This window comes from Anomalospiza imberbis, chromosome 11 (genome assembly GCF_031753505.1).
Source record: "Anomalospiza imberbis isolate Cuckoo-Finch-1a 21T00152 chromosome 11, ASM3175350v1, whole genome shotgun sequence".
NCBI lineage: Eukaryota > Metazoa > Chordata > Aves > Passeriformes > Viduidae > Anomalospiza > Anomalospiza imberbis.
Window position 1 is genome coordinate 4,309,599 of NC_089691.1, and position 121,728 is coordinate 4,431,326.

Sequence of the window (121,728 nt, forward strand, 5' to 3'; positions counted from 1 at the left end):
TCAGAGAAGCATGAAGGGACCGTGGGGGGACAGTGAGGGGACACTGGGGGTACCCTGTGGGGAGCACTGAGGGGACCATGAGGGAAGCCTGAAGTGACACTGAGGGGACAGTGAGGGGACAATGAGGGGACCCTGGGGGTACCCCAGGGGGGGACTGAAGGGGCCATGAGGGGACAGTGAGGGGACCCTGAGTGGAGCACTGAGGGGACCCTGAGAGGAGCACTGAGGAGACCCTGAGTGGAGCACTGAGGGGACCATGAGTGAAGCACAGAGTGGAGCTCCACTGAGAGGAGCACCGAGGGGACGCGGAGGGGAGCACTGAGGGGACACTGAGCACCGAGGGGACGCGGAGGGGAGCACTGAGGGGACACTGAGCACCGAGGGGACGCGGAGCAGGTCCCTGTCAGGGCCGCCCGGCAAGGCCAGCCCCGGCGGCGCGGCAGGCCCGCCCTGCCCACGCCGGGCTGCAGGGGGCGCAGCGCGGCACGGCCTCGCCTCCCGCCGCCGGTGGGCGGGAGCGCCGGGCGGGCCCGCGGCCGGGGCCATGGCGCTGCCCGTGCTGTCCAGCTCGGCCGTGAAGTTCCGCCGGGTCCTGGCGCACTTCCCGCAGGAGCTCAGCCTGGCCTTCGCCTACGGCTCCGGGGTGTTCCGGCAGGCGGGGGCCTCGGCCGAGCACGGCGAGGTGAGCGCTCGGGCCCCGCGGCGTTCCGCGTACCAGATCCGCCTCCGGCCCTGCGGCGTGTGAACGGCGAGGGGCAGAGATCCCCAATCCCCGAGGGACAGAGATCCCCAGTCCCCGAGGGGCAGAGATCCCCAGTCCCCGAGGGGCAGAGGTCCCCAATCCCCGAGGGGCAGAGATCCCCAATCCCCGAGGGGCAGAGATCCCCAATCCCCGAGGGACAGAGATCCCCAATCCCCGAGGGGCAGAGGTCCCCAGTCCCCGAGGGGCAGAGATCCCCAGTCCCCGAGGGGCAGAGGTCCCCAATCCCCGAGGGACAGAGATCCCCAATCCCCGAGGGACAGAGATCCCCAGTTCCCGAGGGGCAGAGGTCCCCAATCCCCGAGGGACAGATGTCCCCAGTCCCCGAGGGAATAGCGGGGCGCGGTGTCCGGGCCGTGCCCAGGGGCTGCCCGCGGCGGTCCCGGCTCTGGGGCTGTCAGTGTGGGGGCTCGGGGTCCCTCTCTGCACAGTGTGTATCGACTGTGTGTCAGGTTGTTTACCACCGCTTTTGGAGTGTTACTGCAGCTTGTCCAAATGCTGTGCGCTGTATGAGGGGAATTTCAAACCTGTTGCCGCAGTGGAATGGCAGTCTGGAGGGCTTCCTCATCTTCTGAGGGCCAACAGCTTGGAAATAGTGTTTATTTTTATTTTTTGGGTTTTGTTGACAAAAGCAAAGGAATACACTACAAAGGAATTCTAGAAATGCAGTTCCTTGCTGCCAGCTCTCGAGTGGTGCTTTTGTCTGCCCACATGCCCCCATTCGTGGCCAAAAAGTGCTGTTCATTAGTGCTATAAGCTGTTCCACTGAGCTGTGAATTAGGGTGGTGAAGATCTCACACCTGCTCCCCTGTTTTGGAGGGTTGAAGATTGGTCTTGACCAGGACAGGAAAATTTTGGACTGTCTGATATACTTGACAATAAACGTACTTCACTGGAACCTTTGAACTGTATCTGACATTAATACGTGTGGTTTGGGTTTTATTTTTATTTTTTTACTCATGAAAAATATTTAGTTGAATGTTTGATAGTGTGTATATCTTAAATTATTATTATAACATTGGTTCTTCTTGACATTTAAACCCCACCACTTCTCTTGTTATCCTCAGACAAATATGCTGGACTTCGTGTTTGCTGTTGATGATGTTGTGACCTGGCATATGATGAACTTGTTAAAGAACAGGAGTCATTATTCCTTCCTTAAATTTTTTGGGCCCAAAAAGATAAGTACCATACAGAGATATGGAGCAGGAATTTACTACAACACCTTAGTGCCATGCAATGGCAGGGTAAGTACAAGTAGGCTGAGTGAATTGAGTCAGATATTTATGTCTGTGAAGTATTAAAATGATTAGCTTAAAGCAGATTTCAGGAAGCAAATATTGCAGATTGTAATTGTAGATTAACTCGTGGTATCTTCAATATTTATGTCTCAAACTGCTTCACTAACAGCATTTTAATTAAAAAGCAAACAGAGCAGCCTGTCTTGCCCCTTAGAAATGTGAACAGTGTTTGGAACTTATAACTAAAGCATTTCAGGAACTGGGTTTATATTCATTATTGCTTTCTGTCTGCCAGTTTTGGTGGTGGTGAAGTTTTGGTGGTGCTTCATTTCAGCAGTTGACAATGTAATAGCAGCAAAGTGGGCTGTTTGATATAAAATGCAAGTTACAGCAGCAAGTTGGAATTGACATTTGTGTTGTTTACTGTCTCATATCCTGACCTGTGAGGCTTGGGTGTAATCAATAATTCTGGTGAGTGGTTCTTGTCCAGCAAGTCCTGTTCCTGCACCTCTGTGTTTGGTAGGGAGGAGTGAGGGAAACACTGTCAGTCTTGCTGTTCTTGTCCCCGTACGAGATTTTGGGGTTTGAGCCTTATTTGTGTGATGTAAAAAGGGATTTGGGATTTCATTTGGAGGACCAGTGGTGTTTGCCATGACACTGTTCTTGCCTCTTTATGCCCTGGTCTTATGTTCTATTGACTCAGTCATATCACAGGCTGTGGTCCTTTGGTATCCAGAAATTCTAGAGCTGCCTGCCTTGCTGTGGTGATAATCTTTGGAAATTCAGGTACTGCAGATTGGTAACAAACTGTGGAAAGTCCCATGTTGTTTCCAGTTACGTAAAAGAAGCTGCAAAATCACAATTTTTTTTCGTAACGTCAAAGAGCAAAAGAAAAAAACTCCCTGATATACACCCCACCTCCCAATAGCATAAATGTCTGGAGGTTGTAATTTAAGTCTCTGACAAACTAGTGCTTGAGTTTTTTTAATATCATAAAGGATAATGTGGATTATTCCAGCTATTGTAATATTTGGCTGCTGACTTTATTGCAGCTTTGATTCTAGAAAAGTCTTAGTTTCATGCATTCCATTTTCTTCCTGCAGAAGTTGGAATGTAAATAGGAGATTTTTCTTTTACCTCATGTTAATTAAAACATAAAAATGTTTTCCAGTTTTTATTGGAGGTATGTGTGCCTTAGGATTAAGAAGTTATAGCAGGTAGTAAGTTCCATATAGGGAAGACAGTGCAGGTATAGATTTTTTCAAAAGCCTCTATTTTGCTTTGTTTTTTTCCAGATGATAAAATATGGAGTAATTAGCACTGATGCCCTGATTGAGGATTTGTTGCACTGGAAAACTCTCTATGTGGCTGGGCGCCTACAAAAGCCGGTAACTGCTCAGTTTTCTCTGGAAATTACAGGGCTGGAAAAGAATCAGTTAGAGTTTGAACTTTATCTGTTAGGGATCTGTGCAGCAGTGCTGCTCAAATAATCTGCCCTGATTTAGGGGTGTAACCCCAGAGGGATAATCTCTCAGAGGGGAGGTGAAATGTAGTTCCTAATGATGTTCCATGGAAAAAGAACCCTGAAGGTGAGTATATGAATAAGAGTTTTCTGCCTGGAGTAAATCTTGAATAACTATTAATGCTAAGTCCCTTTAATGTTAAATGTATTATTTGCCTTTTATAACAGATTATAGGGGCGCCCAAAATTTAACACAGCTAAAGAATGGAAATCTTTAAAGATGAAAGAAGTTCTGCTGTGCAGTTACTGGCTGGCTCATAACTGAATGAAACATGGGTTCTGCATGTTGGTTTTTCTCCTCCTTATTTGGACCATAAAAATAATCTCTGCTTTCCCCCTTGTGCCTGCCGCAATGTGCTTTCAGCAGATGGCAGCAGTGCTAAGGGAAAAATTGTTATGAGGGGAGGGGGAGAATTAGGGAAGAAATTTCTCCAGGTCTTGGAAGAGAAGTTAATTATGCTTTTAGCTAAAAAACTTGGAGTGAAAATTTGAATGGATTGTCTCAGACTGCTGGCTTTATCTCCAGAGATGTATTACAGCATGATCCAGGTTAGAGCAGCAGTTATCTTTGTAAAGGATGAAACTTAATCCATGGAGAAAGATAACTGAAGGGAGAGTTCTGGATGTCACATCAACAGTGAATAGCTGTTTTCAGTGGAACTGCATTTGCTGCTGCTTTGATTTGTGACCTGGTACAGTGAATGTAAATTCTCTGTACTGTGAAAAAGCCTTCCTTAACTGTGGTGCTCTGTCAGATTTAGCCCAGAGATCAACGTTCATGTTTTACAGGGCGATAACCATTGCACTCGCACTTCCTGGGAGATTTGCAGCTCTCTAAACCATTGAAAATTTGATCATAAATGCTATCAGTGTTTCAGGCATTCAGATTTTGAAGCCTGCTGTATTATTTTCTTTCCAAAAAATCCTGCTTTGTATTAGGAGGGGGTTTTAGAAAAGGAGGAGGTTATTCCTATTGCTTCTCTAAGGCAAGGCTGGTATCTTCCATGAGGAGGAATAGCATCTCTGCTGAGTTTCATGTGTTAAAAGGCTCTGTGGTGTCCTTAACATGTCCATAACTTGCTGATGTTTCCATGGCAATCCTAAGGTATTGCAGTCACCTGTGTGACTGCTTGGGGTGCCACAGATTTCTCTGTTCTCACTTCCCTTAGATTTCCCTGTAGCATCAAGTTAGGAATGTACATCTAAGTGAATTGCTTGATGAGATTTGAGAAAAATCAAGGGGGGTACCTTTGTTCAAAAAGGTGTTGTAGAGCAGACAAATATTAAAAAGCTGCCTTTTATAAGCAAGACAGGATTGCTTAACCAGAACACTTGAAAAAGACAAACTCACACCAAGCAGGGATTCCTAGGGGAATTGTTTCTGGAAGTGCACAGTTATCCATCTCCTAAACCAGCTTCCCTTCATCTGCCCGTGTGTTTCTATCTTGGTAAGCAGATCTTACCAAAGATCTGCTTTTTATTCCAGTATATTTCCATATCCTAGGTGATTGGATTCTCTAGTCGGTCTTGAACATTTTCAATGTTTCCTAAAAATAAACACTTCTTGTGGCAGGTAGAGGCATTCAAGCGATCTGTTCTTCATGGGTAAGTGAAGAGCCCCTCGAGATCACATTCTGCTCATGCAAAGTGCAAAAGTAAAGCCCTGCTTCTTCTAGGACAACCCCTGTCTGAGAAACTACTTGAAGCATTTGATAGGGGAGTCCTCAGTTTTAAAAAATAAAAGGAATGAAGATAAATAAGAAAATTTAACTCTGTCTGGTGTTCTGTTCTCTTTTAGTCTAGTCTTTTTTCTTATTGCACAATCACATGTGAAGTATTTCTGTTGATGCATTCATATTTCCTGTTCTGATTAGTCTTAAATTTACAAGTATGAAAAGGTGGCTAGCTCTTCAGAGGTTAGCTCATGTCTGGTGCATATAGCACTTCCAAACCTGTGTGTGAAAACAGCTTTTTCTAGCAGAGTGTTAATTCTTAAAAACGTGTTCCTTTCTCTCACATGGTGGGGATACTCTAGTACTTGTTGTACCACGCTAGTGAGATCTACTCTTAAATTAATTTCTTACTCAATCTGGCATGAAAAATAAATAACATTTCTAACTCCAGCTTCAGTAGCACTTTGCTGAAGTCTTGCTTCCAATTGGCTCTGCTTTTCCAGGTGAAAATCCTGGCCCAGAATGAGAACAGCAGGCTGCAAGCTGCTCTTGTCAGCAACCTGAAGAGTGCAGTGACAGCAGCCTTCCTCATGTTGCCAGAGAGCTTCTCTGAAGAGGACCTTTACCTGCAGATTGCTGGACTCTCCTACTCTGGTGAGTGTGGGGGGTCTGAAGTGGCTGAGAAGAGCTGTGGTTGGAGCACAGTTGGAGTCTCATGTGGGATTAATCATCTCCCTTCTTGCTTTGGGCCTGCGCTGCTGCATGCATCAAGAATTCTCTCTGAATGGTGGTTACGTAACAGCTCCAGTAATTGGGTTTATTCACAGGAAATAGGTGCAGCTACATCAGCAACACTGCCTGTACCTGCTTGGTTTATGAGCAGCTAAGTGTGAGTGATTGGATATGATAAAATAGTGGAGGTTCTCTCCTGTTTGAATGGATTGTATTTTGGTGGAATGTTTCAAAACCTTGGGGAAAAAAAATGTTTCTTTCCACTCAGTGCAATGTTGAGTCATCTGATAGTCTGACTCATACCTTGTCATCTCTTTTTGAGTGTGCTGTGTTTAAGGTTCCTATATAGTTAACTTAAAGATCCTGATTATGATTCTTTGATTTACATTTAACACTTTTGGTTGGTATTTGTTGAGTTTGGTTTTTTTTTTAAAGAAATTGATAAGGAAAATTTGAAGAAACTACTGCAAATAGTTTTCAATATAAGATGTAATTGTTACAATTTAACTCAGCACTGCTTTTTAAATGTTGACATCCTTACTGGAATTACTGTGATGGAGTTTGGTTGGAGTTGTACTTTACCCAGCACTTCCTTGGCTTATACAGAAATGCAGTTTTGGCTTTTAAAGGAAGCACAGGGGGGTCTAAACTGCAGCTTGACTGTACTGAGGAGTGTCACTGTTTTATGTAACCCTTCTCAGGGCAGTTCAGATTGCAGCTCACGTTTCCAGAGCAGTTCTCTCCTGAAGTGTTGCCTGTTTGAAAGCATCAGGAAGAGGGTACTGACAGTGGGACTGCCAGCCAGAAATGTTCACTGCTTATCTGCCCACCTGAAACCTGCCCAGCACTGGCACTGGATTCTTGTTGGCCACTAGTGACCAAGATACTTTTTTTATACTCTTTGAAACAGTACAATTAAACAAAAGTCAGTAAAATGCTGAGACTGGCTGTGTTGTGTGAGCAAAGCTGAAGCAACACAGCTCCCAGCTGGGAATGTACAAGAAAAAGGCTGCTTGTGGATATTTATTTTGCTGCCATTTTGTTAAGTCTTTCAGAAGCTGTACTAGTAGACAAAATTGATTTTATGTGTTACTCTAATCAGTCTCCTTGGAGACTGCTGAAAAGAGTTGTTAATGCTTTAATTTAGAAAATGTTTATCTTTTATTTTTTCCTGCATTTTTTGAGAGCACTGAGTCAGTACCATTTATATGCGAAGTGTTTGTTTTGTGGCTTGGCATAAACTGAAATAAACTAAGGAAGGCTAGCAAGTTGGCACCTTTCAACAGCATTTATCTCCTGAATGTGGGAAGTGGGAAAAGGAGTTGATTCAGAATTTTGGTTGTTGATACAAGCTACACTGAGCATCCAACTCCTGGCTGGAAACCCAGCAGCCAGGCCTGGTACCTAACAGAGGAGTAGAATGCTTTCATATAGACTGACTGGCTTTACAGTTATTCTCTTTGAAACTTCTCAGTCATGTATCTGAAAAGAAAGTGTGAAGGCCAGTAATGTAACAGTGGTGTTAAAAGGAATTGCTTTTTGAAACTACTGACACAATACATGGCTAAGAGGAAAAGTGATCCAGTGATCTTACCATGACTACTGTTAGCTGAACTCCAGGTACTGCACTTGGAGTGTGGAAACAATGCAAATCATTACCTCTCAAATGGGAAAATTTAAGCTCATTTGCTTCTGGATACAAAGTATGAGGACTGGGCAATTTGTTTAGTAATTGTTGAGATTGAGGTATGGTGCAAAGACTGTAAGTGTTACTGTTACATGACAGCTGGAATTATTTTGTTTCCAAATAAAGATATGGACACAGGCTGATGACATTTTATCAGAGGCCACATAACATATGCCTTCAAGGACATTTTTTCTGTGCTTGAAGGTGTTTGAATAGTTTTTTTGACTTTTAAAAGATTATTATTGTGGATTATATTGGCATACACAGTATTGGAGAATAGAGTTTTAGATGGCAGCTCTGTACTATGTTGATTTCTATTACGTTCTCTTTTGTGTTTTGAGGGTTTTCCTAATGGCTTAACTCTCTCTTTTCCTGCCTAGGTGATTTCAGAATGATAATAGGAGAAGACAAGTCCAAAGTGCAGAACATAGTGAAACCCAACATTGCCCATTTCCAGAAGCTGTACAGTACCATACTCCAGGACTGCCCTCAAGTGGTGTACAAGCACCATCTGGGAAGGCTTGAGGCAAGTGTTCTCCTTCTAAACAGCTTTAAAACAAGCAAGTGCTTCATCACTGACAGAAGGCAGGAATTATGCCATGCACCAGGAGAGCAGTTGTAGTCTCTGTGCTTGCTGTTTGTTATGTTTCTGTTGTTTAGTTAATTCTGCAACCAGCAGACTCGCCTTAGATGCCAGGTTTTTCATATGGAGGAACTACTGCTCATTTTCTCTGAGCACAGAATAGACCCCAGCAAGGGAACCAGAGCAGATCATTGTAAAACGTGTGTTCTAATGGCTTCCACATGGAAATAACAGGCTAGGAAGTGAGGAATAAACAGATGGTTTATGTTAGAGAGATGAGGCTGTAACTCAGAGGTGCAACTTTCTGCAATCAAAAACTGCATCTCACAAAAAAAACCTCCTCAGGTTCTAGCTATGAAATTACCTGACTAAACCCAAGTGAAATTCTGGCATTAATAGCCATACAAAACCTTTTTCCCTTAGCTTTTTGGGAAATCCAGAGTGACCAGTATCTTGAATTCCATCTTCCTGGTGTAACATTGCAGTCAGGGGAGAGATGCCACAGTCAGTAGCAATTTTTCCTTTTGTAATCTGCATGTCCCTGTATGAATATTCAAGTGTGATGTAAACTTCATGGTGAAGTCACAGATAGCACCACTTGTCTCATGGATGTGGGCATCTCTTTATCCTCAAGCCTTGGTAATTCTCTCCCAAGTGCCACCTTTTAGGATGTCTCTTGTTAGAAATTCATTTAACTGCAGGCTGGAGTACTGTAAACAGTTTCACTGCAATGTTTTGGGGTAAAACACAGACAAATCTGTATTATCCTGCAGCTGTCTCCATGTTTTCTTACTGCTTGTGAACAGTTTGGTGGAAGCAATATTTAAATGAATTTTGGAAAGAATTACTAACACTTCCTTCAAGAAAAAAATCCTTTAAACAAATCCTGGTAGCATACTGCAAATTTATTGCTGGATAATAAATCTCTCCACAATCCCATAACAGTCATCAAGACTGCTTCAAATCAACAGCAAAATGAGGGCATTTAATCAACAAAGTGTTTAATACTTTATTGCTCACACCTTCCTGTGCCTATTGGCAGTTATTCCCCAGCCTGAGGTGGCTGAGTGTCGTTGGGGATGCAGTTAAGAGAATGGAACCCCCTTCTCCAGGAGATGCAGAGCTCCAGAGAAAATTCCTTCTTCAGAGGTCCCTCAGAAGCAAGGGAGGCAGAGCCCAGCTCTGAGCTCTGCTTGAGGCACGGATTCCTCCCACACAGTGCTCAGAGCTGCTCGCTGACGATGCCTCTGGAGCTGTGGCTGACTCATCTGGAGATCATTTTCTCCACACTGACAAAAGGGAGTGGAGAGGGCACCCAGACTCCAGTCTCGTGTCTCCATGAAGTGGCTAAAACCTTGTGTGGGAGGAATGGAGCTCTTCAGTTTTTCCTTCTCTTTTGGAGAGCTCTGCCCCATCGTGCATTGCATTTTGGAGAAATCTGTCCAGGCCTGCATGTTGGTAACATTGTATTCAAAAAAGGCTCGTTGGATTTCTGATTTAGATTGCAAAATGTGGGACGAATGTTTTCTTCAAATTATACAAACCAGATGTGGTTTGGAGTTTAAAGCAGAGAAAATGGTTTTCAAGCTAAACTTGAAGTGTGTGTGTGTGTGTCTGCAGTTTGATTACATTCAGGCAGAAGAAGCTCAGCTGAGGGGTCTTCAGGGAGCTTTTTTTATTGTCCTGTACTTATGTTTCCAAAGGAAATTGGATACAAGAGAAACGATACAGTTTCAATGAAAATTTACTTGCAGACACAGCAAGATCATGTGTGTCTTCCTTTGAATAAAAACCCTTGCACTGAGTCATTCTTCAAGTTGAAAACTGAGATGCTGCATTTCCCTGTGCTTGGGAAGTTTTTATTACCATTGTCAAGGACCTTTTCTAGTGAAATGGATCAGGTTCTGTGAGATATTTATCAGAGGTCAATTTTCTGACTTCTTATGAAAAAAAGAGAGAACTGAACGTTTTTAATGTCTTACTTTTATAACATTCAGATTGATAAGAGTCCAGAAGGTCAATTTACACAACTTATGGCTTTGCCAAAGACTCTGCAACAAAAGATAACTGCTATAGTAAACCCTCCTGGAAAGAACAGAGATGTGGAAGAAATTTTACTACAAGTTGCCCATGACCCTGAGTGTGGATTTCTGGTGCATCAAGGTAGGTCTGGACCAATGTCTGTAATCTCCTTTAAGACATGATAGATACACAAATCTATTGTATATGTTCTCCTATTTCAGGCGGGTTAAAGAGAAGAATGGGTTAAAGAGAAGGGTGAAAAATCCAGGAAATTAATCATGAAATACATTCCTCAAAGCCTGGGTTTGGATTTGCCTGCAGACAGGTTATCTGAAATATTATCAATAGCATTCCTAGTGATACAGAAAGATGTGTTTTGGGAAAAGAGGCATAATTTAAGGGATAATAGTGCAGCCTGCTTAGATCACCTGACTCTGGTGCTTCCATCTTCAGGCAAAACTTCATCAAAATACTGAGCTTTATATCCTCCCAGTCATAGATTGCAAGGTTGAGGTAATCTTCTGACTTGCTGACATTTCCCTTGGCAGTCATCATGGTTAGCCCAGACATGTGAGCGCTGGCAGAGAGCTCCAGCTTAGAGGGAAAAGGCTGAGGTGCTTCTCATCAGCACAACTGCTCTGAGGCAACATTATGTCATATGAGCAAGTTAAAGCTGATGCTGCAGACACCAATGTTCTGCTATGCTGCAGAAAAATGAAAAAGTTTCGTACTGGGGGTCCTTTATGCATTTGAAGAACCTGGCACATTTTCTGTTCCAGGCAGTAAATTTTGCAAGCTCCCTGAGCACAGCAAAAATTCCCAAGAAACCTGGGAGCCACTAGACACAAACCAGGGAGCTGAGGGAGCTCTCAGCCTGATTTCTGTGGGGGAAACAAAGCTCCAGGGTGCTGCAGTTCTCCATGGACAGCATGGGATGAGCTGCACCTGGACATGGAGGTGTTCAGCTTCTTTCTTGGGCTGGGCTCAGCCAGTAAAGGGCTAAAAGCTGGGTCTGGGAGCAGGGAGCAGTGTTTGAGCTGCACACAGCTCTGCTGCTGCTGAGGTTGTATTGCTGTAGCTGCACAGGGAGCAGCAAACTGGACACATCTTGCCAGGCCCTGCACTTTAAACTCTTAGGAGAACACATCAAGATATTCTTCCACTTTTGTGGCCAAAGCATTTTCCTAATTCATCAATCTGGGTAAAGGCCAGGCCAAGCCATTTGGGAATCCTACAAGACACAGCTGATTACTCAAGCTGAATTGCATTGTCCCAAGATATTTTTGCTACATCAACACAATTTGTTCCTTTCCCTTCCCTTTTCCTACCCCTCAAATGATTGTCCAGTGGAATATTGTATCCTTACTTATACATGGATTATGCTAAGCTTTGTTCTTCAATATGGAAGCAGGATTTTAAAATACTTGAAATTATATTCTTTGGGTCTGAGACTGCTGCAGTTCTGCATTTCTTTCAAGTATTTAGTGAAGTGAGTGGTTTTGTACATATCAGTATGTTTTTATATGTGTTAGAACAAATATAACTTCATAGTTCCAAAGAAATTTAAGATTTTTCAAGCTGTTCTATTAAGAACCCCTGGACAATGTCAACTGAATGTGCCACAGTGCAAAGTGGTAATCAAGCCTTATCTCCAAAAGCTGTAATTTAGAAAAGCCAGGGAAGAGCTGCACAATAGAGGTATCTCTGCTTGATCAGAGAAGTGCCAAATCCCAATTTCATGTTGAAGTAAACAGGGAGTGTCATTTGTTCTGCTCTAGAATGTTAATTTACCAGCACTTAGATGAAACTACTCTGAATCCTCTGTGATTAATCATCTCAGTAGAGAGCTAATGGGAGCACCAAATAAATGGATTTGATCAATTCCTACTGCTTGTTTTCTGTTGTAATATTGATATGGGTTTTTTTCTGTATGTTACATATAAAAGAAATTTAAATAGTTTAGAGAATACTTTTAATCAGTATGAAAAAGCAGAGGAAACCCAAATTTCCTCAGTGTATGTTTTACTTACAGGCTAGCTTGATTGTATAACTGGAACAATATTTAACTTGTGCATCGTGGAGGGGAAAATAGTCCCCACACAAGTGCTGAGATGGGTAACATCTGTGTGCTTTTCCCTCTGCAGGCATTTCAGGAATTGTGAGATCCTCCAGTATAGTGCAGAGTGCTAAAACCATCCTGACAGCTGGTAAGAACGTGTGGGATTTCTATCCACATGGGCCTTCTGATTTCACACAGAAAAAACGACTGTCTTGTTACAGGAGTTTAAAGAATAAATTTTTGTGTGTTTCACTAAAAGTCCCCGGAAAATAAAAGCAACATTTAAAGCAGAGGCTTTCTTGCAGAATTAAGAAATGCTGAAAGGGACTGGAGTCTGTGTGACTCTTAAATAAACAAACCAAACAACAACATCAGCTTTCATTGTCTCTGCTTCTGGATCTGTGCAGAGATTTTGTGGAGCAAAATAACTGGAAGGGAGGGGTTAAAACCAGTGGTATTCCTGTTGAATTCAAGTTAATGCCTCTACTCGTGGGGCAGAGCTGGGTAAGTGCAGGAGTAGAACAGAAATGGTTAAGCTGTGGGGATTATTTGTGCTCTGTTCCTCCTGTTCTGATGGGCAGCAGATGGCCTCTGGGGCTCCTTAGCTCCCCTTGTGTGTCACTGCCAGCCTCTCCTGGCACTGCCACTTTGGGGGTCCTCATGGAGTAACCCTCTGAGTAACCCTTGGCATTTTTATCATGGCTTCTGCTTCATGCACCTGAAATCACTTATTTGGGAAATGTCTCTACTTCCCTTGGTCTTAACTGCTTTTTGCTTTATATATAGTGGCTTTTTTCTCTTTCAAACAAACTGTAGTTTCCTTCTAATCAGTTAGGTACAGTTGTATTTAAAAACTATTTTCTACTAGTGGTTTTTGTGGTGGAAACATATTTTTGTGATTTGATTTAGGTAGAGCAAAGCAGTTTTGGGCCTTTGCCTCCAGCACAAGTCAAATTTGAGCAAGGAGGCTTGGGGGAGTAGGGGGAGTGGATTTTTCTTACTTTTTGCATGATTTAGGGTTTTTTTGGTGGGGGGGAGTTTGGTTTTTTTTTTTTTTTTTTTTTTTTTTTTTTTTTTATGTATTTACACTTGTCTGCCAGAATCTGGTCAAAACCATTAGTGACAGAATTCAGAAGTGAAATTTTACTGCTCAGGGATGTCACCTCAGTATTTTTGAAGTGTGATGTTTGTGTGATCTGCCCTGGAATTGAGGAGGGATGGGTGTCCATAGCTTTAGAGTTAATTAGCAAAAACCTTTTGCCTTTTTTTTTTCTTTAATATTTGTCTCCAAACAGTTATGACTGAGTTTACATTAAATCTGTCAGTACCTTCTAATGAAGATTTTCTCCCAGTCATGATTTCTTAATCTAAACTGCATCACTGGGGCAGCATTCCTGGCTGTGCCAGCTCTGGGGGCTCTCCATGTTCATAGGATACAGGATTTACCAGAGAAAACAGGAATGTGGCAAATGGAAATATTTGCTTGACTCAGGCAAGGAATGTGTTTTCCAGGAAAGTGTGGAGCTTTGCATTCAGTCCCTAAGGATGCTGCATTTCTTTCTGTATTCTTTTTCCAAATCTTGTCTAATATTCTGTTCCCCTAAGACCTATTTTCACACTTTCTAGTAGAGACTTTAGGAAAAATATAAGGCTCTGACTTTCTGCAGTGCTTATGTCAGGAATAGTAGCTTAAAATAATTATGAAAGACAATCATGAAATATGTGGCTCCATTAGGCTTTGACTTTTTATTGCTGTTCCTAATATACAAATACTTTGCTTGCAAAAGAATATTTTCATAAGCTGGCCATCACTCTTTTTGAAGTGTTCTAGGGGACACATCTGTTTTCTTTAGCTGATTATTTTACCTTAAGAACACCAGCAAAGTTGAGATGCCTGCTCTGGTCCACAGCATGGCAGTGCAATGTCCAGCATTTCTAAATTCAGTGGTAAATCAGCAATAGCTGTGCTGAGATGCCATGCTGGGTATGAGCATTACTGGCAAGGAGCACAAGAAGGAATTTCAACCCATTTAAGAGAACTTTTCTCATCTTTCTCTGCCAATGTGGTTTTCAAGTGGAGCCCCAGCTCTGTGTTTTTGTTTGTTGTTAAATGCCTTATTTAGTTTTTGAAAATGTGCCTGTGTATTTCTTTGAGGCTGTGGTGAGGTTGCCTCTCTGTTTCCCATTAGAGATGGCACCAGGGTTTGATTTGTTTTCCCACATAGCCAGAGCCTGCCTGGGCTTTGGGAAATCACTCTGCAACTCTTATATTTAGCTCCTCTGAAGGAGATGTTGATACTTCTTTAGCTTCTTTCCTCTTTATATTTTACTCAAGGAATGCTGCAAGCTTTGAAAATTTTTCTATAAATACAGTCTTACAGATTAAATCATCAATTTCTCCAAGATACTTTAAAGTTAGCACAAATGTTCTAAATATAATTTGTTTTCAATGATTCAATGATTTTTTTAAGTAGCAAGTTTCATTTGTTCAAGATACTTTTAAGTTAGCACAAATGTTCTGAATAGCATTTGTTTTCAAGGATTTTTTTTAAGGAGCAGGTTTGCATATCAAATATTCTGGTGTTGTGATAACTACTCTCTTCAGCTGCCTGACCAGATAACTGCTGGCTTCACTGTAAATATCTGTAAACATGCATATATCTGTGCATGCCACACTACAAATATATAATTATTTGCTCCACATGACAGCTGTCCATCCATCCAAAGGAAATCCAGGCAAACCTAGCAGGACACTTTGGGGGACTCCCAGCCAAACCTGTCTTAGAGCACCAACACTTGCAAAAAGCTCAGCGCGGATCGTTAAGTGAAACCAGACACGGGTTGTGTTTGCACAAACGCTGTGGGCTCGGTCCCATGTGCATCAGGGCTTTGTTCTGGGTCCTAGAGTGGAAAAATCTAAAGGGGAGGTGGAACCACCGAGTCACAGATTCAGAGCTGCAGTAAAAGACATTTTCATGTGGTCCAAGTACTTCAGATTCTGAGAGGGAGCCGTAATTACAGCGATTAACTTTTCCTGCAGCTGTGATTCATCAGCCCGAGGCTACTCTGGGGAGCAGCTGAGCTGGATGGACAAACCTGTGCTGGGGCAGCGGGGCCAGCAGCTCCTTCCGTGCCCTGGGTGGAGCTCAGAGGGTCGGGAAGGGTCTGCTGCTGAGCAGGTGGGCAGGCTGGGAGCAGCAGTGTCCCCGTGAGAGCAGCAGTGTCCCTGTGAGAGCAGCAGTGTCTCTGTAGGAGCAGCAGTGTCCCTGTGAGAGCAGCAGTGTCCCTGTGAGAGCAGCAGTGTCCCTGTGCAGGCTGGGAGCAGCAGTGTCCCTGTGAGAGCAGCAGTGTCCCTGTGAGAGCAGCAGTGTCTCCCTGCAGGCTGGGAGCAGCAGTGTCCTGTGAGAGCAGCAGTGTCCCTGTGAGAGCAGCAGTGTCCCTGTGCAGGCTGGGAGCAGCAATCTCTGCAGGCTGCAGTGCCTGCACCGTTCTCTGCAGTCCTGCAGCAGCTGTGCTGCAGTGGATCTGCCACACGCTGCACTGCACTGCACACCTGGAATTCACTGGAATGGCAGAGCAGCAGTTCCTCTCTCAGAGGGGCTGCCTCCTGCAGCTTGGGCATTTCCAGAGCCACACTTACACAATTTTAACTTTTTTTCATTAGTGCTGTGCCAGAGCTCAGCCTGGCTTTGAGCTGCTGCAGGAATTGTTGCTCTGTGTGCAATCTCCATGCAGATTTGTCAGGCACTATAGGATTTAGGTGGTTATTTACTTGTTATTTGAGATGCTGCAAAGAAAAGCCTGTCATGACTTCATTAGTGTGCTTGCTTTTGCAAAAACCTAGTGAATATGGAAAAGTTGGAGCCTGCATATGGGATGCACATGGGTTTGTCAGTTCAAAATACATGTACGGATGTTTTCCTACCAAAGGGGAAGTTGAGTTTATTTAAATTGCAGTTGGAGACATGAGAAGTGCAGAACTGATTCTCTGCAGTCTATTTGTTATCAGAGGTTTCTTACTCTGCTACATTCCTTCAGAAATGAGTGTGCACTTTTCCTTCTTGCTGCCAACTAATTTGTCTTCTTGCAACGTGAAATGTGAATGCATCTATCACTAAAATATTGTATCTTTAACAGATTTCTTTCTTTCACTTTCCTTTTTTTTTTTTTTTGAGGTCTTTCCAAATCAGATATTGTGATGTCCCTCCCACTCACCCCCCAAAAATTAAAGAAACCCAGTGCAGCACATGGCTAAACTTGGGTTGTGGTTCCTTGTTTGTTGCAAATCTTTCCTTGTGTTCTGAGCTGTGACATTGTGTGACTTTTGGCTAAATTCCTTGTGTATTTTCAGTCAGTCTTGTCAGGTGTTCAGTTCAATAAACATAGGAAAAATTGTAGTAAATGTAATCTAGTACACCTTTAATCTTTGCTTGTGTCAGAATTAGAGCTTTTTGTGCAGCACTAAAAGGTTACCTTTTCTGTTCTGAATTTCTTATGGTGTGATTGAACTGTGCTGTAAGCTGAGCAGTCACTCTGTGTGTTTTGGGTTTGTTTGGTTGGTTTGGGGTGATTTTTTTTAAACAAAAAAGGAAAAGCAAGTAGCTGCACTGGCTGGGATCTCAGAGCCCCCCTGAAATGCCAAGATGAACAGTGTTTTGTTTTTAAATTTACAAATACTCCGTGACAAAAACCAGCAAAAGGCTGTGGGTTTTTTACTCTAGGTCTGTAGGAAAAGGCTCATCTCTGCTAGAACTTCAGAAATTGTTTAACTCCAAGGATCAATTTTACAAATGTTGTGGGAGTCATCCTCAGTCCATCACATCTAAAACTCATAAATGCTTGGAGGCAACAACTGCTGCTGGACCTCTGAAAATTGAGATGTCTGCCTTTAATGTATGCCATGGCATGGTATTTACCAGAATTCTGCTCTATATGCTCTGCTTTGATAGCATTAAAAGTATTTTTGGTGGCATTATTTACTGTGTTCTGACTGTGACAGGAAGGTTATTTGCATGTCTGCCTGCTGGATTAGGCTGTCGTTCCCCCAGGGAAAGCCTTCATTTGATGCACTAAGCACCTTCTGGCTGAGTCAGCCTTGCTAAATGTTGATGGTTTTTCTCTTTTTTCTTCTTTTTTAGGGGCAAAGAAATCTGTGACGTACAGTTTGAAGAAATTATATAAGATGACAAAGGGAGGGTTAAAGAAGACATCTTGAGTCTTTACATACTGCGTATGGGTAAATAAATAGTACTTTTTTTCTAAATGTTTTGCAGATGTGACTTTGCATACTTGAGAAGATTACAGTGTATTTAAGAAGTCTGTTCTGATGATTTGCATGCCCAATTTTCTTAATGAAATAGGAACTTTTTTACTGGGAGGTTTGTTGGCAATAGGGCAAAGGAATTATACTCTAAATACTGAAATGAATTTTCCTGTGCATTTTGAAGAACCCCAAGTAAAAAAGATGGATTGTACAGATGGATTAAAACCCAAAGTGACTCATTTTCTATGTGTTGGTAGCTTTACTTCCCAAAGTACCCTCAGAGTCTCAAAATTATCAATATCCCAAATTTAGTTCTTTCAGGGATTTACAGAACTGAAGAATCCATTGAGTTTTCAGTAGATATGAAACTGCCCTCTGACAGGTTCATCCTTGGAATTCCTCTGAGGATGCTCCCTGTGGCATCTTGAATCCCAAAAACTGCCACAGTGACTTTCACGGGGGAGAGGGAAAAGAGCAGCTTGGCAGCTGTCACATCCTTTAATAAGGATATTTAATAATATTAATAAATAAGGATATTTAATAATAATAAAATGGTGTGTTCCTCTTGTGAGGCTAAGATGAAAAGTGCCCAATTCATGGGCATTGTCACAAGGGCCAGAGTTGGAAGGAAAATCAGAATTCCATGGCTCTCTTTAGGCAGACTTATGCAATATTTGTTGTTTGGCAGAAGATTCCATCAAAACACTTGAAAATTTGGAATATTATGAATAAAAGCACAGGTTGGTTAATTCTTTGATTATCTTTTTTTTCCCTTAAAATACTGCCCACAAAGATGAAACTTGAACTCTCTTTAAATTAGCTAAACTAAAGAGAATTGGAGTTTTACTTGACTTGTTACATTAATCATGCCATGAAAAAATGGGCATTGCTGGCAGTATCCATGTCTGGTGCAATAAATTGGGAGGATCTTTTGTAAATAGAATATTTTTCACACTGACTCGGGTGGGTTTGCTAATTTGGGAAATTTTCCTTAATAAAAATAAACTCAGCTAAGATTTCATTTTCCTTGTGAAAATGTCAATGATAAAAATAATTTAATGGTAAAAAAAGGAAATAAAATGTATCTTTCCTGATCAGCATGTTTGGTTTTTTCCTTATGTATTATATGATCATCAGGGCCATCTCTCAAGCTACATTTGATTTAGAGATCTCACTTTAAAAAAGAAATTATTGCAGTGAAGTTGTCTGCTAATTGTTTCCAGGGAGAAATTCAAAGGATAAATTTAAGAAAGACAATAGAAAATACATTGTTGTATGTAATAGGACTCGTACAGACTTGCTTTAATCACAGGGAAACTTTTAAATACTGATTATTTTTAGGTATTTGAATTTGAAATCTTAATCCAGACTCAGGAAAAAAATTACTGTGAAATAGGAAATAAATAATTGGGAAACTTTCTAAGGTCAGAGGCAGGTTCCTCATACTTTGCATTATCCATTGGTGATAGAATGTGTAAAACAAATCCCCTCAAATGTCCCTTTGCTGATGGCACAACCTTTTTATGGGGGCAAAGAATGTTTGTGTGGCCCTGGCGTTCTCTGGCCCTATTAGTAAGAGGCCAAAGTCCCCAGTTTGAAAAGTTTATATTATAAAAAGTGGAACTAGGGGATTTAAGCCAATTCCAGGTAAATCTGGAATTTTTTAATGATGAAATAGAGTTGCTAGCATTTCACAGCAGCTTTCTTGTAAAAGCCCTTTGCAATAACGTTAAAGAGAATATTCTGAATGTTAAAGACACACTTAAATTGGGGTTTGGTGTTTCTGAAAGTGCTGGCTACTGAAGTGGTAGCTCAGAACATTAGAGGGCAGTGACCAATCAGTCTGGTGTGGGATGAGCTGGCCTCACTGCCACAGTGAAACCCCAGGCTCCATCCTGCACCTTGCTGCCTGCGCATTTATCCCAGAAATAATGTTCTTGTGGGGAGAAAGGAAAAAGTGAGGTACTGCTGGCTGTTCAGCAGCTAATTAACTCTTTTTATGTGCAGCAGATGCCGTGTGGGTCAGGCCCTGCCCAGCTCTGAGCTGTTTGTCACTGTCACTCTGCCAGAGGATCCCTGTGTCCTGCACAGGTGGGACTTTACTGCACTTCCTGGAACCTGAGCTGGCTGTGTTTGGCTGGATACCCAGCCAGTTTGTGTTGCTGGATGCCCACTGCAAGGCTTGGTTTGGCTTTATGAACTCTGTGTACAGCAATATAAGAAGTCATTTCTTGCTCTTTGGAGTGAGTTCTGCAAATCCCAGCTCGATAGTTCCCGGTTCCCTCCATCTGTTGATGCACTGCCAGTGTCCAAGTCTGTGCACTAAATCTTTGGGAGATGTAAAAAAGTCCTTCCTCCTTATCCATATGGGCTGAGAACTGGATTCTGCTCTGTAAATCATTCATCTTGTGCTTTTTAAGAGTGGCCTACCTCTCCCCTTGGGGCCACTGGTCTTGAATGTATTTATTTTTCTGGCAGAGAGCCACGAATGAATCATAGCCCTGAGCAGCTCGTTGTGAACTCCTCACCATTGTTAAGAGAGTACTTGGGGCAGTTGTTACAGAGTTTTGCTATGTAAAACTTTTAAGAGAAGAGAGATTGATTTCAGCCTTGTTAGCTGCTTTTGAAGTCCCCACCAGTTGTGTGGAAATGATTTCTTCTGCTCTTACAGCTGTAATCCACTAAAATAACCGGGGATTGTTGCACGGGAAGTTGGGACATGGGAATATGTTACTGCCTCTTTGTCCTAATGAGGTGTGGTTGTTCTTTCACCAAAAAAAGTCACTTCAGCCTTTCATTCCATTTGTAACTTTCCTGTTTATACCTTCCTGCTCCATTTCCATACTTTATTGTTTCTCTTCTTGACTTAATTCTCAAGTCTTTCATTCTGTTCTTCAGACATCCCTCTTTTCTGGCTTGGTTGTTCCACCATGGATATTGTTTCATGTTCCCTCCCCCTTTTTCCTGTGTAGCAGAGCTTTCATTAAAGGCAACCAGGCAGATGATTTATTTCTGATGTCTGAAGAGGCTTCTTTGTAATGAAGAGCCTGGACCCAATCAAGCTGCTGAGGGTTTGTGTAGGTGAGTCAGCAGCATGGGCCTCGCTGCCTCTGAGATCCACAGTGCCAGGGAGTGTGGAACAGCCTCCTGCTCCAGAGGGAATGAACTGGATGACACAGGAGGAAGGGGAAATCAAAAATGTGACTGCATACATAATCATTTGGCTGCTCCTAAACTCGGTTTGGGGAGGGCACAAAGCTGAACCACACAGGCTGCTGACCTCCATCAGCACATGTATGACGTGTTCCTCCTTGCTTGCACATTTCCCCTTTTCCAAGTGCTGGAACAGGGAGTTTCTCCAGGTGCCTGACTGTGGGACCCTCCAAATTCCAGCTGTATCTGTAGGTGCAGAGCCTGTGTTTCTCACCTGTGCTTCCCTGAGGCTTCTCTTCAGGTTTTGTTGACCTTCACTGTCAGCAGATGGGAGTCACTGCTGCAGCCTGAGCACAAGGAAGGTGCCCATGGGCAGCTGAGCTGGGATCCCTTCCTGGCTGAAACACTTTGCAGCATCCCTGAGCTTCCTGATGTTTGCAACAAACATCTGTGCCAGAATTGGGAAGATCAAGATGCACACAGAGGCCAGGATTCCTGGGTGGCTGAGGGAGCTGAACCTTGTTCTTCACTCTGAGGTGCTAAAGCAGGAGCCTGCTCTGGCTTGGGAAAGCTCAGAAAGCTGTGAATGAACACAGCCCTTGGTGAGTGTCCAGTGCAGGGGATCCAAGCAGGGTTGTGACTCATGCCTTTTCCCAGCAATTAATTTAAAAATAGAATTGAAGTTGAAATATGCTCTGAAGGTCGGACTATCAGGGCAGTGTGTGTCTGATGGTTTTTCCTGGGTAAGGTGTTGAGAGAGAACAAAGTATTCTTCATTTTCAAAGTGACTCTGCTGGCCATATAGTCTGTGTAGAAAATGAATTTTCTTTGTATTCCCTACTGCAGTAAAAAGAGACATTACCTCCATAGAGCTATTTTCTGCTCTGCTTTTTGTTTGACTCAACAGTTGCTCTGTCACGTTTGATACTGTGGTTTCACAAAGTTTTGCAGTGACCTTATTTACCTGTTTTTCTAGATAAAAATCTCCACCACAGTTGCTAACTGATCCTGAACTTAATGACTGCCTTAGGGAGAGGCAGTAATCACTTCACTCCTGCATGTTTTAACCTCTTACTCTGCCTGCTTCAGTCAGAAGTGTTTAGAAATGGATTAAGTTTTACTACACGAACAGGAAGCTCCAGACTATACATTCTGAAATTATTCATGCAAATTCCAAATGTTTTATTTACATCTTTAGTCTGAGAACTTCCATGCAATTTTTGCCTTCAAAATCCAGCATTCTGCCAAGTCCTTTCCAGTAGTGGTGGGGACTGTTTGGATGGTTATACACTTTTTTTTCTGAGAAATGAAAGGTCTTGCAGCTGCAAAGACAGATTGAAAATCTCTGCAAGTGTAGTGGGTATAGAGGGTTCTTCCCCATTTTAATTTTGACTGAATTTGATCTTGAGGAGTTTCCAGCCACAAGGAGCTGTCTTTTAAAGCAAAACAAAGCAAAAACTGACCAAGAGCAAACAGTCTGTGTTTTGGTTCCTTCACTTCCCTCTGTTGTACTGATACCTTCTTTAAAAGCCTTGAACCTGATATTTAAGATACCTCCCCTAGTGAATTAAATAAGCCAAGTAAATAGTAAAGCATCTCATTATTGAATTAATTTGCATTACTTCTCTACATGGGATCTCTTTAGCTCCACAGTGCACTTGGTAGATTTGAAAGCTTGTGTTCCCACACAGTGATTATTTGCTTAATCTCTGCCTCCTGCCAAAGCTTCTCCAAACCTCCTATTTTAAAATTCATAGTGAAGCATGGGAGGGGAGCATTCCCTGGGCTTTTTTGGTTTGGTTTGTGGTTTTGGTTTTTTCTTTTCATATTGCCATCCTCAAGTTGTCTTGCTCTCAGCAGTGGTGAAGGGTCTGGCTCACTCTCTGTACAGCAGTGAGAGCCAAGAAGTTTTTACTTCCTGGGATGCTTGAAGAAGGGCTGACACAGAGCAGCTCCCGATGTCTGCCTCATGATGTTGTCACAGTTTTACAGCTTTTTGGCTTTACAGCCTGGGGCAAAGCTTTTTAAAACCAAATTATTTGCACAAGAAATTCTAGACAATTTTATTTTCTCTTTTTCTTTCCCCTCGTTGCCTCCCAAGTCTGGGGTTGGGTGAGCTTGTGCTCATCCTGCACACCCCTGTTAACTCTGTCCCTGCAGCCCTGCCTTAGCTTCTTGCCAAGGAGGAGACTGAGTCAGCAGCACTTTGGCAGTTTGAAGGTGAGTTCCCTGCAGACAGCAGTAGATGATGAAATCCAGCACCGCACTTGTAGTTCTTACAGCATTTTTAAGTGGATTATATTTAAGGGTTGTATTCGCACAGCTGCTTTTAAAGCAAGGATTGGTTTATTTTGCTTTATGTTTTTGTTGTTTACAGAATGTCTCCTCTGTTGTTTGTCTAGTTTATCTATGACTAATTTAGCAGGATTTCCTTTCCAGTATAGAATTGAAAACTGGTGTGTTACTTTTATTAGACAATCAGAGGATAACTCAGGTTGGAAAAGCTCTCCCAAACCACTGAGTCCAGGCTGTGCCCAATCCCCACTTTGTCCCTAGCGCAGGAGTGCCACATTCAGGAATTCCTTGGACACCTCCAGGATGGGCACTCCAAACCCCTCTGGGCAGTTCCAATTCCTGAGCACCCTTTCCATGGGGAAATTCCTGCTGGTGTCCACCCTGAGCCTGCCCTGGCCCAGCCTGAGGCCTTTTCCTCTTGTCCTGTCCCTGTTCCCTGGGAGCAGAGCCTGACCCCCCTGTGAGCCATTTGAGGAAAAAACCCTGGAAAGGGCACACCTGGAAAGCTGAGGAGAGAGTCCACTTGTCCTGAGGAGACGACTGACCTTAGTCCAGAAAGCCCAGTCAGGAAGAGTCGCAGGTCCTCAGTAATTAGCCAGATCAGGCTGTAAGAGCTGCAAAGCTGGCCCCCAGGAACAGTGTGAAAGTCAGGGTGGGTGTTTGCATCCAGCTGATGTAACTGAGCTTGGTTCTTCCAGAGTGATTCCATGTGCATCCTCAGCTGATAGATGGATATTCCAAAGGGCTTTGGACACCATTTGGTGCCCAGTTCCTTCTGTCCAGTGACCTGCTGCTGGTGGCTTTGGTTTAGAAGAAATCCTGGTGACTGAAGAGCTTTTCTTACAGCCTGCAAATGTATGGAAATTGTGTAGCTTACCATGAATTGATGTGGAAACTCTGAAAATGATTCTGCATCTCATCTGGAGCTGCAACCTGTTTGTGATTTTAATGATCCCACTTGGACTGAAGTTCATCTGGTCCTGTGTGAGAGACAGGATGCAAATCAAATAGGGAGTGAAATCTGTTACGTGGATGTTTTCTGCATAAGGAAAAAGTGCATAATGAAGAGGTTTCTCTGCATATTTACCTTCAGCTGTGGATCACTGACTGTACTGACCTTTCCTTTACACTAAATTTGCCATTTGGAGTTCTGCTGTGAACCATCTGTGGTCTTTTTATCAGTGTTTAACAAAACTTGAACAAATTAAAACCAGTGGGTTGTGGCCAGGGGTTGCTTTTAATTTGTTAATCTGACACTCCTTTTGTATTTAATTTTTTTCAGCTATCTTGTCTGTCTTCATCTTATGGGAACCTCCATGGGGTGAAATCTTTTCTAGAACAAAGCAAGCAAAAAGTACCTGTGGTTAAATGTTCTGGAAGAGCAGAGTTAGTGGTGTTCATGTTCTGTGTGAGTCTGAAAATATCTCATTGTTTGCTTGAAGATGATGGTGCTGTTCTGACCCTGCTCCAACTGAAATTATTCTGTCTCTTTTCATCTTCCCTTGGATGATGGGGCAGACAATTATGAAGAGGGCAAGCTTTGTCTTGAAGCAGGTAATAAATAACCATCTCCATCAACTTACAGTTTGGATCAACTTGTCTGGCTGGAATTACTGCAATTTAACACATTGTGGTGTAATGAATAATAAACTATCTTCAAAAAAAATTAAATCTTATGTATTTTGAATTTTGGGTGTGTTTTTATATAAGGCAACTTTGAGCTGCAGTGCAGCTGAATGTGGATTTTAGCAGGGAAGAGTTTCAGATTCAGAGTTTGGGAGTTTTTCATTGCTGAAAAGATGTTTGCTTCTGAGGCCATGTAATTTGTGTGTACTAAAAAGTGCTTTGAGATTGATTTTAAAAGCTGCTGTCACTTGGTGTAAAATTAACCTGTTTTATGAAAGAAGGTGTGGATAGATGGAAGCATGCACTGTAATTGGACTGACAGAGATGGCAAAGCACTGCCATGCCTCATTAAACCTGTGACAAATAATGGAGAAAATGTTTGCTTTTGGCACCAACTGCATCATCTTTGTGCAGTTTGGTCCACACTGAGCTTCCCTGCAGACACCACAGAACCTCAGGCATTCCTGGCTGATGGAAAAGAAGTATCTGTATTGTTGCTGTTTGAAAACCAAAATGGGATGGCAGTAAGAAACTGGAAGAACTTCCATAAATTCCTTTTTCTTTACATGCGGTGATGCCAGCTGGCAAATTCCTTCCTTAGATGGGCACCTAATGAGAGCAGAGCTTTTTGCAGCTCTACACTTGCACTGTTGATTGAAGCCACAGCCTTTGCCCCCTACTGCTGCTCTTAGAAATCACTGAAATCACTCAGAAATAGTTCAGCAGGTCAGGTTTGGGTCCCTTTGGCTCCCATGGTGGGGAGCGCTGCAGTCTGTCCCAAAAGTGAGGGATGCCACTGCTGGGGCCATGTGGAGGGAGAACTTGCCCAGGGCATTTTTAACCAACTCCTCTTAGAGTGGCAATGCTTGATTTCCTTGGTTGCTCATGGAACAGATGTCAGGCAATTCCAATAATTACAGGATTCATGCTTGAGATGGGGCTGTAGAATCACAGAATTCACAGAATCACGAGGTTGGAAGAGACCTTCAAGATCATCGAGTCCAACCCAGCCCCAACACCTCACCTAAACCCTGGCACCCAGTGCCACATCCAGGCTTTGTTAAACACATCCAGGGATGGTGACTCCACCACCTCCCCGGGCAGCCATTCCAGAACTTTATCACCCTTTCTGTAAAAAACCTTTTCCTAACGTCCAACCTACATTTCCCTTGGTGCAGCTTGAGGCCGTGTCCTCTGGTTCTGTCAGTTCCTGGAGAAAGAGCCCAACCCCACCTGAGCACAGCCACCTTTCAGGGAGGTGTAGAGTGATAAGACCACCTCTGAATATCCTTCTAGAGAGATTAGGCCTGGGATCTCACTGCAGACTGCAATTTGCTAGAATATGGGGTTTTGCCCTCTGGTTTCAGGACCTTTCCTACCTCTATACTGAAAAAAAACCCAAAAAAAGTCTTAAAATGTGGTCCTGAGGCAGCTGAGATCTGCAGCCAACCACAATTCCAGCTCCCTCACCAGGGGTTAAACCTTCTGTTGCATTGGCCATACTTTGTGAAGAATGTGATTAATTTTTGGTGATTAATGTACATTTGGAACAGGAGTGGTATCCCAGGATTTGCATCCTACCTTGGGAGCCTTACCTGGCAGCTGAAGCATGACTTTTTTACTTCAGCTGTCTCGGTGAGTTTTTGGGTTTCAGCAAAGTAAATTTTTGCTGGTATCTGAGTCAGCAAAGAGCCTTTGATACCATTGGGTTAGAAAGTGTTCCTGCTCAATGGAAACCAAATTTTAACACCCGAGCAAAAGAAAATACAGCTTATCACCCAAGACTGGGTTTGCTTTCCTAATGTGTGAATTTGCCTGGTGAGCAGCATGTGTTGAGTTCAGCAGTCCCAGCAAGGTTTTTTGTGCTGTGTTAAGATCTGTTTTCCAAGATTCCCGATGTTTGACAACTTGCACGTCATTTTTTTTGTTTTTTACAGATGTTGTCACCTCACTGCGGTGGAAGTGTGTCCGTAGGGAATGCTCGGGGTCACTGTTCCCAGCCAGCTGATGCTCCTCAGGCTCCTGAGATGTTTAATGAATATCCTGTTCTAAAACTTCTGCTGGGAGCTGCAACAGCAGCTCCAAAGGATCAAAAGCTGCTTTGACCTCTCTTTTCTCAAGCTCCTCCTCATCCCAGGAGCTCTGTCTGGTTAAACAAAGAAACCCTTCCCACCTCTTCCCTCCAGCAGTTAGAAACAGGAGTGGCAGACTTTTTTCTCAGAGATACATATTGAAAAGTCTTGTAATTAGTCTGCAGCAATTAATTCTTGTGATATGTACCAATATCTAGTTCAGATCTTTTCTCGGTGCCTGTGGTTTTGTTTTCCATATTTCATGGTGTTTTTCTTGTCCAGTGTCTTGTTTTCTCAAACAAGTTTTACATTATTGTTTTGACTACTTTTTTCCCAAATATTAGATCATCGAACTCCTCTTCTTGCTTGCTGGTAATGAAAATAATCTCCAGTAGTCTATTAATGCAATATCAATTTTTAAATTCTATTGTTATAGAAATCACAGAGGAAGGGTTTGCAACATGTATAAAACTATGTTCATGGTTGTTCTGGCACTACATGCATTTAATTTGTTTTATCAACTGAAGTGTTCCTATTAGATATCCTGAGTGTGTGGAGTCTAAATCTGGATTTAATTTAGGTTTGGAATGTGCTTTTGGCTAGCTTTTGGTGGCCCGGAGATCTCATGACCTGTCCTTGCAGGGATATGAAACTACTTCTGTGTCAGCATGATTTTGATGGACTTTAAAATGGGAGCTGGACAGCACGGAGCCTTCACGGGCTCTGGCCCTCCCAGGAATCCGGGAGCGGGGCGTGCGGGGTCACCCCCGGCCGCTCCCCGCCCCGCGCCTCCCACGGGGCTGCTGCGGCGGGGAGCCGAGCTCCCTGCACCATTGCCTGCAGAAATGCCACCTTCAGCATCTCAGATAAAGCCTGCTGTGCCCTGCTGCTGCTTTTCCTGGAGCAAACACCGCTGGGGTGCCTCTTCTGTTCTCTTCTGTCCCAGCGAGGGAGGGAGGAGGAGCTGGACGGGAGAAATGCCCTGAGCAGCATTCCGCAGAAACACTCTCTGTCTCTGCTGCCCTGTGCTCTTCTTGGGTTCCACCACAAAGCTGCAACCCTAAGGCTCTTCAAGGGGCTCAGGTTGATTTGTTGTCCTTTTCTTTCCCTTTGCAATGCACTCCAAGAGGCGCCTGAGGCCACCTCAGATCCTTGTGAGGATAAAATGCACCATTCTGGGACCCGTTTGGTGACTGGTGTTGTGTGGCCACCAGGAGATCACTGCAGCACTTTCCCACACCGTCTCCTGCTCTGGAACTCATTTCTGCGAGCCTGGGAGCAGCATTCCCAGGTTCTTCAGAGCGCCTTGGACAAACCTTGGCTGGGCTTTGGGGAAGTGGCTCCTCCGGGTGCACAAGCTGCCCGACCGCTTGTATTGCTAACACGGCTAGAAAACAGGCAGAGTTTTAGCAAGGCTTGCTCCTGCATTGCTGGAAATGGCAGCCTCGGCACGAACGCTGCCGCGGAATGCCCGGGGCTGTGCTGGCATGGTGGGAACCGGCGCGATCCGTTTCCAGCAGCGCGGTGTCCACCCCAGGGACGGGGTGGGCACCGGAGCGTTCCGGTTCCGTGCAGCGGTGCCGAGCAGCTCCTGCCCTGCCGGCGGAGGGGAGAGGAGCAGTTTGGTGACCAGCAGGGCTCAGCTTTGCTCTCGCTCGAACTCGGCAGCTCCTCCCAGGCTGAGTGAGTCACATCGGGAGAGGGGGTTCGGTGAAACCCCGCTGCACAGCCAGCAGTAAACAGGAAAGCGCCGGCGCTGCTCCCAGCAATTCCCGTCAGATCGTGCGGAGGACGGGGATGGGACCCCCATCCATTGACAGCAGCTCTGAAACTCGTCACTCGGGCGTGTGCCGGTGTGCCCGGGGACACCGAGCCGCTGCCCGCTGCCGTGACAGCGTGCTTTAATTCGAAACGCGCGTTTGTGCTGGTAAAAAGCGCTTTGTTCTTCAGAGAGGCGTTTTTGTCGTTTTCCCGGAGGTTTCGTTTAGTGCTGTTTCCTTTAGTTTTCCCTGCGGGGGGAGGAAAAGGTTTAGGGTTAGAGCAGGGCGGCAGAGTAGCGGCTGTCCTGTCCCCGGTGTCGCTCCCGCCCGTCCCGGGGCTCGAACCCGCCACCCTGCGTGCCCGTGCCCCTCCTCCGCGGGGGCGGGGCCGGGCCGCGCGCGCCCTACCTGCGAGGATGTGACGTCACGCCTCATTACCCTAATGGCGCTGACGTCACGGCCGGCCGGCCAATGGGGGCGGGCGGCGCTCCCACCTGCTCGCCGCAGAATTCCCTCATTCCTGGGATTCCTCGGCGGGCCCGCGCAGCCAGCGGGGCCAGCGGCGCCGGCCGAGCCGCGCCTGCTCCGGGCCCGCACCGCCGCTGCCTCCGCCCGGCCCGGCCCGGCCCGGCCCGGCCCGGCCCGCGGGGCGCCGCGGCCGCGCTGCCGGCACCGCCCGGAGCGCCGGTGAGTGCGCGGGGACAGCGCGGCGACAGCGCGCACAGGTGGCCGCGGGGGCGGAGGGAGCGGCGCTGGGACGGGACTGGGACGGGACTGGGACTGGGATGGGGCTGGGACAGGACTGGCACGGGGCTGGGACGGCGCTGGGACGGCGCTGGGACGGGACTGGGACGGCGCTGGGACGGGACTGGGACGGCGCTGGGACGGGACTGCCCCGGCCCGTCCTCTCCGCGTTGCCGGGCTTTCCCCGCGGGAACCGCGCCGGGCCGGGCGCTGCCGGCGGCCGGGAACCTCCGGCGGTGTCGGGATCCAGGCGGGGAGGGAGCCGCTGCCCATGTCCGGGGAGGGAGCCGCTGCCCCCGGGCCGGGGAAGGTTCCGCTCCGGCGGCCGCGGGCAGCAGCAGCCGGAGGAGGTGCCCCGGCAGGAGCGAGCCCGGGGGTGGCCACAGCACCGGGACGCTGCCGCTGTCTGGAGCTCGCAGCTTGGCTCCCGCCCACCGTGTTCTTCCTGCAGGGAAAATCCCCGGCGCCGCATCGGTAGCAGAGGTGAAACCTTCTAGAACGCGTCCCAAGGGCGCTGTGAAGGCTTTTGGCGCTGCATCTTTTATATTCCCGTGGCAGAGGTTTTTTATGTAGCCCGTAGCAGCGTGGTGTCACGCTGGCCGCGTGTTCCCCAGATGGGATCAGCAGTAATTAATTCCCTGAGTTAAGCTGTCCATGCTGATGCCAGTGCCTCCCTTTTCTGAGAGTGGATGAATGGGAATTTTAACACCCGTTTCCACTGGCAGTGGAGAATCCCTAAAGCCAGCTCAATGCATTTCTGCTGTGTTGGTGCTTCAGGGCTGTCAGGAACAAGAAATAATGGCCATTTTCTTAATTACACCAAACGGGACTTGGCTGATCAAGAGTTCCAGGACTTCTCCTGCAGGGTGATTTGTTTAAAGAGCATTCCTCCCAGAGAAACAAACTGCAGTTTGGGAAACCTCAGTGAAGCTCTTTGCAAGCATTGCTACTGAGAGCCCTTAGAACTCTATAAAATTGGGCAGCAGTATTCCTCTCCTGCCTTAATAATAAACTTTTTTAAGGCTCTTCTCCAGACTTGAAGGCCCTTTATTGGTATTCTCCTATCTGTGAACTTGTGAGTCTTCTAATGTGGAATGTGTTTTGCTTAAATTCTCTACATCTCTTCTTATTGATACAGTTATAATCTGGCTATTGGGGATCGGGCTATGAGGCTTTTGGGGCTCAGTTACAAGAACTGCTTAGATTCACAAGTGAGATACAGACCTGACCCGTTAACTCTTGGTAGATTTTGGGCCTGCCTGTTGTACATTTGCATTTTCCCGATGAACTGCCCGGGCTGGAGCAGGTGCTGCTGAGCCCCCGGCTGTGGGGAGCAGGGGTGGATGTTTTGGTGCAGGGTGCTCTTCCCTCCCTGCTCAGGAACCCCGCTGTGGGATGGGGTCAGATTTTACTTCCACCCTAGAGCAGGAACTGGGCCAGAGCTGAACACCCAGGAGTGCTGCTGAGATCTGACAGTCTGCTGTAAAATTGGCCTGCTAACTAAAATAGGATAGAAAATATCTGTACAGCCCCTTGGGGCAGGTTAATTACGAGCATCCACTTACAAACCATCAGTTTCTTATTTACATATGAGCAGCTTTGATAACCTTCTGAGCATCTCCATATTGCAGGGGTTAATTGGTTTGCTTCCAGACACACCTGGGAATTTTCTGTTAGAAAAGGGAGCTTTGGATCCGTTCTCTTTACTGTGGTTAAATGTTTCATAATGTGTTTGCAGCAGGTTGTGTAACATGTAGGATGCTCTGAGTGATCTTGTAGGTACAAGACAAGGTCAGCTTGGACTTTCCCACCTTAAATTTCTTAGCTTTCAAAAATTATGAATAGCTTGCTTTTTAAAATGTTGCCTTGTTAAGGGGGATTTATGTCACAAGACAACAAAAAGCATGAGGTAAAATACCAAAGCTCTGCTTTAAGCTTATAATTTTGTGTGATGAGTTAAATCGTTGTTTCTGGTTGAAGATTTGCCTGTTCAAACACGTTTTCCACATGCATAACAAACATGGTTTTAAAAACCCCCAAAGTAGGGGATAAATACTTTTTTAAAAAGTGGTATTTAGCCAAATAGGCTGAAGTTACTCTCACGATGCTGAGTTGTAAAAAGGGAATGATCAGTGCTGCTTGGTAATCATGCTCTAAAGTGAGCATTTTAACATTTCGCATTTTAACAATTCACATTTTAACATTTCACATGGGTATCTCAACACAGGGCTTTTCTGTCCACAAGCAGAAGCTCTGGTCCAAGCGTAGCTGAGGAAGTTTGAATGTATTGTGCCTATTTGAGAAAATTATTGATTACAACGTGCCTATCATTGTTCTCATTCATGGGGCAAGTATGCTTTACTCTCTCCTGTCATAAAAAATCAACTGTGTTTACCTATTTTGCATCAAACTTCTGCTTTATCCTCCTTCCCTGTGTGGATTTCCTGATTGTGCTGATCAGTTGTGTTTGGATTTCCTCTTCAGTTTCACTCTCTTCCATTGGAATCAGCCGAGTCTGTTTCCTCTTGGCATTTCTGGGTATGAATTTGGGCAGTTTTGGGGCTCTCTCTCCCCAGGTGGGAGCTGCTTTTGACCACTCTTTTCAATTAATCTTGTTTTCCCTGTCCTTGTGTTTATCTACACTTTGGCCTTGATGGTTTCTCAAGTGTCTCCTTACTCACGAATTGCTTTTTCATTGTTGTAATTGGTGGGCTTTGTTTATTAATCCTGCTCTTCTCCCTCCAGCCTTATCTGTGTGATTTCTGCAGATGGGAATTCAAGTACCAGCCTTTTCTTTCTGTCCATCGGGGAAGGCTGAGCCTTTCTCTCCTGGCCGGCTGTAGCTGTGTCCCAGCAGGTTTGGGGCTGGTTTTGCTGTTCCTCAGGTGTGCTGCTGTTCTGGCAGTCCCACTGCACTCCAGGCATTGACTTCTCTTTGGGATTCCGTATGCAAATTGTATCCAAATTCTTCTCCTCTGTCGTGCCTGCACTCCTGTCTGTTCTCATCACCCGGTTTTGGCCTTGGTTTTGGCACCTGACTGGAGCTCAGGTGTGTTAGACCCATCCTAACTCTGTACGAGATCACTGCCCAAACATCGTCTGTGCTTCTCTTTCCTTCCTCTCCCTTTGCCACGTCCCCTTTTTAAAATCAAATGCAGAGTTCTTCTCTTCATCTCACCTCTTTCCTGACGTCCCCCACTGTGAGCATGAGCTTTGGTGGGATTCAATAATTGTCTGGGTTTGGGCTGAGTGAGTGGAGCTCTGCTGCCTGTGAACTGAATTTCAAACAAGCAGCCTCAGGGTTTGTCCCTTCCTGATGCTTGGAAGGTGCTGCATAAATCCCTGAAAACACCGAACTGTTCATTTTCTAAAAAAAAAAAAAAAAAAAAACCAGACAAAACCAACATTAGCAGGCATTTGTAAAGCTGGGAGTACTCTGTGGGTTTCTGGGTCTTGCAAAAATGTCAGGGGAGGGGAAATAAAGTGTTGTTTCTTTACATTAATGGGTATTGCATGCTTCGGGTGCTGCATAAAAAAATTACAGGTGGGTCAGTGTTTGGATCAGTCTTGCAGACATCTCAGATTTCCCATTTTATGTCTTCACGGTTTTCCAGAATGTTTCTTTGCTGCTATGCAGGGGAGAGGACAGAACAGGACAGCGCTGAGTGGGAGCACTAACTGATAAATAAGAGCACTTTGGAAGATATTAAACTAATGTTTGAAATAAAACCAGATAAAAATATCTTGAATGCTTGTGCGAGTGCCTTTGGCTCACGTCTCCTGAATCCAACATTTAAGACTTTGTAACCAGTGAGATTGGTTACAAAGAGATTTGTGAGATTTACTTGGGAAACTGTTTCCAGGGTGTTTAAATCAGCTGAGCCAGGGGAAATCCAGTTTTATCTGTTTCACTCCTCGCTTGCTTTCCCACACCAAGCGCTTGCAGAGAGCTGTGGTTTGGAGGGGACACGTCCAAATTCAAGGTTGGGTTCTGCTGCACAGACAGGTTTGTGTCACACTGAGAAATAGCTGGATTTTTTTTGGGTTTTGCGTTTGTCTTTTGGTTGGTTTTTTTGGGGGGTGGTTTTCTGTGTTTGCAGTTTTAAATTATCTGATTAATTTATTTAAAATAATTGTTTTCTTTCTCAGAAGCCTGGGAATTGTTTCTGGTCTTTCCTTTCTGAAACGTGGCTCCCCCAGGGTGGCTGGGCTCTGACCTTGCCCTGACCAAATCAGGCTTTTAAATTTGGAGCTGAGAGAAGACCCCTCCTCTCTCTCTCTCTCCTGGCCAACCTGCATTTCTTTCCTGAACTGTAATCACTGATTTGTTAGTCTAATTTAGTGATAAAGAGATATTTAACACTATTTGAAAAATAATCTGCCAGTGTGCAGCTCCTTGCAGGTCATTTTTGTTCTCTGTTTCAAAACGCCAGAATATCTGGGATTTGACCCTGGGAATTGCAGTTTTTGAATGAGCACAAGGCCCTGATGCCACCTCAGCAGCTCTCTCATGACATGAACTTTAATAATGCACAAAGCTGCAAAGCTCTACTGAGGCCACTTTTAGTTAAGTTGTTTTTAAAGTGTCTAATTTCCTGAACTGGATGAAGACTTGGTTCCTGTTTCCTTCTCCCAGTGTGGGTTTCTGTCACCAGTTAATTCTCTTACTGGGAACATGGTCCAGGAAGGGATTGGGCATCTGCTACTCCCATTATTTAAATTTACTGGAAAGCTGAAAGAAAAAAAAATTGAAACTACATTTAAAAATTAAAATTAAAATTAAATTTAAAAATGTACCAAAAAAATTCTTGACTACATTAAGAAAATTAATGCAGTTAATTTGTTTTTAATAGACCTTTTACTATCCTATATCATGTTGTTTATCAAGAGTTGTTTTTTTTTCCTAAAGGCTTGGCCAAAAATATCTGTATTACTGTCTTTGAAGTGTAGGATGAGTTTAGCTCTGAATCCTGAGTTATCTCAGTCTGGTGTAGCTGCATCCCCTGATCAGACTAAGCTAAATCAATTTTCCAACTGCATTTTTACTCTGTTGGAGGAGTTTGTGTCAGTAAAGTCCAAGAAAACAAAAATACGATAGAAATGAAGCACCAGGGTCTGAGGGATGCAAGGGAACGGTGCTGAAGGGTTTCAGGGAATGCCCTCTTCCAAATCTTTGCTTTGGTTTGGAGGAGGATGTGGCCAGGTGGGAAAGGAATAAATGTTTCATGAAGACAGAACAGTAAGATAAGCTAAGATCCTGTTTTCTAACACCTCTTGCCCACAGGTATTGTCTTGAAATTAAAGAGTTAATTGACTTTATAAGGTCAGTTAAAATATTCTTGAGCAAAAGCTGATTCTGGCAGGGAGGGAGAAACATGTTTTAATCCTCAGTACACTTGGTTATTCAAATTCTTACTTTGCTCTATGGAAATCCTACTGGATTTCATTATTTAAACTTAAAAATATAAGGTTTAAGCTTAAAAATACATTTTTTTCAGCCTACAAATGCTTTAAAATCCTTTCTCTTAGGCTTTAAAGTCTTTGATTAAAGCCTGACTTACTTAGGAGGAGGGAGTGAGGATGGTGAGGTTTATTGTTATAGTGCAAAGTCAAGGAAATTGCTTCCCAAGCATGTGCTTGTTGTTAAGTCAATGTACATGCTGGACATGTGTTTGAGATTTCTGCAGTTGCCACTACCTTTTTTTTTTTTTTTAAAGATCATACTCTAAAGTAAGTTACAGTAAACAGTTCTTATGAGAGAAGTTTTTGCTCAGTTTTTTGTGGGAAAACCTCAACAAAACTTGGTTGTCCTGGGTTTTCTCTCGTTCTCCATTTTTTAACAGTTCTGCCTGTGCTGTTGCCTTTTTATTTGAAACACATATAAGTTGTTGGCCTTGTAGTAAAAAACATCTTGACAACATGTTATTCTCTTATTGTCTTCCTTCCTTTCCTTTCCATATTTTTGGAATTTCATACTGAAACATCTTTTTTTTTGGTTTTGAAGCCATTCATGTGAAACTTAGAGAAGCTGCAATGCAGTTCTTGGTTTTATGGGAGTCTGTTGCTTGGTGGAGTGCTGAAGTAGGCATTTTTAGTGTGGTGGGGAATTAATTTTTTAAATTAAAATTTTGTGCTGTTAGGGGCAAAATCCAGGGAAAAGCAACTACTGAGGTGAGATTATGACTGGAAAAAATACAGTTCTGTGTGTGGTTGTACACACACATACCCAGAGTTCAACTGTGTGTTTATTAGTAAAAAAAACCTTAATAAAATGATAAAATTTGGATGATTCCCCTCTGGGCATGGGAGAGGGTGTGGAGGTGAAGCTTCTGGAACCCTGAGGATCTGAAGCAGCCCATGCAGGCAGCAGGCCAGCTGTCCCTGCACTGCAGGGACAATATCTCTGGTGTTCTCAGCAGAGCTGTTTATTAGGCACAGCCACTACAGCAGGGAGCAGAGAACCCTGCTACACCGGGTGTGAGCAGTGTGGCAGCTCCAGCACCTGGGAATTTGGTGTTCTGCAGTGCTTGGGTGGAAAGGCAGTGCCAGCATTTCTTTCCCTGTTCTCAGCAGTGACACTTTGCACAAGCCCTGTGCTGGTGTAAAGGGAAAAGAACAGCACCAACTTGGATTTTTGGTTCTTTCTGCTGTCGTGCTGCTGTTGTGCATTACTCCTCCTGTAAGCCTGGGGGGTGTGTGTGTGCTCTGGGTGTTCAGTTTGCTCTCTGAAACCTTGGTTCTGAATTTTGCAGGATCCAGAGAGGAATGGAGACTCCCTTGGATGTGTTGTCCAGAGCAGCATCTCTGGTCCATGCTGATGATGAGAAACGTAAGTTCCCTGCCTTGCTGGACCCAGCTGCTTTGTGTTTGCACTTTGGGTAGTTAGTTTTGGAGCAGCCTAGAGGCTGGTTTCATCCAGCTTGGAATTTTACTGAGCCCAAGATGTGTAGGAAACTGTCTTCAGGCTCGTGTAGGTGTGTAGGGAACCCTTCAGAGGTCATTTTCCTCAGGTGCAAACCCAACAGCTTGCATTTAAATTGGTCAGTGGGCAGGACAAAATTACTGGATTTTTAAAAATTAATTTATACATACAGATGTAAAAATATGAATAATATAGATATGATTTCATTTAAAAATGTATTTAATTCATGTCAAAGTGTCCCTCTTTTCCCAGCTGCATTTGCATTGTTAGCAGAAAAAAAGTTGTGGTGGAGCTGCTGTCAAACTCAGGCCAGGTTGAGAACTCAGGCTCCCAGATAATTTTGGCTAGATCTCATTTCAGAACACAGAACTGGGTGGGCACCAGTGTGCTGTGAAGATATCAGTTGATAAAAACTCTCAGGTTGACTTTTATCATTACTACTGAGCTCTTCATTTGCCTTTCTCTGCCAGCAAAGGGAATTAGTGGATTTAAAACAGTCAGAGGCTCACGTTGCCCATTATTTGGGTAATATTTTTTGGTGTTATTTGGGTAATATTTTTTGGTGTTATTTGGGTAATATTTTTTGGTGTTATTTGGGTAATATTTTTGGTGTTATTTGGGTAATATTTTTTGCCGTTACCATTCATGGTAAGAGTTTTAGATGGGTTAACTCTTGTTAGAATAATAATATTTTCAATTCTGCCAAGCTGCAGTGCCAGTTCACAGATCAGATTGTTCCCTGCCTGCTCAGTAAGAAATGTCCTTGGTGCTTTCTGAGTAGTGTGTGCACTTTGGGTATCAGCCTCAGGAGAAAAATGGTATTTTGGATTTCTGACTAGAAAAATGGTCTTTTGAATTTCATACTGCTTTTGCAACTCGTTTCTGTGCATAAAATCACCTTTTAAGAAGAAAATCTGAATTTATCTTTTGTCCATTTGTTCTGTATATATTTTTGAAAATTATTTGCCTTGAATATTGAATAAAATAATTGGTTTCCTTCTGTAAATCTGCTTTGTAAGGAACATTGGTTTTGCTGTTCTTGCATGTCCACTTTGCTGCTGGATAAGCACCAGGTTTTCAGTGGTGCCACTCTGGAGGGATGATTTGGTTGATTTGCCCCAGTTCTTGACCATTACTGGTAAAATGAACAGCAGTGGAACTCCTTGAGGAAATAATTTCAACCATGATTTTGACCTGGGGGGGGGATTTCTTTTGGCTATATTTTAAAAAAAGTATATTTTGAATTTATACTCTCAATTTTCTTGAGCTTAAATGCATTATTTTTGGTGAACTATTGCCTAAGACTGTAGTTTGATTTTGAGCTCCACAGGGTAGGAATGCTGGATTTAGAGAATCCAGAGGAAGTCTGATTCAGTGCAACTCACGTGTGAGGGAGCTGATGTGTATCTGGTTCTAATTTACATTCCTTTAGTCTTACCACTCAGACTTAATTAGATTTATGCCACTCTGCAGCTTCTAACTTGTGCTGTCTCCAGCTTGCCCTGCTGTTCTCTCACACCCCAAAGTGCTGCGGTGGCAGGAGCTGCTGGCAGGAAAGAAATGAGCAGGGCTGTCCCTGAGCTTGTGCCTTTCTGTGTCAGCTCTTGGAACTGTTCTGGGTAAAATGAAGTTAGTTTGGAAGCTAGTTTTAATCTTGAATTTAGCTGTTATCCTTGAGCTTTCAGTGAGGTTCTAGCAGTAGTGCTGTCTGTATTTCTCTATCCCTACTCACTTTGTCTAAAACAGAATTCTGCAGTGTTTCCAATATACCAGTAATGACCAGGAGTGCAGCAATATTACCAATATTTATGAATTTAATGCTTTGAAATGTGAAGGATCCTCTTATCTCCGTGGGCACTCACTGCAGGGCCAAGTAGTCCTGAAGTGTCTTTGTGTATACAAATCATGAGCTGTTTAAAACAAATACTTTTCAACTTAGCAGCACTTAAAGAAATGAGTTTAACCTCAGCAAGAGCCACACAGCTCCTCACTTGCCAGCCCTGCTGGGATGGGGAGAGGAATCAGAAAAAAGGGTTGAGATAAGAACAATTAAATTCTTGAAATAAAATGTTCTATTTATGATAATGCAAAGAGAAAAGGAAAAGAGGGAGGACTGAAGCCCAGGACAGAGGCACTGAGTGATGGCCAGCACTGGGGTGGCTCCCAGTGGATGCCCCAGTTCCATACTGGGCAGGATGTTCTTGGTCAGTGCTAAGTTAACCCTGGGTGCTGCTTTCAGTCTCATCTCTGGCTTAGCTCAGGAACTAGAAACTATTTCAGCAGCTCCCAGTTTAAATCATCCTGCACTTGTTAGCAATGAAAATTTATGAACCACATTTGTTTGACTGCTGTGCCACGGGAAGGATTAATTATGGAGCAGGAATGGCTACTGCACTTTGGGATTTTAACTCCTGCCACGGAGATGGAAGCAGTTAGTTAGGTTTATTGCACAGTGGAGCTGTGCTTAAAAAAGCAAAAGAAGGCTGAACAAAAGAAGACAGGCAATGATGTCATTATTAGTCAGACATGTTCAAGGCTGGTCACTAATTCCTGACTTGTCAATAGTGGAGGAAAGGCCATAAAATCTGCTTGTCCTGACGAGGAGCCATAGGTAATGTGCAACTATTTCATCTGTAAATGGCACCTGGAAGGTTTTGCTGGGATCTTTTCAGGGAAGGGATTTAGAAGAAGTAACCATCTTTGTGATGTGCATCCGTGCTGGATTTTTATTGTCATCACAGCCTTAAACCTTACAGAACGTGGGTTATTGTAAACTTGATTTGTGCAGTTTCCAATGAGATGCTTGGCACTCGTTACTCTTCTCTCTCTGCTCTGTATTTCCTGGGTGGGTTCTGATTTCTCGTCTGCTCAGGGTTCAATTTGGCTGCTTTTGGAAGAGCACAGGGTGAGCTGATGGGGTTTAAGCAAGTATTCAAGCAGTGAGGAGGATTATAATTTCCTATTTATCTTGTATAAGGGGTTTGGGAACTGGTCTTTCAGTCATAAACAGAGTTTAAAAAGCATAATATTGACACTGAGAGAACAGTGGAGGAAAACAGTGATCAGGACTCGTGCTTGCAGATTTTATTGTAAGCACTTTGTACTCAGTGTGTGTGGATTTATAGGAGCACTTTATTTACACTTCCCTCCAATATGAAAGCCCAGTTGAAAAATGTGGTAGAGAATGAGAAAAACCACGTGGGCTTGCTGTGGGCAAGCAGGAGAAAATACCCTTCCAGAAGGAAATGAAAGCTTTGGGAACAGCTCACAAATGGCACCACCAATTCCTGGGCAAAACATGGCATTTTAATGCTTTGGACCAAATCCATACCTGCTGAGCCTTGATTGATGTTTTGCAAAACTGATAGAGAACTACATTAAAAAAAATTATCTTTGATGAATCCATGCTCCTTGCACATGTGCCATCAGTCACATGTGTGCAGGGAAGCCTGGAACTGCAATTCCACACTCCTTGCCTGTGAGCACTGTTATTGTTTGGCAGCAGTTGCTTTTATGTGGTTTAGTTTAATCCACTTCAAATAATTAAGCCAGACCATACAGTTGATATTTCTAATACAGAAGAATTATTGTGCTTTAAAATCCCTGCCCTAATCTGCTTTGTAATAAAATCCTGGTGTAGACAAGAGCCACCAAGCAGTTTTTACTGCTCCTCTCTGGTATCAGGAGTATGTATTTTGTGCTGGCTGCCACCCCCTCATGAATAAATATGTAATGATTATTTGTTTTGGATAGCTGATCCCAAATCAGATCTGCTTCAAGGCTGGGTTGAGGAGAATTTATTATTTTTTAGCACTATTGAAGAAGATGGTGGCTCTGTAAGCTTGTTTTAAATTAAAAAAAAAGCAGTATTTATAGCAGAATTAGACTTGAGTGTTGTTATTTGTGTTGAAGATATTAATGATGAAATATTTCCAGCATCACCAGGACTTTCCACCCACGCTGCTACTGTTTGTTGTGTAAATTTATGGCAAATTATGGGCAGTGAGCCTGAGGCAGGATCTAAAATCAGTGTTTGCAGGACTTTAAAGAGCTTCCATCCTTCTGTGGGAGCAGTTCCATCAGCACTGAAAGTACCCCAGGTGCTGAAGGTGTTCCAAGTGACTCAAAGGGAGGAATTGGATGGAATTTGATCTGTGAATGCAGTTGGTACAAGGGAAGTCTCAAGGATCATTTGCAGTTCGATTTTAGAGGATTGTGAGGCTTTTCCAGCATTAGTTTGGTTGTGTGTTTTGGGGTTTTTTGTTTGCTTGCTTTCCCTTTTTTTCTAGAGATTCATCTGCTTCAGAAAAATGGGCAACAGGACAGCATTTTTGCACAGATGTGAAACGGCAGTTTCACGTCACAATGCTTGTGTGTGTTCTGTTCACAACTTCACCCCATTCCGAGTGGAATTGTGGTGGAAAGACAGGAAAATTTCTATAGCAAAATATCACTCAAAACAAGGAAAGATTTCCAGTAGAACACAATCTTATCATGTGATGTGCCCTTTGTATTTTATTTGCACCTGTAGGGGAAAACCAGCAAATCTTGTGACAAAGAAATAAATGGAAAAGGTCTTGGATTGTGAATTAGGAGAAATTTCAGTATTGCTGCTCATCCGTGAACTTTTGCTTCAGGGGTGGAAGGGAATCAAATTGGTTTAATAAGGGCATCCTGGAGCATGTGTAGGGATCTTCTGACATCTAAAATAAGTTTGTGTCCTTCAAAATTCCTTGCTTTGGAGGGTGTTGGGTTCTGTTCCTCTACCTGGGAGTCATTACAAAGACTGAGGAAATCCCCGTCTTGGCTTCTCCCGGTGTAGCCGAAGTAGGAATTTTCCTTACCATGGAAAGGTTGCATATGATGCTTCTACTAAAAATCTTCCTTCTTGTGACTTCCAGGACTCCCCCAGTAATGAAGTTTTCTGTTTTGTAGGACACAACCACTTGAATTCGGATTTTTATTTTGCATTTTGTAATCAAATTTAACAGTATTTTGTATGTGTGCTTTTTTTCTGAGTGCTTTCAGAGCTTGGGGGATTTAATCAGGGTCTGTCAGCTCTTGGGTGTCTCTTACCAACCAACCCAGCAGAAATTTTCATTTGGAGCTTGGCAACTTCTTCAGGACTTCGGCTGAGGGGAGGGTGAGAAGCTCTTCTGGATGACTTCTAATATGAATATAGATGGATTCACCACATGGATGCTTGTTTCTTCTTTTATGGCTAATTAAAATATTGACTTTGTTGTCTTTTTGCCAGGTTGGTTCAGAGCTTGCAGATATTTGATATACACAAAAAATTGCCTTTAAAAATTAGGGGTGTGATTAGACTGGTGGTGTTCTGCAACTCACTTTAATACCCTGGACTCTTCAGTTGTGGACATTAATGTGTAGTTCAGTAACAGAGTAGTTCTTATGATTTAGCAACTGTGCTTGTGGTCAGAGCTTGTCTGTGCTGTCCAGCAAAGGAGAAACTGAAGTTTCCTGGAGGAAAAGCTCTGATTTCTAAGGAGCAGTGTCAGCAAAAATCTACACTTGTAATCCCTTAACAGCCATGAGAGGTGTTAAAAGTACATTTATCCGTTTGTCGTGTAAGTAATGTTTGATCAATGGTGGAGGGAGTCCAGTTAGTTTTGGAGTGGAATTTGTGACATAAATCATCCTTTTTTTTTTTTAAATGGAAGGGGGGAAAGTATGGAAATGTGATGTTTCAGCACAGTAGTAATGTGATGAAAAAACAGAAGTGGTTCATTCCTTGAGATGCAGCCTGAATCATCAGATGTATGAATACCAAAAGCCTGAAATAATAAAACTGAGTAATAACATGCAGAGTGTTCTGCTTTTAAATTGATGAGCCCCACAGAAAACACAAATATCTTCACTGTTTTAAATATCAGTAAAGCTGTTTTTTAGTAAAATATCTGAATGGCTGAACTTCTGACCTTCTGCTTTTTGTCTCTCCAAAACCTTTAGCTGTTTGTATCACTCAGGGTCTCCCAGAGTAGCTTCCTGTGAGTGCTGTCAGGGCCATCCCATTAATTTTAGGATTTTCTTGGAAGCACGAGTGTTACATAGGACAACTGCTTGCTTGGCTTGTTTTGTTTGAAAAAAACAATGAATTATTCTTACCCCCGGAAAGTTTCACCCTTTTTTCTTTTTTTTTCCTCCGAGTTTATTGTAGCAAGAAAATAAAAGGATGTTTTCAACGTGTTAAATAGGCTGGAAAATGGGGCAATTGTCTGCCTGGCGCCTCGATGTGTTTTAGTGGAGGGGAACCCCATTAGCGGAGCCAGTGCAGGGATGGAAATTCCTGCAGGAACAAAGGGCCTGCGTGTTCCTTCGGAATTAATTTTTTAAAAGTTCAGCTGCCTGCAGTTTGGAAACAGTCACAGCATCCTTCAGGCACCCCAGATGTTCCTGAGCAGTGGCAGCCACACAATTGTGGCTTTTCTTCCTCAGCCCTTCTCAGTCCATTCGGGATAAAATCTGGGGGCTGCTGGCATTCCCCCCAGTGAATGGTGTCTGCTGAAATGTTATCTCTCTAAATGCTGTGTGCCGAGTGGAGGGGGAGGAATCTCCTTGCTGCCATGGAATTTGTCATCAGATCCCAAGCAGTGCTCTGAAAATCACCGCTGGCTGGTGAGGGCATGGCCCGGCCCATATGGGACTTGTCAGTGCCCAGGCTGCTGGATGAGTGGCATCTCCCAGATGCTGCCTTGGGGTCTGTCTGCTTTGCCAGACCTGTCCGTCTGTCTGTCTGCTTTACCAGATCTGTCTGCTTTGCCAGACCTGTCCGTCTGTCTGTCTGCTTTACCAGATCTGTCTGCTTTGCCAGACCTGTCCGTCTGTCTGTCTGCTTTGCCAGATCTGTCTGCTTTACCAGACCTGTCCGTCTGTCTGTCTGCTTTGCCAGACCTGTCTGCTTTACCAGACCTGTCCGTCTGTCTGCTTTACCAGATCTGTCTGCTTTGCCAGACCTGTCTGTCTGTCTGCTTTACCAGACCTGTCCATCTGTCTGCTTTACCAGATCTGTCTGCTTTGCCAGACCTGTCCGTCTGTCTGCTTTGCCAGACCTGTCCGTCTGTCTGCTTTACCAGATCTGTCTGCTTTGCCAGACCTGTCCGTCTGTCTGCTTTGCCAGACTTGTCTGTCTGCTTTACCAGACCTGTCTGTGTGCTTTACCAGATCTGTCTGCTTTACCAGACCTGTCTGTCTGTCTGTCTGCTTTACCAGACCTGTCTATCTGTCTGCTTTACCAGAACTCCTCTTTGTTACAGCCTGAACTCCCCAACAATTCAGGGAAATTATTCCCTGATTAGGGTTTGTCCGTGCAGCTTTCTGGTGGGGATGGAAATTGGAATAGTGGAAATCTGGCCATTCTTCCCGTGGTACATATTATTTGGCATGTTTAATTTGGTTTTAGAAAGGAAAAAAAAAAAAAGTTCTTTGTTAATTAGAAGTACTGCAGGCTGGCTAAAAAATGCAAGGTGCTTTCCAGGATGTCCTTTAGGAGCACAGAGAGCACACAGAACATTCCTGGAAATGGCAGCCCGGCGGAACTGGGGAGAGGAAAGGAGTTAAAATATTGCAGCAGGACTTTGCATTTGGCATATTTATCACTTTCTCTACTCTTTTTTATGTACTTGTTTCTGTAGGTACTTATTTCAGCACTTTATCAAGTGTCTGGAAGGGTTGGAATAGAAAACTTTGCAACTTCCTTGTTGCCTCTAACACAGTGTCTTAAACCAGGCTCAACATTATAAACCCAATTTTTTCAGCAGCAGTTAAAATTGCCTGTAAATTAAAAGTTAAAAGTTAAAATTGAGGTGGTCCGATGCAACCTTCACTCCTTGTTCAGTCACACAGCCCTTAGTGAAATGATCATAGGAATTTTACAGTTCTGTTGTAAAAAGCAACATGCAAGTTCCCAGTTAATGAGCATCTGTTTGGCATTTCCATTTTTCCCTGGCTGGGAAGCCTGACTTTATTTATGGCATGCCATTCAAATCCTGACCTGGAGGAGGAGGGATCTGCACGTGGATTTTCAGTCCAAGGTGAGTGTCCTGATGGAATGGCTTGTGAAACAGAGAGAGGATACAGTCAATTAACACTCTGCTTTACTGACTTCTGCCTTCTGTTCTGCTGCTCAAGAAGGAGAAAAGCTGCCGTGCTTTCCTTCAGCCTGAAGAGAAACAAACACCAAAATTACTTGCTTTTGTTTTTTTCCCCCTTGTTGGATTATGGTTTGTTTTTTTTTTTGACTTAGAGATGGGGTAACTGAGAGGTGCTTTAAAAACTTCTAGTCTATTTTTAGTTTTATGTGAAGAGTGAGACAATACAGATGTTATAATTCATGCTATCACAATTAGAAGTTGACCATTTCTTAATTGCAATATATTATAATTACAATATATTGCATTCCTAATAAATAATTAATAAATAAATAATAAAACTAATAAATAACAATAATTACAATATATTATATATTATAGTCTTTTTATCAGACTTAAAATTCTCTACAAATCTATTTCTCTTTTGCTGCTGACTCAAAAACCAATTCCCTGTGAAAGCAGAATTCTGGCTACAAATCTGCAGGGAAGCTATAAACAACGTCAGTGCAGAAAATTCTGTCATCCATGAGCTTAAAAGAGAAATGCTTCTTATTTAGCAAATTGAAGAGTGAAGAGTGATTTATTACTCTCCTCTGATTTTTTTTCTTCCATTTCTGTTCTGACTTTAAGTTTACTGACACATTCATGGAAAGGTGCCCTAAAATCCTCCAAGAGTACTTTTGTGCATCCCCTGCAACAGTGATAATAATTGCATAGCGCTGGGATAAATGTGCTTTAGATAAACATTTATTGCTAATATTCTCAATTCTGAAATTCAACTCTAAACAGTTAAATAGAAATTCTAACCAGCTGGGCAGAAATGGCCCTCTGTGTGTTTTCTTGTTTCAAAGGGAACAATTTTAGCACAGGCACCGGGGTTTTTCTGCAACCAAGAGCAGTAAGTGCTTTTATTTGCTGGCTCATGCCCACGTTGTGTGTTTGGTTTGTGTGAAAACACCTGTGTGCTCCAGCTGGAACTCCATTCCTGGAGATCTCCTGCCTGGTTTGCTGCTTTGTGTTTGGTTTGTGTGAAAACACCTGTGTGCTCCAGCTGGAACTCCATTCCTGGAGATCTCCTGCCTGGTTTGCTGCTTTGGGGCTGGGACAGAAGGTGCCCCGCTCATCCCTGGCTGCCTCTGTCCCCCTGCCAGGTTGTGCCTGCTGCCGCTCCCCTTGCTTAGCCTGGAACAGCACTGGGTTTTTTAGAACTCGTGCTTTCCACTGGAACTCACCTCCAAACTGTGACGTCTCTTTCGGTTGTTTTCATCCTCAGATTTGCCTCCTCAGCACACAATAGAATGGTTTTCCCATAGTGCTCTGGAATCCCAGTCTGTTCAGGTTGAGCAGTGTTGAAATCTGTGCTCTTACTGTGCAAGGATCTGTCTTTGGGAGAATTTCAGTATATATATATATTTTTTTTTTTTCCAGAATATAAATATATTTTTTCAGAATATAAATATATTTTTTTCAGACTACAGAGCTATATTTTCAGACTATAGAGCTATATTTTCAGAATATATAGCTATATTTTCAGACTATATATATATATGTTCAAACTATATATATATATTTTCAGAATACTTTTTTCAGGATATATTTTTGCACAATGCCGGTACTTACCATAATTACATAATCTTATGCTACATTTATACCTACTCCAATTATTCTTTTAGTCCAAAATGATAAACTCCAATTTTAAAAGTACATTTGAATAGTTATTTAGCTTTAAATACATTAACACTGTACTAGTCCTTAACAGAATTATCAATGATTTATTCATATGTTGAATATGAATTTAATTCATATTTTTAATTTTATTAGTTTAAATTCATCCACTTGATTAAGCCAAGATTAAATTTATCCATCTATAGGTAGAGCAGAGACAACCTGGCAAACCCATGTGACAACTGCAGTATCAAATTGTAATAAAATCTTGAATAAAACGAAATAAAAATTGTAATAAAAACTTGAATATTGTTATCTGCCCGCACTCTGATGTGTTCCCACTCTTTTATGGTCACCTGTTCAGGTTTGCATGCCTGTGTCTGTCTGATCATCTGGCAGCTCTAGCCTCATTTATTTTTCTTCTTCCTTGTCAGAAGTAGAGCCCAGTGGCATTATGAGCTGTCCCGCTGACCCTAATGCAGTCCCATTAATGCCACTTGCTGCTCTGTCATACTCAAATATTAATTAGGAACAGGAGGAAGGCTGACAATAGAAAAATGTGGATTTTTACCACTGCTTTTGGCTTCCCCTCTGGTCCTGCAGTGCTCTGTTCCAACCTGTGCCCTTGTGCTCCCCTCACAATTCCAGTTATTGCTAGCAGCAGGTTCTGGTGGCACTGCAGTAATTCCAATTAATATGTGGAAAGTACTAAAGAAGGAGTTTTGTGGAAGAACTTTTATTTGTTTCTCAGACTGGATTCTCTCCTGGGTTTGGCTGGGACAGAGTTTTTTCCTTCTGACTTGACAGATTCCAAATGTATTTTTACAAACTCCTTGTTTCCCTTTCCTCTTTGGATTCCTGTTCTTCATTAAGTTGGAAAGGGATCATAGTTTTCCTTTTTAACTGCTGAAATTGCATGTTCATTGAAGTAAGGGGAAAATATTCATGCAAATGATGCTACCTTGTGACTTCTTTTGATTGTTAAAACACCGAGAAGATAAATAATTTCTCTGGTACCTGTAGAATAACTGACGTTTCCTTTGAGGGACAGAAGCTGTAAATGAGGATTTTTTTTTAAGGTCTATCAATTTACTCTCTGTGTTCTCTGAGATTTTTATTATTAATTTAATTTATTTTTAATTTTATTTTTTTATTTTTAATAAAAATTAAATTTTAATTTTAATTTTCTTTCAACCTGCCTTTATGGAGGCAGTGGTGTGTGGGTAAGAGATTGGAGGCTGCAAATGAGTGTACAACTTATTGCTGGAATTAAATTCCATGGGCCAGCTACTTAATTAAATGTTCCATGTGAACTGGCATCCTTGATTCGTATGGCTGTAAGGAAATCCACACCATGTCACTTGTGAAGTAATTGACATTATTTTGATTGCACAGAAATCAATTGTTATTAATGTAATGAAACATTTAATGTATTTAATGCTTTTAAGCAATAGTTAATTAATTTTTAAATGAGAATTTCTTTTGCATTTTGTTGAAATAGCAAGAAAAAAATTGGAAGGTACTTTTATTTCAGTTAGAGGTTTGTGTTGTCAGCTTTGACTGAAATATACCTCTGCAATTTGACAGTTGCCCTTCCAAAGGTGGAAAATCCTAACAGCGAGTGAAAGAAGAGGTGAGAAATGGTGAAAATGGGGCTGAAGGAAGGACAAGGCTGTCCTGTGTGCCAACATTCTTAGCACAATTTCTTTGCCATGGTGTGAATCGTTGTTTTAGCCCATAATTCAAAAGAATTTAGATAGATAAATATTTTATGAGGTTTAATATCCAGGTGCTTCTGAAGTAAACGTATGAGAAGGAAACTGGTAAAGCACAGGGAATTAAGCTGGAGGCTGGGGAGAAAGGAATTGACAACTTAAAAGTTCCTTTAAGAGCTGCAACATCATTTCTTGCAGTCTGCTACAATAGTATTTTAGCCCATAAATAAAAAAAGTCAGAATAAACATCATTTCTTGAAGTCTGCTGCAATCATATTTTAGCCCCTAATGTTTTTTTTTCAGACTGTGGGCTTGGGTTTATCTCTGTTCCGAGAAGGAGCTGTTGAATCTGTTGTGATTTAAGTCAGCGACAGCACTTTGTGCTGTGCAATGTCAGGGATAAAATAATAACTTGAGGGATGGAAGAACAGCGTGACAAATGCCGGTGGCATCAATACATCCGCTCCAGCTTGTTCTCAGTCAGGGGCTGTGTGTTAGCCATTTTACTAGGAAACCAGCTTTGGGAAGGTCTCATGGCACTGCAGCACCAGTTTAGGAGCTCCCTGGTACGATGAACACGCTCTGTGGCAATAGAAGGCATTTTCATTGATTCCAATCTTCAGAGCTCTTTCTGCAGTTCATCCCATCAGGCCAAGGTCCATCTTTATAACTCGTGAGTGTGCGAAGGTAAGAACTGGATGTTTCTGTTCGGATCGGTGTGTGCTGGCTGTCATCTGCTGACACCCTGCCCTGGGACCTGTTTGTCTGCAGTCACTGCTGTGCTGAGCTCATCCCAAACAGCATTGCTCAACTCTGGCACCCAAAGGTGCAGGATTTATTTTCAACCTTTGTTATGCAACACAGCAGATGACTTGTATGTCTTTTTTATAGTATTTTTAAATATTAAAAGCATATATATATATAGTGTGTATATATATATATATATATACATTATATGTATTTTTAAATATTAAAAGTATTTTTAAATATTAAAAGTATTTTTAAATATTAAAAGTATATATAGTGTGTATGTATATACACATTATATGTATTTTTAAATATTAAAAGTATTTTTAATATTAAGTGTATATATACTATATATATTAATATATTTAAGATCTATTGTATAAATATAGTATTATAGTGTATATTGTATACACATAGTACATTATACAAATACTATATATAGTATCATGTATATATATAATATAGTATTTTAATATTTTTATTATTTTTTGTTATTATTAAATTTATTATTTTTAAAATGGTATTTTTCAGGGTTTTTTTTCCCTGTGACACTTTGCAAGCTGTTGGGTATTTGATAACCTCTGGCCGTGCTCAGGTATCACTCCAGATGCTGAATCCTGGTGTGGCCAATTGGTTTCTTTGGGATTGTCTTCACTGCACAGACCTTGCTGACACGAATTCAGTCTTCCAGCAAGCGAAGGAAGGCTAGATGGAACAGGCTTTAAGCTGAGCTGCTTGGCCAGGCGGGAGTGTAAAGTAAAGCCTAGGCTGGCTCCACAGAAGCGGTGTTTGTGAAGCGCTCTGGGCTGCGGTGCTTGTCTCTGGAGCCCGTCTGCCTGCAGAGAAGCTTCAGCACGTTTTACCTGCGCTTGTGGGGCTGACAGAGCTCTGAGGGCTCAGTATCTGTGCAGTGTGTGGAGAACCTGAGGAGAAAGCGGCTATAAAAATCCACGTTCCTGCCTATCAGGAAATGAGAATGGTCTGAGAACAGCGGGAGCAGCGGCACTGCCAGGCTGGGAAGGTTGGCTTAAACTTCAAAAATTCATGTTCCACGTGGACACAGAGGGGAAAAAAGGAGGGAAGGTTGTGGTGGGATACAGCTCACCAGAGCTGGATTTTCTTGGTGGCATAAAATTCCATAAAAATAAAAATTCAGGCAGACATTTTGCCAGGGGTGAGGTGTGTTGATCCCCACTGGCAGCGCAGTTGATCTCCTACTTTGTTATTAGTGACATGAATTTACTGGTGGCAAATCTGCTGCACCACGGCTAAAGATAAAGAACTTACTGGCTTTGGAGCTGGGAGGGTTATTTGTTCAGGAAGATCAACAGGCAGATGGTTTATGCTCCTTTGGTGTTGCCTGTGGCAGTGGTGTGTGCACAGGGAGAACCTGAGGGGATATCTGATAGAACTGACGGTGAGTTTCCCTTTGGAGCTGCATCCTGCTGCTGCTAACTCTGTCAGGTGGACTTTGATCTTGGGATCATCTGCACTGCAGATTTCTTACTGGGGCTGCTGCCTTGCCAGGGCTCATTCCCATGGACAGTAATTAATTGTAATTATTGTGAGGTTCCTGGACGTGGAGTCCTCATTATTACGTTTAGCAGAGAATATGTATGAGGGCATCTTCCTGAGCCCCAAGTCAGGCTGTGGGGTTTTTAGCTGAAATTAAGGAGCAGATTGTGCTCACTGAGATATGTGAAGGGTCACAAGAACCCCACAATGTCCAAGATGTGCAACTCACCCAGCTTTTCCCAAAAGGCAACGTTTGGTTGCTGCAGTGCTGGGCTTGCAGATGTACAGGCAGGAATTGCCTGCTTCTCTCTCGTGTGGAGGGTAAATGCTTCACTTTCCTGTGAGATCAAACCTTCCTCGTGGGCCCTGGGAGAATCTGAATTTGTATCCCCCGCTGATAAAGGTAAAGAGAGGAGTTTGTGTGGAGTCTTTGCTTCTTTTTTGCCAGAGTCAGGATTAAATGCACCAGACAGTATTTCTTGTTGGGACTCAGATGTTTATCAGTTCTTATCCCTGTTACAGTCTCACAAACCCTGAGTTCTACAGCACTTCCCTCTAACAAACTGGAAATGGAGCCCCATCTCTCTCTCTACAAGGCCTTTTAAGGATAAATTGTCCAATTAAGAAACGACACCTAAATTATTTTTACTTTTAACCCAATAACCAACCACCCGTGCCTGCAATGGGGACTTTTTTATCCAATCCCACAAAAGCACCCAAACCCATGGAGAAGGGGGTGAAGAAGAAGCCTCCACCCTAAAACCTGCATCTTGCTTTATATATATGACTACATTCTAAACCCTTAAACTCTGAGTTTCCCACCCTGTGATATCACACACTTCTATTCAAACTCCACCCCCACAATCCCAGTCCTGCCATTCCATTTTGGAAGCTTCTCCATGGCCTCAGGTTCAATGCAGTGTTCTCCTGGGGGTCAGTGCCTGGCAGCACAGAAAGTCTGAAATTCTCAGCAGCCAGGGCTCCAACATGTTTGCAGCCTGAGCAGAGTCTGGAGAAGAGGTGGGTGTTCTACCAGGGCTCCTTTAATGAGGTTTTAATAAAGGCTGCTGCTGTTTAAAATCCATTGTCAGTGCATTAACAGGTCAGACAGGTTCTGCCTGAAAGGAATATCCAGAGCAGGAGTTTTTATTTGTAATTCTGAGAGTGGATGGAAGCAAGGCGTGGTCCTTGGAGAGTCAGGACCTGACTGGCTTCTGTGCCTTCAGGGAAGTCTCATCTTCCTGCCTGGATTGCTGCAGCTGCCACAGAGGTGGACACTTGCCTCGGGTGAAAACTGAACGGATTCCTGTTTGCGAGGCTCCTTGCAGATAGAAATTCTGTGCTCATAGTATTTCCAATCTATTGTCTGTATGAAATGTTTGAAAATTCACCTTTTGGAAGTCCAAATACCGACCACGTGGCTTCGGTTTAGGTGCGTCCTTGTCTTTATCTATAGTAAGAAATATGAGAATTTGTTCTGTTGTGTTCTGGGTGTCCAAGTATGTGACTCCAGAGAAAGCTCAAGATAGTGAATTTGTGCTGGGCCAGAAGAGCTCGACATGGCTGAGTGCATTTGAAGGATGGGACACCAAAGGAGAAAATGTATTTTGACAGTCTTTATCCATCTATACTTTTAAAAAGTTGTTGTGTTCTGCCCAACCCAAACATTTTGGCACTTCATGATCGGCCTTCAGAAATGTTCAGTTCAAACATTTTCTCTAATTTCCAGTTCTGAGCTTGTGGATTCACTTTGGGGCCTAATTTACATTATTAAAAAAAAAAAAAAGTCTGTTAGATTCAAAAGCTGAAAAGAAAAATTGTGTGCAATATTTTTAGGTGCCTATGGGAGAAATGGGTCTTTAAGAAAAGCATTAGCATTGCAAAACTTTGCAATATAATGAAGTTGGAACGTTAAGAACCTACAGGAAAAAAAAGATCAATACTCTTTAAACATTTCTGTATTTTAAAAATAATATATTACAATATTTATCCTGAAAACTGATTCCTAAGACATGTAATGGTAAAGAGTAAAGTGTCTCCCGCTCAGGATTTTGGGCTTTTTGTTCAATTTATTTTATTAATAAATTAAAAACTATTACATAAAATATATTAAATCTTACCAAATTCATTTTAATTTATTAAATTATTTATATAATTGCATATAAATTGTTTATAGAGTTTATATTTTTAGAATCTGTACTATAGATATTATATTTCTATATTCATTTATAAATTTATATTTTATATATTTATATTTTACATTATAGATATTCTACATTTTAATATATTTAGTTGTAATTGTATATTTTAATATATTTTATATATTTGTTTTATATATAGGATGTATTTTATGTAATTTATATTTTTATATTTATGTTATATCTATTATCTAATAGATATTATATATTTCTATGACATCTATTTATATTTATTTTATATCTATTATAGAGTAGATATATATTTCTATGACATCTGTTTATACAGTTTATAGTTAATTACGTGAAATGCTTTGCAGCCAACCTGTTTGCTGCTGATTCTTTTCAAAGGGAAGGCCGGCAGAGCAGCCCAGCAGGGAGTGCAGGGAGCAGCAGTGTGTGAATTTTGGACTCCTGGAGCAGTTCCCCAGGGCTGCTCGCACACCTGGCAGCCAGTCCTGCTCCAGACCCATTACCAAGGCTGGCACAAACTCACTGTTAGGGTCGGAAACTGGGAGCTTTTCATTTTGAAGCTTCGCCCCCCTGCTTTGATGCCTGGCTGGAATGCTTGTTGGTGCACGCCGTGTGTCCGTTCATCATCCTGGCAGCAAATCAGCACCTCACACCAGGGATGTGACTCCTCCTTTAACTGTCCTGGCCCAGCCCCAGCAATCATTTTCATATGACACTGCAGTTCCTCCAACTTCTGCCAGCAACGAGCCCAGAATTTTTGGCAATGATCTGGTTTATGTAATTAGCCCAGCTCAGCACCTACAGCTGATTTTTTTTTTTTTTTTTTTTTTTTTTTTAATTTTCTTGCTTGGGAGTTGGGATTTGTTTATAGGGGGATTTTTTCCCAGTGGAGAGCCGCTGGGACCATTAGGACTTCTTCCTCCTAAGCCACCAGTCCTGTCACAAAAGAATGCTTTTTATCCCCTTTGCTCTGGAAGGAGGCGGATGTGAACTCCAGGACATCTGGTTTTCCAGCTTTTTGGCAAGAAGGTGGAATATCACTGGGGCAGAGAAGCAAACACTGAGTTCATGGATCTGAGAGCACCTGTAGCTCGAGAGAAAGGAAATTAAAAGTCAATAGGAAAAGAACCAAGGCAGGGAGAGTTAAGGGGGTACCCTGAGAGTGTGATCTGCCGCTTCATTTTTGGGATTGCAGGATCCCATGACTCAGTATCTTTTGGTGCTGTGTGTGCCTTGGCCTGTCCTGTGCCTGGTCTGGAGGGAAACAGGGAATTTTAAAGCCTGGGTCATGAAGAATTAATCCTTGATAGGGAAATTGTGGTGAGACAGGATGGGGAGCTCTGGGTGAGGTGGGATTGATTGGCTCAAGAAGAGAGGAATGGGTTTAGGGTGGTTGGAGAGCACAGCTTGAGGAAGGTGTTGAGATTGTTGGAAGGACAGAGAGAGTCGTTTGTAGGTGAGTGAAAGGGGATGTTAAGATGGGAAATATTTTAAAAGGCTGAGGAAATTTTGGGGACGTTGTGGAATATTTGTTGTGTTTGGGAAAACGCTGAATTTCAGGAAGTGAAGGGCTGGTGGATGTCAGCCTTGGGGAAAAAAACCTGATATAAAAACCACAAATCTGCACAGCCAAGGCTTTTTTTGTGGTTAACATTTGGTAGCTGTGATCCTTTCCTCTCTGCCTCTGGGTTAAAAACAAGCAAGTGCTACAACATGACAAAGATTAGGTTGTGGTCACTGCAAATTCCTGCAGCACCTCGGATTCCTCATGGCCTTAAGGACAAGCTGTGGCACGGGCAGTGCTCACCAGAGGGAGATTTTGATGAATTTTTCATAAATTAAGACAGATTTTTTGGTAAATTAAAGAGATTTTTGCCTTTTTGGTAAATTAAAAGCCAAAAATTGGATTTAAAGAATGGTTTCTGCTTTTAAAGGTGATGAGTGATGGTTGCGTGATCCCTAAGAAAACCAGGGTAGAGATAGCAGAAGGGAAGTGATGGCAAAGGTAAATATAGATTTTACTGGTTTGTCAGAAAGCTGGAAGTTAATAACAAATAAATGTCTTTTTTAATCCAAAACATGTACAAACCCTTTCTTTTTTCCATTTGTTTTTGGAGTGAAAACAGCAAAAGCATAATAAAAAAAGTGTTTATTCCACTGAAAAATAGTTTTAGTGGAGAATTTTCAGCATTCTCTAGGTTTCATTTTTGGAAGGAAAATGTACCTGTAGAATTGGAAATGGTAACTTTGATCCTTTGGAAAAAGGGATTCAGCTTCCATTCACTGCCAGTCCTTGTCCTGGCTGGAGAGCAGCAATGCTGGAAGGTTGTGCTTTGGAACAGGGAGGGCTTTTGTGACTGCTTTTGTGAGGTTTTTCCTATTATTTATCTATTTCTGAGACCTGAATTTGTACTTCTGGACAGCAAGGGCATCCTCTGCAGGATTTAGTGGAATTAGGACCATTTATAACATTCCACTTGTGTCCTACAGAACCCTGCACACATCCATGTGTGTGAATAAATAATATACAATATTATATATTTATACACTAAAACATGCTCTTCTTGTATTAATACTTTAAATAATGCAAGGCCGTTGTTCTTTTTCTTGTTTTCTTTGTTCTTTTTAATTCCAGTAATCCAGAGGACACCCCTCAGCGTCCTGAACAAAGGTTTTTTGAGTGGCTGGGCTTTTGTGAGCACTACAATTTGGGATAAGTGAGAGTGTGTTTAAGGTTGGGTTTGTTTTTGGTTTTGGCTTGTTTGTTTGGGTTTTTAGGGTTTTTTTCTTTTTTTTTTTTTTTTTTTTTGGTGTGGTAAAAAATATCATTAAGGTGAAATACTTTTGAAATAATAGAGAACAAGACCCTCAACTGGAAAGGAATAGCCTTAGAGCTTGAATGAAATCTTATTTTAATTTAATGGAATAGGTTGCAAGTTGCATAACTGGGTTTTGCAATAGCTACTTATTAATATTTTAATCTTAAAATTTAGGGTAAGTAATTGCTGTGATGTGTAGAAGCCAAAATGATTCCATTCTGTAGGAAAAGTTGTGATTGATTTTAGTGCATGGGACAGCATTGGGAATCCTGGTTTTGTATCATTTATAAGGTGATTAGATTTATTGGAATATGCACTCTGTGTGCAAGCAAGGCCAGCTCCACAGATTTACATATGTTAATACCTAAGCTCAATTAGGCCACACATATATCTATATTTATATTAAAAAAGTGTATTTCATGTCTTGCCAAGCGAGCTATAAGGGGAAATGTTTTCAAAGACTTTAGCAATCTTAGAGCTCTCTGCTTTATTTCTAAGCCCTGTAATTAGTGGCTTCTGGAAACTGGATTTGCTTCTTCCCAAAGCTGAGGGATACACACGGTAATTTTGAAATCTAACCTCTAAACACAGTCTGGCTCCTAATTTTCCAAAGTTAAAAGTGGTTTAGATGCCTGAGCATCAAGCTGACTTAAAATTGGCATTTTTTCTTTAGTAATCTCTCATTTTTTGAATTTTTTTTTAATCCTCTCATTTCTCATATTGGAAGAATATAAAGTAATTTTTTGCCAGTGATTTTTTTGCCCTGCTAACACAATGTCATGGTTTGCACTTCACTGTTTGCATCTGGAGGCTCTGGTGGTGTTTGTAGTTCAAGTTGAATTATGTTTGTGATTATCATCAACCCTTCAGAAATTTAAACTAGTATGCAAATAACAGAAAAGATTATCAAGATTTTAATTAGCACATAACAACTTTCCCACCCAGATAAACTAGATTTATCTGTTGTATGCTTTAGCTGCATTCTTGAAGTGTTCTCAGCCCAGCCTAAGAAAACAAAAAGAGAAGAACACCAGCAAATTGAGAGCTGCAAGATACCAGTGAGAAATGGAAAATATTCTTGATAAACCAGAGGCCTCACCCAGCACTTCTGTGTGCCTGTTTTATATATTCACTCAGAATTAATTGTGGTTTTTGCCAAAAAAATCCTACAAGGGAAGCTCTGTCTGTGCCCTGCCTGGGATTCTGCCTTTCCTGGCCCAAATTCCCACCTGGAAAAGGCTGTGGAAGGACAGCAGGTGTGTTTAGTTTGGGGTGGGAGGCAAATGATTCCTGCTGCTGAGGGCAGGTTTTAATTCACCAAAAGCCTTTTGAGCTGATAAACACCTTGGAATTTTCTGATCTGGTATGACATAGCTGGTCCTAAATCACTCAGTATTTACAAACAAGTGATCTGAAATTTTTATTTACCACCACGGTGCGATGCTTTTTGAAATCTGTATGTCTTTAAAGAAGTGAGTAGTACAGAATAAGAACTGCAGCACAGAATAAGAACCGCAGTGCAGCAAGGCATTAAAAAAATTAAAAAAGAAATTACAAAGTCCATCTGCCAGTCCAGACAAGCCATTACCATCTATTCCTGGACCTACAAGTGCTTGCAACTCTAGACACTCTTAGGCATCACTGTATTTTTGGTTTCCCTGGCATTTTGTTCACTGGGGATTCCAATGTGAGTTACCCAGCACTTTGTGACACTCACACACTCATAAACAGATTCCTCGCTAGATAATGCTGTGTTTGGGTTTTGAAAGCAGCATTCCCTAAGTTTAGGTTATGACAAGAATGATAGAATGCACGAGTTCTTTTGTTACAATATTGGGTGTCTCAGGCTTGAGAAGCTCCAGTGATAATTAAAAAGGCATCTTTTGTGTTCTGTAATGTCTGGCACATTGTTGAAACCTTTAACTAGGGGAAAGTTCAAACAGGAAGACACAGCTTGAGCTCAGACATGCCCTACCTGATGGGGCTTTCCTTAATTATTGATTTATTTTAAGGGAACAGGTAGTTGGGTGTGATTAAAATCTATTTGCAATGCAACTTTATGATTAAGAAAAGAAAGGTGCAAGAATGCACATGGGAATGATGTGTGTTTTGATATCTTCTGTCCACTGGCGCAGTTGAGAGCTTAATGCTGTGCAAGAAGTGTGTAAATTTATTTTTGTGGTATCTGGCTCACTGAGGGAAGAGTTTTGTTTGTGGATCTCAGAGGCACAGCTGGGAGACTGCTGCTTGCAAGGAACTTGAAATGTCATTTTCCTTGTCATCCATTTCTGGGCTTGCTGCGTGTTCAGTCCATTTTAACTGTATTTCCTCATCACACCTGAATGGGTTTCAAAGCAAACACCCCATCCTGCTTCAAGGGGAATTTTTGTTTTGCCTTTTTCCTGTTCAATGCATTCTTACAAATATAAGAACAGGGATGCTGAGCGCAGCTTTTCCCACACACTGCCATGGAGTGCATGGAAAAAGAAGAGCCTTTTCCTTCAGGCACATCGCCACCTAGCAACACTCAACTCGAATTTCTTAGGGCAAGAAAAAGGGTAAAACCTGTTTTTAAATGTTCTTGCTTTATTCCTGCACCTCCTCCTCAGTGTGCATTGAGGTTTCAGTAGGTGCCTGTCTGACCTGAGCAGCTGCAGCTGGCAATTATCTACTCAAAAATGGAATTATGCTGAGCTGCACTGTGTGGCCACACAGACACAGCAGAGTGTGTCCCACCTCTATAAAAACTACTTTTTCTCTCTGTTGCAGAACTGGTCACTGTTTCAATAGTTGCTCCCTGCTGATGATGTTCACGGGTGGAATTTCAGCTGTGTCCCATCTGTGGGGTTGATTCTTAGCCAGTGTTGCCCATTTTCCCCCTGGAAGATGTGTTGGTGTGCAGGCACCAAAGGCATTTTGTTTTTTCAGGTTCCTCAGCACTGCCTGAGGCAGCAGCACATGTGAGAGAGGAGGGGGTTGAGAAGGGCAGAGAAAAGGCACAGAAAAAAGCAGCTCCCTGTATGTTTGTAATGCTCTAAAGCAGCTCAGTGCTTGTTCAAATGCTCTAAAGCCCATATAAACTCTCACTGTCAAATCTGATATCACAGACTTGATATATTAAGAATTTTCCCTACAAAAATCCAGCTGAATAATATACAGTTGTAAGGATTTACTTTTATATTAAGTGGTGATTTACAGTGGTGGTTTACCTGCTCTTTTTGCTTTCCTTACTTTGCTGTTTGTGTGTTCTGAGGTGGTGAGACATTGCTGTGTGCAGACTGAACTTGCTCTCTGGGCTGAAGGGAAGCAGATCCCTGCGGGGCTGAAGGGAAGCGGATCCCTGCGGGGCTGAAGGGAAGCAGATCCCTGCGGGGCTGAAGGGAAGCAGATCCCTGCGGGGCTGAAGGGAAGCAGATCCCTGAGGGGCTGAAGGGAAGCAGATCCCTGAGGGGCTGAAGGGAAGCAGATCCCTGAGGGGCTGAAGGGAAGCGGATCCCTGAGGGGCTGAAGGGAAGCGGATCCCTGAGGGGCTGAAGGGAAGCAGATCCCTGAGGGGCTGAAGGGAAGCAGATCCCTGAGGGGCTGAAGGGAGGCAGATCCCTGCGGGGCTGAAGGGAAGCGGATCCCTGAGGGGCTGAAGGGAAGCGGATCCCTGAGGGGCTGAAGGGAAGCGGATCCCTGAGGGGCTGAAGGGAAGCGGATCCCTGCGGGGCTGAAGGGAAGTGGATCCCTGCGGGGCTGAAGGGAAGCGGATCCCTGAGGGGCTGAAGGGAAGCGGATCCCTGCGGGGCTGAAGGGAAGCGGATCCCTGAGGGGCTGAAGGGAAGCGGATCCCTGAGGGGCTGAAGGGAAGCGGATCCCTGCGGGGCTGAAGGGAAGCGGATCCCTGCGGGGCTGAAGGGAAGCGGATCCCTGCGGGGCTGAAGGGAAGCGGATCCCTGAGGGGCTGAAGGGAAGCGGATCCCTGCGGGGCTGAAGGGAAGCAGATCCCTGCGGGGCTGAAGGGAAGCAGATCCCTTAGGGGCTGAAGGGAAGCAGATCCCTGAGGGGCTGAAGGGAAGCGGATCCCTGCGGGGCTGAAGGGAAGCGGATCCCTGAGGGGCTGAAGGGAAGCGGATCCCTGAGGGGCTGAAGGGAGGCGGATCCCTGAGGGGCTGAAGGGAGGCGGATCCCTGAGGGGCTGAAGGGAAGCAGATCCCTGAGGGGCTGAAGGGAGGCAGATCCCTGCGGGGCTGAAGGGAGGCGGATCCCTGAGGGGCTGAAGGGAGGCGGATCCCTGAGGGGCTGAAGGCTCTGCCCTGCTCCGTGGGATAACCGGAGAAAATCCCGTGTCAATCCCAGCGGAGCCGTGGCTTTCCCGTCACCTCTAGAGGCTGCTGTTGTGTTAAAGTTGAAGTGCAGCGCGTTCCCAGCGGAGCCCAGCTCTGGGATTCGGTGCCGGGAGCAGGGAGCGTGCGTTCCTGGAGGAAATACTCCAGACAGAGAGAGGCAGGGATGCCTCGGCTCGCCGTGTTCGCAGCTATCAGGCAGTAGAAGAACTGATGAAAAGCAGCCTTTCCCCCGCCCACTGATGCACGGGTTATTGGTTTCTGGTCAGTGGAAGGTCTCTCAGACCGATGAGCAGCAATCGGAATTGAGACTTTGCTGACAGGAACCAAGTACTTTACAGTGACCTTGTCAGTATTTGAGGATAATGTCTGCTGGACTTGGGTTTGTTGAGCTGATAAAATTTTCTTTCAAAGAAAGTTTTCCTAAGAATGGATTTTGGGTTTAAAATGAAATGTAAGGGATATGTTTACATTGATAATTCCCTCACATGCTTTCTTGCTGCAAACTAGGCATTGCCTTGTTTGCAGCACAGATATTTTAATTTAGAAGTTCAAAAAGCTCTTGGTATTTGGTACAGTTTATTATTATTTTTTGTAAAGCACACTCGTTATGCAACATTTGACAAGTCCAATCAGAGTTTGCACTGAAATGCTGAAAGCCATTCACCTAACAAGGATCATTACTGCCTAAAAACCTGCACACCAGTGACTACTGGTCTAATAAAGAAGAATTAACTCCTTTATTAGTGTCTGGACAGCACTCCTGAGTAGTCCGTGGTTTCTGGAAAGCACCCAACCACGATTTCCAAACAGCTTGAAGAAATATGTAACTTTGAATATAGAGAATTCAAATTGGACTGGGAATTGTAATGGCCATGTGCACCCCTGTCTTGTAGAGCACTGCTCTAAAGGAGTTTAAATAGTGTTTTCTTCCTCATCACCTGCACCTCCCACAAAAATCTAAGTATTTTAAAGTGAAAAAATCAAATACTCATCTTCTTGTCCTTCCCAAGCACCCAATAAATGCATTGCATTCATGTGAATTCAGGGATGCTCTCTATGTGCATATCAAAATATTGTCCCCAAAATTGGTGAGGAACTTGTGTTTCATGCTGAAGAAACGTGCCTCTCTTTTTTTAATGCTGGAGGTGTGGATTTTTATTTTATTTATTTTATTTATTTATCTAAGAGGGCTCAGATTTCTCTTGATGTCGTTATTAGATGGCTGTTTTAATTTGATGGATTGGTGTAGAATATCTCTGAGTATGCACAATATGCGAAACTTCTCATGCCCTTCTTAAAAATCACCATACGCTACTCTTTATTAAAGATCTTTCTAGAAAATAGCATGGGCTGCTTTGGTCTGTGTGATTGCAACTTTGGCAAAACAACTGCAACTTTTTATTAGATACCATTCAAAAAATGTGCTGTTACCTCAGCACTGTGTATCTGCAGTGAGGAGAAACCTTTTTTATGTTCTAGGCAGTCTTCCTTAGAATATTCAGTAGACACCAGCAGTAAATTTAAGCTACCTGTTTTTACTGGAATGCCCAGAGCATTCAAGCAGTAACTCTCAAAATGCCACCACAAAGTGTCACTCTGTGAGTTGCCTCTGTCATGTCATCCCTTCCCCTTCTCTAGCAGAGGGGAGAAGTTCTCAGGGTGGAAATTGATGTTTTTTACTGGTTCTGCCCTTGTGTGCACCATGAAGATTTCCCCATCCCAGACGGGCAGGGGATGAGCTGTGCTCCCAGCTGAAGAGGGCAGAGGGAAAATTAGGATTCCATTAGGTTTTTTTATGTCTCTTTTCGTATCAGCCCGGGACTTCGGGCGCTGATGAGCCGCAGGAAATGCGAAGTGATGCCCATGAGGTTCGCACACCCGCCCAGATGTTCTGCCCTCTCAGGCTGAGGCGCACACATGTGCTGAGCGGCTCCGAGCGCCAGGCTGGGGCTGCAGAAGGGCAGCCCGCACCCTGGCACGGGAGAGCTGCAGCAGCACCGGGCTCCACCGCCTCTGTCATCTCAGCCGGAGCTTCGGCAGCTGCTAGAGCCAGAGCCCGCAGTGTTTAACCACTAATAGCCCTTAAAAATCCCAGCTGGCTGTGCCCTGATGGAACTGTAGCAATGTGTGCCATGCCTGTTTGCATGCAGAGAGAGAAACCTTTTCAAACTATTTATATATAAACTATATACACGGGGCAATGGCCACTGCCTCACGCCTTTTATTTTAATTGCCTCTCTCATTCCTGTGATTCCATTTATCATTCCTGTGATGCCACGCCGTGATTCCATGGCTGCTGCTGCTGCTGTAGAACCGCATTACTTCTCGCTGGAAGGCGCTGAGGCCGTGCTGGGGAGTGCAGGGAGGCAGAATTAGTTTTGAACAGCAGGCTCAGCACCCGCCCCCGAGTCGCCGCACTGCCGCCCGTGCCCGGAGGAGGCCCCTCAGCGCCGCTTCCTCCCCTCGCAGCCTCCTCCTCCTCCTCCTCCTCCTCCTGCTGCTGCTGCTGCCGCCGCTGTTTCCTGTGCGAGCGGCTCTGACGCGGCCGTGCCCTCCCTCCTTCCCTGGCTCCGCCGCCGCCCCCCGCTCCCCGCCGGGCCCTGCGGAGCACAAAGCACCCGCGGCCGGCCGGCAGCGCCTGCGCGGGGCGGGCCGGGCTCTGAGGGCGGCGGGCTCGGAGCGGGGCCCGGCGGGCAGTGCCGGGCACTGCCGCTGTCAGCGCCGGCGCTCGCAGCAGGCTGCGCCCTCCTCCCTGCCTGCCCTGCCCCGCCGCGTTCGCTTCGCTTTTCCGCTCTTATTTTTAATTATTATTATTTTTTTTTTAACTTGGAAGAACTGCTGGGAAGCCCCCGCACGGCTCCCTCCCCTCGGCCCGCAGCGCGTTCCCCTCGCGTTCCCCCGGCTGTCGGAGCTCGCTCCCCCTTCCCGACCCGCTCCAGGCTGGGCCTCCGCTGGGGTTTGGAAGCCGGGAGCGCCTCGGCACCGTCTGCCTCCCCCTCCCGGAGCCGCTCGTCTCCGCCAGCCCGATAAATGCTGTTTATGAGGATGGACCTGTTGAACTACCAGTACTTGGACAAGATGAACAACAATATCGGCATCCTGTGCTACGAAGGTAATAGTGCCTCGCCACGGGGAATCAGTGGTGCCGTCGCACGGGGGAGGGATGGATCCCTTCCAGGATGGATCCTTCTCCGAGCGGTGCTCGCTGTTGTTTGTCAGCGGGGATGTTTTTGGAGATCGCCGGTGCGGGACGCCCCGCGGGCTGTTGTCAGAGCTTTGTTACAGGGCAGGGATTTCTTTCTTTCTTTGTGATTTTTTTTTTTTTTTTAGTTTAATTTTTTTTTTTTTTACAATCCGCGTTTTCAGCGCCAGCTTTCCTTTCCCTGGCCGGCGGCACTGCTGGCACTAAAGGCCGGGGGGCGGGCGGGGGTTTGTCCGTCTGTCTGTCCCGGCGCCGCGGGCTGGGCCGCGGCCGGACACGCGTGGGCCCGGCTGTCCGGCGTGTCCCCGCGGGGCCGGGGCCGTTGTCCGCCCCCAGCGCCGCCCCGGGCGTCACACAAGGCCCGCTGTGTCCGGCGGGGCTCCGCGCTGTCCGGCGGGGCCGCGGCTCGCTGCCCTCCCCCGTCAGCCCTCGGAGCCCTGCTGGGAAGGCGCCTGAGGTAACAGGGCAACATCAGTTTGTGAAGCTGCGCGGAGTTTTCTCTACGTGCGCCTGCGAGAAGCGGTTATGGCTTGGCTTAGCCTGGAGAGAAGGGCACCACTGAGCTAATTCGGCTTGGCAGCGGGGCTGCTTTTGCTGTAGCCACACACAAGCGCCGCGAAAAGCTTTTTTTTTTTTTTTTTTTTCTGATTCAGCAGGAACGCTTTCCATGTTCGTTCAGAAAACAAACTTGCTGGAGTTGTCAGGAAAGAGACAATGAGGAGCGTACAGAGGCCAAGGAGATATCTGTTCACAGTGCTCAGGAAAAGGCCAGGCCAGAACGCAGGCAGCTGCATCTCACTTTGGAAATTACAGTCTTTTCTGTCCCTAAACCAGCATGGCCACATTTCTTCCCTTCAGGAAGTGGAGGGGCTCCCTGTTGTACTGTTAATACCTTTCTTTCTCCTTTTTTCCTGCCTTTTCTTTCCTGCACAAATATGTATATATTCATTTGGATTAAGCTCTCTTACAGAAGATTGAGCTGAATAATACACAGTTGAGGTTCCATGAAGTTGAATTCCCAACTTCTTTCTTATACCATGCTTTCTTTGTTTGAGCAAGAAAGCTTGTTTAAAAGAAAAAAAAAAAAAGAAAAACAGCTTTCAGGATCCCTTAACTTTTTCATTTCAGGATCCTTTAACTTTTTCATTTCAGGATCCTTTAACTTTTTCATTGCTCTCTGCAGTAATTAGTGTTTTTTCTTGGGGAGCAATTGATAACTTCTGATGAAGACCATGGAATTTTATGCAAAGCTTTATTTATGTAACACGTCTTTCTGAGCCCTCTGTTCACTAAGTTTTGTTGCTCTGTAGTTTTGGCTCATTACTTTAATTCATTGTAATTATGCCTTATATTTATGGAAGATTCTTTCCAGTCCCCTTTGTATTCCCCACCCTCTTCTCCAGTAATTATTATTTAACCAGATCTTAGCTTTAATAGTTCAAAAGCAAAAGAACAGCCTAAGGAATACACTCTACTGGAGCAGTTTTTGTTTAGGTTAAACATCTGTTGCTATTTTCCTTATTCTGGAAGTTAACATTTTTAACACTAAAATAAACACACACAAAATGAAGAGAAGAAAAGCAAAACTTCAGTGGTGTTTATAGTGAGGTGTTTATATCCCAGTGGTTTAAAAAGTGTAAACACTGGCAACATCTGCTCTGAACTCAGAGGGTGTTTTAGAGATGCCACAGATCTTCCTGGCCTGTGCCATAGTATTTATTTTAGAAGTGAGTTGTGTCAGCAGTGATGGATCTTGTCTTTCCAGGGACACTGTTGCAGTGGTAACTACATTGACAACAAAACGCCCTCTCAAACTCAGTTAATTAGGATTTACTGAAGGCCACACTTGAACTACTTATAAATTGATGCCTTCCTGAAAAGTACTTCTGAAGATGCAGGATAAGATAAAAATAGGTTTGAAATTTCAGAGGAAAGAGTGATGGGCCTATAGGCCACAGGAAATAGATGGGTTCCTTGTTCCCTTAGTTTCTCTCTTGAAACATTTTGTTTTTAGTTTTTGAGATGATTTCTGTGCTGGTGAGATAGGTCAGCATGTTTTATGACGTTTACTGGTGGTTTTACTCTTCTGGCAGTGGAACTGTTGGATTTGCAACAGTCTGTGGATCAGAGATGTGTTGATACCTAGGAAATAGGAAAAGTTCCTCCAGTGTGTGCATCTGGCAACCCTTTAGTTGGACATGGAGCAGAGGAGTGTGATTTGCATCCTGAGAGGGGTCCTGCTTTTTCTTGCCCAGCAAGAGTCCCAGATTGCAATTTGTTATCTGTGAGCTGCAGGCTGCTGAGTTAATGCCAGCCCTGGAGAGCCTGCCCTGCCTGGGAGGGGCAGGAACCTCCCAAGAACCTCAGCTGTGTCTTCATCTCAGTCTGCTCCTAAATTGTGCCATTCATGGTCACACTCCAGGCCACGGAGTTCCAGCATGGAAACATTGTGCTGTTGTTCATTAAACACATCTCTGATTTTGGCCTCCTCTCTGGGGGAAGAGAAGAAATGGTGATAACATAGATGGGATCTGCCTTGTGGGCAGCAAATTGTCCTTCTGCTGGGGCTGGGCTTGCAGTGGGAGAGCTGGAAGTTCTCCCATTAGCTGTCCAAAAGTGAGCTGTGCTGCAGGCTTAGCTCTGCAGGTGAAACCTCACCTGAGGGTAGCTGTTTTCTCAAACGAGGGGTGATTTAGTTTTTGTTGTGAGGTTGGTGAGCTACAGGCACAGGTTCTCCAGAGAGACTGTGGAGTCTCCGCCTTTGGAGATACTCAAATCCCACCTGAGCATCCCATCCTGCCTCAGGCTGGTTTTGAGCAGGAGGTTCTAAATGACCTCTAAAGGTGCCTTTGTAGCCTCCTGGAAATTTCTGCACACTTGTGTAATTAAAGCAGCCACAGCCAAGAAAAGGATTATAACCAGAAATGAGGGCAAAGAGTTTTAGAAAGGGGGTCCGTAACTCTGAAGCACAGGATAAAGCCATTTCCTTTCCTCAAGGTTGTTCATTTTACACTGATTATTTGTGTCCTTTGGAGGGTTTTCTTAATCTCATTACTCACTTTGAGCCCCCATGATGCCCCATGGTAATCTCAAATCCAACTGATGCTTTTGGAGAAAAATCTGAATGTTAATGAGTTGGGTTTTTTTTAGCAAGTTGCATAAAAAAGACATTTGAAAGAAAATTTTTAAATCATTCAAATGGGGATGCTTAGTCCTCGCCAATGGAAAAGGACAGTTATATTAGTGATGATCAACCATTTCAAGCAATTTATTGTAATAGTTTTGGTGCAATAGAAAAGAAGAAATAATTAGAGAATTGTTGCCTTGGCATCTGGATGCTCATCTTTAGCGTGAATACATTTGATATTCTTCTACTCAGCATTTGCTGCCAGTGATCAACAATGGCCAGTTTAATGAGTGGTGCTTTCAGATCATTGTTTTCTTCCTAATGAGCTGGGGGCCATGAGGAAGCTCCTGGGAGCCCTGGCTGAGGAGCAGAGGCCGGGGAGCAGCAGCATTCTGAGGCAGGCTGGCATTCCCAGCGCTTCCTATCGAATGACAGCCACTTGATCCGGCCAGGTATTCAGGGCTGGAACATCTGCATCTCGTTTTGTGGTGGAAACTCACTTAACTCCAGCTCAGTATTCCTTCTGAGCCCGGTGTTGAGGTAATGGAGTGCTCAGAGTTCAACAAAGCAGAACAGAGCACAGGTGATGCTGCTCTTTGACTCCAGGGCTGTCCAGCCAGTTCTGGCTCTGCTTTCCCACGGAATATGCATGAGGAGGAGCAGTCTCCAGGCAGATCCCTTTCGTTCTGTTGTTTATCACAGATGGTGCTGTGTTGGAAGGCAGATTTCTGCCTTCCTTCCTCTCTCTCTCCCTGTTTCAGATGCTCTGGGTTATTGCTGCATTCTCAGGGCTGGAACTGCTGTGCTGGGAAAGGTATAAAGAAATGCAATAAGATGCTAAGAAATCCCCCAGGCATGTTACTTGGAGCACTCAAAATAGTTATGCAGAATTCTCTGGATAGTCCAGAAGGCTGTTTTTTTTTTTTTTTTTAAATGAAGAAAATTGGATCCAGATTTCTAGCAAAACACCCCTTTTTGGTTTCAGGACAGCTTTCATTAGTTAGTGGCATATTACATAATTATTTCACTGACTTCCTGTAAGGCTGGAGCATTCCTTGGCTTGCAGAGCTGGGTGTCCTCTCAGGGCACTGCAAAGCATCCTGAAAATGTCTGTGTCTTCCCCAAAAGGCCACTTCAGATGTTTGCTATCAGAGGCACAGATCCTACTAACTTCATTTGCTTTTTAATGAAATGCAACATGTTTTCTTAAGTTCTAATGAAGAGTTTCCATCAGCTCTCTCTGCTGACCTTGCATTTTTCTTTTTCTAACATCAGTTTCTCCTATTAACTGCAAAGTTTGGGTTAGTTTCTAAATATGTAAAATGACTTAAGCACTATTCTGCTAAGAATTGGATAAGAATCTCCTTCATGGAAAATTAAGTGTTCTTATTTGTAACACAGTGTAAAATTTCTGTTCAAAGTCGTGTAAATTAGGATGCACCTACAGAACGTTCCCCATTTATAGAACATTCTGTGGGTTTTGCATTTTCAATCTCTTTCATCTTCAGGAAAAAAAAACAAAGAGCCCCAGCTTCACAGTTGGGCTTTTCTTGCTCATTTCCTCCTAACATGAAGTTGGGAATATCCTCTTCAGGACTGACATCAAAATTCAGTTTATTTTCCTCCATCATCAAAGGCAGGATAGATTTAGGTCATACTTTAACTTTTTTTTTTCCCCTTTGGAGTTCTCACCCTGGATGCTAGTTCAGCATTTGTACTGAGAACTCAAACAAGGAAATTAAAAACCCAAATATAATAGAGTGTTATCCCACAGCTTTCTGTAGATAAGATAGGCAGCATATTTTTTTTCCTGAGATAAAAGGTAGTGAGGTTTGTAGCAGTAAGTTGAATTCTGTGTTAATGAGCAATTTGCTTAAAGGCTGTAACTTGTTACTCACAAGTCAAATTTGTTACAGTGCCAGCTCTCTTTGGATATAAATCCAGGGATTTTAGGAGACATTGAAAAAGCTTAAATTGCTCCAGAGTTTGAACAATGCACTGCATTGTATGGAGAGCTGTTAGAGAAAAAATAAAGCTTAAACAACAGTCTTCATTGTGTGGCATCTAAAATTATGAATGAAAAAGTTCATCCATATGTATTGGCTTTGCCTTTTTTAAATATCTGCTTTGCATGAAAATAGTCGTCTATTAATTTCTTCTTGAGGTTTAATACAGATGGGCCTTTATATTTGATTTTGGCTGAATAGACTACAGAGTTTGAACATGCTGCATGCAGACAGAGTGCCAAGCAATTTAGCAAAGTTGTTTACACTAACAATAATCCAGCAGGACAGAGCCTATAAGTTCTCACTGATAATAGTGTGAGGTAGTCGTGAACACGAGTTCCTGGAGAAGTGTTTACAAGAATGGCTTTATACTTCCTCAGTTAGAGAACCGGGAGGGCTTTGGGGTTGAATTCCTTCTTTAAAGCCGGTTTTTCCTGCAGCCTGGATCATCCCCCTGCAAATTGCTCTCCAGATCAGCATGGATAGCTGCACACACAGGGGCATTGTTTGTCCCTGCCTTTGGGGGTAACTGTGGGATGGGGCTGAGGGGCAGGGACAGACACCAGCAGTGCCAGCAGGCTCCCTCTGCGTTTCCTGGGGGCAGAGTGCCCCTGGTGCTTGTCTCACAGCTTTTTCACATGTTCTCACTCTCAGCCTGTCCCTACCAGTGGGCTCAGCGGTGAGTGGAGCTCAGGGGGCACTGGTGTGTGTCCTGGGAGGGATGGGGGGACATGGAACCTCCAGGGCACTGAACAGGCAGTTGAGCTCTTAATTAGGGTTATCTCTGCCCACTTGTAAACCTCGAGTCACAGATGGATGGAGCTGGAAGAGGTTTGGTCTTAATAGCAGGAGTAGCTGGCACTGATTGGAGGGTAAGGCGAGCTTGGGGGACTTCAGTTCCCAGGATCACAGAATGTCCTGAGCTGGAAGGGACACACAGGGACCATGGATCCAACTCCTGGCCCTGCACGGGCACCCCAACAATCCTGGGAGCTCCTGGAGCTCTGGGGGCTGTGCCCATTCCCTGGGGAGCCTGAGCAGTGCCCAGCACCCTCTGGGGTAGAACCTTTCCCTGAGATCCACCCTGACCCTCCCCTGATGCAACTTGAGGCCATTCCCTTAGAAAAGGTCATTCTTGTTAAGAAACATCTCAGTACAGCTTCTTGTGCAACCTTGGTGAAGTTGAGGTACCGGGCTCCACCACAGCATTGGTTCCAGCCAAAGGAAAAGTCACCCAGAGACCTGGGTGAGGTGATGGGACTTCATCAAAGATCTTCAGAGATCCTCTTTTAATAGGAATGGCACTCCTTAAACCTCAGGGTGATATGGGTGGTGGGGACAAAAGTGTGGAACTGAGGTAGGAATCATTCCTTATCTAAGTTTCACAGCACTGGTTGGTATCAGATTATTTTTTTAAACAGGAGTTTAGAGTGTTTCTTTGCCCAAATTTCATGGCACTGTTTGGTAACAGATTTTTTTTAAATAACACTTTTTTTCCCTTTTCTTTTAAACTTGGTTGTTGCTATTGTTAAAAGCAAGAACTTGTTAAGCATAGTAGCACTGGGTGCAGCCCAGCTTTTCCCCCAAAAAATGTTATGTGCTGCTTGTGCCTCATTTTGGTTTGGAGAAAAAGCGCATCCACAAGCGGTGTTCGTGGATAGAAGCAGATCATATTTGGGATAAAGTGGAATGTTGCAGCCTTGGTGGCACACAGGGAGGAAGAGAAGTTGCCTTCAGCAGGCTGGTGGCAGCTCAGTTCCCTCACAGAACCTATGGCTCCTGTCCTCTCCTAATTCCCCTTGTTACAAGAGTCTCTGAATATTTAAAGACATGCTCCTTTTCACTCCTCATCACTCTGGAGTGCTCCCTGTCAGCTGTGAGAACCAGGCATTGTAGTGTATAACTTTCCTCCTATTCTTCCAAATGTTGCTAGCAGGTTCCAGGAAATATATTTGCTCTCCCAGGGAAAGTTTGGAACCAGTTGTGTTTAAAAAGCAGTAGATTTTCCTGGAAACCCATTTGACAGGGCAGCATGGAAACCTCTCAGCACTGCACTTTCCTGCTTTGTGAGGCTTAATATTTATTTCTCAGCATGCAGAAATAAGTTTTGTTGTTTTTTCTTTTTTTGCATTTAAATATGGGTTGTAGTTAGATGTGAGAGAGAGGTTTTTTTTTGGGGTTTTTTGGGGTTTTTTTTGCCCAGGGTAGAAATGGCACTGTTGTATGGAAATAGAAACCAATTTGGAGCATTTATTATGTTTTGTTTTAACTGAAATTCCCAGATCAGCAGATTGGCAGTGCCCCTTGTAGTTACAACCTACAAAGTGTCCAGCCCAGCCATCTTTTGCATGGGGAAAGTGAAACCCAAAGCTGCCAAATGGATCTTTTTGAGTAGCTGTTGTTCTTTTGGGAATGAGTGGGGGTTTTATTTCTTTTGCAAATGGTATTAACACACTGTGCTTGCACTTTTGTGATGATATTGAGACTTCCAATTTTGTTATTTAATTGCTAATGTTTACTAGGTCTCACTTCTGAAAGTAAATTAAGATATTTGTGACAGTAGCAAGGTTTGGACACTTTCAGAGCAGACCTTTCAGAAAAATATGGTTTCTTGGCTCTGGATTACAGCATTGGAGTTGTTTTCTGTGATGCTCTGCTGATTGTAATTAAATATCCCTGTAAAGAAAATTAAATTGTCCAGGCAAAGGGAAACTATTTCTATGAATCTAAATGGTCTGGGAAGATCAGTAAATGCCACACAAGAACTAGCCAAGTAAAATAGGACTATTGAGTTGTTCTGTTTATATTCTTTGGAAAGCAACATCTTCTAAAGCAGCTCGACAAAAACAGCTCTTACCATCGAGTTGACACAAGTGTGGCACCTCCTCTGTGGGGCTTTATCCAGAGCACATGAAATGAGGACGGGCTGAGGGAAGTGCTGTATGATTCATATAAGGCAAGTCTGAACTCGGCCAGTTCCTTGGATTTAGTATAAATATTTATGGAATTGAAGGGGATTTTTTTTTTTAATATTCTTCCTCATGCTCCGGATCCTTGTTAGATGTCCTCCTCAGACATCTGGTGTGCACTGGTGCTTGTTTAACCCCCACCCTGCAGGTTTCCTGCTGTGGCATCTCGGAGCTCTCGCAGCCACTCTGTGGTTGGCGTGGATTAAACCTCCTCGGGCCAGTGGGGCAATGCTGACGTGCACACTTTTCCTGCTGAACACTCCAAACCCAGAGGTGAACACTCTGCTCTTGTCCTGCTGCAGGCATCACACTGAGCCATTTACCAAAGGTAGCAAAAATAGGAATCCCAGCCATTAGCAAGGATGTTTACAGAGCCTTGGCTGGGTTCTCTATCTTCAAAAATGCTTCTCTCACTGATGTTACATAATCCATGTATTTAACTCAGCTTGTCACAAAAAAAAGTTAAAAAATTATCTTTCTTTAAAAACTCTTTAAAGCCCAAATATGTAAGACTGTGACTGCTTTGAGGTACATTATGTTTTCCTTAACAGCTGATCCGTGGATGTTCTGAGTTTTTCTTTGCAGAACAGTAAATTGAACACTACCCTGTTTGAGTTCAAGTGTCTCTCAATTGGTGTGTTTAGCAACAAGTATGACAGCAAACATTTTAATGCTCACATTTGCATATATTTTTAATCCTCTCTGCAGAATCCTTGCTCTCACAGAAGCCCAGTTAATTCAACTTTTAGCCAGCCCTGTGAAATAAACAATGACTGTTATCCTTATGTACAGTGGGGAGTAAAGAGCTGTAACTGGTTGAACTCACAGAAGTCTGGGATAAAGCTGACAGCAGCATTCCAAGTGCTTCAGTTGGAATATTTTGCCACAGCTGCTAAACCTTACACTGTGACCTCTTAGTAAAGAAAATTGCTTTTACCTGTTTGAGATGTTCAAATAAAATATGTCATTGATCAGCTAAGCAGGTAAAAACAATGATTCTTGCACTGATGCTGTATGGACTTCATCCTTACTTTGTGCTCAGCAGCCATGGAGGGGAAACAGGAGCTTTTGGACCAAATTATTGTGACTTTGGTCCCTCTGTAGTGGATCCCACCCAAACTGAGGTGATGGAATCTCCTTCTGTGGATGTAGTTAAGTGTTTTTAGGTGATTAAAGGAATGAGGCCCTGCAGACAATGCTGGGAAGAATTTGAAGTTCCTCTGTGTGAGCCACAGGACCTCCCCAGGTCAGTTCCTTGAGATCACAGCCTGTTGAGTTGGATAAAAGGAATGTGCCCACAGATGTTAATTTTTATATTCTCTTTGCAGGATGAGTTGGGATCAGAGACTTAATGAAATAGCAGTTCAGCTGTGCTCCTGCAGTGCAAGACAGGCTGAGCCCATTTATGACCTGAAGCAGGGCTTCCAAACCTTTTAATTAATAATGCAGTGTCTCACTGCCCCCAGCATTGCTGTTCGTTCCATTAAAAATTTCACAGTTAATACAAATCCTGCTTAATTATGGGGTGGAACATCTTAAATGTGTGATAAGGGGGTAGAGTCTGCAGAAATGTTTTTCAGGTGAGATGAGGAAGGTTTTAACAGGTGATTCACTGGGGAATTATATCACAGTAATGCAATGAGAGGTGGGATTTCTGGCTCCTGTGGGAATAGTATGATGTGAGTGGTGGGTCACAAACACACAGCTGATGTGTTTTTGTTACCTTTGTTTTACCAACCCATCTGCACTTCCCTGTCTCTCTGAGTTCTGTCAGGATTGAGTTGCTTCTGCAGCTCTGAAATAAACAGAGAAGGAGCCTGAAGTTGTTGTCAAAAAGGAGATTCAGCTAAGGACTAGTAGAGATAGGGCAGGAAGACACAGCTCTGATTGAAGGCAGAGTGTAACTTCGGTGCTGCTCACCCCTTCCAACCCCATGACTGTCAAGATAACTTCAAAAATAAGAACCTCTGCTTGTTCTTGTTTTTCCAAGAGTTCTGGAAAACCTGTCCTCAGTGCCCAGAAAACTGTGAGAAAGGCTGCCCAGGCAGCATGTAATTTCTTGGTAGCAAACACAATCCCTCCCTCTATCTGCCCTGCCTTCTCTTCCCCTTGGAGAGAACACTGATTTGGAGTGACCCTGCAACTTGGCCCCACAAAGCGAGCCCTGCTTGTGAAATAAACAGCCGGGCTCTGAGCTGGCCAGTGCTGCCATCCATCCCCTGGCACCATGGGACTGGCTCCCTTTTATCCCTGGGACAGCCTCCAGCAATCCCAGCGCTGCTGCTGGCCTGGTGGGAGTGCTTGGATTCACATCACCAGCTTCAGTCCTTCGGGGCAAGATTCATTCTGTGCTACCAGCTTTTTCACAGCTAAACCTTGCAGTGGAGCAACAGTTTGAAAGCTGTTGTGCTCTCTGGTTAGCTGATTTTTTTTCTGTACGTCTCTTCATAGCCATTTTCTTTTTCCCCAGTAAAATCAATGTAATTGTGTGTCATGAGCCTAAGGTTAAAAACTGCTCTGTCAGAGGCACAGATTTAGTTTTATCTTTTTCCTTAGTGGTGCTGTGTGCCTGTTTGTTTTGGAAGACAGTCCTGTCAGGAGCAATGGTGATATTTTGGCTTTTATGTGTTTCTTTACACCTGGAGAAATCAGATGGAATCCTTTCCTCCGAATCTCATGAGCTGTACTGTTCTCTGGGCTCTTCTAGCAGCCTTCACAAGTTCCTGGATAATAAAACACTGCATGACAGCAGCATCTGAGGGAGTGCTGAGCTATACCTCAGCATAACACAAATCCAGAGGATTGAAGGTCCTGTGTTATGCACCGTCCGGGGCTTGTGCTGAGCTGAATTTGCTTTATTTTCCTGTCTGGGGCAGTGGCTGGGCCCTGTCTCAGCCCTGCCCAGGAGGAAGGGGCAGGCTGGCACATCCTGCTCCTTTTCCATGCTCCAAAGAGGATCTGGTTTCCCTCTGGAAGGCTCCCCTGCTTTGCTGAGGATTCCCAATTTCCCCCTGCCCCGCGCAGTTGTTGCTGCTCCCTCGCTCTGCTCTCCCTCTGCACAAGGGATTTTGGAGTCCCTTCTGAAGGACAAAGGGATTTTGTTCTCCACAATGGATTCTTTGTGGGAGATGGGTTGGGATTGTTCTGCTGCTCAGTGGATTAAAATCTTGGGTATTCTGCCCAGATTGGCTGGAGGGGCTCAGTGTCCCTCACATGGGAGACCATGGGGCTGCACATCAGGTAGCAAAACCAAAGAGGAAATCCAACTTTTTCCTGTGTTCGTGAGGCCAAGTGTGATTTTTTTTTTCTCATTTCACCATGGTTTAGGAAGAGAATTTGGTCACTTGGATGCAAGTCCCAGGGATTGCCTCTGGATCTTGCACAGTGCCCTGAGCAGTGACCCTGATTATTCCAGATCCATCCCAAAGGCAGCACCCACCTGTGCATGTCTTTTCCTAACATTTTAAATCCATCTGCTTTTCTGTTCATATTTTAAAGCATTTCTCTCCTCTCTTGAGGGTCGTTTTACCTTCCAGGTAGGGAATTTGGGGAGAAATAAAATGGGAATAAAAGAAACATTGCTGGGAAGTACAATATCAGATTTCACAGCTCTTTTAGAGCACTCATTTTCTTGATGGTCTGAATTTTTCCACATGTAGCAAAGGAGAATAATGTGAGAAAAGGTTTTCAGAGCATCTTTATTTTCAACTGCAATAAAAGCCTGTAGTACTTCTAAAAATAGGCTCCAGTTGAAATAAATGGAATTTTTTTTTACCTTTCTATTGCACCTTTTGCTTCAAATCCTTATGAAGGAGAGTGTGCACAATTTATTGGATTTACTTTTAATATGACCCTGTTGCAAATGAACATCTCAGAATTAATGTTTGAAGCATGCTTGCTGTAGCACATCCTGACTGTGTTCATACCCACAAGGGACACTGAACACCCAGAATTTAATTTGTGTTACAGGATCATAGCCATGGAATATCAGCCATTGGAGCAAGGGGGGAGTTAAACCTGAGTATCCACAAACAATATCCAAAAAAACCCAAAAACCAACCAACCAGAGAGAGTGTAACAAATATTTTCTCTCTAGGGGGAATTATTCAAGTCTGAGCTTTCACAAATTGAATTTGTCTCTCTTTGCCATCACATGACAATATGGCTATAAGGTAGGATTTAGTGCATTGAAATACTGCTTTAGCCCCAGTTTTACAATTTCTTCTGTCGTGACCTTGCTGAGACTTTGATTTACTTTTGGAATAGATGGCAGGGCTTCTGGCTTGGATTTTTTCAGCTGGTCTCTGATTCGTTTAGCTTTGTCATCTTTTATGTAACAAAGTCATGTAAGACTCTCAGTCTTGGTGACAAAAAAAAGAACACCTAGATCTGAAACGACATCTTCAACATGTTCCCTTAATTATATTTCTCTCACAAAAAAAAAAAAGGTTGATAATGCTTTCTCATTTTCAATAAAATCACATTATCACACGTGTCTTTTGCTGCCCAGTAAAGAGGAATGTCATGTTTGCAAGCAAAAAAGAAGATGGAATTGACTGTTTGATGCAGGGAGTGTAGAGGATTCTTCTCCCTCTCCTCCTGTGTTTGGGATGCCCAGACTGCTGCCCTTGGCTGGACTCAGGAGCTGGGCTTAGCCCAGAGCTTGGTTCTTCTCTGAGCAAAGAGAAAATTATAATTGTGCTAATTTTTAGTTCCTCTTCACTGCCTTTGGATGGTTGATGCAGGCTTTTCCTGGGAGAGCTGGCAGAAGGGCTCAAAGGTTGCTCCTGGGGTGCAGCCCTGCTCCTTGAGCACACACCCATCCTCTGTCAGAGAAATCCTTTCTGACCCTGGTGTTAACAAGGACTGCAGCCAAGCCTGGTGCAATTTATCTGGGGATCAGTGTAGTTTTACCATTGACTTCACCCAAATCGTGCCTGCCAGATAATGGAAATCTTGTATTAGGCACAGTTTGCACAAGTACAGGTACTCTGAGCAGAAAAAGCAACACTTTTTTCAGAGTTTAGTAAGAGTTACCTAAATGGGACATGATCTTAGTGAGAGCTGCAAATTCATGAAGTAATCTCATGGTCTAAAGTTAGACCCAAGCCTGAGTTCATTGTTGGGCTGGAAGTGAACACAGCCTCACAGTCACAACTGTTGAGGTGTGAAAGCTGCAGTTTGACAGAGGAAATATTAAGGAGCTCTGCCAGACCACACCATTAAAAATTTATTCCACCCTGCTTTCTCTGTGGCAAATCTGCTGCCCTGTTTCTTCCCATGACATCAATTCTTGCCTCCCTACCAAGAAGACTCCCGCAGCTGGTACCTGGTACCTGGTATTTTTAGGTACCAGGGAAAATACCAGGTACCTGAATTTTTCAGGGAAAATTTTCAGCCATTGTAGAGTTCAGCAAATATTTGTTTATTAATCTTATGTATTTGTGAAACAGTTTGTGGAACTGAAGCAGTTCCCCAGCCAAGGCAGTTGATGTAGCCATGGTATTTGGTACAGCTGTGCTTTTACAGCATGAGGGAAGAGAATTTCAGATGAGTAGTCAGTTTTTCACACTACCTCTGAAGGAGCAAATAGGTTGATGTTGGCTTGGGGGAGGCAAATTTGCCATTTTCTGCTGGTTTGCACTGTAGTTTTTGGTACATCATGCAGCGTTTTCAAGACCTATTAAGTAGAAATGATCTCTAATTTTGATTACCAAGATATTTTTGGAAGGATCCTCTAACGAGCCTGCTGCAGGCTGCCAGTGATGCTGCTGCACCAAATTCTGGCTCCTTTGTGAAGCTTTTAAAGGGAAGAGGAGGAAAGTGGGTGGAGGTGACTGAATGCAGAGGTCACTGTTTAATGTCCCTGCCTGCAGTGTGCAGCAGAACGTGTCCCTGCTTGGCAGGCAGGGGCAGCTGGAGGAGCCAGCACAGAGCAGTCACTTGAATCACTGGATTTTGCTTTTGGCCATGGGTTTTCTGGCGTACACATCTCTGCACAGTGGTAGCCAGAGCTTGCTTCCAGGAGTAAGTGCTTTTCATATGTTTTGTAAACGGAGGAAAAGAGACTTTTTGCCAGTTTTTCTCCACATGTGTATGTGACTTTCTGGTTTCCTAAATTAGCTTTTTGTTATCATAGCAGAAAGTCAGTAAAATATGTGGCAGATAAAGGAATCAGTAAGTTGGCCGCAGAAAGAAATCTGTCAATTATAATAAAGAATATTTCCAAGATCTGATGTCTTAGCAGCATGTTTTAATCAGGCTGTTGCCATTAATACTTAATTTTTTGTTGTTCTGTAGTTTGCTGTTTTATTATGCTCTCCAGATAGGCCTGTTTAATGTACTCTAAAGGAAATACAGACTACTGTGACTCTGTTTAGAGTGGCTGATCTACTATTTCCCAGAATTAAGTCCTATTTATGCTCATCTTAAATCATCTCTTCTGTAGAAGCAACCCTGAAATGGAGTAGTGGTGCAGAATGCTGGTTTTTGGGATAAGGAATTTTGTTTGTTTTTCTGAGTGAGGGTTGCAGAAGTGCTCAGCAATGATACAAATAATATAATTTGTAATTCTTCATGGACTGTCTCTCATGGTGACCCAAGATTTCCTCCTGAGAATGGATTAATTTGTTGTCTTTGGTCAAGCAAGTGAAGCAGATATGCCTGGAACTGCCCACTTTTCAGAGTGCCTGCAGCCTGTTTCACACAGATCTGGTTTCAGGGGAATTTCCCAGTGCCAGGGCTGTCAGTCCTCTCCCACTGTACAGTGGGAGGTGCAGTAACATCCAGAGCAGGCAGCTGGCAACATCTGCACAGGGACTCGGTGCTGCATTGCAATTCTCTGCTGAGAACTTGTTCTCATGACTTGTTGAATTGAGTAATTTGTGGTGGCTTCCCTGCTTGGTATTTGATATCTCAAATCATATGATTATTTTTATTTTGTGCTGGAACTGGAATTTTTATGCCATTTATTCCAATTTATGTTGGCACAGACTGATTTCTGTGTTTGCCGTAGTGGAATAAAACATGCAATAGTTTAGAAATTTGTTCCAATCTATTTTTTATTCAATCTCCTAATGATTTTTAGAATATAGTGATAGAAAATAAATTTTATTTTATAGTATCTTTTTCACATCTGTATTGCTTTTGTGAAGATCTTGGCTTTTCAGCATATGCCATGAAAGTAAATTTTGATCTTGAACCAATAGAAAAAGCTGCCCATTAAGGTCTTCATGTACTGCTCATTCCTGGGAATTTGGCCTTAAGAACATGAGACAGCTCCTCTCACTAATGAGAGTTTGTCTGCAGGTATTGGAAAAGGTAATTAAAGGTGTGAAGCCCATTAATTAAACTGTTTAATGGTCTTGTCCATTATTTTTTTTAATGGAGTGGCCTGAGGTCATAATAATTCAATCCAAGGCCTTAAAGGTAAGGACCTTGATGACAAACACCACAACTGAAGAATTTTAAGGGGTTTTGTTTTTCCCTAAAAGTTAATAAACTTGTCAGGAATTCACTCTCGTGGATAAATCCTTCTGTCAGATGAAGAACAAAGATGGGCGAGGGCAGTGCCGGGATTTTCTTTCGAGGAGTTTTATTCTAACTTGCCTAAGGTCTGCACCATGTCAGTCTTCAGCTGGCAGGACAAAGGCATATGTGGATTTCTGGGTTGTAATTAATGCTCAGACTTTGTGCATTACAAGCAGCCAGTGGGACAGAGGAAATTGGGAGGGGGGATAGGATATGGCAGCCCTGTGTCCGTGCAGCCCATACCGAGTCACAGGAAGGAAGCTTGCTGCCAGAGTAGTGTATATTTTGTTTTTCCAGTCTTTGGTGACTCCTGGAGCTCTCAGACAGATTTCAGACCCCTCTGGTGTCTCTCTGTCAAGGCACACTTGTTAAAACACGACTTTTGCTGTTGTGGACGTTCCGCTGGGGCCGCGGCTCCCGCTGGCCAGAGAAAGGCAAACAGAGCTGGACATCCTCTGTTCACACAGAGCTGTCCCAGGGCTGTGAGGGGCTGGGAAGAGCCCTGCTGGCCTGACAAACACTGTTGAGTGGAAGCACTTTCAGCCAGGCTCCGAAGTGGTTAAAATAAAGCACATTCCCGCTGACTGCATGGGCTGGTGTCAAGCGAGAGCAGAGCTGCTCTATAGGCAGACACTACGTCACGGTGTTATCTTTGTTTAGCTTGTCTGTGCTCTATCATGTTGCCCAACAATTTTAATAAAAAAAGAGAAGGAGGAGGAGAAGGGAAAAAAAAAAGACTAGTATGAATAGTTGTAAGTAGAAGTATCTGAAAGCAGCAGATCTGGAGTGCCTTCCACCAGCTGCTGGCTGAAACAAAGAGGAGCATTATGAGAGGCACAATAAATGTGTTTGCTATCTCTGCTCTCAGTTGCAGGGCAGACACAAGCCGTCACAGTAATGAATTTTGAAGCCTGGAGTTTGGACTTGGGGAATTTATAAAACACAGTTGTTTTATCAGAGTGTTGCCTTGCCAGCTGTGTGATGGGAGTCTGGTTTCCATGGAGTGTGGTCAGCTGGGGGAGACAAATCTAGTCCCTAAAACAGCATTTGGGGCCATAGTCTCCTCTGTGGTTTCTCTCTCTCTGCTTTAAATTCCTGTTTGGTAAGGAGGAAAGTAGTGGGGAAGGAGTTTTATTTAAATGAAGCAGTTTTAGCCCTAATCAAATGTGCGGCCCCACGTAAACTCAGGGTGCTGTGCAAAGCCAGTATAGGAATTTGCCTTTTATCCCTCTAAACAATGTAAAGAGATAGTTTCCTTGATTTTCCCTGTTGTCTGGACTCTTTTTGGCATTGTTCTCCTGCCTGGTGTGGGCAGGAGGGGCTGTACCAACTGAACTGTCCTGTCTGTCCTGTAAGAGACTCTCACTGCTCCCACCTGTTCAAAGTTTGGTTAATTTGATTCATTTTGGCCCAGTGGTGCTGGTCAGATCCTGGTATGTTTAGCTGAAGTCTTGTTGTTCCCTGCATAATCAGGAAAATGCATTACCAAATTGGATAGGCCTTCATTAGAAGCCCTTCCTTTCTTTGCTAAATTTCTTTAAAATAGGTTTCTTCCAGCATACAATAGCATTTTTACCAGATTTTATACTCAGTCTGAATGTTAATATATAAATGCTGTTCTTACCATACATAGAAGAAATGAGTTTTTTAATTTTGAAATAAAATTGTCCCAATTTTGGTAATTGTATAGTTTCAGGTCCTGTTTGGAGAAAAAAGGGCAGGTTTCTGATTTACTGGGTTGAAGAATGTCTCGAGATTTCTGGTGTTTTGTAAACACCCAAGTTAGCTTTACATGGGTATTTAAACTGCCCAAGGCACTTAGGAGTTGCTCAGGAGTCAGTGGGAGTGAGGTGCCCACGTGGAATTTGTAATTGCTGTTGTGGAATTTTGTGTTGGAGTCCCCAGAAGTGATGGGAGATAACTGCAGGGAAAAGAGTGATTGTGCATAGGTGGGAGGACACAGCCTCCAGGCTCAGGTGCTGAAAGCTTTATCTTTTGACATTGCTTTTAGATGATTCCTTTTCAAAGACAGGAGTGAGGGAGATTCCTCATGGAGAGGAACTGGTGTGATGTGGTTTGCTTTGAAAGTTTAGAACATGAATACTCTGTAGGTGGGGGTTTCTATTGGCAAAACACAAAGGAAAAATGCACAAATGTACTGATCTGAAAACAATTTCCAAAAGATGTTGTGGTGATAAAAGCTTTTTTCATGGCACTGGGCTGGTTGTGGGTGCTTCTCAATTAATGTTTGGTTGGAACAGGAGAGCTCTGGGTGTCTGTCCCTGAGCATTTGCAGCAGGGCACAGTTTTTGCTATTTAGAGCTGAGATGGAAAGTTCCTATTTAGATTTGGTGCCAGAGTCTTTAATAGAAATCATGGCTTGTGGTGTATTATAGGTCAGCGTATATTTGCTAGTTTATATTATGCTGACTAAATTGGCAGAATGCTTATTTTTACTGGTAAACATTCAGGAGGTTTTCTCCTCGCTCCTTCTTTTTCCAACAAAATGTTATTTGTCGTGTGTAGGAATTAAGGCAGCATTTTATAAATCATCTGCCTCGGTGATGATGTGAAAATGTGTGGTGGCACACAAAGATTTCCATTGTCAGGTACCACAGGGCTCTAGATGGAGTTAACTTAGGCCTAATTTTAGGTCTGGAAATTATGGCTGTGTAAAAAACAAAATGCTTCTGGCAGCGTAGGAAAAATACAAATTTTAAACTCCAGCAAAAGCAGCTATTTCAGGGATATTACCAGAATAGGTAACCCTGGTTAATTTAGCTTCTCTCCAAGCCCCTGATGGAGCCCCAAAAGCACTTTTTTTACATCTTTAAATCCCTATGAGGTCTAAATATGACCTGAGGATGTGAGTTCCAGTGAAGTCCATAGTGGTGAAGTGCAGCACTGTGCTCCAGGCTATAGGAGGAGTGAAACATTTATTGAAATGGGAAAAGCCCTGGTCAGGCTTTAACGCCTGCTTCGCAGCGATCTGTCCTGTGCTTGTGCACAGCCAGCTGTGGCATTGCTGGAATTGCTTACACACAGCTCCCATATGCTGGCAAGGGCTTTTGCTGGGAAGTGTGAGATTATATAAAAACTTACCATCTACTCAGTCTGCCGCCAGCTGGAAATTAGCATTTCTGTCATTCCTCTGCTGAAGAGTTGTGCTCTTTTGTTCGTGGGTCCAAACATAATTTTAAAATATAGAGAAAGACATTTAGGGACATATTTAAAAGTTGAATCAGCAAGTTCCAGTTTCCCCCCTAATTTTTCCCTTGCATAGTTATATACCAGACAAGCTTGTTTTGGACAGCGTTTTATAAGGGAATCATCTGAGAATCTGAACGTTGATTCAGTTTTAGATCTGAAATATTTGGCATTAATGTGAACTGTAGCCCTGGAATTTATAACTGCGACTGTAAGAAGAGGAACAAAGCTTTTATTTCTCTGTGAATAGTCATGGTTTGCAGAGTGAGGTAATCACAGCCCGGTGCTGGGATTGCAGCCTGCCAGGGGAGGAATCTGAGTGAAAAAGCTGAGGTGGAATCTGAGTGAAAAAGCTGTGAGGGAATCTGAGTGAAAAAGCTGAGGGGGAATCTGAGTGAAAAAGCTGAGGCGGAATCTGAGTGAAAAAGCTGTGAGGGAATCTGAGTGAAAAATCTGTGAGGGAATCTGAGTGAAAAAGCTGTGAGGGAATCTGAGTGGAAAAGCTGTGAGGGAATCTGAGTGAAAAAGCTGTGAGGGAATCTGAGTGAAAAAGCTGAGGGGGAATCTGAGTGAAAAAGCTGAGGCGGAATCTGAGTGAAAAAGCTGTGAGGGAATCTGAGTGAAAAATCTGTGAGGGAATCTGAGTGAAAAAGCTGTGAGGGAATCTGAGTGGAAAAGCTGTGAGGGAATCTGAGTGAAAAAGCTGTGAGGGAATCTGAGTGAAAAAGCTGAGGGGGAATCTGAGTGAAAAAGCTGAGGGGGAATCTGAGTGAAAAAGCTGAGGGGGAATCTGAGGGAAAAGCTGAGGGGGAATCTGAGGGAAAAAGCTGTGAGGGAATCTGAGTGAAAAAGCTGAGGTGGAATCTGAGTGAAAAAGCTGTGAGGGAATCTGAGTGAAAAAGCTGAGGGGGAATCTGAGTGAAAAAGCTGAGGGGGAATCTGAGTGGAAAAGCTGTGAGGGAATCTGAGTGAAAAATCTGAGGGGGAATCTGAGTGAAAAAGCTGAGGGGGAATCTGAGTGAAAAAGCTGAGGGGGAATCTGAGTGGAAAAGCTGTGAGGGAATCTGAGTGAAAAATCTCAGGGGGAATCTGAGTGGAAAAGCTGAGGGGGAATCTGAGGGAAAAGCTGAGGGGGAATCTGAGTGAAAAAGCTGAGGGGGAATCTGAGTGAAAAAGCTGAGGTGGAATCTGAGTGAAAAAGCTGTGAGGGAATCTGAGTGAAAAAGCTGAGGGGGAATCTGAGTGAAGAAGCTGAGGTGGAATCTGAGAGAAAAATCTGAGGGGGAATCTAAGTGAAAAAGATGAGGTGGAATCTGAGTGAAAAAGCTGAGGGGGAATCTGAGTGAAAAAGCTGCTGCAAAGATGGGTTAGTTCAGCCTTTGGGATCATCCGGGGTGAGCTACCTCTCTCCTGCTGCCTTTTCTCAATGCTTGTTCCAGCATAAAGCATGGTTTGGGATGCCTTGACCATCCTACAACAGCATAGCGTGCAGTCTGGGGGACGCTACTGGGGAATTTCGGGGGATGTTACTGGGGAATTTCAGGGGACGATACTGGGGAATTTCGGGGGGTTTTGCTTCGTGCTCCCAAGAGGGGGATGGTTGTGGCTGTGTCCCTGTGGCGGTGACCCCATGTCGTGTCTCCCCGGGCAGGTGAAGCGGCGCTGAGAGGGGAGCCCCGAATGCAGCCCCTGCAATCCCCCGCGCTCAGCAACCACCGCACGGGCCCGCCGCCCATCAGCCCCAGCAAGAGGAAGCTCAGCATGGACCAAGGGGACGAGGAGCTGGACTGTGAAAACGACCACGTCTCCAAAATGAGCCGCATGTTCAACCCGCATCTGTAAGTGCCTCGCGTCTGTCCCCGCACGGAACTGAGGGCTGCGTGCTAAAATCTGCTAAAATCGTGTCCTGGCTCCAACTTTGTGCTCGGTTTTCTCCCTTTGTTCCAGCTTGTGTGGGAGATCTGCATAAGAGCCGCCGTGATTAGATGGGTTTTCATGTTTTCTTTTGTTTTTGTACAGTGTGAAGTAACAGGAATTAGCTCAGCCTAACTATTTATAGCAGCCATACGTATTCACCTTGCGATTTCTGCAGTATTGTTCCCTCGTTCTTTGTGAGGCGCTCCTTTCACTTCCCCCCATTCTGAGGCTCTCAGGCTGGGGGTGGGGAGGCAGCAGCAGCGGCAGGAGGAACACAAGTGCTTTGCATTTTTCCGAGGCCAGCAGCTCGGAGCCAGCTGCTTCCTGGGCTGCCTTGACAACTGGGCAAGCTGCAGTTGTTGCTAAACATTCCTGCTCTGACAGTCAGGTGTGGAATGTGCCGGCCAGGTAAGGCGTTGATGAGCTGTGTTGGGCAATCAGCAGATGCCATTCCTGGGAATGCGAGCCTGGCTGGCACTGCTGGAGAATTCCTGTCATTCCTGCCTGGAGGAAGCGATGGATGGAGCTGCTGTGGCTGCTGCCTCAGCTCCTGCAGCCCCGGCATTCCACGCATTCCACAGTCATGGGATGTGGACGGAGGGATTTATCCTGCCGTAAATCACCGCAGCCTTACTCACAGGCTGGGCCCGCAGTCTGCAGCCTTGGAATTTGTTACAAATCTGGAATCCAGTGCTGAAGTAATGCAAAACAATAAAAGCTCGCTTCTCATTTACAACATGCCTCCTCCTCTCCCTGAAAAAATTAACTATTCATAGCCTTTCTCTGGGGCCAGCAGGGCTTGGAAAGAACCGAGTGCTGCATTTCTGGATGCATGACATAACTGAGGAGATTTATGGCATTTTTGAAATGTTATGTAACTTTATGGGGGAAAAGTGTGATTTTTTTTTAAGGCTCATTTTCTACTGATGAAATAAAACACAGCTGGCAGTTACGTACATTATAACACTTTATATAGCGGAGGCCATAAAAATAATGAAGTCTGAACCAACAGACTCATGTGCAACCAAGGTTCAAAACTAAAAGATGCAGGCAGTTATTTCATGTGATCCCTTAGCTAAATGTCAGAGCTGTCTCATATTTTCCAGTGTGGTACGTTTTTATGGTTTTTTTTCAATAGATTCTTTCTGTGATTTCGTCTATGAGACATGCATCTTTTCTTCTTGTAATAAAAAGCACAGGTTTTCTGCCCAGGGTTTATGTGACTTAGTCTGTTTCAATTAAACTATCTGCTGCAGATGAATTATAATCTAAAATAGCATCCATCCGGCCATCTCTTTTTCTAGTTTATTTTGTAAAGTTTGATCTGGCTATACAAAAGTATGCTTTCAATGGAATATTATAAAAACTCAAACATATATGATTCATCTGAAATACGTGGATTTCTGTGTATTTCAAATATATATCAGGACAGTTCACAAACATTCTCTGAATTTTATTCTCATTTCCCTGCCACTGCCTCAAATGAAGTGGTTTTTTTTTTACTGTTTTTCATATTTTCCATCTTTTTCTGATTCTGATGATCTGGTTTAACTGTAGAATTGGATTACTCAAGCCCTGTGGATCTGTCCAGAGAATTTTATTTGGGAGAATGAAAGTGTGTTATGGAAGCTTGGCTTGCTCACACCCAAGAAAACACAGTAGATTTGGGGAAAGACTTACTTTCTGGAGCTCGATAATGACAGCCATTGTAGTCACTTGGAGGTTCTGGAAGTGTAAGGTTGACAGTGTTCCGTTTAGAAATCCAAATGTGTGAGAGATGTGTAGTGTGGAGATCAGGTGGCAAGGTGTCTGTGGTGCCAGCAAAGACATTTCTGTGACTGGAACTGTAAAGATTAGTTTGAGGCTGTGTATTTTGAACTTTTCAGGGCCAAGTTCCCTGAAAGCACAGGATGAAAGTGTTCCTGACACAAAACCTGGGCACAGCTGACAGAAAACCAGAGCTCCAGCAGCAGCTCTTGTTCAGGCATTTGGGTCTTCGTGATGGTGCTGGTAGAACTGGGAAGCGGTTGTTTATTCATTCTCTTAACACCAGCATCTTGTGGCTGGAAATGTAATTAAATAGGCCAAGAATTGTGTGTTTGGTTCATTATAAATGGTGGAACCTTTTCATTAGCAATTTGATCTGAACTCTGAGGTAGCAGCACCCCACTGTGCTTCAGCAGGAATGAATCCATTGAAAGGCTTTGGATGTGTTATTAGAAATCCAGTTACGTCAGCCTTTTGTTGGGAAACGGAGTGCTTTGAGACATTCCCTGCTCAGGTGTAACTCCCTGAAGGATCATTTGTGAGCTGTGCTTGGGTATGTTTACTTTTATTGTGGAAAAACACAACTATTGGAGTGCAGTCTCTGGAGCAGAGTGAATCAAATGCCCTGGCAAGCCTAGCAGGATCCTCAAATGTGTAATGGAATTAATGTGCAAAGAACACTTTATCAAATGTGCTTTTTCAAAGGAGAGAATTCTCAGTGTTAGGATAATAATATACTTGAGAGCTTGTGGATTAATTAAAAAAAAACAGCACGTGACACTGCCTCCCTTCCATGTACTTCTATAGCTTCTGTGTTTTTGTGGTGGTAGAAGTTGTGAACACCCATAAACTCCTTGGCTGGGAAGAACAAGTACTTCCAAATTAAAATATAGTGACAGGTAATATGGAATTCCCTTATTTGAATTTCATTCTTTCTGGTGTGTCCCTCAGGTGTTTAACTTGAAATGCATTCACTGAAGTTAAAAGTCTTGCTGAAGTAAAAGGTGCTTTTGGCTTCGTGCTCCTCTGTGAAGGAGAAGGGACCTTGTTTTGAGGCTCGGCTTGAAACATGGCTTTGTTTTCCCGTGAATTCACTAAAACCACGTGGTTCACAGCAGAGCGGTTGGGAAATAGGATTACACGAGAATTCTGTGCGGGGCAGGGGCGGGTGGCTCCGTCCTGACCCGGGCGGGGAGCGCTTGGGGCAGCGCTGCCGGGCCCGGGGCCCTGCTGCCCTCTCTCCCTCCTTCCCGAGCTCCTGCCCACTCTCCCTCCTTCCTGGCTCCTTCCCGGGCCCCCTCCTTCCCTGGCTCCCTCCCTCTCTCCTTCCCTGTTTCTCTCCTCCTCTCTTCCCTCCCTTTCTCCTTCCCTGGCTCCGTCCCGCACTCCTCCCGTGCTCCTTCCCGCTCTCCTGCTCCCTCTCTCCCTTTTGTTCCCTCCTTCCTGTGTCCCTCTCTCCTCCCGGGTTCTTTGTCTCCCAGCAGGGCTCCCTCTTTCCCTCCTTCCCTCGCGGGTTCTGTCGCTGGTTCCCTCTCTCCTCCCTCTGCCGTCCCTCCCCGTTCCGCAGTCCGGGCGCACAAAGGCCGCCTTGTCCCGGCCGCCCCGCCGCCCTAAGAGTCCCCGGCGCGGCCAGCGGGCACAGCGCTGCCCCTTCCAAAGAAATGCCCTTTGGAATTCAGCCGGGGACCATTATTTTTGTTCCTTGTGCTGAGTACGTCAGCCTGGTAGCTGGCGTTTGGGGTTTGGGACAAGCGGGCTTGTGCGTGGAGGATTTTCCCCTCGTTCCCGTTTGGTTTGGTGGCGTTAGGATTGCAATGGCAATTTATTTGTGTATAAAAATCTTCCTATAGCTAAGTGTTTGCAGCTGTGAAGTCGAGGGAGCAATTGTCTCGGTTTGTGTGATTAATAATTTGGCTTTTTCTTGTAGTAAAAGACTACATGTAAAAAAAAAAGTTAAAAAAAAAAGTAAAAAAACATGACTAAGTTGCTTTAGTGTGTATCATATAAAATGATGTGTAGTTTCAGACTCTTCAAATTCTGGGCTGTCTTCAGTTTTGTTACACTGAAGAATGATGTCAATCCCACCCAAAACACTCCAGAAGCTGCCTTACACTGCAAGTTTTTTACCATGACTATCCATTGGCATTTGTTCACTTTAATGACACGGTGATAGAAATTAGTGGGGCATCCTTTAAAAAAAAGTGTGCTAAAAGTTACCTTTATTTGAAGACCATGGAATAATTCAGGCTAGAACAGACCATTTCATCCAACCTCCTGTTCAGAGCAGGCTCAGCTGCATCTTCAGCAAGTTTAGAATTGCTCAAAGGGGGAAATTTTGAGTAAGATTTGAAATATTGAGTAAATAAAGTTCCTAATTAGAGGGGAATTCTTGTCACCTTCCTCCTTAGCTTGGTTGAGAACACAGGGTGGAAATGTTCTGCAGAAAATCAGGTCCCTGTTGTGGAGGAGCGTGTCTCCAGCAGGGTTTGAAAAGATGCAGAACTGGCTCTCAGAGGTAGCGTGGGAGTTGTCAGAGAAGCTCTTTGCTGCTCTTTGGGTTCCAAACTTCATGTGGTATTGAGAAATATGTTTCCACTGTCATTTTATTGTGACAAATCAGAGTTGGGAAAAAACCTCAGAACACAGTTGAGAACACCCAAATCTCATCTGCTGAGTGAAGTGTCTTCACCCAGTCCTCAGCACAAATCTGCCCATGAAGGATTTTGGGGTTCACCTGGGGCTCTGAAAGCAGTCCTCTTGCAGCTGAACTCCTCAGTGGATCTGAGCCCATGTGGCTCTTGTTCATTGATTGGACAAAGGATCACAGAGCAGGTTTCAAACTGCTTTTACTGATTTTTTTTCCTTTTCTTGTCTGCATTGCTTGAATGATGGAGTGAATCAGACACTTTCTTATTTATTAATGGAGATCACAGTGCACAAAATTAAATTGTTTTCAAGAAATAGATGTTAAAAGGATCCTTCAGAGAAAGACTTGAAAGAGCCACCGTATCTGAGTTAATATTTAACACAGAGTTGTGCAGTTCTTAGCCACGGGGGAATTTCAGAAAGCACTCCAGTCCCTTTCAGTTGAAGCACATGTGAAAGGTTTGTTAGGAGCAGTTTCAGGGCTAAAAGCAATTTGATTGATAGCTTATCAGTACTTCACAAAAAGACCTATCTGTCAAAATTTGGGTAGATGTTGAGGTACTTGAAAAACCAGGCAATGTTAGCTCAGGTGTCTCCTCCACTTGCAGACAGAAAGGGTTTGTTAGCCAGCTCCAGATTTCTGCTTTGATATCATGTTTTGCACTTTCATTTTCCATCTTTTGTGGAGGAGCATGACCCTTCCACTGTGTGGCAAAGCTCCAAGCTGCCTCTCGAGGGCAGAGCTGTGTTAGTGTTGCACAGAGGAGTTTGATCACCCACTTAGGAAGGCATCTGGGGTGCTGTGCATTCAGGGGTGGAATGGGAACCACAGAATCACAGAATATTCTGAGCTGGAAAGGACCCACAAGGATCATTGAATCCAACTCTTAAATGAATGGGGAATCCCTTGAGCCCTGGTGTTGGATTTTTACCCCAGGGTAAAAGCAAAATTTTACACTGTGTGAATCAACCTATGTCTACAAGGGGTGAAATTCAGCACCAATCCAAAATCCTGAGATCTTAGAAAGAAGCAAGAAAAGAACCAGTAACCTTTGCAAACATACTCTGGATGTATATCCAATCCCATGGAAACAAAGGTTTAATCTCACTTCTTTCTATTTAACCATTTTCCCAGATGTTTCCTGCAGTTTGACAGATGTGCCTTTTACTAGAAAGTTGTGCTCTTGAGAATGAGAGTGTTATGGACACAGTTGCTATAGACAATGACTGTGTGAGGGTAAGGTTTGGAATAAAACCTTATATTAATTTCTACTTGAATCAGTAGTTTTGTTCCCCAGGCTGGCAGTGCTGATGCTGTGGGATGGCAGGCACAGCCTGGCAGGTTTAACTCCTTCCTGCAGCATTGCCAGGTGTTGGCAGACTGCTGCAATTCCCAAACAGTGATCTGGGGGAGGAAGCTGAGGGATCCCAGGGAATCCTTGAGCTACAGGGCTGGGGGTTGTGGGATGTCCTGAGGCTGGGTTGGTTTGAGGATTAGCCTCAAAGGAGGAGGAAGGGAATAAAAGGGCTTCACTGCCACTGGTTTCTGGAGCGTTTGATCCCAGTGCTGGGGTCTCTTTCCCAGTGGGAATTCTGCAGAGGTGGATCCCGTGTGGGGGGATCCTGGTGTGGATGGATCCCCAGCTGGATTGGTCCCACTGAGGATGATGGACCCTGTGTGGGTGGGTCACAGAACATTCTGAGTTGAACAGGACCCACAAGGACCATCAAATCCAGCTCTTCAGTGAATGGCCCATAGGGGCCCTGAACCCACAGCTGTGGTGCCGTTAGGTGTGGATGGATCCCATGGAGATGGATCCCCTGTGGACATGACTGACACCCCTGACATGAGCCATGTTCTGCTGCCCAAATGATGCTTCGTAAACCTTTGTCGCATTTTTCATCAGTAACTGTCATGATTCACAAACCAATACCTTCAAAAGGGAGTAAGCAAAATCCCCAAACATTTTGTTTGTGATTTGCTTTTCTAATTAAGACTTCCCTAAACCAGAAGCTGCTGTGAGAGTAGACTGTTGATTGCACAGTGTGGGGTGCCTGAGCTGCAGAAATGCCCTCCAAACACTCATCTGTTGCTGCTGGGGTCCATTTAGTTACCAGCTTTTCAAGGAAATATTTTACTATATTGGTCTGAATAGTTGTGCAATATACAATGAAGCTGTTAGTGTTTTTATAGTGCTTCTAGAGTTTTCGGTAATTCAGATTTTATTAGCAATTGCAAACAGTTTCAATAAACTTTTAATGAAATGTTTATTCCTTCTTTAAAACAGCCTGTGAAAGTCTAATTTCTTGAAACCAGTTGTTTAAACACTGCTCTTGGTCTAAAGGCCTGAAGAGCCTGGGTATTTTTTGAGAATTTTTGAAATGTCTGGAAGTGAATTATTGTGATTTCTCAGCTTTTCCTGCTTCACCTCTGCTAATGTTATGGTGTATATCTGATGGATAGAGACTATAATTTGTGAGTTTTAAGGATCCCAGGCCCTTTTCCCTCTTTCTCATTAGACCCAGTGAAGCTGGAAGGGGAGGCTGTGTAGTCCCATTTTCTCCTGATGATTTGGCACAGTTCATTCCAGCACTGTGACCTTATTTTCAGAGGCTGGTTTGTGTTGTTAAAGCTCTTACCAAATTAACTGGCCATGCTCATGCTGTTGATATCTTTTACTTCCCCTATCATCTATTTGAAGAAAATTATTAATCTGCTCTTCTGCTGTAAAATTCAACTTCATGCAGACTTTTAGGTGGTGGAACTAGGGGAAATCCCACAGACTTGTGAGAATTCGGGGTTCATGGACTGATTTAAGCTTTTACCCATTTTTACAAAAACAGTTCCGTGACAGGCATTGCGTAATGATCAAAAGTACTTTTTCTAAATAAAAACAAGTAAAAAGTATTGCAAGGAAGAAACCAGTGAATCCTCTAAGAGAATGTAACTGGCATTTTGCATTTCCTTTAACACTCCTGCCAGGTTTCACCACTGAGTTTGAACAGCAGCAGGTTTTCCCAGAGCCTGCAGGACTGCCTGAAGTGCCCTGGCAGTGCTGAGTGCCCGTGGCTGATCCTGGTGCCCTGGGACACGACCCACTGCAGCATTTGATGTGCAGCCTTACCCCTGACATTGGCCCAGGGTGTTCTCTGGGTGATCATAAATAGTTTTTATGGTATTTTCCAGTGACTGGGTATAGAAGGCTCGTTGCATGTGCCAAGTTTGACTTCAAAAGGAATTAAAAAGCTGCACGTGGCCCCTCTGATGGATGGGTAGGGTGCAGGAGGACATGTGTGCCAGAGGTGTTTGGGTGGGCACTGCAGCGGGTGCAAATGAATCCCTTCACAGACTCTGTCCCTCTGACCCCTCTGACCTTGGAGATGTTTCCATTAAAGTCTCCCTGCTCTTTCCCTCCACTCAGGTTTTCCTTCCTGCTTGTTTGAAATGTGGAGTGTCTCTTCTACCTCATGTTTTTATCATTTGCTCTCCTGGAAGTTCTCCCCTCCGAGCATCCAAAGTGCCTTAAGCTCTTGCAGCAGCTCAGAGTTCTGCAAGGATCATTTATTTTCCCTTCCAGCAGTGATTTGCTGTTCTAGGCCCCATCCTGTTCATCCCAGTGCCTCCAGTGTCCTGCCATGCTCCACTCCCTCTGCTTCACCAGCTTTGTTTGACTGCCTCAAAACACCCAGGCACTGTGGTGGCTTCTGCAGGGTTCACTTTTGAGCTAGAAGGGAAACCTGAGTTCTGGGCTGGGCTGGCAGCTGTAGGATGGAGTTCCTGGCACGCTTGGATGTGTCTGAGTTTTGCTGAAACTGCCATCCAAACAAATGCTCTCCAAAGTGCAGTGGCAGCATCTCCTGAGGGCAGACCACATCCTCTGCAGGGCCTTTCTCAGCTTCCCAAACACTTCTGCCTCCTGTCATTAGCTCTTCACAGCTGGCAGAAATAATTCTTCCATGCAGCATTTTTCTAGAGTGCAGTGGAGGATTTTCCAGAGGCAGCTGGAGCTACTGTTCTTTGAAGAGAGACTTATGGAGAGGTGGCTGAATCAGATAAATCCCAAAGAGTTGGTTGCTTGTCCTGTCTCCTTTCCAAGGACTGCTCTGCTCCTGGGCAGGAGCTGGAAGGAGGAGCTGGGAGTAGGAAGATGGCGATGCCCTGGTGCAGGTTAGAGGATGAAAAAGTCTCTCCTCTTGGAGTGATGGGATTGGTGAGGAGCTGAAACTTTTTGACTTTTTGACTTACTGTCCTCAATCCTTGAAAAGTAAGTTGGATCTGATGGGAGCTCAGCTACTGGTTCCCACCTAGTAAGAGTTAAGCAAAACTTTGAAGATGTGGAAAGGGGTTATCTTTATTGTCCAGAAATCACTGTGCATTTTAGGAAAATTTTGCTGCAATATTTATTTATACCTAGACACTTTTTGTGGTAACACTGAAATCTGGAGCTTTCTCTTGTTCTAGCTCCACTTTTTGAGCTATTCATGATTTTTAAAATTTTCTTTACAGGCTAAATTTTGTTAAAGCTACCTAAGTAGAATTAATGACATCAGTTACCATTTCAGAAGTTTCCTGGGTATTTATTATCAGTTAAATTTTTGTTGTTTGTGTATCAGGAATGGCCTCACATAAAGGCTTTTCAAAAAATGATGGAAATTTAGAGTGAGCCATCAAGTGTGCTAGGCAAAAGAGAACCTAAACATAGGAGTTGGAGTAGGTTTGGAGTTGGAATATATTTGGAGCTGTGCAAGGCAGCAGCAGTGCAGAACAGAGAAGTTAGTGAGTCATTTTTCCCCTTTTTAAAAAAAGTTGAATTGCAGGTAAGCTGCAGTCTGTAGCTATTGCAGCGAGGTCACTTTGTCATTATTTCTGCGTTGTATTTGTACACATGTTCCAGCAGTGAGAGACTTCTAATTTAATAAATCCCTGAGTTTTGCTGTTATAAAGCAACCAGTGCTGTCTTCTAAAACAATCATGTGAGTGTTGGAGCAAAGGTGGCCAAACATTAAAAAAGAATACTGTGAGAAAAATGAGTAGGATCTGAGATTGTGTTAATTGATTTTACTGTTCATTAGATTCAGATTTCAGTTCTGTGGGCTTGGCTTTGGACTGCCGTCTTTGGACTGTGGGTCTCTTGCATTCTTTCATACTTGTGAGTATGAAGGCTTCAGGAAGGGAAATTCATCTGTATCTGAATGTTTGTGCTGGGTGCAGGCTGTAATGGGTCACTCCTTTGTGCATTTCACAGCTCATTATTGATTTCTTTCTTCTACTGTGAAATCTCTTCTCCTGGTTGATTCCATTTGCAAGTAACTGTCTGGTCCAAGGTTTAGCTCTGAAAATCCTGTTTTGGATAAACTGGAGGATAAATATAGAAAGTCTGACTTGTGTTTGTTTGTATGTGAGATTATCCCATTTCTTTTCAGTGTTTTTTTCAATGGTGTAGACTTAAAGGTCTTTCATTTGAGGGAGGGTATTCATTATGTCTCTCAGGAAACCATACCTGGTTCTGTGGCAGGAGTGATTCCTGCAAAAAACAAGGTTCTCTGCAAGTTTTGTGATGGAGTGCTGAGCCAGAAAAGAAAAAGGCTGTTCAAAGGAACTGGGGAGCACATAGCTGGTAAAGTGGGATGGAATGGGGTTGTATATTTAAATGACAGTCATTCAAGAGGGCATTGCGCTGCTTGGAGTATTTTTTCATGTTCTGAATACTACAGATAATTGGCTGAGACTCAGAGCAAATTGCTGCTGCTTTCAGGTTTTATTGGGGGTTTTGTTTGGTTTTTTTTGGTGAATTTGTATTGCTTAATTCAGAGTTAAGGAACTCTTAGGATTTTTCTCCCTGGATGTATATAATTGCATTTTGAAATACCACTTTAAATTCTAGTTTTCCCACCTCGCAGTAACAGAATTAAAGTGTGCAAGTAGATACTTTGCAGGAAATGGTGCTCATGGTGTGGAGCAGATATTCTGTATCAGTGGGTTAGAAATCCTTCAGCAGCCTTTAACAAAAGCAGCTGCTCTCTTTCAGACCTAGTGAATAAAGGCAGTAGAAGATGTTGGAAAACAAATATCATAAAGATGCTGAAAATGTTCAAATCGTATCAGAATTAGGCTGCAGAAACGAAAGCTTACTCTTCAGCAGGCATTGTGTTTGCGTGAAGAAAAGGGGGTGCTTGTTCTTTGTGTGAGTGAAACTCCTCTGGAGCTTCCAGTTCAAGCCAGCGCTGCGGTTCTGCCAAAGGGAGTGAGAACCGTCTGTGATTCCTTGCCTTGGAGGTACGGTAATGCTTTTGGCAGCATTCCTGAGGGCTCTGCAGGCTGGAAGTGAGTGCAGGCAGCGCTTTCCCCTTCGTGGGCCTCTTTTTTCCCTTTTCCTGCAGCAGCTGGCAGAGGCCGCCTGTTGCTGTGGGCCGGCTGTGAATTCCCCCCTGGCGGTGCCAGCCAGCAGAACAGCCTCGGGTGAAGGTTTTGCAGCACAAAACCCTGGCAACAGGGGCAGTTACCCACCTCGGAGCTGCTCACTGCCATGGGTGTGGCTCTGGGGACAGCCACCCCAGCACATGATGCTTGGTAAGCGTTCTGATTCACTGGGGAGCAGCTGGAAGAGCGTGGCTGGTTTTTAAGGATTGGAGACATTCACTGGAGGTTGGGATCGTGTCTAATTTTGCTAAAATGAAGCTGGAAGTAGCTGGGATAGCTGTGTGAGCAGGGGATGGGGGTGATGGGCATGGATCCATGTGCCTGCCTCTGCTCTGGGCTCACCCATGGGAATTGCTGGATTTTAAACACTGGAATTGCTCTGGCATCGCCCCCACTGCTCATGGACTCAGGGTTGGTAAAATATGCTGATTTTTAAGACAAGGATTGGAGACATTCACTGGAGGTTGGGATCGTGTCTAATTTTGCTAAAATGAAGCTGGAAGTAGCTGGGATAGCTGTGTGCGCAGGGGATGGGGGTGATGGGCATGGATCCATGTGCCTGGCTCTGCTCTGGGCTCACCCATGGGAATTGCTGGATTTTAAACACTGGAATTGCTCTGGCATCGCCCCCACTGCTCATGGACTCAGGGTTGGTAAAATATGCTGATTTTTAAGACAAAGTGGAGTCCAGGGATGGCAAAGCTGTTTGGACAGCTGGATTTGTTTGTAGTATATATTTTTAAGTTCTTTTTCAGGCTTGGTCAGAAATCCTTCTTTGTGATTTTGGGTCCTTACGTTTGACTTGAGAGATGCATCTCTGAACTTGTCCAGAGTGTGGGGATTGTTTGAGCTTGTGGAGTTCAGTGAAATTTGATTATCTTCACACATTTATCTTGTGATTGCCCCTTCAGATAAAGTCTTTAATAGTAACACAAGAATCACCATGATGATGACGATAACAAATTTTCCGTAGAAAAATTGCTTTTTAAGTGATGCTCTAAACTAAATTACTTAATAACATGAAATTGATGAATGCCCTGTAAATAATCTTACAGTTGCCTGACAAATCTGTAGGATTTGCTCTTCATGTGTGAACAGGAGGAACTCACAAATGCTGCTGTATTTTCACGAGGACAGAGTTTTCATGGTACTGTCCTACACAGTGCTGGTACATTTCCAGAAGAAATATTTGATGTGGCAGTAGAAGCTTCAGGTGTTTTTCATGTTTTCTGAAGACTGTATGAGTTGAAGGTGGATGAATTGAAGAGAGGATTTTTAGGGAGTGCATTATTACCAGCTCCCTGCCCGGAAGAGGAGTTGTTCTAATTTAGGAAGAGAGAATTATTTGCCTACAGAAGGGCCTGGGGTGTGGTCTGCTGAGATTGCTGAGATAACTCAATAATTTTAGGTGTCTTTAGGGAAGGTCTGCCTGCTGGGCTTGTTGCTGGAGACAAGCTGATCCCATTGCCCAGTTTTTTGGTTCCTTCTTCCGAAAGCCTTCAGGGAAAATTTTTGATGGGATTTTCTGTGTTATAATTTTTGTTAGAATTGGGTTTTTGTTTGGAGTTTTGTTGTTGTTGTTGTTGCAGGTTTGGTGGTTTTTTGGCAGAAAAATTGCCAGTTCAACAATATTTAGGGCTGTGACTCTTCATTTAAGGTGAGGATGAGTAAAATAAGTGCTGTTGTGTTAAAGGGAAAGTTTATTTTGCTTGGGAATTTCAGTAAGTTTGTTCATCAGTGGTCACTTGACAGCCCCACCGTCCCCAGTAAATGCAGCACTAAGTTGTTGAAAAGGGAGTTCTAAGACAAAAAACCCCAAACGACTGGTGTAGGTACATGTTTTGTTTAATTTCATAAGCGTTTTTTGGGGAGTAAACAAAACTTTTACTTTGAAAATCAGCTTGTGCTTACTAAAACAAAACAGAATAATTCTGACTAGAGATTCTGTTTGAGGCAGTGAGAAGTAGGAATCTCCTGGAGCTCTTGGTGGTTTTGCAGTTTCCAAATTGTAATTTTAATTGTAGTAGCCCAACTAATATTCAGTTGAAAAGTGAGAATTTGGCTTGCAGCCACCAGAGGTTCTGCACTGCAGCACCAAGAAGAAGCATTTGCTGAACAGTGATTTCAGCCATGGTTTTTGGGGTTGCTGTTTCCCAGGATATCCCAGGCTTTGTCCAGGCTGTGTGTGAGGTTCCTGCCTGCGTGCTCAGGGCTGGGCTGGGATTGTTCTATGTCCAGGAGCTGTTTCCATGCTGTAATCCAAGAGGAGCTACTGTAGGTTAAATATAGAGCCCCTTGTGCTGCCATTAATTCACATTTGTATCAGTCATTAGCTCAGAGTGCTGCGATTCCAAACTTTCCTGCTGAGCCTGCCCCTGCAACTGAATTCTGCTGGAACTGAGCTGGGACAGTGATTCTTGGGGAATTGTGAGCTGCTGCTCAAATCCAGCCTGGACAATGGGCTTGGGGAACACACAGGACCAGCTGTGAAACCTCCAGGGTTGGATTTTACGGTGGATTCTCCTAATCTGCAGCTGCTAATTCGTAATTAGTGAAAAGGGCCAAGGGGATGCAAAGGGTTACACATTGTATTGTTGTGCTGTTGGCTCTTCCTTCCCCAGGCTGCCAGGGGAATTTGGCACAAAGTCCCTGTGTCCTGAGCTTCCCAAATCACTGGTTGCCTGGCATCGTGTTAACCCAGCTTCTACCACGATAAATGAGCTGAGATTTGATTCAGGAGCAATAATTTCTGTACAGCCAAGTGACTCTTGAGCAAGCTGAGGAATAGCACAGAAGAATTGTGAGTAGTTCAGCCAAAGTGCTGTTCCTGAATGCAGCAGAGATCTGGATCTTCATCTCCAGAAAGGAGGTGACTTTTAGCTCTTACTGACAGGGGCCACAAAGATGACAAAGATACAGGTTTTATTTGAAGAAAGTATTACTGGAACAAAAACTTGTTGAAGAGATGAACTTGGGAGTGGCTGCAAGATGATGAGAGGGGAGCAATGGCTTTGTCTCTCTCCTAATTCAAGAGTCAGGGCTAAGCCAGTCCAAGCCATTGGATTTTAGGTTGAAAAGAAACAGAAAGAGCCTGTGAAGAAAAGGTACTTTAAAAAGTGTGTAGTTTAAAGCCTGGAATCCATGACCATGGGATGTTGAGGCTAAAGGATTTAGGGCCGGGCAGGATCACCATAGGGCATCCCCACACCCCATGTGGGTGCTTTAGGAGCTCCTTATTTCCCTTGATTGGCAGGACTTTTTTCCTTCAGCCTTGCTTGTGGAGAGATTTCCTCAGAGGTTGAAATAAGCAGTAGCTTTTTGGTCTTGTAACTTACTTCAGCATTGAGTATTGATTCCTTTTCTGTCTCTCTTTCATCAGAGCCTTTTTAAAGATTATTCCTGCATATTAATTTGCCATGATAGGCTTTAAAAAGCAGGGGAAAAGCCACCTTGAATTTCACACAATTATAGACAGGACACAGAGGGCGTTTCACTGCTCCTCAAGAATGGTCCAAAGACAGGTTGTTATTTTTATTTTCTGTGGAGCCAGTGGTCTCCTCTGGTGCTTTTGCCCCTGGAAATTGCTGGTCCTCGCTGCAATGTGTGAGCTCTTCCAGCACTGCTGACTCCAGGCTGCTGGGTATGCCCAGGTTCACCTGGTGATGAGAGAAGTGCTTTTCCCTTCAGTCACTGGTTTGCCTTTAATGACAATTCTGTTTTGCAGTATGGAAACTGAAATCCCTCATCCAGAGATACAAATCCAGCTTTCTTCTCATTGCAGTGAATGATGGACTCATTATGTGAGCACATCGACAGGGATTCACTGTTCAGGAGTAGCTGGAAATTCGTCTTTTGGAAGAGCAGTTGTAAATAAATGGTTCTGGGATAAGCGCAGTGTAATTTGCTTTTCTTTCATTTTCTCCTCTGAAAATTTTGCTTCCTGCCTTGCTTTCCTGCATTTTTGCTAGTATCACCCATGTCTTTTCAGTAAAATAAACTTTCCTCGGGTTTCAACAATGCTTAGAGAATATTGCAGTGTTAGATGGAGTGGGATTAATAGTGTGGTAAAGAGGAGGAGTCTGATGTTTGCAAAAGTTGTTTCTTGGGGCATATGCATGAGTATCTGAAGAAATTTTAGGCTGAAGAGAGATGCTGGTTGGCAAAGCTGGCAGGTATGGAGGGTTGGCTTCCCACTGGGGGTTCCACCTGGCAAAGTGCATTCCTGCCAGGGCTGATGGAATGCTGCATGTCTCGGGACAGCCTGGAACCACACGAATCCCTTTTCCCTGTTTGCTCCCTGCCAGAACCAAGACTGCCAACGGGGACTACCGGAAGGAGCACCGGGAGCGGAGCCGCAGCCCCATCGAGCGGGCGGCTGCCCCCACCATGAGCCTCCACGCCAACCACATGTACGCCTCCATCCCCAGCCTGAGCATGGAGCAGCCCTTAGCACTGACCAAAAACAGCGTGGATGCAGCCAGGACAGTCGGCATCTCCCCCAGCCTGAGCAGCGTGGAGCGGCAGCAGGTACGGCACCGGCACCCCGGCATCGGCTGCAGCCACAGCCTGGGGCAGCTGCAGCAGGAGGGGAGGCTGCTCCTCGGGCAGCACAGGGTTAAAAATGCACCCTGAAGGTCACAGCCCGTTTGATATCCATTGTGACAGTCCCAAACTTGGCAATGCATGAGCTGTATTTGGGAATATTTGGGGGTGCATGATTTTTTATTTGGGAATGCATGCACTGTATTTGGGAATGCATGAGTTGTATTTGGGAATGCATGAGATGTATTTTGGAATGCATGAATTTTATTTGGGAATATTTGGGAATGCATGTGTTGTATTTGGGAACGAATGAGATGTATTTGGGAATGCATGTGTTGTATTTGGGAATGTGTGAGTTTTTATTTAGGAATGCACAAGCTGTATTTGGGAATGTATGAGTTTTATTTGGGAATGCTTGAATTTTATGAGGGAATGCATGTGTTGTATTTGGGAATGCATGAGATGTATTTTGGAATGCATGAATTTTATTTGGGAATATTTGGGAATGCATGAGTTTTATTTGGGAATGCATGTGTTGTATTTGGGAACGTGTGAGTTTTTATTGAGGAATGCACAAGCTGTATTTGGGAATGCATGAGTTTTATTTGGGAATGAGCTTTTTATTTGGGAATGCATGTGTTGTATTTGGGAATGCATGAGTTTTATTTGGGAATGCATTAATTTTATTTGGGAATGTTTGAGTTTTTTCTTTGGGAATGCATGTGTTGGATTTGGGAATGCATGAGTTTTATTTGGGAATGCATGTGTTGTATTTGGGAATGCATGAGTTTTCTTTGGGAATACCTGTGTTTTAACTGGGCATTCAGAGTGTGCTTGGTTCAGGGAGGCCCCAGCCCCTGCTAGGCAGTGCCTGGGGACATCCCCTGTGCTCCTCCTGGTGATCCCTGTGTGCTCCCCTCCCCTCTGTCCCAGCTCTCTCCACCCTCAAGAAGGGGTACAGCACAGAAGGGACAATTTGACACTGGGTGATCTTAGTTGCTTTAGCCAGCCAGAAGCATTTGCTGTGTTGTTCAGAGCAATGTTGTATCACTCATTCTCCTCTTCTAAAGCCAAGTCATTATTTTTGATTATTTTATGCCCAATTTCCATGTGCTGGAGTGGTTGTTAAGGTTTTTTTGTTGGTTGTTCTTCGCTTTGCCATCTTGCACATGGCATTTGTTTTGCTGCAGAAGTGGTGAACCTGAGCCGTTTCTGTAGGCAAGAACAGTTTTCTCACATGTCAGACTCACTTTTATCCCTCCTACAAGTAGAGACAAAGCAGGAGAATTGAGCTGTGATGAGCTGCAGCACTGAGAAATTAAACTGGCCCAGGTACCCAAGCTCTTCCTTCCCTGGATCCCTCTCTGTTCTCTTGGATCTTTTGAACCAGATTACAACCATTTTTCTTGGGAAAATAGGATGTTGTGCCTTGCTAAGAGCACAGAGTAGGAATCATACAAAATAAAAAGTGTACTGAAAAAATAAATCCTAGTTTGATGATTCCTTGTTTTGGGGATTTTTTTAATCTTAACATGTTGAATGGGATTTAATCCTACTCTGTTTCTAATAAAACAGATAGGAGAAGAATATCTTACTTGCAGCAGACAGGGTTATTCAGCTGCTGTAGTTAGGGATTGTTACTAAATTCTCAGGTTATCTCAATATTTTTATAAAAGTTACTATATTCTGTGCACACACAACCATAGCAGAGGCTTCTGCAAGGTGCCTTACTGGGTTCTTTAAGGTGTTGGCACATGCATTTCTGAGATATTATTACCTGTCTCTCTCCACTTCCCACCAAAATACTCTTCTGAAGAGAATTAAATACATGCCTTTCTCAAAAACCACTTCTGAGAGGCACAAAATCCTGGCCCATATAGAAAATAATTACTCCCACATGTGAACTGTTTACAGAAAAATCAAGTAATTCTTCTGTTTTTCTTTATTTACTTTTTTCTACTTTGCTGCCAGTGCAGTAAGATGTAAATAACCTCATTGCTGTTCTCTCCTGGCAAAAATCATGTTACACTTCCCTGGAAAGCTCAGCTCTTTTACTTTACTGGCCTTGCTCTTACTCTGCCTAAAGTACCACCAAGGAAGGGAAATTCCCTCCTTCCTCACTGACCTTGTATGGGGGTAGGTGATTTTTTTTGTGGGTAAAATTTTGTAAAATGGTCAAGAAATTAAATCACATAAGTCCTGTTAATCTTTTGAACACTTACTACTTAATTTGCATTGAGTATAATGGACTCCTTGCATCATCAAATATATGGAATTTATTCCAATCCCTGTGTTATTTCCCTTCAGCCCCTGGAGAAACTGGGGCATTTCTTTTCCCAGGGCCTTGTGTAAATGTCCATAGTGAACAACTATGAAAAGAGTATTTTATGGTTACACCTAAAATACAGATGGTGGAGTTCTAATCTAATGTAATGTAGCTGTGAATAGGCATTTTGGGGAATTTGCATGTGTTGAGAATGGCAGTGAAATTAATTAAGTATTAATTCACCTGAATTCCAGCAAGAAAGGATTTGTGGTCTAGACTGGCACAGAGTTCTTCATATTTATTGTACAGCCCATGGGATTAGGATGCACTGTGGAATACAGAGTTAGGGCTAGGAAAACTCAATTTCTATATAAAAATTGTAACACCAAGACAACAAATACCTGGAAAATCTGCAAACCCCTTCTGTGTGTGGCCATAGAATGAAACAGACATTTAATGTGTTGGCATTTAGTGCTGCATACAGAACTCAGTGAGGCTGACACAATCACTGTGAAATCACTTCAAACATTTGCTTTCACATTGCCCTTTTTCTGTTCACTGAAATAACCTCTTATGGAAATGCAATGGATTTTAAAAATGGATTTTTATTTTTAATTTTTAATCAAAGAAACAGCTGAATATTTAGGGATTTCCTATGAATTGGATAGTTGATGGGTTTAATTGCTGTGGCTGTGAAGTTGCAACAATCAGTGTAAAATTGTTTTTAAGATTTGCTTTCACAACGCCCTTTTTCTGTTCGCTTACATAGGAACCATTGCGGAAATGTGATGTGGATTTTTATTTTTAATCTAAGAAACAGCTGGATATTCGGGGGCTTGATATGCAGTGGGTTGAACTGCTGCTGCTGAGTGTGCCACTGTGCTTGTGTCCCCTCAGAACCGTCCCTCTGTGATCACCTGTGCTTCTGCCAACAACCGCAACTGCAACCTGTCCCACTGCCCCATCGCCCACAGCGCCTGCTCCGGGGCTGCCTACAGGAGACCCTCCAGCTGTAAGTGCCTGCCTGGGGTTGGAAAGGACAGGTGTCTGCTGAGGAAGGCAGGAGCCTCCCCTGAAATGGAAAATGTAAACCCCCTCCCTCCAAATTATTACAGTGTTGAAATTAAAAGGCTCTCAGGCAAAGATACAGGAGTAGGAATAACAGTTCTTTATTAGGAAAATTAAAATAAAACACAGTAACACAAAACAGCACTGCCAGAGTCGAGCAGGCCCTGGCAGCCTGTGGGTCAGGGTGGTGGCAGCAGTCCCATCCCATGGTGGCTCAGCCCTCCTGCAGTGCCAGCTGTGCTTCTGCTGGAGCAGGGATCCTGCACAAGGCTGGAGTTTTCCTCTGAAGCTCCAGGGCTGCTGGGGATGGGCCTGGGCTTCCTCTGGGAATGCAGTGGGGAAGAAAGCTGCTCCTCTGGGAATGCAGTGGGCAAAGGCTGCTGTGGGGTTCCTAAATGTCAGATTGGATCCAGGTAGGAATGCTTGGCTCCTCCCCTGGGCAGAGCCTCTCCCCATGGATGATGGAATTTTCTCAGCCATGCAGGGACACTCAGTGGCCATGAACAGCAGAGATCTCCTGGAGGGAGGATTGGCTGTGGAAGAGATAAAGAAAACTGCCCCCTGAGCAGCAGAGAACTGCCCCAGCTCTGACAGATGGTGACAGAATGCACAGCCCAGCCACATCTTGCATTGCACTCTAAGGCAGTGCCACCTTCCAGCCTGCCCTCACTGGGGTCCCAGCAGAGCAGAATGGTCCCCACTGTGCCCATATGGACAGGGAGAAAAGGAGGTGAAATGATGGACAGCCCTTTGTCTCTTCCTGTGCCACAGCTGGGGGTACTGCTGTGGAACTAGGGAGAGAGAGGTGTTCTTGTTTTGAAAAGCTTATTTAGAAAAAAAACAGGCACCCCACACAGACAAGTAAGTCATTATGTTTATTTTAATCCAGCTGACAAACAGCAGCCAGGGCCAGCAGATCCCCCCACGCTCTTTTTTAGGAGCTGTAGTTTCCCCTGCTCTCTCAATGGCCAGGAGACTCTTGTGATTCAGCTGCAGTCGCAGAAATCTTTCCTGCAGCCACAAATACCCTTCCAAAGCCTGGACCCTCCACCCTGCTCTGCGTGGATAACACAAAAACCTTTGGAGGGCAGTTGCTACAGCAACCCAAGCAGGGAGCTTTAGCTTTGTGCCTTCTGTGCAATTAGCACTGCTCATGAAATCTGCTCAGGCAGTACTTGCTGGGAAAGCTGGGCTGTTCCTGTTCACTCTCACTGCACAGAAAGCACAGGGGAAGCTCAGCCCCTCCCTTGCAAGTCCTTTACCTGCTGGGGCAGAGCTTTAACTTGCAGCACTGCCAAAAGCTCAGGGCGGTGGGGCTCCAGCAGCCAGGATGTGTCCATGGAACAATACCAGCATGATGTAGGCAGCAACCTAAAGCCCATAGCAGGGCAATTATTCGTATTTGTTATTAATAGTAATTTTTTTAAATATGAAGATCAGTATATTAGAACTACTATACTGATAACTAGAATTGGGAGCTGAAGGAGACCCTTAGTCTCTCGGAGAAATCAGTCATTGGGGATCTCAGATTTTACAAGTTTTCTCACAAACTGGTGCTGCTGCTCCAGCGGGCATGGGAACAGGGCTGGATGTTTCCAAAAAAGATCTGTCTCCTGTCAGGTGCAGAGGTGTCTGTGCATGACACTCGGGTTTATTTTAGGATCAATCAAGCATTGCTTTAGGATCAAGCAGGGGGGCTGTGCCATGGATCCCAACAGTTCCAAGTATTTTTGGAAAGACAATTCTTATTGAGACACACAAATACCGATTCTAAATTGTAGAACCGCAGTGCTCTTATATTTAGTCTGAGGAATTACTACAGTTCTTGTTCAAAACCTGTCTTTTAAGGCTTTTGTAATAGTCTTACAGCACTCACTGCAGTGTTCCTGATTCATTTAGTTCTGACTGCTCCCAGCACAAGTGTGTGAAGTAAAATGAAACCCTGAGCTCAACTTTTGGCATGCTGCAGTTTAGGATGAGATGTCCTCACACCTGACTGCTATCAGCAGCCTTGGGAGCTGATTCTAAACAACTCTTTACATCATTAACTCCATTTAAGCCTAAATATAAGTTCTGTGTGATTGTTTGGGAGAAGGTTTCCATAGAATTGGAGCTGGAGCTGTTGCTTGCCTGAGGGAGAAATACAATTACATGTAAATGCTCACCTGTTCCAGGTCACAGAAACGCAAAAATATTTAATTCCATTGGGTTTTTTTCATTTTATCTCCTTCCTTCCCACCTTCTTTCCCACCCCTTTCACTCCCAGGTCTGTAAGGGTGTGAGGAAGGCCATCCTAGTGACAGGGACTTGTAGTGACAGGGCATTAAGCTGCAGGGGAGATGCTTTGGGGGCTGGAGCCCCTCTGCTCTGGAGACAGGCTAGGAGAGATGGGGGGTGTTCAGCCTGGAGAGAAGGTCCTGGGGAGAACTTAGAGCCCTTCCGGGTCCAGGAGAGCTGGAGAGGGACTGGGGACAAGGACCTGGAGCAGTGGGATAAGGGGAATGGCTTCCCATGCCCCAGAGGGCAGGGATGGATGGGATATTGGGAAGAAATTCCTCCCTGTGAGGGTGGGCAGGCCCTGGCACAGGGTGCCCAGAGCAGCTGTGGCTGCCCCTGGATCCCTGGCAGTGTCCCAGGCCAGGCTGGACAGGGCTTGGAGCAGCCTGGGACAGTGGAAGGTGTCCCTGCCATGGCAGGGGTTGGGATGAATGGGATGAGCATTAAGGTCCTTCCAAAGCCAAGCCATTCCAAGATGTGTGAGAGAAACGAGGATGAAGTGCAGGTTGTGACTGCAGTGCCAGGGTTTTGAGTGCCCCTCTGCTCCCGTCCCCACAGCCACGGCTGCGTGTGACCCGGTGGTGGAGGAGCACTTCCGCAGGAGCCTCGGCAAGAACTACAAGGAGCCCGAGCCGGTGGCGAACTCGGTGTCCATCACGGGCTCCGTGGATGACCACTTTGCCAAAGCACTGGGGGACACGTGGCTGCAGATCAAGGCTGCCAAGGACGGCGTGGGCAGCAGCCCCGAGTCGGCGTCGCGGCGGGGCCAGGCGTCCCCTTCCTCCCACATGGTCAGCCACAATCACTCGCCCTCCGTGGTCTCCTGAGGACAGCGCCCTTCCCGCTGGGAGCTTGCATGGTTTGACTGAGCTTGGAGCAAGTGCTTCAGTAGTGCTGGGGGAGGGGAGGTTAGTTTCCAACACATGTTTTTGTGTACTCACTTTGTTGTTTTTTTGGTTTTGTTTTTTTTTGTAAAAGGGTGCCCTTAAAGACGATAGCAGGAACTATTTCATAAAGATTCATATGATGTAGCATCCTTTTCTTCCTGCCTCAATTACCAAAGAAACCTCTGATGCAAATCTGCTGCCCCTTAAAAAAATAATGCACGCTAATCCACAAAAGCCATTACACTTAGTTGGTTGACCCAAGTGCTTTTTTGCTTTTCTTAGCTTCCCAAGACTAGAATTTGTCTGGTTTGCTTACATTGCTTTTTTTTTTTTCCCTCTGTGAAGTAATTTTGTATGTATATACTTGAAAAGAACTGTCATGTATGATTTGCACTATTGGAGAAGGACTGAAGTTGCACAGCAACTTTCTGAAAGAGGCTAATATTTTGAGGGCAAACTGCTGAAAAAAGGGTTTAAGGATGACATTTCTTATCAGTTTGACTTTTCTTAGAGCAAAACAGCTTTGGAAGGGGAAGTCTCATACAGGTTATAGGTCTTTCTCTCTTTAGATTTCAGGTGCTTAGTGCTTGCAACTGGACTGCATAATTTACAGAACACGGGCATTTTTTCCTAAACACTGCAGTTTGTTAGAATAGAGCTGAGGATGGAGGGTTCCATAGTGCTTAACGATGCATGTTTTATGAAAAATAGCTGGTATCTATTAATGTATAGACAGTAAGAATCATAATACTTATTAGCTTCTCTTCAGAATTAGTTTATTTTTGTCAGTAACAACCCTAGATATACTTACTGCTGGTACAGTTGTACTCTATGATATTTGTATTTGCTATTCACTTTAGTGGCAGCAGCACCAAGGGCAGCTCAGGACAGGCCTCGTGCAGCACTGCTGCTTCACAGGAATCTGCTTCCCAAACTCCAGTCTGTGTAATCCACCCTGAACTAGCTGCAGGAACTGCTACCCTTACAGATCTTGGCTGGACAACAGATTGTTACAGTTTGTGAAAGATGATCTTTCAGTTTGTTCATTTTATTTTGTTTTTTTAAGCCTATCCATCAGCCTACGCCAAGTCGCAGCATACATTCCTCCAGTAGATTTTATACAGGTATTACTGCATTTATTATCATTTGCTATATTAATAGCTACTAACTAGAAATTAGGCAGTAGAGGCAGGCATAAAACCACAGCTGTGCTAGTGCTAAGAGCTTCTCTTCTCCTTGTTAAGTGTAACTACTCTCCCCAGTACATTCCATCTTCCCAGGACAGTTGCAGCCAGGGCTTGGTTTTTATACTGGGCTCCCTGAAAGGATGGGCTCAGTGTAGGAAGTGAGAACTGGTTGGAAGATGAACTCCACGTGATGTATTATGGACTGTGTTACAGTATTGGGTCCATTGTGGCTTTTATTTTATGCTTTTTGTTGTTTTTTTTTTTTTAAAGTTAAGCTATTTAATTTGGAAAAGGTGCAGGGTAGAAAGAGATCGGGAGATTGGCTCTTACTCTTGGTGAGAAGGTGGCTGCTCAGTTTTCTTTAAAAAAATGAAAAAAAACCACAAAAAAACCCAACCCAACACCTAAGCCCCCAGTTTTACACATTTCACTACCATCTTACTGGGTAGTCAACGCTTCCTTGCTTTGGCATTCAGTACCCTACTCTCTGTAGGAAGATTGTTAAAAGAACACTTTTTTATATAGGTAACTTTAAGACCATCGTTACGCTGTGCGTAAAGAATGTACAGAGAAATTTGTAGGTATTTTTTGAGGAACAATTAATTTGTTAATGATATGTAGCTATTTAATTTTTCCCTTTCCTTTATTGTAATCATTCTTTTTTTTTTTTTTTTTTTTGTTCGTTTGTTTGGAGAAAAAAGTTGATCTTTTTGTTTTTTTGTTGTAGATTTGTCTGTAATACAGTAAAAAGTGCAGGAACACAGTTATTCTATGAGGACACTGCATTAGCATTAATAGCCACTCGTTTGTTATTGCTACAGGCTACTGAGCAGTATAACAGTCAATACTAATACTGTAGATGGACTCTGTGGAAAATGTGACTCCTCTATTTCTTTGTAAACACAAATAAGATAATGTTTTTAAAGCTAATATTTTCAATAATAGCTGTTTTACAAGGTTACATTTACTTATCTGAGATAGGTAAATGGATTTGAGGGCAATAAAGATTTAATGTGCTACGTCCAGTAGAGCAGATACTGGACACAACAATGTCACGAAAGCCAAAGGGTTGGGGGGAGGTGGAAGGACACTAAACTGAACTCAACCATCACGAGACGTGGTGAAGTTTCTTCACAGAGCCGGGTTATCTACAGTTCAGTTTGAAAGATTCTCTCTGTGTTTGTAAATCTGTAATATACCATTCTTTTGTGGCCTTGTTTCACCTGGAAAAAAAAAAAGGTTTGGCAGGCCATCTTTTTTTTTTTTTGTACTTAAAAGTAGCCTTAAAGAACAATAAAGTGCTCTTAAATCACAGGTGTGTTCCTAAGCCTCTGTATTGCCTGGTGAGAGGGGAATTGGTGTGTGTGAGGCAGAAGCAAACCTCTGGCCACATCCTGCCTTCCTTCCTTTCAAGCATCCCTATCTTTTTTAGCACCATAACCCCACTGGTGGGGCTGCCACAGCCTCAGTCTGGAGTTCAGGGGGCTTTTCCCTACGAGAGTTTGTCCAGAAATCCTTTACAGCAATAAAAACCCTGCTGCTGCCCCAGCAGCTGTGCTGGGCCTTGAGGAACTCACCTGGACAGGGACTGGTTTGGAAAACACCAGCTGGTGCTGCATTTCTGTTCCTGAAATTTTGTGGCATTTTGTTTGTCCCTCAGCTTCTTCAAGGAATTCCTCCCTGGTGAAAACTGCTGAATTTCAAATGTTGACGTCCACCGTCCTCTGCTCCAGGTGAGCAGCATTCCAATGGCACTGGAGATGGTTAATCCTTAAAAGGTAGCTGTAATTACCTGAGTTTGAGAAAGCCCCGTGAACCAGGCAGGAAGGGGGCCCCAAAAAGAAAAAAAAAAAACCCAAAAGGAACGAGACACGAAGTTCCTGTTGGCTCAGCAGGGCCTGAAGGGTTTGGAAAGATGGCAGGCCGGGCTCAGGGTGAGGGAGATGCCGTGAGAACACTTGAGCAGGATTGGGTGGACACATGTGAACACATCCCTGCCCAACCCCCGGGCAGAGCCCTGGACCGAGCTGTGTGGGAGGCAGGCCAAGGACAGCACACCCCACAGGCCTCCCCGGGCAGCTGCTGTCCCTCCAGGGAAAAGGGACACGTCCCTGCACCAAGGACACGTTGCTGTCTGCCAGGTCAGTAACTTGCTGCAAACCCCGTTTCCTGCGTGGTGAGGGGGTGTGCTGGCTGGCACCATGGCCTGGGGAAGCCAGCCCAGGCACACAGTATTCCAGAAGTGCCCCAGTGTTTGTAGCGGCATCTTCTGCGAGCCGAGCGAGAGGCACCTTCCAGCTGTGCCTTCGGTCCCAGCCCCACACAGACACGATGCTGGTTCCAGCCCAACCACCATTTCCATGTCAGAAAGCAGAGCTGACAGCACGGGCTCCCTCGGGGACGCACAGCTCGGGGAGTGCCCTCTCCTGAATGCACTTGGGATGCTTTTCAGGCTGGACTGGTGTGAGAATCACCTTTGCAGACAAATCCATCCAGAGGTCAGTGAGAAAGGCAGTGCTGCTGTGAGCTGCAGTGCCAGCCCTGTGTGGGCACCTGGGTCCCACGACTGTGGCCAGTGACCCTGGGCAGTGGCCACAGCGAGCCCCGGGCTGCCCAGCTGGGCTGGGGCACCTCAGGAGCCTGGCAGTGGCACTGCTCAGGCTCCCTGGGAATGGGGCCCTGCGGTGTGCAAGCACTGCCACCAGCTCCTGTTCTAACGTGACAGCCGGGCAACACCCGCAGAAGCATTTCCAGCCTTATTTGTGCGCTCCCCAGGGCTGGCACGCTTAGGCTCGGCCCAGGGGACTGTTCACACTATCTTTAGATCCTTCCTGAAATTTAAAGCCCTCTGCACGCTCCTGATCCGCGTCCTCTGGCACGGACGCAGCCCCAGGTGTGCTCCCAGCTCTCTTCCCTTAGCAGACAGCGATTCCACAGCTGGATTACAAGGTATGATAAAGCACATTTTATCCCTGAAGAGCTCTCGATAGAAATTATATCCATTTAATAATATTTTTCACCCCTTTTGAAATGGGAACATTCTGCCCCTCTCTGGAGCAGCTGCCTCAAGTGCTTCCTTGGGTATAAGACAGCCAAGGTAATTTGTGGATTTTTGGGCTGCCAAGCACCAGCCCATTCCCAGCACAGGCTGCTCTGAGCTGCCCCTTCCCTGTGGCCCGTGTCCTGCTGCAGGCTGCATCCCCATCCCCGAGGCAGGAACGCTGAACAGGAAATTCTCCTTTGTGAAGGATCAGGAGCCCAGTTCAGACAACAACGGGCAGGCTCAGGCGTTCAGAGCTGCTGACTGCTGTGGCACTTGGGCATCCACAGCCAGGGACATCCCTCTCTGCTGGGAACGGTTGGCATGGGATCAGTTACACCTGGATATTCCCACTGGAATGCATTTGTATTGCAGCAGAGCTGGAAAAAACAGAATTTCTTTTTCCACAGGCTCATTTCACATAATGACAAAGCAGTTCCTGACTTCCACAAGAGCACATTTCACTGCAGTCACATGAGACCCTTTCAATCTTTTCTTGCTCAGCCAGTTTCGCTGCTCGCTGCTGCACTGTTCAGTCAAATTTTACATTTTACATTTTATTTTGCTAAGCAGCAGCTTTCTTAAATGCCAGGGAGAACATCTGTCTTCTCTCCATCACAAAGAGACACAAAGGCATCTGTCAACACGAGGCTGTGTCAGCCAAATGCCTGCTACATTTCATAGTCAAAAAGCTGCTTATCTTCAAGCTGTTTACTCAGTCTGGGGAGATACTCTGCACACAGAGCCCTTCTGAGAGCCTCTGCTAGCGTGGGGAATCAAGGTTACCTTTTTTAATCCAGGAAAACACAAAGCTCTGATCTCCTGCTTCCTGAAAACAGTAAAATACTGTGGGTTGAGCTGTGTTAATGATATCTGGCTTGTGTGTTAAAATATAAACAATATACCACTGAGCTTAGAGTAGTCCTAGGTAGTTAAAAAATACAGGATTTTTTTTTTTTTTTTTTTTTGCTTTCAGGGGAAAAAATGATTCAACACATTTAAAAATAATATTTCTCAGGCTAAGCATAAACCTTTGCTCTCACTGCCACACTGCAATATTCACTTACCTGTTTTTTTTTGAGGGGGGAAGTAGAGATGAAAATAGTGGGAAGAACTAACAATACTCACAGATCAAAGCAAGGGCTTTTCCTTTTCCTTTTTCCTTCCAAGGGATGAGTTCTTAGGCTCCTGCTAAGAAAATCCTACAGAAAATCTCAGCTTATCAACTTCCCCAGAAGAAAGTGTGGGCGACTTCAAACAGCACCACAGGGAACAAAGGCTTTTCTCTTGATTTCCCTGGCATACCTGGAGTGGAGTTGATGCAATTTTTACTCCTCACAGGCTCTGAGGAGTTCCTGCCCCTCTCCTGTTCCATGCCCTGACACAAAAACACCTGCTCAGGAAACACATCCCAGATCAGAGCTGCCAAAAATAAAGTCACCCTCTGCTGTGAAGCTTTTCACCTTAATACCAGCCTTCTGTCACTTGTCCCTCCTTCCCAGTGGTTCTCATACCTCCCTCAGGAATTGGAAAATCAAGATTAAAATAGGTCATTTATTAACCTGCAAGTCCCATTAATAAAGTAACAGCAATGACCAGCAGACCTAGTTCTTAAATGTAAGCAATATTCTCATTTTTCCTCTAGAGCTCAGCACATTAATACACAGGTTCATAATTCACCTTTTGCTGTGAGAAAGCCCCAAGGATACATCAGGAAAGTGTCCAGAGGAAAAGAAGATCTGAAGCACTCCAGACCTTTTCTTTGTTGTGATCAAGATGTGACTGGCTGAACTCGGGCAAAGAACAGGGCTCAGAATCACCAACCACAGAAAGGTAAAACGCACTTCAACTTTTAAAGATGTTGCATAAATTGTCCTATTTCAGAGTTCTTTGTTTTGCTCTCCTCCTCTAGTTCAGCCTCCAGCTCCCTGGTCTGGGCAAAGTAATTAATGTCATTAACTCAAACATGAGTTTTCAGGTGGGAAAATGAAGAAAAAACCAAGAATTGCAAAGCCACCATTTAAAACAATCCCAGGGCTGGTTTTAAAGATTTTTACCAGATTTCCTCACAAGAGTAAATAATGCTTTGGTTGCTGCCAGGCTTACAAATGCAGGCTGTGAGTCAAGCTCTGACCTTTCAGGATGATGCAAAATCAGCAGCAGTAAATCAAATCATGACTTTGCTGACACGTCTGTACCTCAGAGTGATTAATCCAACAAATAAACAATTTCTGCCTGGAAATGCAGGAAGAGGAGTGTGGGATCCTCCTCCTGCTCTACCCTGTGGCAGCTGAGCTCTGGATGCAGTTTTGGTCCCACCAATTCTCACAGGAAATGTGAAAAACACTGGGGCAAAGGCTGAGGATCAAACTCAATACAGACCCACCCATCAGAGAACATTAAAGACAAAGTGAAGGCAGGAAATAGTCTCTGTTTAGAGGAAAAGGTTGCTCCTTTAGCACTGCCCCATGACAGATCCATCTCCTCTCCATTCTGCCCTTCTGGGACACGTCCCCAAACAAATCACATGGGTTTCCCTAAGAGAAATGTGCATTTTAGCAGCACAGCTAAATTAGCTCACACATCACTCTGGACTTTTGAGACTTCTTTACACAATTGCCCAGCCTTTCAAAAATTGCTTTTCTGCCTTTCTAATGCTAAAGGACAGATACAGAACATTGCTTTTCTATTGCTTGCACAAACCTCCACTGCTGCGTGGCTGTTTGCCCTGCACAGACACCCAGGGACAACAAACAGAAACATCAAAGTGCTGCAGTGCCTGCAAAGCTTTCTTGCCATCAGTTATTTGGGTTATAGCTCATGTGATCAATTCTAAAGGATATCTCACCACTGTGTTGTGCACTCCCAACACTCAGAAAAGATTCCACTCCAATTTTTTCAGGAGCGAAATTAAAATCAGGTTATTCTGAATGATGACATTTGGAGTTAATTCTGTTCTTGAGGCATTTAGCTTCACATTTTCAAGTCTTTTTGACACGGCCACAAAACAGATGGGTTCATTTTGAAATTAAAGAAAAAAAGAAAACAGATCCTTGGGAATTGGAGGAGCACAAAACAACAAAACCCCAGCGCTGGGAGAGCAGCAACATTTGAGAGTTGAGAAAGCTGCAATTTACCCAGCCTGGTGAAAAGCAAAGGTTCTCCCCTCAGGAAACCTCCACTGCTGAGCTCTGCATCCCCAAAGTGGGAATCAGCTCCACTCCAACCTCAAACCCAAGCAGAGCAAGAGCTCCCACACAGGATGGTGTTTGGGGAGCACAGGGATTGCTCACGGAGCTACAAAATCACAAGTGAACCTTCCAGATTTGCATTTATTTGTTCAGCTCGGGGGTGGGGAGTCTGCTCAAGCAAATCTGCTGCTTTAATTGCTCTGTAGGTACAAATTCAGAACAGCATTCCTGCCCTTCCTGAGAGCACCAGAGGAGCTGGGTGACAAGAGAGAAACAGCACTTCAATTCTGCCACAGAGAAGTGAGAGCTGCCTGGGACCCTTGGAAGCCTCACAACCACAGCTCCCTGTAGGTCCACAAAATCTGGAAACCCCACAACAGTGTGGGGGCCCCCCAAAAGAAAAGAACCTGATGCTGAGCCTCAGGAGAACTCCCCAGAGGCAAAGGCTGGGCAGAAAAAGGGATGTGCCAAGGCTGCCAGCAGCCAGGGGGATGAACTGGAGCCCCCCACACCAGTGGCAATACCTGTGCTGGGAAAGCTCCAAACTGGGGCAGCCCTGGCTCCAGCCAGCTGCTTTTCCTGCCTCTCCTCCAGGTTCCTCTTCTTCTTATCTCCCATCTAGAGCTGCAACAAGGGAGGGAAGGAAAACATTAACGTGGAAGGACAAAAGAATTGCTGGAGCTTCACTACAGCAGAGATTTGGGGCAGTGGGTGAAGCCTTCAAAGGAGTTTTCAGTTCGTTTGCTCTTCTCTCATAATGGAAGTTTTGTACTTTTTTCTTTTTGGTGAAAAGTTTAACTGGGGAAAAGAGCCAATGACAACACTGGGGAAGGTTTGTAAAACACAAAAGTATCAGTAACACCACTGTAGAGCCCAAAAAATTACAGGTCATGGCAACTTATTTACACTTTGTACTGAGTTCATGAACACTGCTCTGCAGCTCACTCAGGAAGTGAACAAACCCCCTTTTCTTCTCTCCTCTGGACTATATTTATAATATATGATCAGGATTAAGAAATGCTTGTTAATTAAGAACTATTATTTTAAAAAACCCAAGCCCAATTCTTACTTGCTTCTTCATTCTGTTCCATTACCAAAGTCAAGGCACACCAAATGAATCCAAAGCTTTGGTTCCTGGGCACAGAGCTTGAGATGTCAGTGCAGCCTGGGAGGACACAGGCACCATTCCCTGCCCCTCTCAGCATTTCACATTTGCTGAGCTCTTGGACCCCAGTTCCAGCTGAGTGTGGATCTGAATCCCCCTGGGATCACTGAGACAAAGCCAAGCTCCTGGCACTGAGATGGGGAACAAACACCACGAGCCTCAAAACCAGAAAGTCCTTTTTAAAAAGAGCATTCAAATAACATTTCCCTGCCTGTTGTTTGTTTTCCACGAGAACAGCAAAGCTCTTTGGTGACTCCTCTATTTCAGCTGATTTGTTCCACAAAGCCCAGAGCCCATCCTGTGCCCAGAACACACCTGCAGGAAAGAGCCAGACTGAAACAGAGAGCAGTTAGAAGTTAAGAGCAGATTTATTTAATCCTCCTTCACACACATAACTTTTTAAAATACATGCTTAGGGTAAGATTGTCTTTACATTTGACATCAGACTTCTCTCAGAACTTTGAAGCCCAGTTTAAAACATCATCAAAGAGCATCCCAAGCTGAACATCCAAAAACTGAGGCCAGTGAATTCCAGGAACCACTCCTGGAGCAGTTGTCCAGATTCAGCTGCAAGGCAGCAGCAGTGTCAGAGGGGAGGCAGAGCTGCATCACCCCAGAATGTGCACCATTTACTCTCTTGCCCAGCTGCCTCCACGGAGCTTGGTCTGGCTCTGCCAAGACCAGAGTCTCCTCTGAAGCAGCTCAGAACCCAGGGCCCTTCCCTGGCCTCACACTGCCCAGGGAGTTCTGCCTCCACCGCCTTCCCATGGCTGTGGCAGTCACAGAGAGCACAAAGGTGCTTTAAATAGCAGTGTTTGCAAAAAGCCCAGGAATTAATGACATTAAACTCCAAACTGTGACACCTTGGCTTAGAGAATGTCTGAAATCACCTACAACAGAATAATGTAGGAGCAGTGCTCTGGTCACAGTCTGAAATGTGCTGTGCTGCACGTCCCCATGTCCTGAGTGCCAGCCCCTCCTGACACCCCGGTGACATTTCAGTCCCATTCTTCTCCAGTATCTCACATCAACAGGTATTTTGTTCTCCTCTGCTCCCACAGGACGTTTAGGAATTGCTGTCTTGAAGTTATCTCACCGAATCGCTTAATGACATTTCCAAATACTACGCACAGGAAAAGAAATGCACAGATCCCACCATGGCTGGAAATGAAACCAGGACCTGTCCAGCCACAGGGCAAAGCTGTGACTGCTCCATCCCTGCCTTGCAAAGCAGGGCTAAAAAAACCCTGGCTTAACTTTGTAGTGTTGCTAAACTCGACTGAGTTCATAGGGCAGAATTTACAGCTCAGTCATCCCAACTGCTGCCCAAGGAACAATCACAAATAGTGGCTAAATGCATGCAAGAAACATGCAACAGCAAATGTTTAAATTAGAGGAAAATTGCCTTTGTGTAACCAAATAATTGTGATGTTATCACATTCACACCACCTGCATCTCAGTGTCCCCAGCTTGGTGCCAAAAATGAGAAATCACTGGATGTAGCAATAGGATCTATCCTCTGGGTGGGACTTGAGTGAGAGTTTTTTGTTAAAAGTAATTTATAAGGTAATTTAGAAAATAAAGGAGCCAAGGGGAACTCAACAGCAGCTTTAGGAAGGTAATATGAATATTAAAAAAAAAAATCAGAAAAAGTAGAAATAGATGCAGAAGGGATACGGAACCTTTTTTAAAGAACTTTGGCCCAACGTGTCATCTGAGAAATAACTTTAATTCGTATTAGTGCCAGATTCTGACATCGCTGGAAGAAAGCCCAGGACCTGGAGCAGCCCTGACCCCACCTCCTTTGAGTTTTGCTTTCAGTGCCACCACAGAGGCTCTCCCTGCCCAGTGAGAACCCCAGGCAGAGCCACCCCGAAGCTCTGCTGCAGAGTTCTGCCAGGCTCCAAAGCCGCTGCTGCTCACACCACAGGCCAGACACAGGCGTGCTGTGCACCACAGCAACCAGCCCAGCCCCCGAGAGCTGCCCAGGAGCAGCCTGGATCCATGACCTGGGCACACATTCCTGCCATGGCCAGCATTCCTGCCCTGACTGCTCTGAGGCTCCCCAGCAGGTCCTGCTGCAGTGGCGGTGGCGGTGGCAGTGGTGGTGGTGGTGGCAATGGCAGTGGTGGTGGCAGTGGCGGTGGCGGTGGTGGTGGCAGTGGTGGTGGTGGTGGTGGTGGCAGTGGCGGTGGCGGTGGCAGTGGCGGTGACGTGGCCAGGGGCTGCTGGCCAGGCAGGAAACAGCTGCACAGCTGTGCCCACCGCCCCCAGGCCTTCCTGCTGCCACCACTGCCTCTGGGGACACCCTGCTCTGCCCCAGAGCTGCTCCTCACCCAGCCAAGCACCCACACTGAGCTGTGCTGGGGGAGGAACTCTGCAATCCCCCTGCAGGAAACTGCAATCCCCACTGCAGGAACCTCTGCAATCCCCCCTGCAGGAACCTCTGCAATCCCCCTGCAGGAACCCCTGCAATCCCCACTGCAGCAACCCCTGCAATCCCCCCTGCAGGAACTCCTGCAATCCCCCCTGCAGGAACCTCTGCAATCCCCCCTGCAGGAACCCCTGCAATCCCCCTGCAGGAACCTCTGCAATCCCCCTGCAGGAACTCCTGCAATCCCCCTGCAGGAACCCCTGCAATCCCCACTGCAGGAACCCCTGCAATCCCCCTGCAGGAACCCCTGCAATCCCCACTGCAGGAACCCCTGCAATCCCCCTGCAGGAACCCCTGCAATCCCCCTGCAGGAAACTGCAATCCCCCTGCAGGAACCCCTGCAATCCCCCCTGCAGGAACCCCTGCAATCCCCCTGCAGGAAACTGCAATCCCCCTGCAGGAACCTCTGCAATCCCCACTGCAGGAACTCCTGCAATCCCCATGCAGGAACCTCTGCAATCCCCCTGCAAGAACCCCTGCAATCCCCCCTGCAGGAACCTCTGCAATCTCCACTGCAATCCCCCTGCAGGAACCCCTGCAATCCCCCTGCAGCAACCCCTGCAATCCCCCTGCAGTACACACTGCTGGGTGTCCCTTCACTGCCCAGCAGTGGGAACAGAGTGAAAAGACACTTTTCGTTTGCATTGCTTCCAAAACAACGCTGGAAAACCATGCTCAGACCTTTCCCCCCCTCATCTGCTCCCTTCTCCAGAGCAGGAGGGAATTAAACCCAGTTCTCAACAGCAGAACCTCTACAAAGGCCCGATTACAACGACTCCATTCATAAATAGCTGGTGTATAAATATGGATCTCCCATTTTAAGCCACACTGGCAGTTTCAGCAATTCAAAAGGCTAAAATGTGGATCCTTGGAATGGCAGGGCAGCCTCAAGGAATGAAACCCCCTCATCCCCCCCCTCACACACAGAAAACCTCAAAGCAGAGCTGGGAGTACTAAAAGCAAAGCCAGGAGCCCTGTTTAGGAAAGCAGCAGTTCCAAGGGGGATCTGGTGATGTCATGGCATTTAAACGGGGCCTGAGTCACAGGTTCCTGAGGAAGTGGCAACACCTACGGAATTACTGGATAAAAGTCAGCCCTGGAAGCACAAAATGAAAATAAAAACACTCCCAGACAAAGCAAAAACCTCAAGGAAAACCGTGCCTGCTTTGGAGAATCCCTCCCTGCTGAACTGGGGGAAGTCTGGCAGGGAATGGAGATGAAGGTGGGGGTCACTGAGAGCCCTCCTGCGGGGAGCCCGCGGCACTGGGGAGAGGAGGAAAGGGAAAAGAACCAGAAAGACGAAAGAAAGGACACCAAAACCCATCAAAACCCAGAGCTCAAATGCTTTCAGAGCACAGGCATGGAAGCTTCCCTCCTTCCCTCCTTCCTTTCCAGCAGCTCTGCTCCAGGCAGCTTTAGCCTGCACTGGTTTCACCTGGGAAGCAAAGCCATTCCAGCAATGAGCCTCCAGCCTGCAATTCACATGCCTTGAACCTTGCAGTGCAGGATGCACCAGGGCAGCTTCTGAGAGATGAGTGAAGACTATTAGACCAGAAGAGAAAGGAAGGCAAACCCCTAGAGCTCTCCAGTTTAACATCCCCCCTGTCCTAATTCTGCAGTGCACAACAGCATTTCACTGACAATCCAACTGTGAATCATCCTGCTGAGATCTTGCACAAGTCAAGTGTCCCAGTGCCAGGGCTGAAGTTCCACACGAGCCTGAATTTTTGCATGCTCAGACTACTGAAGCAGCAACCCACAGCCAAGGAATGCAAGAACAGAAAGCAACTGGATGGGAGAGGAGGGAAATTACAAGGAATCAGTTTTGAAAACTCTTTGACTTGGCTTTTGATTTGGAGCAGCACAGCGCTGTACAGCTGCTCCTGTTCTTTCCTGTTAGCTCAGTACAATATTTTGTTAAGAAGCAATTTGACATTTTTTACATTAAAATGAAAGGCACGTGTGCATGTGACCTTCACTGCAGAGACAAAGCCCATTGTGCTTCCTAAAAATGTCCTACACAAACATCCATGCAGGAGCAGGAGGAAACAGGCATTTAGGGAGATGGATGGAAGGGCTGGTGCTCCCTGCCAGCCAGGAAACACAACCCAGGCTGTTTTTAGAACTCCTGATTGTCCTTTTTTCCCTAAGCCCAAGGAGCTCCAATGGCAAGGGAGCTCTGGCTTGATTAAGCAGAAAGAACCTGTGCTGGTTAAGTTCTGACAAATAACTGGTGGCTTCTGAAAATCTATCCTAAATAATTCCACTGCATTTGAGAAAGTGCTAAGGTAAATCACAACAGGCTGATACTGTAATTAGTGAGGCTGCAATTAGAGCTTGAATTTAAATACATCATCAGCTGCATCCTCATCCTGGGGTGAGCTCACCCGGGCTGGGAAATGAGGTGAGAAAACTGCTGCCCTAAGTCATGGAATAGCTGAAGGTGCTTAAAGCACATCACTGCCACTCCAGCTTAGAGCTGTTAATTCTTCTGGGAGGAGCTCCAGCCTGGTTAAAATAATCCTCAAGTGACTCATTCCAGGGATTCCTTTCCAAGGATGAGGATTGTGGGTGGCAGTGCTGGCCTGAAGAAAAAGGGGGCTACAGAGGAGCAGAGCCCAGCCTGGTCATTAAGCTTTCAACGTGGCAACAAAATAACAGGTCTGACCCAGGGTAACTGAGAACAAAGCTGAGACATTCTTGATAGTTTATCAATAAAAGTAAAATGAGAGGGGAAAAAAAGTCTATAAACTGTTAGGGTATTTCTACTTCCAAACCCGCCAAGTGCTGCACAGGTAAGAAAATGAACTTTCCAGAAATGATTACACTGGAAAGCTGGAGAAGCAACAGAGGGGGCAGGTCCAGATAATTTCAAACCTAGAGCATGGCCTGGGTGGTGGTTTTGGGCTCTGGAGAAGGCCCAGGCAGCTGCAAGGGAAGGAGAGCTGGAAATGGGGCAGGTAGGCAGGGTTTTCATGGGTTAGGATTCACACCCTGGCACAGTCCAAAGTCCTCCTAGTGTAATATTTCTGCCTTTTCTAACAGTTAATCCAGGTGCTCTGCAAGAGCAAAGGTGCACAACAGCCTCTGGAAGGAAAGTGTCATTCTGGCAGGATATGCACGAGCACATGGGCTGCACTGAAAATGAAATTTTAAAAAAAGAAAAAAAGGAATTAATGAAGCCAAATGGTAACAGGCTGGAGACATCTTCCAGACTCTGTTTCTTATGAAGTCACCTAAAATTTCCCATGTTGCAAATTCTTCTTTAATGCCTCTCTTTGGAGTATAAACGCTTACTTGTTTCTAAGGAAAGCCTTGCATTGTTATTTCAAGAAGAAATTCAGGATCTGGCAGTAAAATCCCACCACTGAGCTGCTCCTGCTCTCTTTCCCTGTGTGCACCCTGAATGCAAAGTCCCAGAGCAGCAATCCCTGAGCCAGGGACACCTGGAGTGGCCTGGAGCACGTGGAAGGAGCAGACAGGCAGGGGGTGCCAGCTTGAAATGGATTTTCTTCTGCAAGAATGTCAGCAATCCTTCCTATTCCCACCAGAATCGAGAGCTGGGACTCACCTGGAACTCTTAAATGGTTCTACTTTGAAGAGCACTACATAAAAATAAACTGATGGACTCAGTGAGAGGCAGAGTGTCCTTGATCACCAGCAGTGACCTCACCCATCCCTGGCCTCGATGAGAATCCTGCACAGCAAAGTCTGCTCCCAAAAAACATCGCAGAATCTCACTGGTTTTATGGTGTGGCTGGAAAAAGGGGAAGAAACTCAAAGGGAAACTGAGAGCTGGGTGAGTTCTTCATGGCCCAGCACAGTCCCAGAGCAGTGGAGAGCTTGAAGGGCTGGAGGAATCCTTGGCCTTGATGATCAAAGGGTCTTTTCCAGCCAAATGCTTCTCTGATTCCATCACCAACCCTAGTTAGGCAAGTTAACAGATACTCAGGGAGAACTGGTTCACGAAGAGGGAGAAACAAGTGTTAGCATATGGTTCCACAGAGCAAAGCTCAGAAAGAAAACCCATTTCAGTGAGTTTTCTAAATGAGAGCACAAGTGAAAAACTAAAATCAAGTGCTTATAGGTGGCAGAGTCACTCAATTTTGCAAATACTTCTGTTGCATCTGTTCAAGGTGAGCAGCCAGAATGTATACAAACAAGATCAGAGTCATATAATTTTAAGGGGCTGGAAAGGACCTTTAAGATGATCTAGTGCCACCCCCTGCCATGGGCAGGGACATGCAGAAAGTGGGATAAAAGAATCAAAGATGACAAAATGGGTATTTTAGTTTACCTCACTGGGCTTCTCTGAGGACACAGGGAAGGGAAAACGTTTTTCCAAGCTCAAACTCCATGATTTTAAGGCCTGGAACAATCACTGCAGTTTCCTTTGTTGTGCCAAACACCTCCAGTGCGGCTGCCTTCTACTGAAGCAGAACCTCCTCAGTTCCTGGGAGCCATCCTGGGAATGGAACTCCTGTGGGTCCTTCTCAACCACCCTGTCTGGGCCATCCTGAACCCTTCTCCCTGGATCTCAGGGTGATTTGCACTTGGGCCTCCCTCCCTTACACACCCCAGAGCTGAAGGCTTCAGAGCCAGAGCAGCAGCCTGGGCAGGGCTCTGGCCACGCTGTGATGGCACCAGGACAGCTCCAGCTGGCCCCGAGGGAAATCCATCCCCCTGCTGCAGGGCTCCAGGCAAGGGAAGTCCCACAGAATCTCGCACTCCTCACTCTGATGGACGTGGTGCACAAATTCTAAACCCCAGCCAGCAGAACACACTGCAGGGGTGATGGTGAGGCAAAATTCCAGCTGGGAAATAGCAACAGAAGCTGTCATTCATTCCATCAGTTGCTTTAATGCTCAAGTACAAAAGTGGTGTCAGAGCTCTCCACTGAGACCTTCCAACAGAATTAAATGTCCCCAGATGAGGCATGGGGGTGTCACAGCTGCAGGCTGCCATAAAATGCCAGTATATTCCTACCAGAAAACTGCAGAATGTGAGCAGGATCCTCTGAGGATTCCCTCTTCCCAACAGGTTTGGTTCACACCTGGAAAGCCCTGCCTGGGCTCTCCAGTGAAAGTTCAGCTTCTTCACTGTTTGCTGTTTAAAAGGAATCATAAATAGCATTTTTTGAACTGTTGACTGGCACCAATGGAGAAAATTCAGTATTTTTCTCTTCACTGCTGCCATGGTGGAGGAGCTCCTGGCAGCATAAATAGCATTAAAATCCCAGCTCCTCCATGAAGAAAGGGAGAATTTACCTTGTCCCATTAAACAGCAAGCACTGGAGCTGGGCTCTGTGCAGAAATCCTGCATGAAGTGCATACAAGGCACCAAATAAATGTGTTCATCTGCTACTAGTACTTGAATGTGCATTCATTCATTCATTGGGATGGATTCTCACTCAGTAAATGCCCAGAAGCTCAGTAAAAGCAGTAATTTACAACAGCCTGCTTTAGAGAATCCATCCCTGCTAATTTGGGGGAAGTCTGCCACTGGGAATGGAGGTGAACTGGAAATGGAGATGAATGTGGGAGTCACTGAGAGCCCTCCTGCAGGGAGCCTGCAGCACTGGGGTGTGGGGAGAGAGGAAAGGGGAGAGGAAAGGGGAAAGGAAGAAAAAGAAAAAAAGAAAGGACACCAAAACCCATGAAAACCCAGAGCTCAGATGCTTTCAGAGCACAGACATGG

General features: G+C 44.4%; 2 protein-coding genes and 1 long non-coding RNA gene across 5 annotated transcripts; 2 read left to right on the plus strand and 1 right to left on the minus strand.

Annotated features, from left to right (window-relative positions):
* The first annotated feature begins 520 nt into the window (after nt 1-520).
* Nucleotides 521-17,781, plus strand: TAMM41 (TAM41 mitochondrial translocator assembly and maintenance homolog). 2 transcript variants are annotated; one of them, XM_068201502.1, is made up of 8 exons: nt 521-682; nt 1,828-2,007; nt 3,297-3,389; nt 5,700-5,850; nt 7,996-8,135; nt 10,190-10,361; nt 12,365-12,427; nt 17,418-17,781. In XM_068201502.1, exons 1-8 carry the CDS (start codon nt 545-547, stop codon nt 17,492-17,494), a joined length of 1,014 nt encoding a protein of 337 aa, XP_068057603.1. In that variant the 5' UTR covers nt 521-544; the 3' UTR covers nt 17,495-17,781. The 2 variants fall into 2 exon arrangements, with proteins under 2 accessions (XP_068057603.1, XP_068057604.1); XM_068201503.1 differs by lacking the exon at nt 521-682 and adding an exon at nt 1,289-1,357.
* An 11,249-nt stretch (nt 17,782-29,030) lies between these two features.
* VGLL4 (vestigial like family member 4) lies at nt 29,031-107,513 on the plus strand. Of its 2 annotated transcripts, XM_068201505.1 has the most exons (6): nt 29,031-29,135; nt 35,945-36,021; nt 82,875-83,061; nt 98,279-98,501; nt 101,680-101,794; nt 104,686-107,513. In XM_068201505.1, exons 2-6 carry the CDS (start codon nt 35,958-35,960, stop codon nt 104,952-104,954), a joined length of 858 nt encoding a protein of 285 aa, XP_068057606.1. In that variant the 5' UTR covers nt 29,031-29,135; nt 35,945-35,957; the 3' UTR covers nt 104,955-107,513. The 2 variants fall into 2 exon arrangements, with proteins under 2 accessions (XP_068057606.1, XP_068057605.1); XM_068201504.1 differs by lacking the exons at nt 29,031-29,135; nt 35,945-36,021 and adding an exon at nt 61,768-62,294.
* On the minus strand, nt 70,479-83,477 carry LOC137480469 (uncharacterized). The gene is made up of 3 exons (XR_011002927.1): nt 83,300-83,477; nt 71,165-72,281; nt 70,479-70,796 (listed from the first exon to the last, which is right to left on the minus strand). It is a non-coding gene; the product is annotated as an uncharacterized lncRNA (long non-coding RNA).
* Nucleotides 107,514-121,728: the final 14,215 nt, after the last annotated feature.

Excerpts from the sequence above, each read along its gene's own strand:
- TAMM41 (XM_068201502.1), top strand. The coding sequence starts at position 545 with ATGGCGCTGCCCGTGCTGTCCAGCTCGGCCGTGAAGTTCCGCCGGGTC. Across the intron at positions 5,851-7,995 it reads TGCTGGACTCTCCTACTCTG|GTGATTTCAGAATGATAATA; the intron begins GTGAGTGTGGGG and ends TTTCCTGCCTAG. Across the intron at positions 10,362-12,364 it reads TGGATTTCTGGTGCATCAAG|GCATTTCAGGAATTGTGAGA; the intron begins GTAGGTCTGGAC and ends TTCCCTCTGCAG.
- VGLL4 (XM_068201504.1), top strand. The coding sequence starts at position 62,213 with ATGCTGTTTATGAGGATGGACCTGTTGAACTACCAGTACTTGGACAAG. Across the intron at positions 98,502-101,679 it reads GCAGCGTGGAGCGGCAGCAG|AACCGTCCCTCTGTGATCAC; the intron begins GTACGGCACCGG and ends GTGTCCCCTCAG. Across the intron at positions 101,795-104,685 it reads CTACAGGAGACCCTCCAGCT|CCACGGCTGCGTGTGACCCG; the intron begins GTAAGTGCCTGC and ends CCGTCCCCACAG.